Raw genomic sequence first — 144,179 nt, forward strand, 5'->3', positions numbered from 1 at the left:
ATCTATAATGAAATTTCATCAAATATTGGAATTCAATGTGAATCAGTTAATAATAATTCTTATAAAGATATCGCAATTCAATGTGATTTAGAAAATGAATTCAAAAGATTTAATCCTAATGAAAAAATTCATTGTTATTGCGAAGGTAGATATTCAAAATCACATAAATCAAAGCATTATGAAACAATTAAACATAAAAACTGGCGTAAAGAGTAACAATTCTACATAAAAAATAAATTAAATAGTCAAATAATTATTGAATTGAGTTAAATGATTTAAATATCTAATAGACAGTTAAAATGATAAATTGTTTGACAGTTGGAATGGTAAATTGTTTGACAGTTGAAATGATAAATTGTTTGACAGTTGAAATGATAAATTGTTTGACAGTTGAAATGATAAATTGTTTGACAGTTGAAATGATAAATTGTTTGACAGTTGAAATGATAAATTGTTTGGCAGTTGAAATGATAAATTGTTTGACAGTTGAAATGATAAATTGTTTGACAGTTGAAATGATAAATTGTTTGACAGTTGAAATGATAAATTGTTTGACAGTTGAAATGATAAATTGTTTGACAGTTGGAATGATAAATTGTTTGACAGTTGAAATGATAAATTGTTTGACAGTTGGAATGATAAATTGTTTGACAGTTGAAATGATAAATTGTTTGACAGTTGAAATGTAAAATTGTTTGACTGTTAAAATGATAAATTGTTTGACAGTTGAAATGATAAATTGTTTGACAGTTGAAATGATAAATTGTTTTCAACTGTCATTTCAACTGTCAAACAATTTATCATTTCAACTGTCAAACAAATTATCATTTCAACTGTCAAACAATTTATCATTTTAACAGTCAAACAATTTATCATTTCAACTGTCAAACAATTTATCATTTCAACTGTCAAACAATTTATCATTTCAACTGCCAAACAATTTATCATTTCAACTGTCAAACAATTTATCATTTCAACTGTCAAACAATTTATCATTTCAAATGTCAAACAATTTATCATTTCAACTGTCAAACAATTTATCATTTCAACTGTCAAACAATTTATCATTTTAACAGTCAAACAATTTACCATTCCAACTGTCAAACAATTTATCATTTTAACTGTCTATTAGATATTTAAATCATTTAACTCAATTCAATAATTATTTGACTATTTAATTTATTTTTAATGTAGAATTGTTACTCTTTACGCCAGTTTTTATGTTTAATTGTTTCATAATGCTTTGATTTATGTGATTTTGAATATCTACCTCCGCAATAACAATGAATTTTTTCATTAGGATTAAATCTTTTGAATTCATTTTCTAAATCACATTGAATTGCGATATTTTTATAAGAATTATTATTAACTGATTCACATTGAATTCCAATATTTGATGAATTTTCATTATAGATAATTTGTTTATTATCAAAATTGAAATAATATAATTGTCTTTTTTCAATTCTTAAGTTAATCAAATCATTGTAATCTTTAGAAAGTATTATATCATCATTTCTTTCATTGAAAGGAGTTTTAAGAATATTTATTATGTTTTCATCTAAAGTTCCTTTAAAATTTAAAACTGTATTGAATATTTTAGGATTTTTGATTTCATTATCAAAAGTATCTACTAGTTCAGTAATTAAATATGTTTCATTTGATAATATTTGATTAATCATAGTAATATTATCAATTTTATAATACCTTGCGGACACTAAATTTGTTGCTGAAATATAATTTTTAATGTTAAACTGTGAAAATGATTTATTGGTTTCATTGATTTCGATTTTAAAGTTGGGTTCTTCTTCTTTCTTCATTTTAATAACAAAACTTTTATTAAAACTCATTCAAATATAAATATGCAATGATTTAAATATGAATTATTTCAATCACACTTTACTGACACTTTTAATGTTTAAAATCTAACTCATACAAATATAAATATTGAAATATGTTTAAAATATAAACTATTTCACTCACACTTTACTCACACTTTTATACTCTTTTAGTTATCCATTTATTTTACTTATATTTTTACTCAAAATCTGTTAAAATATGAATTATTACTCACACTTTTGTAATTAACATATAAATGATTTTAAAATATATGAAATTCATGTAAATAATGTTCATTTATATGAGTTTCGCTACTAATTCAAGTAGAAATTGTTATTATTTTCATGTTTTTCATTTTTTATGAGCTCGACCGTTCGACCTTTGATCTAGAACAACTAAACCCCTATTACTACTAATTACACTCCCTTCTATTGACACACTAGTGACTACTATACTGGGCTTACTAAGTGCCGAATTGCCGACTCTACGTGTGAACATAACTGGCTGTGTAATCGCCGTATTTTGTGAATTTGGCACCAGCGAAGTACGGTACTTCGTAAGCGCCGAATCTAGTGTGAACGCGGCTTATGTATGGAATAGTGGATGACAAAGGTATAAAAGTGATCGGAAATATCGGTGGTCACAATACCTGAACGTGTTGAGTAATAATGAATAACGTTAGAAATATGTGGTCAATGCAAGTGGCGGTATATGCAGTGACACGGGTCGGTTTGGAGATGGGAGGATTAAGCGAAAAGGTCAACATATTATTAAGGAAAGCCTCGGTAGCTGCATTATTATTAACTTTAGTGATATCGATGTTAAAGTCACCTAGTATGTGAACGTTGTCTTTTGGTAATTTAGGCGTTGTCCATTGCATTGCATTGTCCAATCTAACATCGCGTCGTCAAATTCTTCAATATGTCTGACGTGTATAATTCATTTTTAATTGAAAATTTTTAAGGTGAAGTTGCAATGTCAGTGGCGGATCTAGGTGGTCCAAAGCGGTCCGAACCCCCCCCCCCCCGAAAGAAAACGTTATGGCGATTCTGAAATATTTCCCGTTCTACATTCGTTTTTTTTCTAAACGGCCGCAGCTCAAAAACCAGACAAGCGTTTCTCCAAAACCTCTCCGGATGCATATATCTAGCAGCATCATCAATATGCAAACCTTTGGCAATTATGAATAGAAATGAAGAAATTGTTTATAGTCGGGATTTGAACCTGCTATTACTGGTACAGTGACATCAATGAAGTAGTAAGAACTTACAAATTACTTTAGATATGACAAAATAAGACACTATGTACATGTACTATACAACATTTAATCCTGAATCTTGAATAAGTTTCCGAAATATTTGCCAGCCTACGCTCGTTTTCCTAATCGGCCGCAGCTCAAAACCCAGACAAGGGTTTTTCCAAAACCTCTCCGGATACATAAATATACGAATAAATTGATCATAGAATTTACGGCGTGTAAAAATTGACCCGAAGGATACGGTCGATATTTCCTGCCCTCATTTGCTGGTAAAACCGCGGACAAAAATGTATTAAGTACATCCATCACATATTCAACCATAAATATCACATTTAAAACAAGTATCGTAAAAGTAATCCGACGACCTTGTTAACTATTTGTGGAACTTTCATCTTCGTCTTTTTGTTGAAGTTTCTGGCGTAGACGAGCCGCCTCCAGCACTAACATCGACATGTGAACGTTACACGCTAAAACAATAAAACCCGGGATAAACTTAACCACAACTTTACCGAATAAAAAATCGTAATACATTGCGTATTGTTTATTGAGAAGCAGTAACTTTCTGTGACCGATATACATACACGGGTGATCGGGATTGACTACGTACATCTCTTTATACCATATCGTCGGTATATCAAAAATTAATGTTGCAACCCAAGTCGCAACAGATATACGAAACGCATTCTGAATTGTACAAATTCTTCTGGCAGACAACGGGCACTTAATGGCCAGATAGCGATCAATGCTAAACGCAAAAAGCAGCCACCGACTCGTAGTCGTGGTCATCTGGAATATGGCATCTATATAAAGATAAATATGGTGGAAGTACTCTTGATAAGTAAGATTAAAGCGTATGGATTCAAGAGGGTAGCGCTTGGAAAGCATCATTAACTCACGTCCGAACAGCCCGGTTAAACAGTTGACGGTATCGGCTACAGCGAGTGTCTCCAAATATAAAACACTGCTTCCCTTATGTTGCATTAGACGAAGAACTATGAATGCGAGGCAGTTGGAGACGACGCCAATGGAGTAAAGTATGGCACGGGCTAATGTCATTACGGTATCGTACGTGTAAGTGCCTGGACCATCACAGAAATTGCCACAGCAAATATCCGTTTGGTTTGTTACCAAACTGTACATTCTTACGAACCACATCTAACGAAATGAAACAGTGAAACTCGCATAACAGTGACGCACTTGCAGTGTATAATCATTATTCTCTACCCACCCGTATCAATTTTGCCGCACGTTCTCTATACGCCACAAACGGTTACTATTACGATAAACGCAGTGCAAAGTCAAAGGATATATAATTCTAGAGATAGCTAGATATAGAAAGGAATGTCAGTAGCTTGCATGTCCAGCAATCAAAACGGTCAAACAGAAGAAAACGAAACAGCAAAATGAATATATAAAAATACTAACAAAAAGTGATCCAAAACAATTTCGGAAGTTTTTCTAGAACTAACGACTGTAAAGCCTCGACTTCTTTAATCATTTTTCTAAGATTAACCAGGATGAAGTAGGAAACGAAAATCCAAACCTCCAAAATGCAGACGACTTTTTCAATTTGAACGATGACGCTTTAAACAACTATTACTATCGAGGAGATATCTAATTGCATAAAACGACTTAAAAATAATTAATCCCCGGGTAATGATGAAATTCTAAATGAATTCCTGAAAAATGTAGAAGACATTCTGATGCCTTCTTTAGTTTTACTTTTTAATAAGATACTGGAAACCGGCATTGTCCCAGAAAGTTGGTCTATAAGAATTATCTGCCCCATTTTCAAGAATAAGGGTGACCCTAGTGATCCAGATAACTATAGAGGAATAACTCTTTTGAGCTGCCTTAGTAAATTATTTACTAGCGTAATCAACGAGCGTTTAGACTAATTTTTAAAGATAAACCAATTGTTGAATGAAAACCAAGCTGGATTCAGAAAGAATCACAGTATCATGGATCACATATTTACTTTGCACTCTTTAGTAAATATCTTACTTTGTAATAAGCGTAAACTCTATTGTGTATTCATCGACTACCAAAAGACATTTGACACAATATGGAGAAAAGCACTGTGGCATAAGCTTATTTCAACAGGAATAACCGGCAATATTTTGAGAGTAATACATAATATGTATGACAATATCAAATCGAAGGTTTCAGTTAAAGGAGAAATGTCCAAGTCTATTGACAGCTGTGTCGGCTTGAGACAGGAAGAAAATTTGTCACCAGCGCTTTTTTTCCATATTTATCAATGACCTTGAATCAACTTTATATGAAAATGGTTGCCAGGGAGTTTCTTTCCAATTGGAAAAAATGGTAAAGATTATTGGTTCAATTTACCATCATTATTATATGCAGATTACACTATACTGCTATCTGATACGGCCCAAGGCCTTCAGAACAATCTTAATCGAGTTGTAGAATACTGCGATACCTGGAAATTAATAATTAACATAACCAAAACAAAAGCTATGGTGTTTGAAAAACGACGGTCAACTAGACAACCTGTGTTTCTAATCAGAGGGTCTGCAGTAGAAACTGTATCAGAGTTTAAATACCTCGGAATAATTTTTAGCTATACTGGTAATTTTGCAAAGTGCAAGAAATCTGTTTGGGAAAATGCAAAAAAGGCACTCTATTATGTCCTTAAGAAGGTAGAACAATATGCTCTGGATGTCGATGTAGCCTTTCGTTTATTTGATGCACTAGTCGCCCCCATCCTTACCTTTGGTTGCGAGGTCTGGGGTTTTTGCAAACCCTAGACAAATAGAACGTATACACCAAATGTTCTGTAAACATATTTTGAAATTAAAGCACTCTACGCCAAACTGTATGGTATATGGAGAAACTGGACGTTTTCCAATAGAAATCCAAGTAAAACTGAAAGTAGTTAAATTTTGGGCCCACCTTATTCTACACGAAGAGACCCATTCTGGGAAAATGTACCGTATTGTATACAAAAATCACCTCAACGATAAGCCTAGTAAATGGACTAGTTATGATAAATCGATTTTTGAAAACTGTGGTTTAGGTTACATCTGGTATGCACAAAAATTCCCCAACGTTAATTATTTAATGAAATCAATGAAACTTAGATTGCAAGATCAATTTAGACAAGATTGGCGTCAAAACTTAGAAAATTCGTCAAAGCTAGATATACTTATAACATTATAAAACCAGAATGGGGTATGGAAACATGTTCACTCTCACTTACTCCTAATCTGACAATGACACTGATAAAATTCCGATGCTCGAACCATGCCTTACCCATAGAAACAGGCAGATACGTAAATATACCGAGAGAAGAACGAATTTGTACCAGATGTAACCTAAACAAAATCGGTGACGAGTATCATATTGTTTTGGAGTGTAGTTTCTTTGAAGACCTCCGTAAACTATATATATTAGCATATTTTTATGAAACCCAAATCTTCATAAATTTTCGAAGCTATTTAGTTCAAAAGACATGACTGTGCTGCGTAATTTATCTATTTTTCTGAAGAAACGAAACGAGCTTTATCAATTCTAAGTTGTAAACTCCGAATTTAAACCGGAACCCTAAAACTGTAATTTGTATATATGTATGTATGCATGTGGCAATAATGTATTTTCTTTTCTGTGCTCGAAATTTTGTAAAAAAAAATGGAGCCATAATATGGTGGCTGATTAGGGCCAAGTTAAAAAAAAAAAATTTCGTGCAATATACCATGCAAAAAATATATTGCTTCGTTTCTGCGTCCGTTTCTGCGCGGCGCAAAAACGAAATTTACCGCGCTAAAACGCGCCAAAACGAGCGCAGAAACGAAATTTCGTTTTAGCGCCCGTTTTGGCGCGTTTCTGCGCGGTAATTTCTCGTTTTTGCGCCGCGCAAAAACGAAGTTCGTTTCTGCGTCCGTTTTTGCGGGGCGCCAAAACGAAATTTACCGCGCAGAAACGAACCTTCGTTTTAGCGCCCGTTTTGGCGCGTTTTAGCGCGGTGATTTCTCGTTTTTGCGCCCCGCAAAAACGAACTTCGTTTCTGCGTCCGTTTTTGCGGGGCGCCAAAACGAAATTTACCGCGCAGAAACGCGCCAAAACGAGCGCAGAAACGAACCTTCGTTTTAGCGCCCGTTTTGGCGCGTTTTAGCGCGGTGATTTCTCGTTTTTGCGCCCCGCAAAAACGAACTTCGTTTCTGCGTCCGTTTTTGCGGGGCGCCAAAACGAAATTTACCGCGCAGAAACGCGCCAAAACGAGCGCAGAAACGAACCTTCGTTTTAGCGCCCGTTTTGGCGCGTTTTAGCGCGGTGATTTCTCGTTTTTGCGCCCCGCAAAAACGAAGTTCGTTTCTGCGTCCGTTTTTGCGGGGCGCCAAAACAAAATTTACTGCGCAGAAACGCGCCAAAACGAGCGCAGAAACGAACCTTCGTTTTAGCGCCCGCTTTGGCGCGTTTTAGCGCGGTGATTTCTCGTTTTTGCGCCCCGCAAAAACGAACTTCGTTTCTTCGTTCATGCGCGGTAATTTTGGTCGGATGGTGGCGCCAGGGTTCATCTCGTGATACTAATTACGGCCTTAAAACGTTGTATTATTATACCAATTATTTTCTAATTAATTTAATTTTCAGAGTTACGTTTATACGCAATAAAACTTCCTTTATCGGTGATTTTCTGATTTTTTACGAAAGCCAGTAGCACTGCCTTCACTGCGATCGATAGAAAACGAATATCTTCTAGTCCTCGAAACCCTCTTCCCGATGATTTTAAAGAACACCCTTCTTTTACAGAAACATGACACTTCTTTAGATGAGAATAGAAGGGCCCAGACACTATGATGCCAGAGTTAATCGTTTAATTTGAAAATAAATCGAGTTGAACCATTCTGTTTCCAAAAGCACGCAACCATGAATTAGATCTTCGAAAAAATAAAAACTCAAGGGAGTTCATAACTCGATGTGCACTGGGCATCAATATCGGCGTTTAGATAGACCTAACAAAATTTTGAATTATATGGCGTTTATTGTAATTAGACAAATTTCATGATATATTTTCTATTTAATAATTTTTTCGTCATTAATGGGCTTACTGATCAATTCAATGTTTTTCACGCCGTCAATAAACTTTCAATTTAGTTTTCTTGTTTTTCCACGATTTCGGGAAGTGGGGGCTAGTTAGTCAAGTAAGTGAATTAGTGCCTTGGGCTCTAAAATAGGCTACGTTTTAGGATGAAGTGTTGAACTTTAGAGATGGGCCCCGAACGTGGTGCCGTTGTGACCTAGAATGCACGGCTCGGGACTGCACCACGTGGCAAAAATGGACGCAGAAACGAAGTTCGTTTTTGCGGGGCGCAAAAACGAGAAATCACCGCGCTAAAACGCGCCAAAACGGGCGCTAAAACGAAGGTTCGTTTCTGCGCTCGTTTTGGCGCGTTTCTGCGCGGTAAATTTCGTTTTTGCGCGGCGCAAAAACGGACGCAGAAACGAAGTTCGTTTTTGCGGGGCGCAAAAACGAGAAATCACCGCGCTAAAACGCGCCAAAACGGGCGCTAAAACGAAAGTTCGTTTCTGCGCTCGTTTTGGCGCGTTTCTGCGCGGTAAATTTCGTTTTTGCGCCCCGCAAAAACGGACGCAGAAACGAACTTCGTTTTTGCGCGGCGCAAAAACGAGAAATCACCGCGCTAAAACGCGCCAAAACGGGTGCTAAAACGAAATTTCGTTTCTGCGCTCGTTTTGGCGCGTTTTAGCGCGGTAAATTTCGTTTTTGCGCCGCGCAGAAACGGACGCAGAAACGATGCAATATATTTTTTGCATGGTATATTCCACGAATTTTTTTTTTTTTAACTTGGCCCTAATCAGCCACCATACCATAAAGATAAAGATAAGTCGTTTTCTTATTCAACCATTCAGAAAAGTGTCATGCCTAATTATCTGTTGACCAAGTAGCCAATGCCATGCACGTTGAGTTATTTTCTAAAATCCTAATCCTTGTCAAAGGCCAAGGTCGCTGTGGAGCTATTTCCGGGTTTGATTTCTGTTGAGATTCTCATTTCGAAGCGTTTTCTCTTTTATTTTTCGTGCAAATGTGGTGTTAAAAATTAAAAAAACTACCAACCGCATCTGAAGAGAATATGTCAGAGGAATATTTTCATTGTTATAATAAAAATAAAGACACCTTCCGCATCTCCAAAAAAAATTCAAACAGATATTTTTATTTCTACTTTTTTTTAAAAGGACATAAAAATAAAAACCACCCGCCCTCGTCATGGTAAAAAACAAAAGTGTGATTAGAAACAAGTCATCTTTTTTGGCCTAGTGTACTGTTTGTTGGTTGGCCATTGCAGGGATGATATAATGCATATCTCATCCGCTGGTTGACGGTCGACTGGTGACATATTGCACTGTTGTCACCAAGTAATGTACAAGGTGACAGAGACGATAGAGTGCATAGACCTACCATCCGCTGGTTGACGGTCGACGGACGACACGTCGCAATGTTGTCGAGAATTTATGTACAAGGATCGTGGGTTGACTGGTAGACGGGTGACCACAAGTTACAAACAATCAAGAGAAGGAAATCAACAACGTATCAATGAATAAGATTTTATTAACGAAGTTATCAGACACAATAAAAGTTAGTTCGATGTTCGGATATTCGGCTATGCACAAGTCCATTAGATGGTCAAACACCCCAGTAGTGTCCAGGAATTTCGCGGTATAGGTGTCCTTCTTCATTGCGACTATTGCGTCGCATCAGGCGCCAATGCCTCCGATGCCGGTTTATACAAAAATATGTCGTATCGCGTTGCGCATTTTGCGGTATATTTACCTAATCCCACACTATCTTCTGCCAGTAGTTCGAAACTGTGGTCAACATGATAATGTGGATAGCTTTGATTGATTACGATCGATGTAAAATGTAAAAGAACATGTAATTAATTGGAAGTTGGCATAGCGTACCTATGATTTGTTGAGCTAGAGAGCCTTTTGTGTGTCGCTGTATTTGGCGACTGTCGACTTAAGGGCATGGTAAGTAGCATATAGTCCTTGGAATGCGATCTCTAAAAGATTTGTAGGGTTTTTATTATGTGTTTGGTCACGTGGTCTGTTTGGTATATAGGGTTAATAGACCGTTAATAGTTAATATGTGTGTGGGTAGACACGTCGACACTTTGACTTATCGAATGTTAATGACTGGCGATGTAAATGTGTCGACATGTAAACTTTCTTTGCAATTGCAATTAGTTTATTGCTCCACAAAAGTTTATATTTGCACAGAGCACAAAAAACAGATTCATACATGATACACGTTTTTTCATGCAGTTTACAGAATTCATACAAACACAGTTTAAATGAGAAGAAATGCATGAATACTTACTTATCAATCAATTAACAGTCAATTTATAGTTGAAGGCGGACATTGAACATTACATATTTCGTATAAGTTAAAGAAACTTTGACCCTAGCTGTATAAAGCGAGACAGGTTACAGAGCTGTTTGCCCTTAGAATTTAATAATTGTATCAATTTGAAAGCACTTGGTCTTATTCTTAAGTATGGTTTAATAAACCGGGTGCAAAGATTCTGAAGGGAAGGGCATTCTAGAACAAAATGGTACTCAGGCTAAGTCTACACTCGAGGAGTTTTCTGTTACCTCTCTCAAAACAAAAAATATAGCTTTATTAGCGTGCGAAGCTATAGACTTAATACATGTCGATAGGCTTCCATTATAGTAGAAAATGATACCTAAGTATCCGAAACTGGAGACTAATTCTATTTTACTTCCATTTATAAAAAAAACTCTGGAGAGTTCCGACATTTCCTCTTTTGAAAGATTATTGCCTTAGTTTTTTCCAGGTTGATGTCGAGTTTCCACAGCTGATGATACTCAGATTTTATCGATTGTATATTGTATATAAGCTTAGGGCAGATTCTGCTAGAATAACGGCATCATCTGCATATAACAATAATAGGAGTCTGAAACAAACATCTAAACTTTCTTGGTCCCAAAAAATCTTATACCGTCACACTGACTTTCAATTAGAAACCATTCCATGTCAAGTATATTGAAAAAAGTATAGGGGAGAGGTTCTCACCTTGTCTCAATCCTTTAAAACTCTCAAAGTACTCCGAGTTGACACCGTTTACTTGAATACATGATTTTGCATCTTGATAGATATTATAAATTACTCGTAATATTTTTCCAGTTATACCAGAGTGCTTCACGCCAAATTGAATCGAATGCCTTTCGATAATCAATGAAGATACAGAATAACTTCTTATTGTTTGCTAGAAATAATTCAATAAATGAATTCAAAGTGAAGATATGGTCTTATATGGAATGCGTCTTCCTGAAGCCTGCTTGGTTTTTCAGTAAAAGATCATTGGTTTCTAGGTATTCCGTCAGACGATCATTTATCAGACTAGTACAAAGTTTCCCCAGACAGCTAAGGAGGGTGATCCCTCGATAGTTGTCTGGGTCTTTGGCATCGCCTTTTTCGGCGCTATTGCACTTTCGTACCCCCTCCCAAAAATTTTTATTTCAGCATATTTATTATCAGGGAGGTCTAGGGATTCAAAATCAGTGACTTTAGACCAAAAAACTTACTTTTTTCTAGGTTAAAATTTTGTTATTTTTGGCCCTAAATCGCGCGTTAATTCGCCGATTCGCGACGTCAACAACGTCATATTGGATGTCAATCAAAGTTTCTAACCCTCCACTGAAATGTCATGACATAAAAACTTTGCAAAAACCATGTTTTCAAACATAACCATCTCTGAAAATGACGCGTATGTTTGCATTATTTTCATACTTAGCTATTGATTTAAAGATGTTGTGATGAAGAAAAGTTATATGCCCAAAAATTCAATTCAATTCAATTTATTGAGATATATTAATTCAGATGTTTTTAGGTGGTAATTAGTGCGGAAACATGGCCGACCCATCGGTTTGAATCGAGGAAATCGGCCCCAAATTATCAGAATTTTGGCTTGGAAAAAATAATTTTTTTTAATCAAAAGTAATTTATTTTGATTCTACAGACCTCCATGATTAATAATATACAGAAATAAAAATTTTTGGGAGGGGGTACGAAAGTGCAATAGCGCCCCTTTTTCCCTATAGATTGGCTTGATAGTACCAATAGTCCAACTGTCGGGGATAACACCGGAATCTAAGACTGTGTTAAAAAGTAAAAAGTGTTGGTAATATGAACTCTTGTGAGGCTTTTAAAATTTCGTTAGTTATGCGATCTATTCCTTGCATTTTTGTCTTTTCATACTTTTAACAACTTCATTTGTAGTGAAAAGACTATTTAATACCTCCTCATCGCCGTCTAACGAACAGTCGGTAGCATTAAATAATCCGGGGTCATTCCCCTCATCTGTAGGGTGTATATTCAGGTCGACATAAAATTTAAAGAGATTTTCAAGTGTGGCTTCACAATGTGATTTGTTATCCTTTTTGGAGAATATCCAATAGTCCCTTGGGTTTAGGCGTTTCATTTGCCGCGAAGTGTTATTCATGTTTTTCACTTTTATATTTCTATCAGTTCGGATAGCTTTTTTATACCGCCTAAAAGCTTTCTTTCAGTTCTATATAGGTTTGTTTGATGGCTCTTATATCTTCGTTTCATCTGGCAATAGCCTCTCCTGGTTTCTTTTAATCTTGGGCTAAATCCCTTAAGGCCCGGACACACTGGGCGATTTGGTCGCCCGATTTCGTCGCCCGACGAAATCGCCGGTAAAATCGCCCAGTGTGTCCGGGCAATCGCCTTCGGCGATTTAGTCGGCCGACGAAATCGCCCGAATCCAACATGTTGGATTCTGTCGCCGGCGATTTCGTCCCCGGCGACAGAATCGCCCAGTGTGTCCGGGTACGGCGATCAGTCGCCTCGAGCGCCGTACTAACCAGCCAATCACGGCTCTTTGATTTATTAAAGGTGGCGCTAGCAGCTGGTCGTTTCAAAATAAGCGGCGCTGTTCGCCGATTTCGTCGCCGACGAAATCGCCCAGTGTGTCCGGGTCTGTCGGCGATCAAATCGGTCATAAAATCGGCGGCGATTTCGTCGGCCGATTTGGTCGGCCGACGAAATCGCCCAGTGTGTCCGCGGCATTACTATTACTAGCCGTTTCCTTAGTTTTTACCTTATGATTTTGTAATCCCATTATTGAAACCGAAGTACCGATCATTATGTCGGTTGAAATATTGCTCGCATCACTAGCATTATTTGATATCATCATCTAATAGTTCTCTATTAAGTTCAATTCGTTGGTTCTCATTACGTTGTTTAAGCTTAATTTCATCTGGTTTCAGCTCTTTGTTTATTCCATTTAATCCTAGCATTTTGAGGTATAACTATCGGGTGGTCCCGTTGTTCTGGTTTTGGTAAAATTCCCCTTCTGATTTGGTGAGTGAACGTCAGAAAAAAGCTTTTAGAACTCGAGTACTTGGAAATCTGTTATGTTTTTGAAAATGCTCGGCGAACTAATAAAATAGTCCACAAGGTGTTTTGTTTCCCTTGAAACACGTGCACTTCCCGATATTTCTGTCAACACCAACTCGGCCAAACCAATTCGTCATGGGTTATAAATTTCGGGAGGGTTTTTGTATATGTATTAACATCTCCACCAATGATCCCATCTAACTTCGGCATACACATAAACCGAACAACGCATACGCGATGGAACTGTACTGTGAAATACCCTACTGGAGCTGAATTTGCTTCGCATATTCTATTTTCTAGATATCTTATGTCATTTATGTCATGAGGTTCAGGGCTTTAGTAAAAGTATGAAAATTCAGTGTGCAATTAAAGGCCTTGATCCCACGTCCATGATATCGGGCTACTCTAATTTCACAGGACGTTCACAAATGTAAAGTTCTTGTCATATGTCTCTTTATTCAAATCAACATATTTTGCATGCGGTGATCCTGTATTATCTGCCGACCTACGCTCGTTTTCCTAATCGGCCGCAGCTCAAAAACCAGACAAGCGTTTCTCCAAAACCTCTCCGGATACATAAGTACACGAATAAATTGATCATAGAATTTACGGCATGTAAAAACTGACCCGAATGATACGGTCGATATTTCTCGCCCTCGTCTGCGGATAAAACCGCCGGCAAAAATGTGTTCAGCACAGCCATCATATATTCAACCATAAAAATCACATTTAAAACCAGTATCGTAAGAGTTATTTGGCGACCTTGTTTACTATTAGTGGAACTTGCATCTTCCTCTATTTGTTGAAGTTTCTGGCGCATACGAGCCGCTACGAGCACTAATATGAACATATGAACGTTACACGCCAAAACAATTAGACCCGGGATAAACTTAAGCACAACTTTACCGAATACAAAATCGTAATACATCGCGTATTGTTTATTGACAAGCAGCAAATCTATCTGCCGGATATACGAACACGGATGATCGGGCATTGCTACGTACGTCCCTTTATCCCAAATCGTTGGTATATCAAAAATAAAAGTTGCAACCCAAGTCGCAACAGATATACGAAACGCATTTTGAATAGTACAAATTCTTCTGGCAGACAGCGGGTATCTTATGGCCACATAGCGATCAATACTTAACGCGTAAAGCAGCCACGGACTCGTAGTCGTGGTCATCTGGAATATTACATCTATATAAAGATATATATGGCGGAAATATTGTTGATATATTTCATCGTACCGAATAAATTCAAATGGGTAGCTCCTCGCAATGACTATAAACTCGCGTCCGAACAGCCCCGTTAAACAGTTGACAGTATCGGCTGCAGCGAGTGCCTCTAAATATAAAACACTGCTTCCTTCAAGTTTCATCAGACGAAGAACTATGAATGCGAGGCTATTGGAAACGATACCAATGGCGTAAAGTATGCTACGAGCTAACGTCATTATGGTACCGTACGTGTAAGTTCCTGAACCATCACAGAAATTGCCGCAACAAATAACCGTTTGGTTTGTTACCGATATTGCTGTCGAACTGTGCATTATGTATTTCGAATCTATGTCGCGGCAACAATTGAATCCCAGGCACTAATTCGCACATACGTAGGATTTTCCTTCGCGCGACTTCCATATGATTGCTGCCGGTTCTGCATTTGTTCTGCTTCTTCGTGATACCCTCCGGAGTCTATCAAAATTCCCCAGTTGCCGTCAAATTTTTACCACACAGTGTCTTCGCCACAGATGAAGCCTTTACTAACCCGGTGCAGGGTTCCAGCTTATGATCGATTTAGAAACTCATCGCAGTATATCTTATACTCTCCGCCTTTCAACATTACACCGGTGCAATGCAGAATTGTTTCAGAGAGAAATACTCGAAATAACAAAATGGTCGCATTCGAAACAATATCTGATTTAGTTTATGTACTGATTATCTTCCGTTAATTCGAATAAATAAAGATACGTAGATACTAAAAAGAATACAATTGCAGTGCTGCAATAAAAAGATAATTCCGGTGCAAAGGTGATGAATTATTTGATGAAAAGGCTGCTCCAGCTGCTTGACGTTTTTTGATAAAGTGTACTAAAATGCGTGATATGCACAATGTCACGTACATAACTAATATCGTAATTTAACAAATAATTACAAACTACGCCATACAATACTGACTAGATCAACCGACCCGGCTGGTTTGACCTTGTTTTGAAATTAAGCAACTATATCAAAAAATTCTGCACGGTAAAGCGCCCTGCTGTTGGATACTTTGTTAATCATTTATTAAAGAAAAATAGGCAGGCATTTTTCTTTACATTTTTTTCCGTGAAAAGTATGAAATTTGACATTGTTCCATCGGCCTCTATTCATTCTTTTTTTTTTAGAAATTATCACTGAAAGATTTTTGAAATGAAAAAATATATTAAGCGATGGATATGGCTGGATAAGTTCTGTTTGCCAAATACCATACTAGTAGGCCTGTCGGCCTAGTTTAGTTGCCAGATGTTGGATCATTCCTACCTTCTTGTTTTTTGCCAAATTTCGAGGATACGTCAATTATTATTCTAAATAGCTAGGAAGGATATATCAAAGAAACTCCATAGAATGGAAAGATTCAGTCAGATGGAAATCCAGATCATCACAAAAATAGGACGTGCTATGAATTACAAATCCAAAAAGTAAATGAAAATGTATTCTCCAGATGGCACTTTGATCATCTTTTTGAGGATGATTTTTGAAGAGAAAAGAATAATTTTCATCCGCTTACAAAAATGGAGTAACCCTCAGTAGACGTGGTAGACCTGGATTAACGACCTTGAAGAATGGCTAGTAGTCAACCGCCGAAACACGAAGATTTACAAAATTGTTTTTCCTCAATTATGAGTGTGAGGCTTTATTTATTTAATATCAGTAGTACCATTTCAACAATAGTCTAACGCTTAATTTCATTTTGAGTTGATATTTATTTTGCTTTTATACACTTGAAAGTGAGTTTTGGTTTATTATTTCACCACGTCCCGTCGTGGTACTGTTTTGCTGCGAAAACAATTTAGTATAGTATAGTAGCATTTATTTGGTTGTTTACGATTATAACGTTATTGATATTACACAATATACAGCGAAAAAATGTAACAAGAAAATTTGATGATATTTGAATTGGAGAACCTACATTCAATGAAAATGACGCTATTTCACTACGTATCATCGCCCATATCGCTACCACTTAATTCACGTGACATGAGTCTATACATTATCAATTTGAAATTTTTATCTAAATAGAACAATTTCGACACTCGGCCCGGTGGGCCATTAAGCAACCAGAAAGTTTACGGTTGACTGCCTTCTACAATATAGAAAGAAGTATGTTAGAATACATAAATATGTAACGGTTTTTATCGAATTTACTTTACACATAGAATCTATTTCCGTTTTTAAAAAATTTGATGTATATAATTTTCATATTGCCGAGGATATTTTGACATCATCACGGATAATTTTTCAATTTTTTTGGGTAAGTTTTTAAAGGTAGGCTTAGTGATTTCTAAACAAATAGAGAATCCTTGTATGTTTTGTAAGCGGGACATTGAAAGTCATCATTCCCTCGAGTGACAAACTTCACAAATGCGCCGCACTTCTTTTAGATTGATAAATCTATCGGTTTCCAGTTTAAGTGGAAGTATACTAAAGCATATTTGAGCCAAATTTGAGCGTTCAAGTTCATTTATTTCATAGAAAAGAACGAACAACATAAAAATATTTACAATTAGAATTTATAAGAGTGTGGTTTTTTTTATAAAATGTATGATTAAGATGCTAGAAAAAAAATGATGTTACGTACATAACAGGCGGGTTTTTTGGCGTGGCCTTACAGAGTACCTTAGAATATGATATGTGAGTAAATTCAAAAAGTATATATGGCTTTTTATGTAACCACTTTCTTAATATGCAATGTATTCTATTATATACACGATAGAACGAACACTACGTAATATGACGTGTAGATCAGTACAGCGTTAGTCAGAGAGAAACTTTTCAATATACCTAATTTGCACAATAGTTGCATATATCCAAAGCTCACTCCTTGATTTGGTTTTCTTTGTAGCCCATAGGTCAGATCGAGATGGGTTTGGAAACTGAGAGAAAAATAACCAAACTGACGTGATATCATCATCATCAATATCACGGACTTATGGAGGCCCGTTGAGGCCTATTGGTGTCCGGCTCGTTTGGTAATTTACATAAATTTAGGTGATATTTAAAATATTTCTCAATGCTCATAGTTTGATCTGCACCTAGCCCATCTTAAAGATGGGTGTTAAATATTCTTTAGATCAGTTAGAATGGTTGCCAAGTATTGTAACATTACATGACTAGTTAGAAATATTGATATCAATAATCTATCAGTATCATTTCGAGTTTAGATTTTAAAGAATAATAAAGTTATCTATTTATAGTTAATAAGTTTTAATAGTTTTTTAGAGAAAGACTTTTGAGATTAGTTATCAATACTCAAGTTATCTAAATAAGTTTTTCTCAGTTATTTCCACATTGATAAAAAATGTGATATCAATATTTAGATATAGTATGAATATTATAAATTAAGTGTCGTTTTTGATATATTGTTCTGTTCTGGTACACATCCATGCTGTAGTTGGGTTCCACTCTTCTTCTTGACATGCTGTTGTTGCTCCTTTTTTGTTCTGTAATAGCTAACTGGATCCCATTGAGTGTTGCAGGTTCGGTCCTTTTCAATTTTATGTAATTCTCTACGCATTGAACCCGATCATTTACATTGGTAAATATCACTCTTATGGGACGTGGTCTCGTTTGATTTTTATTGCCAATTCTTCTGATGTCTCTTAAGTTGGCTGCACCAAGTTTAATGATACCATTTAGAAATCTTTCAACCCGAGAAGTGTCGTCACAAATAATCTTATCTGATTCAGGTATGTTATATATGATAATGTGTGACCGTCTCTCATCATTGGAAGAGCTATTTGAACCACTGATTTCCTCAGTCGATGTTTTTGTTGAAGTGTTAAATCCAGCTTCCATTTTATGGGTAGATTTCTTGAAGACCATATTTTCACTCTCAATCTGCTTAATTTGATTTGAAAGAATATCGAGATTTTTTGAGTTCGTATCCAATAGTCTGCTATGAGTCTCGATTTTTTCTCTGATGTCAGCTATGCATTTACTTGTTTTATAGCTTTCTTTTGCAGAAACTTCTTGATGTATTTTGGTAATCCGGGATTCTAAAATTTCTATAGCGTTAAAGAATATTTCTCTCATGTTCTTTATCTCCAATTTAATGGTCTCCATCTCTTGAAATTTCTGCTCAGTTTGAAAATCAGTCAAACATCGACTACACAGATATTTAACCGGCAGATTCTCTGCATTTTCAGCTGCATTGGAGCAGTTATTACAAATTGACTGACCGCACTTGGAACACTGGACGATCTCGTTTTCAAAATTAAACAGACGGTTACATTTAGAGCACGGTACATAGTTTCCCCATTCATCATCTTCTTCTAGTGTTGAATCACAATCACTGTCTAGTTCTGCTAGACTCTCAGCAAACTTCAGAGCTTCTTCATGTATTTGCCCTTTTTTGTCACAGCCCTTAACCTTAGTTGCCATGGTTTCCCTTGTCTGAAATGGTTGCTGACTGGTGGTTGCTAAGTTGCTTGGTTGATTTCCCACAGATGAAAGATTTCACTTTTTAAACACTCACAGATTTTCTTAGGGAAGATCGTAGTTGTTGAAGCAATATTCAGAAGAATCCCTGTGTATTATGTAACATTGTCCTGCTAAGTTAGATGGCAGGAAGATTTTGTTTCTGTTAAATATGTAGAAGTTACATGGAGCGTAGATGTTCATTCTTCCTTCCAGCCCCATGGTCACTAGGCAACCTAGGATATGTACGTTATCATTCCTGGAGATGACTCTGAGGTTTGGTCGAAACGTTGGATGAATAAATTAATAGCTGTAAGGCAGTTTTTCGAACTAAATCTTCCGTTATATTAGTGCATAATTTTCTACATACCACAAAACCTATCTATATTCTGAGAATATATGTCTATACGTGGAATAGGGTTACCAGTATAGACGGGATTGAACTCATAAGTTTGTTTAAACAAATGGCCCGCTATGTACGGTTCTCGAACGCTTTGTAAATATAAGCGATTCTAAATTGAAATACTCCAGAATGAAAAAATTTGTTGTTTTAGCTGGAACTCTATGTAATTGGCAAAACATCGATTCGATTTTGTCTGGATTTTTGTTAACGTTTCCCCTATAGGCTTCACTCAACCAGCGGGACGCGGGCCATGCTACTGAACAGAAGATCAAACGAATTCAATATACGGTTTTGTGAGACTACCCTTCCCAAAAATATTATACAAGATCTGCAATTCGGTCCACTCGTAGGTTTCATTTGAATATATATGAAGTCCACTGTAGTGTGGATTTGATTTGATTCCAGATTCCACAGTTGTAGATTAACAAACTTGAATATGTATAAGTTCCACATTTGCTTCAGTTTCATGTTGACTGTGGATACAGTTCTAACGTTGTGTGGTTTCAATTTGACGGTGAATACAGTTTCAAAATTGCACATGTTTAATTTGATTATTTAGATCCACGGTGACTGTTATTCTCTCGAAAAAGGTTGAATTCATATGATATAATTCCAGTCGAATTTTCTAATTTCACAGATCCAGTAATATTATCCTATTCGATCGAAAGAATTTTTGTCACGTAATTTGAACATATCATACTATGAATATTTATTCTAGCGAATTTAATTTGCTTACTGGAAATTGAATTCAAACACTCGTATATGATGATATAAGCAGCCAGGTTTGCCACGTTTTTCGTCAGTCGACTCGGACGCGGGGACAGAATTTCATCATGTATTTCGCTGTATTGGTTTGTGTGTTATTTGCTGGTATTTCGGAGGCAGACATCAGCGTGGAAATCGGTAAGACATTAATCTATACTAGTTTCAGCTTCGCAGACTTAGCTTTTCGTCAAGAAATAAATCAGCCGGCTCCGGGTAGGGTTATAAAGGTCGTTAGTATTATCTTCAAATCTAGAGCTGAAGCAAACCTTTGTACGGAACGATATTAGAATAATATTGTATAAGCCTCTATCCTCATTCACCATGAGTGCGTCATTCTGGGACTCGAAATCCTCCTTTCAATTTCTGCTGATTCACTCGATGGAATAAGAATTAATGCTCGAAATCGGTATTTTTCGTTGAATATATTGGTATCATATGCATTATATGTTTTGAGATGTCTATCTACTTTCTCATGTCTTAATCAAATCATGTTTTCAAATCAATATTCAATCTTCATTTTACATTTCCCCAACTCATTTTTCTATTCAAAATCGAAAATTTCATTTAATAAATTTTTTGGGTTATATATGTTCGATTCGAATATTTTAGTTTTTTAACACATGGTTGCTTTAAAACGAACTCGGATTTACGCTCAAATGATTTATTTTCAAAATTAGCGCCCTGGGGCTTGCTATTTTCACTGATATACTATGTATGTTTCGGCAGCTATCGATTGGGATGCCGAAATTCACGTAATTAGCTCCTGATTAAAAACAAGGTCATTTCAATTTCAGGGGGTTGTACTGTCAAGAGGTTTCCCGAATCAAGTTTCAACAAAGGTAACAATCGTTACGAAAAGGAAGGACATTGTGAAATGTGTTACTGTGTAAACCGTACCGCAAACGTGTTCTGCAAAACGTAAGTTTTTTGTAGCTTGGAAATAAATTGAAGGCACATCCTCGACGTGATAATTCATATAATCAAGCTATTCCGCCAGAAGGCGTGTATAATAGTCGGCCTGTTCTTGTGGTTTATTCGGTTCCTATATCTTGCTTTACGTCGTTCGGATCTTGGTTTCCCATGACTAAACTATTAGATTGTGGCCAACCTCGTGTGAAGTCTGCCCGCACGCTGTCAGCAGCCAGCAGGAATCGCTTGTCACTCAGCAATGATAGCGAATGTAACCGCGTAAAACAATCCGCCAGATTTGTACTAGGTGTTTCGTAAATTAATTGATCTACTGAAAAGTTTGGGATTCGATTTAAATATACGTAATACTATAATTATGTATTAGAAATTTAAGCGCATTTAAACGAGTAACTATTTGCGAACCGGCATAGTTCTAAAGTATCTAGATTTTCCATCAGACTCGGGTTAACTTTTGAAAGGCAGGGTATGCTGACGATGAAAGGTCTAATATCTGGTCCTTATAGTTCATTTTCGTAAGGAAATGTATGAGGTGACGCTAAACATATTTTATGTGAAGTAAGGACGATCACTTTTGAAAGTGTGGAAATGTTTAATACGTCGTGTGTTTATTGAAAATATCCCAGGCAAAGTTGCAATGTGTACGTATATGGTTTGCATTATCCGTTTTTGCAGGTGCTCCCCAGTAGGAATTGAAGTATTCCCATGTATGTACGAAATAATGTTGAAAGACAAGTGTTATTTCGGTAGCACAACCGCTCAATGGCCCGGGTGTTGTTCGAAGTCCACAAAAATTTGCAAATCGTCTGGTGACTTCACGTCAGTGTTCAATAGTGATGCGTTCGTCGAATTCAAGAAAACGGCATTTAAAGATCCTGGGTGTAACTCTACCATAGAGGCAATAGTTAGGGCTTCGATAGCCCAACGCCTTTTCTAAACACGTGTATTCAGTAACGATTTCGTCATATTTGAGAAATGATATCTATGACGTTGTCGCAAATAATTCAGCATATGTTTTGACTAATTTCATCTAGCATCTTTCATCAATGATTTATTTGTTGTATACGAAGATGAGGCAAATTGAAATAAATATAAACAGTCATCAAAATATGTTTAGTTTTAATTGCTTTTTAAGTAAAAGAAAATGCACAACATGCGGGTATACGAATGCCATTATCAGTTTCCGGTCAGGAGCCCGTTTCAAGTAACGAATTTCGACATTAAAAAATTGCATATTACTATCACGTTATTGACCAATGAAAGATATGAATATCATCTAGTATAACGCATCGAGTTTTTTCAGGCAATTTTCACCAATGTATATATAATATCATACATAACCTTAAAGCTAACTGACACTATCCTTAGCCTTTACCTAATCACTCGGCAAATATACATGCGACTTGATTTTTGGGCGCCAAATAGGACGTCACCACATACATCATATACATATTAAACGTTATAAAGCCTTGACTGCTGGCAATTTCCAAGTGGTCGATTCCTAAACGTGTAGAGCAAAGAAGAATGAATTGTCATTTCTAACGATCGCAGAATTTTATAACGAACTACTTGGGCGTGTATTGATTGAATTCAGTTCAATATCTATCTCACGGAAAAGCTTGAAATTAGATGAAAGCTAAACAATTCCGAAAATGATATAAAACGAATATACATAATACTAGACTGGTTTCCGGTCTCTATCTTCAATTAGAGACCTGTTGTGCCCATCCTCCATTTTACATTTTCGATGCATGTCAAATAAGGTCAAACATGTAAAGTAGCAAGTTACTTCCTGGTTAAGATGCCGTCTCTTCGAATTTGCTTAGCTTCGAGCGATATCAAAATTGTCCATTACAATGGACGGAAAGACATTAATTGCTGTAAGTACCAGATAAATCCACTGATAATTAACCTGGTCCTCGGAACACAAACTAACAAGGATCGAAATCTAATGCGAGGTGAGCTCTGCCGCAACTGTCACTGTATACAGAACATTCTGAAGGAACAGGGGACATCCTTTCTCTGAGATGTATTTAGTGAATTGATGTTTTAATACAGTTGACTATATTTAGTATCTGAATAAAGTTTACTATATTGTTGAACTCCTTAGCGCATTGTGAGATCAGATATTTGGATCCACCTCAGCCTACTGATTTCCTGATACTACGGACAGCAAGTTGGGACCGTCAAATTAAGAGACTTGGTCAAGACAAGTTACTCAGATCACACTGGAAATTCGCAATATCCTCTCTCCTCATGGACCACACAATGTCAATGTTGACTTCGCTAGAAATCGATTATAAAATTCATCACGACCAATTCTTTTTCACTGAATTCAATATGTATTGTTCACTTCTGGTACAAAATCTTGTTCAGCCCCTGATAAGAGAATAAGCAATTGACAAGAGAATAAGCAATGACATTACGTATTTCATGACATAGAACAGTAGTTTTTTTTCAATGACAAATTGGGACGATCCTGATATCCCTGATTTGAATGATAGTGTCTTTAGAATCATAAAGACCATGTCTAGACCAGACAGATAATCCAATCACAACACGGGATATCGACAAATTCAAGTTCTTAAATTACTCGTTTGATGGCGCTAGTCAGAACCGGAAATTGGAACCTAAATCCGCCATGTTCTAGTTCATTTGCAATAAAAATCTCTCGCTTCAAGTTTTAAGTTAGCGATATTTTACTTACTATACATAGGCACGCATAATCCTTTAAATATGATATCCTGAAAATGTGTAGAATTCGATAAAACCCCACTTCGAACGCTAAAGATCACTAGAAATGTAAAAAAAAACTACCAAAAATAACAAATTTAGCGATGACGCTCGAACCAGCTAACGGAAGTAATGACTGGTGCCGGGTGTCATCACTTTGTTGGTGAGTTCAAGACTCTTAAGGTAAATTAATTGCAGGCTACATTGATAAATGTAAAATAATATTATGAAATAAAATTGATTTTAGAAAGAATAAACTCGTAGATTCATAATAGAAATATGAAAAGTACCAGCAATCAAAATTGGGTCGTCAAGTGCTGCCACCATGTGACACCTGACAACCAGTCTTTGCATCGTCAACAGTTGCAAAATGTTTTTTGATAATTTTAGGACATTTATAGTGATTTCTAGCCTTTGCAGTGAGGTTTCATCATATCCAACGTAGCGGTAGGATATCATATTTAAAGGATTACGCGTGACAATGTATAGTAAGTAGAATATCGCTCATTGAAAAGTTGAAGCGAGAGATTTTCATCGCAAATGAACTAGAGCATGGTGGATTTAGGTTCCAATTTCCGGTTCTGACTAGCACCATCAAATGAGTAATTCAAGTACTTGAATTTGTCGATATCCCGTATTCAAATTGAAGGCTCGCTAGTGCAGTTATTCACAGAATCCAGCTCTTTAAACCTCATCAGTTTATCAGATCGTGAGCAGTGGAGAAATGAAGTACACAACATCTTGGCGCAGCGGCGCTTGCTGATGTAACTGATGATGACGATGAGTTTATCAGAATCAAGGAGTTTCACCGCCTGTTATTTGATATCTCATTTCATGACAGCTAGTGCTGAATCTTTATTCTCTTTGATTACTGCATGATGTTATCATTCTGAAATTAAAATACATATCACACTTATTATTAAAACTGGATTGACTTTACAATGAATGGTTCAGAATCCATTTTTCAAACTTACCTTGATGCATTGCAATCTATTCTTTTCATGTTGAGCTAATTTGATATGCATTACTTCAATTTCTTAAAACATCCTACGAGTTGTGACTCACAAAATCATCACTAAAACGCTCACAATAATCTACAATAGATAATCAATATAGTGTTTGTGAAATAGAATATTCAATGTTCATATTTTTACGAAATAGGTGAAGTTACCTTGTTGATGTTATTATTTTCACTGGACGTATCGGCCTCACTCCGCGCGGTGGCGCCACCCCGCGGGATTTACGCGAAGCAGCAGAACACAAACAAGGCCACTCTCTCAATTTGCAATGATAGAAATCGTGTGTGCATTTCAATTATTTCGGCTGTTAGGGTTTTAAGGCACAATATAAGTTGATGGTGTGATATGGCGATGTTAATTAATGATAATTCCGCAGTGAAGCTAGTCACGAACGGTGCCGATTGAGTGTACAGCTGCCAAAAACACTGAAATGTGCGTAGTTGCGTAACTATTTGCAGTGAATTGCAGACGAAACATGAAGCCTTAACGGCCGTTTAAAAAAAAATTATACCAATCGCAATTGTAAAATAAAAATGAGATAGAACGTAAGTTAAAATTCTCGCCATTTCTAAAATGTTATTAATTATTATTACTAATTTTTAGTCAGTGCGGAACGTTTAGTTTTCCAACAATAATGAGGGGTGGTAGGTAGTCATGCAATTCAAGTCATCATTTATTACACGTTACTTCCGTGTTGTTGAAAATCTCGCGAGTCCTGGACTAAACCCCAATGAACAATGTGATCTGTGTGCTGGCCACAAATGCACACAGATCACACTACGCTACCCATTACACACTCCAGTACCCACAGCTTTCATATATCCATCCAAATATTTAGTGGCTTTCTTCCTGGATCAACTGCTGAAGTCCAATGTCACATTAAGAACAATCAATCAATCGCCTCGAGTGAACAAACAAGTAGCCTCTGCTGCAAGGTTCAGTATGTCAGTAGTGGTATAGTAGTATTGTATGTATTGTTGTTTCCATCCACCAGTCAAAATTGCTGATTGACGACCGGTAGGTTTCGACGGCGCTTTCACGCAGCCATCCTGAATTGAATACCGATATTTTCGGTACCACACGCTAAACAAGTGCCTGCAGAAGCGTTACCTGGCAGTTTTAACGGAATTTCTTTCTTCATTGGTATAAAAAATGACTTCAAAGAGGTCCATGGAACGTAAATCGAGACACAGTGTAGGCGGCCATGTTACATTGTTCACGTGATGAAATACTGAAAGCTGATTGGATCCGTAAAATCCGCGGAAGATGGCGGACGGGCAAAACCTGTCCCATATTGACTGGGACAGGCAGCAGTAAACGACTAATAGACTGGTCGCCGACAACAGGTTGAATTGATTAGAAATGTTGAACGCTATAAACAATTAACAAATGTGACAGTTATAAGCAACAAATCGGTGACCGTTGAAATGAAAGGCTTGACTAACATTAGTTTCAGGACGCCAACGGTCTTCGTCGGTAACTGTGTGTAGATAGTGTTGTGGGGTTGCGAAATACCATCCAGCAAATTTAGCAAACTATGGGATTTACGTAGTGCATATTTATATCTACGTAGATACAATAACCCAGCACACAAGCAACTTAAAAACGCTGAGTATCATTCTACAAAAGCAATCAAAACATGCAGAAATACATATCATATTATTTACAATTACTATAAGCCGCAATCGTAGTCCGTTGAACGTCTCCAAGGTCGATTTCCCGTAGCAGATCTATGAACTGTCCGATGATGAAATGCGTTTGTATAATGCCTCTAATACCCCACTGTATTTCATTTATCGCGTTACGATCGCAGAATCGCTTCGTTTCCGAACGCCATTATGTCCGTTCATTCACACGAATCTAAATTCGGAGTAGTGAAACCAATTTGCTGCCATGTAAAACGTAGTGTCCAAAACACGATCTTACGAAAACGCCACACCAAATCGGATAATTCAATTAATGTAAATATGGAAAGAAACAACTACTTTCCGCACTGGAAGCTCTATAATTCATTTCAACTGAATCTGACGATATGAAGATTACATATTTCTCGAATAAGACAAACAAACAGCTATTAAATCCAGACGGGAATGATTTTTATACACAGATCGAGTTATCCGCAATATTTCAACTTGACCCGCGGTAGCGGCCCGTATTTCATGTAATTATAACGGTTACGGAATGTAACATTCATCTTACACTTTTACTTCACCCCTGTTCACTCACCAAATATACACGATCGCTTGGCAGCGAGAGGTGCAGGATACACCACTGTTCTCCACCAATGTTGTGGGGTTGCTTTCGGTTCTCCACCAATGTTGTGGGGTTGCTTTCGGTTCTCCAACAATGTTGTGGGGTTGAGTTTCTCAACCAATTGATGTGGGGGCCACGTTGCGTTCTCTCCTCGTGTTGTCGTTGTTGGTTCCGATTAATCCGATAAGTGATATCCCTCTGACTCCGGAATAATAACAACTCTTCTCGTCGGTCTACGTTTTTTTCTTTATTTTCCCGCACAATTCTTATTCCTTCCTACAGCTCGTATTTTTAGGCTTCTCCGCCACTCTAGCATCTCTCTCCCCCTTACTGTGCTGACCCTCCCTTTTTATCTTATTTCATGTTACTCGTGACGTATACTTCTACATATGTTATACGTCACGAGTTTATTACTTGTTTACTTCCTAGCCATACCAGAGCTCAAGGCTGCCGCTATAACCAGCTATAGCAACTTGTTGTTTTGTTTAGAAATGTATTTGTTAGTCGTGTTTGTAAAGTAATTAGTCATATGTTCTTTCTGTCTTTGTTTATGGCATGTTGTTGCTCAAATTGTCTACTCACTGTCTGTCACCTTTATTTTTCATACCTAAGTTTTTGTTACTATGCAGGAATATATAGATATAAGAGTCAGTTGAAACAGAATGAGGGACACAACACACACTTTTAGTTGGCAGTTTGTACTGAGCAGTTGTTGCGGTCGGTCGGAAGCCGACCAAGCATTTGAATAAAAGATATTTTATCAAGATGGAATTGATGACTTTGGATTTATTTTGACGAGCTAGTTCCCGAGTGCACTGAAAATTCTAGTTGTTACAGTTGGTGGAGGACCCGGGCAAGATCTGACAGGCACTGCAGGTTAACAATCTTGTGCCTAGTTTTGGATAAGTAATGGCTGTACTTTGCAAGAATTGTGGACTCAACTGTTGGAGCCGGACATGTTGTCACGCACAGGTCGCATGCTGCAACCGTTGTTATATCATCGGACAATTTGCCCGATTTTGTTAGAATCCTGAGAAGCGAACCCGTCAAAAGTCCGTGAAGAAAATTCGAGATCTGCAGAGGCTTATGATGTTCAATCAGCGTAAACAAATTGAAAACCTCCGAATTATCAGAGAAGGTATATGCATGAATCTGGGCGAGAATCAGTGCCCAATGATAGTTAGTTCACCAATCGACGTTGGCATCTTAGACTGGGATGATGAGCATTTGTCTGTGGATATTTTACACCCGGAGCGACTAGACACATCAAAGCTACTTGAATTCGTGAGTTACCCAGTTTTTAGCGCGATTGAGCTGGATCTCAATTTCGAAAAAATCCCTAATCATGTCACTGATCAGTGCGTCTTAGTAGATAACGTGTATTCTGCTGAGGAAATCGCAGCCGATATTTCTATTCTCGATGCGAAAATCCAAAATTTGTGTTCCATTTGCGATCGATTAAAAAGACATAACTTTTCGGAATAAAAGGAATAGTGTCGTGATTAATTTGATGCTTATTAAACTTTTGTATACGCTCGCGACCATCTCTAAAGTGATATTGAGATGGCAAATGTGCCAGCAGATTAGTCAATATTTCAATGTCAAATGCCTTGTTTCACATGTATTGTGAAATACCACGTACCCCTCCGTCTGTTTTTTTTTTCATATTATATATATCTTAGATCTCTTAAACAATTTGAGCACTTATGTCTAGTATTGTGGTTTTTGTTGATTTTGTAATTGTTTTTTATGTTCATTGTGTAATTTGTCATATATTATGTATCATCATCTATGGAATTCTATTCCAAAAACTGCCAAGCAAAGCCCATCTTTTGATGCCTCTAAGCGTAATCTCAAAACTTAAAATTAGCCAGAAAAGGATATATCAAAGAAACTCGATAGAATGGAAAGTATCATTCAGTCAGATGGAAATCCAGATCATCACAAAAATAGGACGTGCTGTGAATTACAAATCCAAAAAGTAAATGAAAATGTATTCTCCAGATGGTACTTTGATAATCTTTTAGAAGATGATATTTTTATGCACTTACAAAAATGGAGTAACCCGCTGTGGACGTGGTAGACGCGGATTAACGACCTTGAAGAATGGCTAGTAGTCAACCGCCGAAACACGAAGATTTACAATATTGTTTTTCCTCAATTATGAGTATGAGGCTTTGTTTATTCAATTTCAGTAGTACAATTTCAACAATAGTGTAACGCTTAATTTCATTTTGAGTTGATATTTATTTTGCTTTTATACACTTGAAAGTGAGTTTTGGTTTATTATTTCACCACGTCCCGTCGTGGTGCTGTTTTACTGGGAGAACAATTTAGTATAGTATAGTAGCATTTATTTGATTGTTTACGATTATAACGTTATTGATATTACACAATATACAGTGAAAAAATGTAACAAGAAAATTTGATGATATTTGAATTGGAGAACCTACATTCAATGAAAGTGACGCTATTTCACTACGTATCATCGTCCATATCGCTACCACTTAATTCACGTGACATGAGTCTATAATCAATTTGAAATTTTTATCTAAATAGAACAATTTCGACACTCGGCCCGCTGGGCCATTAAGCCACCAAAAAGGTTACGGTTGACTGCCTTCTACAATATAGAAAGAAGTATGTTAGAATTCATATTTATGTAACGGTTTTTATCGAATTTACTTTACACATAGAATCTATTTCCGTTTTTCAAAAATTTGATGTATATAATTTTCATATTGCCGAGTATTTTTTGACATCATCACGGATAATTTTTCAATTTTTGGGGTTACTTTTTAAAGGTAGGGTTAGTGATTTCTAACATAATAAATAGAGAATCCCTGTATGTTATGTAAGCGGGACATTGAAAGTCATCATTCCCTCGAGTGACAAACTTCACAAATGCACCGCACTTCTTTTAGATTGATAAATCTACCGGTTTCCAGTTTAAGTGGAAGTAAACTTAAGCATATTTGATCCAAATTTGAGCGTTCAACTTCGTTTATTTCATAGAAAAGAACGTACAATATAATAATATTTACAATTAGAATTTAGAAAAGTGTTGTTTTTTTATAAAATGTATGATTATGATGCTAGAAAAAAAAATGATGTTACGTATATAATTTTCTAAGGGCCAAGCAAAGCCTAAAGGCGGGTTTTTTGGCGTGGCCTTATAGAGTACCTTAGAATATGATATGTGAATGAATTCAAAAAGTGTATATGGCTTTTTATGTAGCCACTTTCTTAGTATGCAATGTATTCTATTCTATACACGATAGAACGAACACTACGTAATATGACGTGTAGATCAGTACAGCATTGGTCAGAGAGAAACTTTTCAATATACCTAATTTGCACAATAGTTGCATATATCCAAAGCTCACTCCTTGATTTGGTTTTCTTTGTAGCCCATAGGTCAGATCGAGATGGGTTCGGAAACTGAGAGAAAAATAACCAAACTAACGTGATATGTACGTTATCATTCCTGAAGATGACTCTAAGGTTTGGTCGAAACGTTGGATGAATAAATTAATAGCTGTAAGGTAGTTTTTCGAACTAAATCTTCCGTTATATTAGTGCATAATTTTCTACATACCACAAAACCTATCTATGTTCTGAGAATATAGGTGTATACGTGGAGTAGGGTTACCAGCATAGACGGGATTAAACTCATAAGTCTGTTTAAACATATGACACGCTACGTGTGGTTCTCGAACGCTTTGTAAATATAAGCGATTCTAAATTGAAATACTCCAGAATGAAATATGTGTTGTTTTAGCTGGAACATTATGTAATTGGCAAAACATCGATTCGATTGTGTCTGGATTTTTGTTAACGGTTCCCCTATAGGCTTCACTCAACAGCGGAACGCTTGCCGTTATACTGAACAGAAGATCAAACGAATTCAATATACGGTTTTGTGAGACTACTCTTCCCAAAAATATCATACAAGATCTGCATGTCGGTCCACTCGTGGGTTTCATTTGAACAGGGGCGGATCTAGAGCCCAATTTCTGGGGGGCACCTAATAAATGTTGCTATGATGATATTGACACCCAGCGGCGTAGGCGCGAGACGTTGCGGGGGGGTTTGGGGGTCCTCCCCCAGAAAATTTTTGAGATTTAACTCGGTTTTGGGGCGATTTGCTGCATTCTGAGGCAAGAATTCATGACAAATACTTTCCCTTTTCTGCTGCTGATAAACTAAAACAAAGGGATTAATTTTCATTTAAAGATCAAAATTATTTCTATTTATTGCCAAAATGCTCTATCACTATTAACATAAAATCTAAACAGGGTAATTGAGAACTGACTTGTCAATTATCCTGAACTGATACGTAAGAAGCAATTCATACCACAATCGGATGTTCCGGTGCGTGTGAACTCGACTGCCATGGCACAGCGCGGCGTTAATATTAAGCGAGTGGCGGGAGGTCGGTCGAAAAAAAACGATCTTCACTTAAAGGAGGGAGGGCCGGCCCGGGCCCCCGGGGCCACCTCCCTAGATCCGCGCCTGATTGAATATATATGAAGTTCCACTGTAGTGTGGATTTGATTTGATTCCAGATTCCACAGTTGTAAATTAACAAACTTGAATATGCATAAGTTCCACATTTGCTTCAGTTTCATGTTGACTGTGGATACAGTTCTAACGTTGTGTGGTTTCAATTTGACGGTGAGTGCAGTTTCAAAGTTGCACATGTTTAATTTAATTATTTAGATCCACGGTAACTGTTATTCTCTCGAAAAAGGTTTAATTCATATGATATAATTCCAGTAGAATTTTCTAATTTCACAGATCCAGTAATATTATCCTATTCGATCGACAGAATTTTTGTCACGTAATTTGAACATATCATACTATGAATATTTATTCTTGACTAGCGAATGTAATTTGCTTACTGGAAATTGAATTCAAACACTTCAAAACTCGTATATGATGATATAAGCAGCCGGGTTTGCCACGTTTTTCGTCAGTCGACTCGGACGCGTGGACAGAATTTCATCATGTATTTCGCTGTATTGGTTTGTGTGTTATTTGCTGGTATTTCGGAGGCAGGCATCGGCGTGGAAATCGGTAAGACATTATAGCAGTTTCAGCTTCGCAGACTTCTAGCTTTTCGTCAAGAAATAAATCAGCCGGCTCCTGGTAGGGTTATAAAGGTGGTTAGTATTATCTACAAATCTAGAGCTGAAGCAAACCTTTGTACGGAACGATATTAGAATAATATTGTATAAGCCTCTACCCTCATTCACCATGAGTGCGTCATTCTGGGACTCGAAATCCTCCTTTTAATTTCTGCTGATTCACTCGATGGAATAAGAATTAATGCTCGAAATCGGTATTTTTCGTTGAATATATTGGTATCATATGTTTTGAGATGTCTGCTTTCTCATGTCTTAATCAAATCATGTTTTCAAATCAATATTCAATCTTCATTTTACATTTCGCCAACTCATTTTTCTATTCAAAATTGAAAATTTCAGTTAATACATTTTTTAGTTTTTTTATCACATGGTTGCTTTAAAACGAACTCGGATTTACGCTCGAGATTTATTTTCAAAATTAGCGCCCTGGGCCTTGCTATTTTCACTGATATACTATGTTTCGGCAGCTATTGATTGGGATGCCGAAATTCACGTAATTAGCTCCTGATTAAAACATGGTCATTTTGATTTCAGGGGGTTGTACTGTCGAGAGGTTTCCCGAATCAAGTTTCAACAAAGCTAACAATCGTTACGAAAAGGAAGGAGATTGTGAAATGTGTTACTGTGCAAACCGTGCCGCAAACGTAACCTGCAAAACGTAAGTTTTTTTGTAGCTTGGAAATAAACATTGGGCACATCCTCGACGCGATAATTCAGTTACTCAAACTATTCCGCCAGAAGGCGTGTATGATAGTCGGCCTCGTCTTGTGGTTTATTCGGTTCCTATATCTTGCTTTACGTCGTTCGGGTCTTGGTTTCCCAAGCCTAAACTATTAGATTGTGGCCAACCTCAGGATGGGGCGTGTGAAGTGTGCCCGCACGCTGTCAGCAATGATAGCGAATGTAACCGCGTAAAACAATCCCCCAGATTTGTACTAGGTATTTCGTAAATTAATTGATTTACTGAAAAGTTTGATTCGATTTAAATACGTAATACTATAATTATGTATAAGAAATTTAAGCGCATTTGAGCGAGTAACTATTTACGAACCGGCATACTTCTAAAGTATCTAGATTTTCCATCAGGCTCGGGTTAACTTTTGAAAGGCAAGGGTATGCTGACGATGAAATGTCTAATCCTTATAGTTCATTTTCGTAAGGAAATGTGTGAGGTGAAGCTAAACATATTTTATGTGAAGTAAGGACGATCACTTTTGAAAGTGTGGAAATGTTTGATACGTCGGGTGTTAATTGAAAATATCCCAGGCAAAGTTGCAATGTGTACGTAAATGGTTTGCATTATCCGTTTTTGCAGGTGCCACCCAATAGTAATTCAAGAATACCCATGTATGTACGAAATAATGCTGAAAGACAAGTGTTATTTCGGTAGCACAACCGCTCAGTGGCCCGAGTGTTGTTCGAAGTCCACAACAATCTGCAAATCGTCTGGTAACTACACGTCTCTGTTCAAAAGTGATGCGTTCGTCGAATTCAAGAAAACGGCATATATAAATCCTGTGTGTAACTCTACCATAGTGGCATTAGTTAGGGCTTCGATGGCCAAAGGCCATGTCTAAACACGTGTATTCAGTAACGATTTCGTTATATTTGAGAAATGATATCTATGACGTTGTCGCAAATAATTCAACGTATGTTTTGACTAATTTCACATAGCATCTTTCATCAATGATGTATTTACTGTATACGAAGATGAGGCAAAATACAATAAATATAAACATTGATCAAAATATGTTTCATTGCTTTTTTAAAGTAAAAGAAAATGCACAACATGCGGGTATTATCAGTTTCCGGTCAGGAGCCCGTTTCAAGTAACGAATTTCGACATTAAAAAATTGCATATTACTATCATGTTATTGACCAATGAAATTTGTACTGTGAAATAGGCGTCAGCTCACCTAGAATAACGCATCGAGTTTTTTCAGGCAATTTTCACCAATGTTTATATAATATCATACATAACCTTAAAGCTAACTGACACTATCCTTAGCCTTTACCTAATCACTCGTCAAATATATATGCGACTTGATTTTTGGGCACCAAATAAGACGTCACCACATCATAAACATACTAAACGTTACAAAGCCTTGACTGCTGGGCGATTTCCAAGTGGTCGATTCCTAAACGTGTAGAGCAAAGAAGAATGAATTGTCATTTCTAACGATCGGAGAATTTTATAACGAACTACGGGCGTGTATTGATTCAATTCAGTTCAATATCTATCTCACGGAAAAGCATAATAATGAAATTAGATGAAAGCTAAACAATTCCAAAAATGATATAAAACGAATATACATAATACTGGATGGCAGCAGTAAACGACTAATAGACTGGTCGCCGGCAACAGCTTGAATTGATTAGAAATGATGAACGCTATAAACAATGAACAAATGTGACAGTTATAAGCAACAAATCGGTGACCGTTGAAATGAGAAGTTTGACTAACATTAGTTTCAGGACGCCAAAGGTCTTCGTCGGTAAGTGTGTGTAGATAGTACGTACCAAGCACAACTCCTATTAAGCCATGTTCGATGTGTTACTTTCTAAAATCCTAAGTGTCCCAGATTATGTTTCGGTCGCATCAATTAAGCCTCCCTACTTTGCTTGCGTAATCATTTTCCAAAAAGGCGCCAGCATTTCTCTAGAGTAATTTTCTTGTTTCATCATCGGGGACCTTAAAATGAGATTCCCGGAAACGCTATTTCATTACAACGCTCACCCTCCTTAATACTGTGATGTTGAACTAGTTTCAATCCCAGGAGGATTTTCTTGGCGAGAGAGAAAAAACATTACCAAAAGACGAGTCAACGAATTTTCGAATCCAGGCACGGAGAACGCTAACTACATTTCCGATGTCAATATGCTTGCGTGTCTGGCGTTTTTTGATGCAACCATTCAGAAAAGTTTCATGCCTAATAATCTGATGACCAAGTAGCCAATGTCCATCCTAAAATAATATCTGTCTCCGTACCAGCTCGTTCTCTACGGTCTTGTCAGGATCCTACGTACTATTTTAGTCCAAACATGTGCCAATACGAAATGGAAGTAGAGCTTTGAAGATCTCAGAACATCATCTATGGAATTCCAAAAACTGCCGAGCAAAGCCCTTCATTGATGCCTCTAAGCGTAATCTTAAAACTTACCTTTTTAGAAGACCATCTTAAGTGTGATTATTTTTGAATTTCTCAATGTCTTATTGTATCTTATGATTCTTATGTTTTTAAACTTTGTAAAGCGCCGTGTAAATTCAATTAGTACGGCGCTTTAAAGAAAATAAACTGTTTTACTGTTATTAAATGCTTATCGGAAAATTGAGTTTGTCTTGTTTTACTTTGACTTCATTACGTCGGGGGCCTTTCCATTCAAATACATGACGCCACTGTGGAAAATGTTTCTCTGAAGTTGTTTTGGACTGGTTTGTACAAATTGTTAGTTGTGATGCTCCTGCTTTTTATCAACTAAGCGTTCTTACCTGAAATATTTTCCGACCTACATTCGATTTCCTAATCGGCCACAGCTCAAAAACCAGACAAGCGTTTCTCCAAAACCTCTCCGGATACATAAATACACGAATAAATTGATCATAGAATTTACGGCATGTAAAAACTGACCCGACTGAAACGGTCGATATTTCCTGCCCTCATTCGCTGGTAAAACCGCGGGTAAAAATGTGTTAAGTACAGCCATCACATATTCAACCATATATACTACATTTAAAGCCAATATCGTAAAAGTAATCTGGCGACCTTGTTTACTATTAGCGGAACTTGCATTTTCGTCGATTTGTTGAAGTTTCTGGCGCAGACGAGCCGCCTCCAGCACTAACATCGACATATGAACGTTACACGCCAAAACAATGAGACCCGGAATAAACCTTACCACAACTTTACCGAAAACAAAATCGTAATACATCGCGTATTGCTTATTGAGAAGCAGTGATTTTTTCCGGCCGATATACGAACACGGTTGATCGGGATTGACTACGTACGCCTCTTTATCCCAAATCGTTGGTATATCAAAAATAAAAGTTGCAACCCAAGTCGCAACAGATATACGAAACGCATTTTGAATCGAACAAATTCGTCTGGCAGACAGCGGGTATCTTATGGCCACATAACGATCAATACTTAACGCGAAAAGCAGCCACGGACTCGTAGTCGTGGTCATCTGGAATATGGCATCTACATAACTATAGATATGGCGGAAGTACTGTTGAACGACGAGATTAAAACGAATAGATTCAAAAGGGTAGCGCTTGGAGACCATGATTAACTCGCGGCCGAACAGCCCGGTTAAACAGTTGACAGTATCGGCTACGGCGAGTGTCTCCAAATATAGAATACTACTTCCTTTATGCTTCATCAAACGAAGAACTATGAATGCGAAGCAGTTTGAGACGACGCCAATGGCGTAAAGTAAGGCACGAGCCAATATCATTATGGTATCGTACGTGAAAGTACCCGAACCATCACAGAAATTACCGCAACAAATATGCGTCTGGTTTGTGTTCGGTGTTGCTGTTGAGCTGTACATCACTTCGAATGACGTTTAACGCAACAAAACCATGAAACACACATGAGAGTGATGCGCAATGATTGCTACTTTGCATTGTATAATCATTTTTCTCCAGAACCGCCCGTATCTATTTTGCCACGAGTTTTTTATTCGCCACAATGGATGCAATTACGCTAAAAGCAGCGCTAAGTTCCAGGTTATAATTCTAGGTATGGAGAAATATTCCGGTGTAGTTTGCCGCACGTTTTCTATTCGCCACAATGGATTCGTAGCTGCAATTACGATAAACACAGTGCAAAGTTCCAGGCAATAATCATTTGTATGCAGAAGTATTCCAGTAGATTATATGCTCGGCTTCCCATCGACAAATTCACTGATATTTTCAGGACTAGTAATGAGAAAAATCCTCATTTCAGCCAAACGTTTGCGTAGTCGGAAAATAGCCCTCATTGAGTAAAATCTGTTTGTCCTTTGAGAAATGAAGATGTATTGTTTGCTTGGGAGAGGCATTTGGCCTACGCTAAACAAAAACTTTTTGCCAACTACATGTTATGCTTGCATATAATGCATTTTAAATGCGGTTTGTAAGTTTATTGTGTAAGTCTTGTAATAATGTATATTATGGAAATAAATTTATTGTAAAAAAACTACATGTTGCGTTCTAAGTTGCGTGCTCCTTATGAATCCTACAATAACAGGGTATGGCATCAACGGCGATTTTTGTTGAAAATTGGTAAGCAGTTATTTGCTTTTTTGCTCATCTTATTCCCCGAAAATTAATCAATTCATGGGATATCATTGCTCTATATCAGATAACTTCACAGTAACGTTTAGGCCAACTTAACATTTTTGAATCAAAGGTGGCTGCCAGTCAGCCATCTTTTATGATAAAACAACGGTCATCTGATAATGCTATCTAACATTACCACGTGAAATATCAATACTCTACTTAAAACACATTCATCGTTATAGACTAAATGTAAAATTTAATCAAAGATGGCCGCCAGTTCACTATATCTAGTGGTATTACGACCTAGATTCATCTTCTGATCGCGTTACTCCAACAATATCAAACACAACAACCTATTAGATAAAAAATTCATTGATCTTAATCTGTGAGCGCTAAGATCAGATACAATTCTTATAAAAAGATTCCAACTAAAATATTTAAAAAGCTGACTCTATTACTATGCTCAAATGTTTACTGATATGCCGGTATGAAACTTAAATGGAAACTTGTTTACCAGAAACTTCGTAAATCATCCTTTTCTATTTCACCTATAGTTTCCTTAAACAAAATAACCAAGAACTCAAAGGCGAGTATAGCATAGCCTGTTGATTTCTTCTGTAACATTGGCTCAGAAATTCCTGAGAGATGATTTCCCTGGTCATGATTACACATATTATTTCCTGAAAGATTGTGCTAACGACAATGTATTCCTATAGTAGATTCTCCATTAATGTCTGAATTATTGATGATTTTATCTATTATTGCAGTAATAGACATGTTTGGAATGGTTTTTCTGAATCCAAATTGACATGGTGAAAGCGTCTTATACTTATACTTATATTATGTCCGTCCAAAAACTTACTTGTGGAAGTCTTTTTCAAATTACATTTCTAAGACCTTTGAAAAACATGGGAGAACTGATGTCGGTCTGTGATTCGAAAAATGAGAATCATCTCAGTTTAAAACAACTAAGGTATAATCCTCGATATTTCAAAGGATTCGAGTACTTGCCCATTAGTGAAACATAGATTGAAAATTTGAGTTACTACGTAACGTCAATAACTCTCTCTTCAGATCTTATTACTGATATCATAACGATCAGTGTTATGACTGTTTTTGAAATAGTTTTATTTTTCAATTTGTATATACATTCCCACAATAAACTTAAAACCTGGTACAGCATCAACACACATTTTTGTTGAAAATCGGTTTATAATTATCTGGTATCTCATCAATTATCCCCCGAAAATTAATCAATTCAAAGGTTATATTGCTACTTATCAAATATATTACTTATATAGGCCAAATGCGTAGGCCAACCTAGATTCATCTTCTTATAATGTCATCTAACATAACATTCTCATTAGTGAAAGCACTACATCAAATGCATTCACAGCCATAGAGCCATAAGGCTGGCTTATGTCGACAAGCAACGCGACGCCTACCGACTCCTACCGACGCAACTGAGAGCAACCGTGATCGCAGCCCAGCTTATATCGAGTAGCGGGATACGATATCCTCCCAGTTGCTTCCCTGCTTATGTCGGTTACGATTACTGGTAACTGCAACGGCTCAGATTGTCACGTGATAAGCATTTTGAGAATAAATTTGAATTATTTTGAATTATTGGGAAATATAGTTCAAAGCTTTTTCTGTAAGATCTTTATCTTTCTGATTCTGTTTTGAATACAATGTGCTAGCGACATCATATAAAGATGGCCGCTCACACCATGTTTCTACCAATTTCGCTTCTAGATCTTCGGTCCAGTCATCCGCCATGCTGAAGGTTTGGTTTACGTTTCGAAATACTTGAATTTGAAAGTTTATGACTAATTACGAATGACGCTAACTAACGGTCATAATTTGTACTATTTATATGCGGTCGCTTATTGGCTGAAAACCTTGCGCTCCGTTGCGTAACAGATGAGCTTAAGGCTGGCTTATGTCGACAAGCAACGCGACGCCTACCGACTCCTACCGACGCAACTGAGAGCGACCGCGATCGCAGCCCAGCTTATGTTGACTGCGCTCCGATTCGCAGCAACTGAGGCCGACTAGCGGGATACGAGATTCTCCCAGTTGCTTCCCTGCTTATCTCGGTTGCGATTACTGGCAACTACACGGCTCAGATAGTCACGTGATAAGCATTTTGAGAATAAATTTGATTTATTTTGAATTATTGGGAAATATATTTCTATTAGAAAAGCTATTTTTTAAGATCTTTATCTTTCTGATTCTGTTTTGAATACAATGTGATCGCGACATCATATAAAGATGGCCGCTCACACCATAATTCTACCAATTTCGCTTCTAGATCTTCGGCCCAGTCATCTGCCGTGCTGAAGGTTTGGTTTACGTTTCGAAATATTTGAATTTGAAAGTTTATGACTAATGACGAATGACGCTAACTAGCGGTCATAATCTGTACTATATATACGCGGTCTCTTATTGGCTGGAACCCTTGCGCTCAGTTCCGTCGCATCGCAGATGAGCTTATGTCGGCTGCGATCGAAAGCAACTGTCCGCCTAGCGTAGGCCGGAGTAGAACATGGGCAACTAGCCGGATACGGCTTGCGACGAGTCGGTAGTCGTCGGTTTGCCGTCGCAAGCCGGCTTATGTCGGCCGCTCTCGTAGGCCGCTAGTTGCCGCTAATCGGCGATAAACCCAGTTGCATCGGTAGGCGTCGCGTTGCTTGTAACGCCTACCGACTCCTACCGACGCAACTGAGAGCAACCGCGATCGTAGCCCAGCTTATGTCGACTGCGCTCCGATTCGCAGAAACTGAGGTCGACTAGCGGGATATGAGATCCTCCCAGTTGCTTCCCTACTTATGTCGGTTGCGATTACTAGCAACTGCAACGGCTCAAATGGTCACGTGATAAGCATTTTGAGAATAAATTTGAATTATTAGGAAATATATTTCTATTAGAAAAGCTATTTCTTTAAGACTTTGATCTTTCTGATTCTGTTTTGAATACAACGTGCTAGCGACATCTATAAAGATGGCCGCTTACACCATAATTCTACCAATTTCGTTCCAGTCCTCTGCCGTGCTGAAGGTTTGGTTTACGTTTTGAACTACTTGAATTTGAAAGTTTACAACTAATTACGAATGACGCTAACTAGCGGTGATAAGTTGTACTATGTATATGCGGTCTCTCATTGGCTGGAACCCCTGCGCTCAGTTCCGTCGCGTCGCAGATGAGCTTATGTCGGCTGCGATCGAAAGCAACTGCCCGCCTACCGTAGGCCGGAGTAGAACATGGGCAACTAGCCGGATACGGCTTGCGATGAGTCGGTAGGCGTCGGTAGGCGTCGCGTTGCCGTCGCAAGCCGGCTTATGTCGAACCGATTGAGGAGCAACTGGCGGCCTCTCGTAGGCCGCTAGTTGCCGCTAATTGGCGATAAACCCAGTTGCGTCGGTAGGCGTCGCGTTGCTTGTCGACATAAGCCAGCCTTTAGATATATCTGCAGTATGACTACCAGAAAACTTTGGAAAAAAAACAAACATAAAATTCCTCATCTATGGAATATGAGCGCTCTATTGCAGATCACAATATCCGTGATAAAACGATACGAGTAAAATCCCACAATAAATGAACGAAATGATAAAATGTTTATTCAAAACATATGAGAAATATTTCGGGTGGTAACTACCATCCTTCTTCAGTCTTAAATGACTTGCAGTATTAATACATGCAATAGGACACGAATCGCTGCACATTACGTTATGGGGACTAGAGCACTGACATATCTTGGAAGAAGTTTATTATGGGGGCTGAAACCATTTTTGAGATTGACAGAACGATCGGAATGATTCAACTATGTGTCGTTTAGTGCGACTACTGTTGGGAAAAAATAATATTGGCTCAAGAAAAATCAAAATTGTGTCCGGTAACCAAGATTGAGAGACTACCCCACATTCTAATTTAACCCCATTGAATACATCCCGTTTATGTTCTTTAATACGTTCCTTAATATTCCTACCAGTTTCCCCAATGTAAAAAAGGTTACAATCAGAAGAGTTAATTTTATAAACTCCACAATGTACATTAGGGTTCAGATTGTTGTGGGAGCAAAAATTAGAAATTTTATTATTAAACTTGAAAATTAAATCAGTATTTAAATGACGAAGAGCCGGTTTGAATTACAAATTCATTAATTATGCAAATGAGGCATCATAACTTTTTACACGACCAATAGAATACTTAGCAATGAAAATTACGCAAATACAGACAACTGAATACAAATTACGTTTTTTTATCAAAGCTAAACGGTTTGATGCACTAACGGGATGGCTGCGCTGCAGCTATGATCGGAACATATCATTATCTGTTCACTTAATTTCCAGTACGTAAATAAACTATACAGTCAACAAAACTGTTTCACCAACAAGTGTGGGGGAAAACATGGCCAAGGAAAAAATGGCCAAGGAAAAAATGCCAAGGAAAATTTATGAGAACAACTGACAATTTCTAAAAACATAAAGCTTTCAATTTAATGACATCATTTATTTTTCATGAGGCTTAAAACAATTAAAATCGATATAATGAGTTCAGAAATTTGATGAACTTACATTTAATTTCATTACATATAATGAATATTTCAAGAACTGTCATGAAAGAACTATCATGCAAGTGGGCAACGGATAAACTAAATAATGATAAACTTAAACTTAATGAATTAACTAAATTAATATTTCAAAACATCTAAGTAAGTTATTAGGGCACAGACTGTCTTAAATCATCAAAGGTAAATGCATTGAAATTGTGTGGTAATTTATATGGCAAACTGGTGTAGTGTCTGATAACATCGAAGTGAGTTATGCTCATCATAAATTTACCTAAAATAATCCAGGAATAGGTCTAATAATCTCAAAAAGTCACATATGTCAAACAACAATGCATTTGATTTCTTTTTAGTCAATGAAATGATGGTTAGTTTTCTATTTAATTCTTCTTGGCCTTTTTTCCGTGGTCATTTTTTTTCCTTGACTATTTCTTTCCAAGGCAAATACCTTGGCCATTTTTTCCTAGGTAAATACATTGGCCATTCTTTCCTTGGCCATTTTTTCTGTTCACCTTCACCAACAATGGTTATAAACTGAATGATAGTCCACAGCATTTATTCAATTGATCACCATCATTTCAAAATTTGATTGTTAAGACTTAAGTGGTGAATGTCTGAAGGCTTGGTTCATGGTGGCAGATTGACCCTTTAATTCATCTCACACCTCATACCACTTTGCGTATTTCAAAAAGAACCCTAAAAGTTTAGGTTATTTTAAATTGGTTTGTAAAAATTGATTATGATGCTTCTAGTATTTATAATCAAAGCATTTTTTGGCAATTCGGAAATAAATTCCAACCTACGCTCGTTTTCCGAATCGGCCGCAGCCTAAAAACCAGACAAGCGTTTCTCCAAAACCTCTCCGGATACATAAATATACGAATAAATTGATCGCAGAATTAACGGCATGTAAAAATTGACCCGAATGATACGGTCGATATTTCCTGCCCTCGTTCGCGGGTAAAACCGCTGGTAAAAATGTGTTCAGTACAGCCATCACATATTCAACCATAAATACTACATTCAAAGCCAGTATCGTGATGGTAATTTGCCGACCATGTTTACTATTAATGGAACTTGCATCTTCGTCTATTTGTTGAAGTTTCTGGCGCAGACGAGCCGCCTGCAGCACTAACATCGACATGTGAACGTTACACGCCAAAACAATGAAACCCGGAATAAACCTTACCACAACTTTACCGAAAACAAAATCGTAATACATCGCGTATTGTTTATCGAGAAGCAGTAACTTTTTCTGATCGATGTACATACACGGCTGATAGGGATTGACTACGTACGTCTCTTTATCCCAAATCGTCGGTATATCAAAATGAAAGTTAGAATCCAAGTCGCCATTGAAACACGAAATGCATTTTGAATTGTACATATTTGTCGTGCAGACAAAGGAAATCGAATGGCCACGTAGCGATCAATGCTCATCGCGAAAAGCAACCAAGGACTCGTTGTCGTGGTCATCTGGAATATTGCATCTATATAAAGATAGATATGGTAAAAATACTGTTGATAAATGTGATTGTACCGAATATATTCGAACGGGTAGCTTTTTGCTAAGATCATCAACTCGCTTCCGAACAGCCCGGTTAAACAGTTCGCAGTATCGGCTATAGCGATTGCCTCCAAATATAAAACACTGCTTCCTTTAAGTTTCATCAGATGAAGAACTATAAATGCGAGACAGTTGGAAACGGCTCCAATGGCGTAAAGTATGCTACGAGCTAACGTCATTATGGTACCGTACGTGTAAGTTCCTGAACCATCACAGAAATTACCGCAACAAATATGCGTCTGGTTTGTGACCGGTGTTGATGTCGAGTTGTACATTATTTCGAATGCTATCTAACGTAGTAAAACTGTAAAACTCGCATTTGAGTGACGTCCAGTGATTGCTACTTTGCAGTGTACAATCATTTTCCTCCAGAACCGTCCGTATCAATTTTGCCGCAAGTTTTCTATTCGCCACAATGGATGCAATTACGATAAACACAGTGCAAAGTTCCAGGCAATAATGATATGTATGCAGAAGTTTTTCAGTATAGATCATACACTCGGCCCACCATCGTCAATATCACCGATACTATCAGGAATAGTAACGAGTCAAACGTTTCCGTAGCCGGGAAACTAGCCTTCATCGAGTAAAATCTTCTTTCCTTTGAAAAATGGTATTGTTTGCTTGGGAGATACGTTTGGCCTACTCTAAACCTTTTTGCCAACTTACATGTAGTTGCATTCTCCTCATGAATCCATATATACGTATCCCCTGGATACCCCCAAAATAGCCTTCAATAACCAACATCAAAATTGTTTTTTTTCTGAAAATTGGTAAGCAGTTATTTTTCTACTGTAGCTTTTAAACGGGTATTGTTCCGTTTAACCTGAAACAAGCCGATGTTTATCCTTCATACGTATGAATTAGGAGGTTTGGAAATTGTCAATAATATCGTCCAATTTCCATTCTCCTAGTATTCCAAATATTTCATAACAATCGGCCTTTAACGGATTATATCTTCCTTTCTCAATGAAAATATAATGTGATTTCTTCAAATCAGTTCCGCATTCAATCTAAGCATCTCACAGCATGGGTTCCAAAGTTAGAAATACCCTTACACCGTACCTTAAGAAAATATTCAGCCAGGCATTTTCTTAGAATTAAGGAAAGTACTTGATGAAAACCTTACACTATAGTTTTGTTTACCCGTAAAAACCTAAAACTATAGTAGTTTTGTTACACAGCAATATGCAATACTGCAATCTTATCTAATAAAACTACGGGGTAATAACTACGAGTCGAGAGCCAGGCCGATAATTCTAATTCAAAAAAAGTATAAGCGTGTAAGTAAAAGTGTCAGCCACCTTTACTTAACTTGCTCCACGTTAGTTAGTAAAGCAAGTTATTCCAACATCATCGGATCGGAATCCTTTCCTGTTTTTAACTTGCTCTCGAACGGTATCTTCTTAATTTGCTATGTTGAGTGTTCTCATTTTTTTCACCAGTTTCTGCCATCTGGCTCTTAGATATTTCTGTGTGAGTGCGGTGAGTCAAAGAGAGTGCGATTGGGTGTACGGGGTTGGTGTGAAAATCTTATCAACTTTAATAGGTTTTTTCTTTTCCATGCGTCCCTCCATCTCGAGTTCTTGTATTTGTTTAACTATAATTCAAAACGGAAAACCAGAATAGAATCATCATTATAATGCAATCTAACATTCTCGTGAAATATAGAATGAGGGGTCGACCATGTCCTTATGTTCGATGAATATACAGTAACAAGAAGTTGATCCTCAATATCAGATATTTTCCTAAATGTCGCGAATGATTTTGCAAATATTATTGTTATATCCTATAGAGCTGGCCTTTTTCGCATTTCTATGACCACCGCCCAACCCCTCCCGCAAATTCATATGCTAGTGCCAGGGGCGGATTTAGACCGTGTCGACCGTGTCACCCGACACGGTCGGAATTTTAAAGTGCCTTTTTATTTTTTCTCTGTATCAAAATTTGCCGTTGTAACCACCTAAGATAAACAATAGATATTTTTTCCCTAAATATATAACCTATGTTTCTTGGCTAAATGCCTCTCAGAGATGCTCAGAAAGCCCTAAAATGATAGCAAAATTTCAAAAACTGAAAGAATAACATGCCCCTGGATCCGCCCCTGAGTGCGGCTCTGAAAACATGACCCACGTGGATCCAGTTCCACTGTTACTCTCGTGTCTATCTTTCCGCTCGATAGTTTAAAAACAAATCACACATGTGGGAGTGGTGGATTTTGGTTATTAGTCCCACGCAGAAATTGTTATTTATTTTTTCCACGTCGAGGGAACAATATCTAATCTGCTGCACGCGGCGCCTGGTAGCCCGTTGATGATAATAGGACGTAGACTGATCAATCTTACTCCGAGAGACTATAATTAAAACTAACAAATCCCACTTTCCGATTATCTGTCTGTGTATTGTTTGTATTGTTTGTTTAATCGTAATTCCGTAAAGCCATTAAGGACGTTAAAAATCCGTTTAATAAATTCTTTGTCACGCAGAATCCACTGTTTTCGCAGTTATAATCAAGGTTTTATTCGCTAACACCTGAAAATTATTGTCTGCCTTCGAATCGTCATGTTTCGCCTGCTAGCTGTCCTACTGATGAGCAACCGGTTTATTCTCATCGATGGGTAAGTAATTATTCTGGCATAACCAGTTTACCTCCGACCTTGCATTTGAAATTGGTAAATCTCATTGATAGAAGTTTGTCGACACAATTCGAGAAGTAAAAAAAGTTATTCAAGTCAGTATCTTACAATCGATAAGTTCATTAACCAACCATGATCAAATGGATCTTTTGCGATGAACTCGTTATGAAAAAGTCGTTAGAAAAGTCATTAGAATGTTGTTGTTATTTTTTTGCTTCAAATGCACGATGACGAATTTTCCTAGAATTCTTTTGACACGAATTGGCGCGAACTATTACAAAAGAAGAAATCATTCAGATAAGACCCCGTGTAGAAACTATTTCTTTTCAAAGATCCAGAATCTATTCAATCATAAAATTAAAAGAACACGGCGTTTCGATCTCACCCTAGAGTTCATCGTCACGTGTATAAGGGCCAAAAAAATTGAAATTGGGTACAATTGGTTGTTTCCAACTTTAGTGAGGATTGAAAATAACTGGTTACATCATGTTAGTTGTTTTCAGGACCGGAAAGTTGTTTTAGCACTTTCTTAAATCAAACTTTTGGCGCTAGTCCAGTATGGGGCACTATAGTGCGTCTATAGAGTTACACTGCATTTTTCGGCCAATTGACCGTTGACATTCGACAGCTAGAGTTTGATTAATAAAAAGGGTGGCAACGTGTCAACCTGTCAACCTGAACAGAAGTATGACAGTTATTTCACCTTTATTTTACTGCCTTTTTTGTTCATAATTTTCATTGTTTCTCACAAATCCATTGCATATATACTTATAAGGTTTATCAGGTTTATAATGATTTTGATGATATTGATATCTCGAAACACAAAATGGCACTATGTATAATATTCACATATATCTAGTAACTATATGAATTGGTTGGGGGTCTTTTGGAGGACACATCGCGGTTATTGAGTAGGGTGATTCCCCGATTTACTCCGAAAGTAACTCATTTCACTATAATGCCGTATATCGGACTTTGGCCAAACATTTCAATTGTGGGGAAGTTACATTATAATCGTGGCGTTTAATCGCTCACTTGGAATTTGATGTGATTGCATCATCTGGGACTTTACTCTCGAATATTTCACTCGGACCAATTTATTTCAAGGGTTTTTTTTAGGACCTAACAGTTAACTTCAGTGGGTGCTGAAATCAACAAGTAATTTTACTTTATTACAACAAATTCTGGGACCAATTGTACAGTCGTGACATAAGTCCAAAAGTGGTCTTGAAACGTAAGACTGGTCTTAAGTTGTTATATGGGTTATAGGACTTAGCTGGTCTTAGACTGGTCTTAAGTCATGACTATGCAACCGGCCCCTGTAGCCCAAATCCGCCACCATATATGGTTCCGTATACAGAACTGAATCAAATCACAAATATGTACATGAAGAAATATATATGAGATAGAATTTTTTGAAAACTACTATGATCATTCAGTTACCACCGAAAATCAAATTAGTGACACTGTCATATTGGACATTAATTATTACGCAGGAAAATATTGAGGAAGCAAGGGAATCTCTGGATAACGCGCACACAGCGCAGCTTTTAATCGAGACTAGTTTTTTTTTCTCCAATCGATATAAATCAGTCTGAAATTCAAACTCATTGAAAATCAAGCCGGGGAAACAAGTATCACTTAAATCACATTTGATGTATGAATTTATTATGTCAAATACCCAGCTGTAGACGATTCACCTTTTCATTATGCATATCCATTCAGGTCTCTCTATATTCCAGGCAGTATTCTCATAACGATAAGCTATGGAACGTTTATATCAATAATTGATAAATTGAAATAGATTTTCATAAGTTGTAATCGGTCGCTGGTCGTGTCAATCGAGGGTTGGTTCCTGGGTTCGCATCCTGGTGACGTTAGTGGGCGATGATTCTAGCCGCCCTTCTTATCGGAAGTAAAACTGAAAAATCGAACCCAGCGGCCATTAGTAGCACTCTATAGGTTCAGGGATTTAAAACAGAGTTCGTGGCTTGCCATGATTCATCAAATTGGGCAGCAGGGGCGTCAGCGCAAACACTTCGTGCATTACAGTGAATATATAGGCGTACAATTTCTTGTTTCAAAAAAATTAGAAATTAGAAAGTAGAATGTTTCCTGCTCGAATAGCAGTGATTTGCATGATTAAAACGTCCACGTATAGGCCTCATCACGGTATACATATACCGAATCAGTATTTATTTCGTAAATTTATTCATATCTATTTTTTTACGAAAGAAACCCACTAAATACATCACTATTAATAGAATGCATATGTTACGCACATTTTTGCCGTGTGAAATCGGAAATAGAAGTACTCATCGTGGTCAAGTAACGTTTCGGCACTTCTCACAGAATCGAGGACACCACAAGTGCAGTTCACTCTAGAGTATAATATCCCATTCATCGGTACAACTTTTGACAACTTATGTAGAGTTGCGATGAAGTTGTTATCATGAATTATACAACCCGTCAGACAAAATACTTGGAGTGATTATTACTTCCCGGCCCAGAAGTAGGCATTAAGTGATAGTTAATCTTAATTTTAACACACTTCTTTGGAAAAGCCATGTTATTTGAAGTATCATTTTCCTTTATTATATAACTAATTCTAAAAAGTATCTTACACCCTGTTAACCCAAATCGGTGTATTAATTTGCATTATTATGATATCATATAACTGTGTGAACGACTGCCTTCGCGCTCAGTCCCGGTCTATGTGTAACTGTGCTTTCTGCTTGACCTAAATAGTCCCTTTAAAAAATCGGTCGACACATCGGCATGATTTCATTGAATGGAGACACATCGTGCATTGATGAGGATGTATTCAGTATCGGTATACAATATGGTTTTCATGTGAGTGGTCACTAACTGATATTCAAGATGAAAATTATCTGTTTTCTTTAATAATGAAATAGTGTTCGTTACTATGTGGCTGTGTTGAATAATTAAAAGCAGTGAATCAGATATTAGAATTAGAGTAATAAATGGCTGGGGTAATAATACCGAAAAATGTAGTGCTCTGAGTAGCTTCGCTGGATTTAGCGCTATATGAGACAGATATTATCATCAATATGATCATTTTGTGACTGATTGTGTATTTATACATTTCGATGCGGAAAACCGTTATCGCTTGTAAAAAAGCCGACGTTTTCTTTAATCTAACCTGCTGGTTTTCATGTGAGTCGTAACTGTTATACGTATTTAGTATTAAGATAATCAGGATTTTTTTTTTCTAAAAGTAGGAAAGTTTGAATTGAGTGAATTGGCTGAGTGAATCATACAGTGTCTGAGTTTAAACAGCAGAATCACATACACTAATTATTATTCCCTTCAGATTCAATTTGAAGGGTGCAGCTGCGCTGAAAATCCACATTGCTTGTTGAAATCGACGATTTCTTTAGTCTACTCTGCTGTACATCCTTTCTATTTCAGATCAGGTAAGCGAGAGATCTTCACCAGGATTAAACCACACGCGGATGAAGAGTCTGATGCGTAATCAATACAGAAATTGAAGTTTGAAGTTATTAATCGTCATATCTTGCTCATTATTCAAGCAGCCTCCTGAGATAATATTATTTCCAATTAAAGCAAGACGTTTTATCCAAATTTTCCTTGACATCGCGAAATACATTTCGCAAGTTGATTTCGAGTTGTTCGGAGAAATCCAGTTTTCGTTCGGAAAACATTTTCTAGTTTGAATATGATAACTGTAACTACCATAATCTACCGTAAAATGTTTATTTTCGTGAGCTATTACAAAGCTCGCAATGAACCATCTACAGTTCTATCAAAGATGCCATCAACACACTTTCAAGGTTTACACATTCTAAGCGACAAAATAAACACGTTATTTTGAAGATCTAGATAATGATGATAGTAATGATAATTCATCGTGTCTAAGAACCATATATCTTACTTGAATTCAACATCGCTTGCCAGGTTATCGCTCGATAGATATTTCAATTCAATAAATAATAGAAATCTAAAAATTTTCTTCTATCGATTTACAAGTTTTAGGTACAGCTGTTACAGGTGGAACCTCTTCTGGTGAGTTTTTTAAAGCTAGTTCATGAGTTTGTAAAATATCTTACCGCGAAAGTGTGTTTAATTCGTCCACGCATATTGCCAAACACTCCGGTGACAATAACTGATAATGCTCGAATAGGTTCACACAACGTTTTTTTTGTTTTGTACAAACATTCTGAACTAAAGTTGAAGTCATCCTTTTTAATACCAGCGCTCACTTCATACGCCAATATCATCAATGGAAATAACATTAACGTACATAAACTTTATTGTCAGTTAATGATAAACAGTTAATATAACCTAATATTTTCATTGTGACAGCGCCGTTTTATTCTAGAGGCGCCGAGTCATTCTAGTTACCATCAGTGGCCTTCAAACGAACAGTGACTCTGTAGGCCTATTCATTCAATAGGTTTTGCCCAATACATGTAATGTATGATGCGGTTTGCGTTTGTGTTTGTTATTCTCAATTCATCTTGACAACGTTCCCTGATCTATTCAAAAGATCAATCTAATCGTTTCAACAGAGAATTTCTCAGCTCAAAGCTTTATCCTTCCTTCATTTTTTACATCAAGTTTAATATTTTGCAGTTCACCCCTTTAGAGTTAAGAGTTTGACAATTAAATGTAGGGCCTGCCAGTTCAAGTTCAGGTTTTCCCTTTTTTAGTATGTGAACGCGCAACTACTAAGTTTAACGCTGGGCAAATTTCTCAACTCGTAACGAAATACAACGAACTGAGATCGTCGTTAAAATCGTCCGACGCCTGGAAAGTTGTAAATATATATTCATTCTTATATACAACTTGAGATTCTAAACAAAAATGACATCGGGAATATGAAAGGTACTTTTTTACCGTTCGTTTACAGGAATGGGATGACGAACTGGCGGAGAGAGCGCAAGCATTTACGAATAAATGCATATTCGGTCACGATCTGATGTCACGGTATGTATAGAGCTAATGTCGAAATCCGACATGAAATAACTCGAATTTCGACCTATTACCTCGAATTTCGACATAACAGTAACTCGAAATTCGACATAATAACTCGAATTTCTACATAAGAATAACTCGAATTTCGACATAATATGCCGAAATTATGAAAAAGATTATGTCGTATATCGCCAAGGGACTTCCGTATACGAACCGTACGGGCCTTTTCGTGTCAGACATATTCCATCAGTTAAATCAATCGTACGAAAAAGGTTTTTTTTGGGAAAAAATCATAACTATAGTTAATCTAATTCATCAGTAAATTTTCAACCGTGATATTTATACCACGTGTTTTGAATTACTCGGCTCAAGCGTCTTATTCACCTTGGCAAAATGCACTGATTGCAATTCGCGCATAACGTATGATATAACACTTAAATCTGAAGAGCAATTCCCAAATTAAACCCATGTTCGCAAATTGTTCAAATGACTTGTTCTCACATCATTCCACAATCCTTCAAACTCTCAGATGTAATGGTTCAGTATTAGGACAGAACGCCGCTGCTGTGAGCAGTTTTACCGATGGTCTTTCGCCAGGTTTGAACGACTGGTGGGGCGAATTCGCAAACTACGATCACTCTGCAGATGAGTGCGCAGCCACCAAAGTTTGCGGTCATTACCGACAGGTAAAACTATTTGTAGAATTTCCCATTGGGAAAAAGAAACATCGAACCCGCTTATAATGCCCTGTGTGGCGCTTAGCGGGTTGAGGGTGTTAAAAAAAATCCACTTTACTTACTCATAATGTGAAATAATTGTCGAATTAAATGACAGTCTATTAAGGGGTTTAAGTAAACGCATGCACTTCAAATCAGCTTTGCTAAAATAGCAGCGCTCTTGTTCTGTACCCTAATTGTTCGTGTTTGTCTAAGTACGTAATTTTAGAAATTTGTTTTGAAATGAGTATATGTGAGTAGCATTTTATCTCTGAAAATCATAGGTTAAAACTGGTCTATAGAACTGGAAGTTAATTTCTCACAGGTTTCCATGAATTACGAATTTTTTTCCAAATCTTTTTTTTGCAGATGGCGTATGCGAGAGTTTTTAGGTTTGGCTGCGGTTACACTTTTTGTCCCACTTTGACATTTCAATCTTCGGGAATCAAACGGACCAATTATTACTCATACATTTGTAACTTCGACCGGTAGGTTTCCTAGACCCCGACCTTCTCATTCACATTCTAGTGACGTTCTCAATGGATGGCAGATAGTACTTAAAAATGTTAACTTAATCATGCGAAAAATAATTTAATGAATTTCTTCAAAACATACTTTGTATACTTTGAGAAGGGACCTTAACATCGGCGGTTATCTTAGAGTCATAAGTACTTGTGTGTAGATGTGTTCAAGGTTTTTTTTAGGATAATATCAAGGTTTTTACTTATGGTATTGATATTCAATAGTTAGCACTGTCATGGAACACACCTCTCCACATGGAAATAAGGTTACCCGGTTCTTTGGTTTCACCAACACGGGGTTCATTATCAAATTACACGCATCTGTATATTCATATTGCGCAAAATTTTTGTGGTAGAATACGATATTTGGACGAAAAACCACGCATGATCGTTTAAAAATGTGATGTCACTTATATTCTTAATTATTTTCGTCGGTTTTCCTGATAAGTGAGGTTGTTAATGTCAATCAAATGAAGATGGGGTGAATCTAAATTGGACGATGACTGCCCTCCTCCCAAAAACAAAAGTTTTCTAAATGAGTTGAGCTTATTTGTCATCCATATCAGATCACTGTATTTCCAAGCCCAACAGCAGTTTTTCGTTTTTTCGTACTTTCGTTTCATTTTGAAGGGCGATGCCAGGATTAGGAAAAGGCATTTACAAAACTGGTACCTCGTGCTCCCAATGTGGGAAGGATCACGATTCTAATAATGCCGTTAAATGCGACGGTTCACTAAACGCTTGCTCTGGTAAGTGAACACCCGGTTCGGTTCCCGGTGTTTTATGTAGATACTCGTGTTTCGACTTGATTAACGATTTAACGATGTAATAACGTTATCAAGTCTTAAACTGTCAAGTAACTTCAGGACACGGTTCGCACATTCTTGGTTAAATCTTATCTCAGACTCTGACACGGGTCAGGAATATTTTTTCCATGAATTATTTCTATTTTAGGTACATACATGTGCACTTCCGGGACTTGCAATAAGCGTAGGTTTAACAAATGCACCAAAACTAAGCAATGTCCGAGTATAAATTTGAAGAAATACCCGATCAACCAAAAATTATATTTTCTGTATATTGGAACAAGTATGAAATCAAATCTGCGTTTTGTATATTAAGAATGCAACATGGATCGAGGAGTTTGTAGTGGACACGGAATACCGGACCCGAATAACGGATGTAAATGTAAATGCGACGCGAAATACAGCGGAAATCGATGTCAATGTAAGAAACAAACCAAACGAAGATTTGCTTTTTTCTGAACAATTGGAAACAATAGTTCAACCGATGATGTTTCACAATAAAAGAAAACAGAATATTTAACATTTCTGAACTAAAGACTAAATCTTTGTGAAATGTCCTGGTTATCTCTTACATTCAATCGATATAGAGTGAAGGTATAAGAAACACAATAGATCAAGTTCATTGAATTGCTCGGAAAAGGCGGCCACTATTTTGCTCCAAGAGGGCAATTTTCGATTTAAATGCTTTCAAAAAGAGCATACATCAATAACGCTATAATCTCAAAAAAGTTTTAGAGAGATAAAGCATTTTTGCTTGACTTTCTGAGTCACGCATATTGATAATACCCTTTTCGTAAGAATTATCTTTTTTATTGTGGTGCTATAGTGATCATTTACCACTGGGTTTGCCCCTGAGTGACTGTTTATATTGATTATTGATGCTGATAATATTCCATTTACGAAATAATTTACAATAAACAATACAAAAATATTGAAAAAATGATACGCTGGACGGCTCTTGAAGTTAATAGATAACTTATGACCTCAAAGGCCGATTCCCCAAAATTTTGGTTGAAAAATGTTTGGATTGACGAAAACTCACGATCACAATGGTAGGAGTTTGATGTTTCAAATCAATTGCTGCGAGTCGTTTCGAAAACCAATGAAATAGCGCCTAGCATTTGAATCGAACTACTCTCTTAGTTTTCCTACATAATTGTGGGTTCTTCAACGTCATATTTTTCATTTTTTTATGTTTATTTTCATCAGATATAAATCTCACAAAATCATTGATTTTCATCATTAGTATTGTCAGACATAGAAATTGTGATTATACCGTATATCAGATGAGGGACACAGTGCAAGCCTAAAGGGTGTACTTATAATCATGATCATAAGCACTGTGCCCACATACTATTCTTTAATTCGACAAAAACGTTTTTCTGATTAGTATTGTTTAAGAATCTCGTTCGTCACGCGAATTTGGTTATTTTTTCAGGTGCAGATTCGTTTGGTTGGTGCGTTGAGATGGGTTTCCTGTGTGCAGGCGATCCAGGCACACGAGATATGTGTAAATACTCGTGCAGAAATGAGTAAGTATACGGATGGTCAGCTAAAGTCATATCAATATCGTATGCGTGCAAAAAGTCATAGGAATATTTTCAGCAAAAGAAGATCTGTCAATGATTTGAACCCGGCACCTTTTCTCGATTCTGCTGAGCTTAAAAGTTGACCCGGCCGGACGCCTATCTATATCCTATACATTTTTTCTAAAATCACGATCAAGCTAACAATAACAGACCCGGCAGCTATAGAAATGAACTCATGACAGATTCTATAGTTTACAAAATTTGGCCGATTTGGAGGAACAAAGTTTAGCCTTAAATCTAGCTCGAGGTGGACGTACGTACAAATCTTTTCCGTTTATTTCTTTTTCAGAATTCCGGAATGCAAATGATCGATCGAAAAAGGAAGGCCACGCGGAATTGAAATATACATTTTCTGATTGGATACTTAAGATCCGTTTAGAAAATGTGAATTTGGAATCGTCGGAATAATAAAGATTTTAAATAGTGGGTGATACAAATGAAATAACTGAGATTGCGTGAAAATTTATCGTATATTCTTTGAGACCCACGAAGATCCGCGGCCGGTTTTAAAGATTGATGTTAACTTAAACAGGGGGGCTGTTAACTCAATATTCATAGTCAATTGATTATACCCCTGGGTTAAACTTAACTATAGTCCGTAGGACTGCCCCAGATGCAGATTCGACCGCACCAGATCGAACAGACGGCAGCTGTCATCGTCCTAAAAAATTCGCATTCGAAACGCGGTAACAAGATTTCAAAAAATGAAAAACTGGATCCACAGAAAAAATTCAACCAACAACATTTATCTCTGGAAGGAAGAACTCGAACCACTTTTTAAGGATGCGGTGGTACCGCCGTAATACAGTCAGCAGTATGGTGGTAGATTCGAACCAAAACGTAAAATTTCAGATCTACAGATGAGGGCGCCAGATCAGAAAGGAACCAAGATGATCCATAATATACACGTTACATGAATATCAAAATATCAATGAATGACGTATTTAACTACGCTCACACCAGTGATAGATAATCAATCGTGAAATGATTGATCGATACCTAAAATGTAATGCTTTATCTATATCTGAATCAAATGATCGTTATTGATCGGCTGGCACTGATATACAGTCATTTGGAGTAATCACCATGAGCCTAGAACAAGTACGAAACTATTCATTATCCATTTATCATAATAAAAGTTACGATTTTATCAGATGATAACCTACGATTGACTTTTGAGGTATCCAAAACTGCCACCAAACTGATATACATGTACGATGCAGCCCAATAATACGGGGTAATAGTGCAAGGGTGTAGGGACATATCCCATACGTTAGTAGTGAATCGGTTGTATGTATCGAATTTTGATATGCCAAGCTATTAGTTACTGATGACTACGTTAGTACGGAAGAGTATTGCGGTCTCATGAAAAATGTTTTCAAAGTCTAAATTTCGACTTTTAAACTCGAAATTTCGAGACTTAAAGTCGAAATTCCGACATCAGAAAAAACGTTCGTGTGGCCGCAATGCTTTTCCGTAAAAACTGATCTCGTAGTGCCATAGTATGAATTTTATAACATAGCGTGCGCACATCTGTTAAAAAGTTTACAAAGTCGAAATTTCGAGATTAAAAGTCGGAATGTGTCGGAATATTTCGAAATTTCGACTTAAAAGATAATGTTCATGTGGCCGCAATGCTCTTCCGTACAGGGCGTAGTGCAGATCGGCTCGCGATCAGGACCGCACACGTGTAACAATGTATACAAACACTATTCAAACGGCTTTTACGGGGTAACAATTATAATAATCCACAGAGACAATAAGAAAGTTACGAAAGTCGTCGTCACCGTAAAAAGTGCATTAAACGATTATTGAAGGTTATCGCGTGAAAATACGTATGACATGAAGTCACTAACAAGATCAAAAACGATCTTAGCAATATCTGTCTTCCCACCCCCTATCGGCGATATCTGGTTTCCGAACCCTTGCTGACGTTATAGATTTAACCCACTTGAGCAATTACGTATAGAAAATGTAGAAAATGCAGGTAAAGTACCAGTCAAGGCTAGTGGTTTAACTCGGTTAACACGCCCCTTGCGCGCGTTTGCATTTAATAAACAGCAATATAGTACATCTCTCTCCACAAACAATGGTTTCCGGTGTTATAATTGCGTGATTTGAAACATGAATTCGACATCATCTTCACTGCTATATTGCAATTTTGATATAACAGATGGGTGCTCAATCATCGTCCGCAAACTTTCCATAATTCCTCTCCGTCGATGAATTAATCAAAGAGGCGGCCAGACGTTCCCAGCTGAACAGACACAACGCAACGGGATTTTACGTGATCAACAATTTCCGGCGGTGTATCTCCACTTTCATTTAATCAAAAGCAGTTTGTACTGAATTTTCCCTATAGAATAATCAATTCGTTCTCGTTATTGTCTCATTTACGATCAAAATTCTGGATTTAATATCGAACCTAGTAACAGCGTATTAACGAATCTTCACAAAAAAATGATACCGTTATGTAAGGTTATTTTTTAAACTAAAATTACCGTCCCGCCGCTATTCATTATCTAATATCGTCTATTATCGCTTTCACGTAACATTGCGTGTGCGGATGATTACTGGATGGTGATAGAACGAGGGTCTTCCGTAATTTTATCGATATTAGTTTCAATTATTGTTTTTATTCGGCAATTTCGTCATCATCATTTTTCATCTAACGAGACTTTATGAGAGATTTCTAACTCATTTATACGGAGCCTCTCGGATGTGACATGGTGAAGGTCTCTTTTCCGTGCGAACGAGATCTTTTTTTCTTAGGAATGAAATGCTTTTCATTCGAATAAAACTTTTTTTCGAGGGAATGGAAGGTTTTTCGTTCGAAAAAAAGTCTTTTGTCAAAGGAAATGCAATTCGTAGCCAGAGATCAACTCCATAACTTCCTTATATTCATCAATCCTTCTAATCTGTGTATTACCTTACCCTGTATCTAAAAATGTATAGAAAAAAAACAAAATTATCGTATCATTCTCATTTCGTCATGTGAAAATAACTGATAAGTTTGTTTCACTGAAACGAAAAGATTGTCTCGTCCCTGCCAATAAAAATATTTGTCACCACGTCATTACCACCGGGATTGCGTACATTGAACATTTTTTGACAAAATCGATGGTACAGTGTATCTAATATCTGAAAGTGTGGGGATTTATCCAAATCCCATCTGATAAGTGTGAAAATAAAGCTTCTAGTTTATCATCCACAAGTTTGGGATTTGTCTGATAAATGCCATAGTCATAGTGCTGAGAATACAAGCGGTTTATCCGTCACACTTTTTTATTTGCTTCAAGGCAATTACATTGTAGGAATATTGTCGATTTAGCGGACATCATAAAACTAGAATATCATCCGATCCCTCGGATCGGTGTTCAACCTAGAAAAAAAGTACAACATGCAGATCACATAAGGTTTTTCCCAGAAAAGAAGATTCATGAAAATTAACATAAAATTTATGGACACTTTTACAAAAAAATAAGGAATCGGTGAATCAAAAAATGCATCTAGAAAATGATTAGGTATCTAGCGGTATCTCAAAAACGAAACATGGCTGGAGATCTTCATGTGAATCATGTGATTTATAGATGAAATGTATATATGTGATGATTAGTACATTGGATGGCAATTATAAATCAGGGGCATTTGACATAATTTTCAGAATTGGTATTTAGACTCAACCTAAACACTGTATTATCGTATTATGATCAGTAATCAAATGTATACATCAAGTACATTTACACAAATTGCCTACATGTATACATTGCATATACTATCAGTATCATTACCAAATTATCCACTATCGCTGTATTTGGTGACCTATCCAAAATAGAGTAATGCTTCATCGAATGGTTGGTAATTTTGATAAGGTAAAACCGTGGGCATTTTATTAAGAAAGCCAGCAACATGACCTTTCTCGACAATTTTGACATGCTGAATCCCAAAATCAATGTTACCAAGCTGTATTTTGAATTTAACATTGGCAAAATTTGAAATTTCAAAATGGCCGCCAAATTGACCAAAATCTATAGAATATATTCATCATAATATTTACAAATCAAACTAATTGTTATACATGACGAACAAAATGTTGAACCTATTTTTACATAGTTAGGCCTAATATGTATTCAAAATAACTATAATAGTACACAAATAACAACTGCTTCTTTTTATATGTCATTAAATTTATTAAGACACTACTTCATCAAATATTCCGAGTATTTGAAATGATATTCATGTTCATGTAGCCGAACTTAAATCATTTTTAACAAGTATAAGCTTATTCTACCCTAATCTAACGCACTATACAATACGTACGAACTCCAAGGACCTCCTTCCTTCGATAAATATTCGAATAAATATTTACCATCCTTGGGTATGAGAGGAAATTAGGACGATGATGGCTGTTCTAATTAAATCAGAGTTTTTGAATTATTTAGGTTAGAATCATGCGTAGATTGAAGAATTTCAGATTTATTTCATTAGTCTTTTCGTCGAAGTGTTTAGAATAACGACTTCTCCCTGTGTAAATCTGAACCCCACACCGCTGCAACCTACCCTGCATCTCGTATCGTCTCTATGTAGAAATGAACCCGGATTCGGAAAATATTTATCGTTTGATAAATATTGACATCAGTGAGAACGGGCAAATGGGTGCTCATATAAAGCAAGCGCGTGATTAGATATTGTTTAGTTATCGGACGGTCCAGCCAGTAGCCAGAGGGGTTCCTGTAAATTTCGACGATGAATTCCAGTGCGGCTTATGTGACGTTGTTGTTATTTGGTTTAACTGTTAGTGAAGTGAAATCGTCGGTCACTGGAGCTATTCAATGCGATGAGCTTACAAAATCGTAAGTATGATATGATATGTAATAATATAAGTCCATTTTACATCAAAGTGTTCATTTTACTTGATTTACCCTCGCCCGGGCCAAATTTGGCCTGACCAAAAACGTCGGACCAGGCCCGAGCCAAATTTTAGCACAAGACAAATGATTGCGTTTGAATTGCAACTAGCACCGGTAATGATCCACTTCCCTTTGTTTGAGCATTATTGAGTATCGAGTGAATGTTTGCGTGTTAAGGTGCTCTCTTATTAGGCACGGGTCAAATTTGGCCCGAGCTTGATCGGTGCCAATTTGGCCCGGGCCAAATCGTCCCCGTGTGATCGCGGCTTATATCAGCTGAACATACTTATTTGGCTAGTAGCACGACTAACGTGAAGTGACTGACCTGACTGACCGTCGTCGCCTGAGGCATAGAAGGTTTTCTACAAGCTATTGTTCCTAGAGCGTGAAATGCATTCCAACGCCTCGGGGCACAACAGCAATTCTCTAGGACCGCTCAACAGAAGTGTCCAGAGAAATAGAAGTGTCCAGAACCAAACACTTGTTTGAAAATATTTCAAGCCAAGACATTAACATACTTTGAAATAGATATGTAAATCTGCGATATTGTGGGAGGACGTTAAAATCAAACCACCCAACTACATTGAGATAACTTTGTTTCATTCAAAATCGTTAGAAAGAAATTGACATTGCGAGGGAGAGGCCGAAACTGTGGCGATATCGATAATGAAAACTTGTTGGTAGCCGATGATGTGCGTGTCGCGATAACTGTTTAGATTTAATAAGATACCGCATTCACGACGTGTAATTTATAGCAATATCAATGAGCAATATCGGAACTTCATATAAAGCACAACACGGCGTAAGATATTATTTAGTAATCGTTCGGATCAGTAGCAAGATAGTTTGGAAACCTTGCACCATGGAGTTGAAGGCTATGTTACTGTTGTTGATAGGTCTAATCGGTAGGGTTGATTCAGAAGTAACAGGACCAGTAAATCAAGCAGAAGCTTTGACATCGTGAGTATAACGCTCGGCCTCTTGCAGTGGAGCGAGAAACTACTTCTTTCAATACAAAATACCTACGTTTTATTCACATGATAACTATTCACTCATTACATTTATCAAAATGATGTTTATTTCGATACATTCGGTTATTTCAGTAAGGCTATAAATGATATGATCGACTCGCAAATTAGAGGTTTGAAACCACCCAGTGAATTCGAATATAACACGACTATGATATGTTTCATAAAATTCTAAGTGCCATTTGGCTCATACAGAGCCCCGGAGGTGACACGATGAAAATGTTTTTGAACGAAATGATTTTCATGGCCACGAAACCTTTTTTCATTCGGAAGAAAAGATTATTTAGTTCACACCAACCCTTGAGGTCAGTTCCACCGTCAAGTAGGATTAAACGGATTATTTTATCTCATTTGGTTCATGAATTGTCTTCATAATAGAAATAGTCTGTTGAATGCTGCTACGCGCGCCTGAGTAACTTTACGAAACTCTCAACGCGTGTGATTGGCATTGAGCCGTTAAAAGAAATTAATTGAGAAAATTTCATTCGAACGATCCGCGCTGATTAAGTAGTAAATTAATCTTAAGTTCAATCTATATTTGATGAACACTAATAAGATACCGCATTCACGACGTGTAATTTATAGCAATATCAATGAGCAATATCGGAACTTCATATAAAGCACAACACGGCGTAAGATATTATTTAGTAATCGTTCGGATCAGTAGCAAGATAGTTTGGAAACCTTGCACCATGGAGTTGAAGGCTATGTTACTGTTGTTGATAGGTCTAATCGGTAGGGTTGATTCAGAAGTAACAGGACCAGTAAATCAAGCAGAAGCTTTGACATCGTGAGTATAACGCTCGGCCTCTTGCAGTGGAGCGAGAAACTACTTCTTTCAATACAAAATACCTACGTTTTATTCACATGATAACTATTCACTCATTACATTTATCAAAATGATGTTTATTTCGATACATTCGGTTATTTCAGTAAGGCTATAAATGATATGATCGACTCGCAAATTAGAGGTTTGAAACCACCCAGTGAATTCGAATATAACACGACTATGATATGTTTCATAAAATTCTAAGTGCCATTTGGCTCATACAGAGCCCCGGAGGTGACACGATGAAAATGTTTTTGAACGAAATGATTTTCATGGCCACGAAACCTTTTTTCATTCGGAAGAAAAGATTATTTAGTTCACACCAACCCTTGAGGTCAGTTCCACCGTCAAGTGGGATTAAACGGATTATTTTATCTCATTTGGTTCATGAATTGTCTTCATAATAGAAATAGTCTGTTGAATGCTGCTACGCGCGCCTGAGTAACTTTACGAAACTCTCAACGCGTGTGATTGGCATTGAGCCGTTAAAAGAAATTAATTGAGAAAATTTCATTCGAACGATCCGCGCTGATTAAGTAGTAAATTAATCTTAAGTTCAATCTATATTTGATGAACACTTGAATGATGAAAGCTAATCCAACGGCAAGTTAAACTCGATCCTTACAAATTAAATTCTACACTCTCTGAATGCCATTCGATACTTTAAAGATAGATCTAGCTGATTCTAGCAAATATTCTAAAAAAATTAGAACATAGTAAGGCCTGTGCTAATGCTTTGCATTTGTATAATATGACAAATTGCTGACCCATAATTTCTTTTTTTGGTTATATTGGTTAAAAGATTATTAAATACAAAAATCGATGTAAATAGTGTGAAACAGAGAATAATTTTTTCCGAGTATAGATTAGGCAATTCAATACCTTAGTTCCGTGTACCTAAATCTTCAGGGCCAAGTTTCACAATGTACATGTAGGCCTATAATTCGTTGATGCCTCATCTACTGCCAGTGCCAACCAATGAATTCCGTATTTAAACGATGTTGGCTGATTCGGGGTGTTAATATACGTACAAATCATGTACTACCACAACTCTTGAGTGTGAGGGCTTTTTGACACAAGTGTCGGCATCAATTTTCTCAAGTTTGTGCGGCCCTCTGTAGGGTGTGAAAAAAGGTAAGTCAAGTAAGTGACAAAAACCTCTTGGGAATTCGAAGAAGGTGATAAGAAGAGCTAACGTGTTTTAATGCTTCCTTTTATCAAGAAAATGAAATTCGTCGAAGCGTATGAAAAAGTGCGTTCATGTTGACTCTCCTCGGACAAGGGCAAGGATTACATAAATAATTCAACCTAAATCACAACTGTGGAACCGGAAGCATGTATGCAAATGGAGCGCTAGAATGCCAGAACACGAAAACAAAACAAAAAGACGCCGAATTTTCTATAAACACCAGTTTTCTTCTTAACGCCAAACCAAATTCAGTAATGAAAAAGGCCGAATGGCGTTAAATTTTACGATATGCAAATGAGGTTTCTAGAACACCGGCGCCAAAGATGAATATCAGGGTTACTGTGGCCCGAATGGGACATCACCATCTAATCTGAAGTTTCCCCCGTTTTCTGCTAGGGTTCACCGCTGAAATGATGGAACGGAAAAGTTGGGTGATAATTTTCACGGCCATATTGTGTTAGGTAAACAGAGCGTAATTATTAAAATAGAGCTGTCAAATATGTGTCGACTTCAATTTACTATGCCATTTACAAGTCTTGACAAACACTAATTTGAAAGAGAATTTTGATAGATTACGTCTGCAAATAATTCGATTAGTATTTCAAAAGTGATTTTGCCGACGGGGCGACCATTTCCACCGATGACAGACACCGATTCACATCAGATTTCAAACGAGGAGGATTTAGAGATTTTATCGCTTAACTCGGATTTTAGAACTTCTTAATCGACGCTTTTGGTGATAAATCTAGGAAAGTATGTAGGATTTGACGGCAGGGAAAAGAACTTGTCTTATCAACGTTAAATGGATGCTGGTGCATTTTCGCGATTTATTCGCATCACTATCATTCGTTATAGAAGTATTATATTTGAATGTCGTTTTGACGCAATGAAATCATTTAATTTCTCGGTACATGGTACAATTTATAGATATATTCATTGGGGCAAAATATTTAGCAGATCCGGTGTCCATTGAAACGGTACTATTGATTATTATATTGCATGTTGAATGTTAATACATTTTTTGCATCTCACTTAACCCAGCAGGTGCTTCATATTTAAGAGCTTATCATTGCATATCGCATAGACAGACTACAATCATTAATTTCTGTATTAGTACGGTGGATAATTTGCGTGAAGCCGGGATTTCCTTAAAGTATGGATACACGTGTACATATTCAAAGTGATAGCATTAATTGTCGATAGAAAAAGTTGTGAAACTAGCGAAAATTACTTAAACGTGCCTGAATAATTATTTTATCGAAAACGCGCGGAGAGCACCAATATAAACATAGATCATTTGCACTTCGATACGTAGTATAAAATTCCATCTGGAATCCTAGCAAATGTAATATAATCAATTTTCACATCTATTTTTCGTATATTATCTAAAATTTATAGTCGATTAAGAAGTTTTAATGCTTGAGTTCATTTATTAGACTCAAGAATCAGTGTCGTTTGAGCGGAACTGCTTGGAAATGTTACTGGTTTTCATGTTTCAGCTGATCGCTGTAGCGCGGGCAGCAGAGGATACGACGGTGTAAGTAACGAACTGTTTAACATAATTTCACTCTTGAGGGAAATAAACTGTTTAAGAGAAGAACCTGTAAAATATTGTAGGAAATATTGAAATGTCTTATTTCAAATTTTGTGTGGGTCTATCGTGTCACTGGAATTTAGAATTATTACTTATCTGGATTGGGTGACGTAGGAAATTGAAAAAAAAGGATTCTATTTTTCAAGATCTGGCGAAAAATCAGCGTCGCATCAATATCCGGAGACTGAGAATAAATTTTAAGCATCCAAATGATATAGCAGTTAAACCCACCTTCCTAACATATACAATATACCTATGTATTAAAAATACAAAAATATATAGATCGTAATTGGTACGAACTTTCATTCAAACTGAATGGATTAATTGCACGATTGACTCTAAAACGAAATCGTTTTAGAGTCCATGATTATACCATGGGCACAGGAACTCAAGTTTATATGTCTATGGTTCAACTACTTACGATTTCAAGAAAAATTTGAAGGGCATTCAGTTTGTATAAGAAGGGCGCAAGGTGTCACCGTGAAGCCTCAAACGGGGAGCTTGGTATCCTCTATCTGAAAATGTTGAAAATTGATAACAACATCATTTTCCAGACTTCATTTTCCAAAATTGTTTGATATATATACTAATTATTATGTTTTCAATGGCAAAGTTTTGTGGAACCCTTCAGGATTTATTAGGGGTATTAGATGAGATGACCCCTAAATCTGCCATTTGATTTCCGTATAAGAGGCTTAAAGTAAAGATAATTTTGTGTGAGTCTGAGAGGAGTCGCTTGGAATGAATCTAGACGTTTTCAGACAAATGTCGAAATTGAACATTTGGCACTAATTGTCATTATAAAGATACCATGCGGCGTTGGATGGCCTTGGATTTACAGCTATGTAATCGTTTTCGAGCTTCGTAGTGCTCTGTTCGGGGTTTAAAGTTGTTAGTGTCTTTATTCGTAGGAGGAAACTCATCCAAAGTTTGAAACAGCTTTCTGATCTGAACATTAGTTGGCCTCCTTCCCATTGCTACGTATATACGTGCTACCTTCAATCATGAAACTAGTCTTGAACGTGAGACCCATGGGCGAGTTGCTCAAGACTTGGTTATAGTTAACCAGTGGATATTTGAAACGATTGAAAGTTCATTGTTGCTATTACATTAATCCACCGGTTATCTTTAACCAACTTTTGGGCAACTGGCCCCTGGCATTGTAGAACTGAATGTTGCGAATCAAATTTGCTCCGTGCCAAGTGACTGAGCGCGTTCACACATGAATAACTCGTTAACTTTTTACTAAATAAAGCGATGCATTGGCGAGCGCGTGAGTCAGTTCCGGAACCAGATTCACACGGGATGAGTTGATACATGTTCAAATTCGGCACGAGCCTGATCCGACATTTTTGGTCGGGCCAAGTTTGCAACTCGCGCTTATCTTACATGTTCGGTTCTTTGAAAATACAGATGTATTAAGTTGTTTTGCAGCCTTGTGTATTCATTTTCATATTGTACAAATTGTTGTATATAATTTACTTCTGAAATGAATAAATGAATATGCTTAGGTACAGGTGTTTTTTTTCAAAAACGAAGAAAAAACCTTTTCGCACCAGAATAGCACAAAAACGGAATATAAGATTAATACTTTCATTTTTTGGTCTTTTCAGTTTATCAACCAAAGGTATGTATATGTACGTTTTGTATATCGTAAAAGTTGACCACAAGAACTTAGCTTCATGACCAGGTTCATGACTGGTGATAGATTAGATCGTGTTAACTTTCATTCTGCCTTATTGATTTTTCTTTTATGAGTTTTTATTTGAGCCTACATGATTTCGATGTTTCTATTATGTTCTTAAAGTCATCTTAGGAATATTGACGTATTCCTGGATATAGCTATAATGATACTAAAACCGCACGAAAAGACTATAGATGAAACACTCTTCCCGTGTTGTAAAGTTCTGGATGGAAGACATCCTCAGTTGTCAGGTTTTGCCAACAGAAACCCGGGCCGCAGACCCTTCATTGTTCTATTACAACGCCCAGGATTTCTTAGGCGCACAGGTAGCTGCTTATTGCTCAATTAGATGCGTGGTGTTGATATAGTGAATCTACCGGTGAAAAACAACGCATCGGATTGGCTTAAAATACGTAGACCGGTGGCTGCAGAGCGGCAACCTGTCCAGCCGAGAAATCTTGGGCGGTGTAATGGAACAATGAAGGGTCTGTCGTCGGGTTGTGTTGTGTTGGTTTGAGCTCTGGCGGGAGGCAATCAGACCCTGGCAAGCGAGGATGGATGAATATGAGATTTCTAATATAATGAGGATCAATTTAAACAAAAGATTCTGCAATTTAAACCGACCTTGCAACTACATCTGTACTTCGATTTCCGATTTCCAAGATAAACTCTTTGGGCCAGTTTTATAGACTAGAATTAACTTTAACCCAGGGGCTAATTTTCAACAAGATTAGCTCCCGGGTTAAAGTTGTTACCAGTCTATAAAACCGGGCCCTAGTTTCGTGATGTGTCGGGATGTAAGGGACACCAAAGTCAAATCAAATAAAATGAAAAATGAATCGATCGAATTATAGAAATTTCGAAATCAAAAATGGTATTGAATAAAACTTTAAGAATGAAAAATGTTCACTATAAGAATATAAGATATCTCTCTGAGATAATCTTTTGTTCCACGTTTCGCCTAAATACACGTCAGCCATCTTCACGAATAGATATTAGCTCGAGGAATCTCCTAACACGTTCTATTCTCATTGTGGGATTTAAGCTTGCTTTTATCTTAAAGTTTATTTAGAATACTAGAAATATTTCGGTTACTTCCTACCACCCATCTTCAGTCTAAAATGATGTATCAAATAACTAACTACGTATAAACTAAGACACGAGGAATTCTACCCGAAATATTTCTAGCATTTTATACAAATCTTTGATTCGTTCAGCAATTGTGGGAATTGACATTAATTGTTTCGTCGCGGATATTTTGATCTTACTGATTCACAAGAACAGAATGTTTCATCAATGCTTATTATTTTGTTATGTTGGTATTTAGTTAGGTATTGCATTCAAGTAACAAATTACGATGTTCTTCATTTTTCACAAATATGGATGCTTCGCCTACTGAAAAAAACCTAAATGAAGATGGGAACTATTTACTAATTATTTTTTTATAGTTTGTAGCGGTTCTATTAAGGGATTGATAACACCGGATGATAAATCACGAATTGTAGCCTTCCTCAACGATAAACGCAGGGCTCTGCAAAAATCCAATATGTTTGAAGTTGTAAGTTCATTTTCAAATGACAGTTGTATTTTTAGATGATTCTTGTATTCGTGAAACTATTTTAATATTTTCATCCATGATTTAATTTTTTTTGTATATCTATGTGCAGACTTGGGATGATGATTTGGCGGATTTAGCAGAAGGCTTCTCGAGAGCGTGTATATTCGGACATGGTATGATGAACCGGTACGTATGTTTACAGTAACATGTCTTAATTCAATTAAGTTGATAATCATAATTTATGGAATGCTCGAATGAAGAGATATGGTGGTGAACCATGAACCAAGATGATCTCGGACTGGGCTTATATCCAGTCTATACAACTGGGCCCTGGTCTGTCTCTTGATTCACTGGCGTTCCATTCAAATTCTGACCATATGGAAATTTCAATCTTTTAAGATGTGACAAAACAGATACTACCGGTAGAACAGTTATGAAAGAAATGTTTGGTCAGAATTCGGCTTACTCCATGGGTAAAGGTTCAACCGACTTTGAAACGGTATTGAAAGGATGGTTTAGCGAGAAACCGCTGTTCGATGAAAGCACGAACCGCTGTACTGAATTGTGCGGTCACTATCGGCAGGTAATTATGGTGGCTGATTCGGGCCATACTAAAAATATTTCCGTACGGCTAAGGGAACGATAAAAAAATCTTCACATTGGCCCGTTTTTTGGTTGTCTCGCACGAGAATTCGAAACCTTTTGGTTTTCTAGCGCGAGAAAACAAAACATTTTGGTTTGAAAAAAAATTGTCTCACTTGCTAGTATGGTGGCTGATAAGGGCCATAGCGTAAAATTCCTGGTATTTAAATGAGGGCGCCAGACCGCCAGAACGCCAAAACGAAAAAAAACGTCAAATTTTCTCTAAAAGTTCGTTTTGGCGCGCCAAAACAAAGAAAATTCCGTTTTGGCGCCCTCGCCAAAACGAACTTTCATTTTGGCGCCCCCGCCAAAACGAACTTTCGTTTTGGCGCCCCCGCCAAAACAACGAAAAACGTCCAATTTTCTCTGAAAGTTCGTTTTGGCGCGCCAAAACGGAGAAAATTCCGTTTTGGCGCCCCCGCCAAAACAACGAAAAACGTCGAAATTTCTCTGAAAGTTCGTTTTGGCGCGCCAAAACAAAGAAAAGTTCGTTTTGGCGCGGTTATTTCCGTTTTGGCGCCCCCGCCAAAACAAGCATTCAACCACAGTAAAATTATTTTTCAATTTGGCGCGTTGATCTTGTGTGTAATTTGCATAAATTTGCATATATGAAAATATTTTACGTATATATACGTGGTTTGAAGTTCGTTTTGGCGGGGGCGCCAAAACGAAAGTTCGTTTTGGTGCCCCAAAAAACACCAAAAAAAACATGCAAATATGATAATATTTTATCGCTCCCCTAGCCGTACAGAAACTTTTTTTAGTACGGCCCAAATCAGCCACCGTAGGTAAATGACATCACGCGTCAGAAAAAGACCAACTAGACTCAAGTAATAAAAATAGGGATTATTTTGCAATATTCCGGTTACGTGAAATAATCAACACGATGATAAAAATAATGCGCACTCATCTCAATTTACCGACTGTCATCAATTCGATCGTTAAGGCCTGTTCTTGTAGATGATGTATAGCCAGGTGACTAAAGTTGGATGTGCGTTGAAGTATTGTCCAGACGGTGTTTACGATTCGAAAACAGGGACGTCGAAAAACGGAGGAACAGTAGTCGTGTGTAACTTCGACTGGTGAGTTAGAATTTGTAATTCGTGAACAATTAGTGTCAAATGATATTGAAATGATGTTGAAAGTATCTCATTATTGGATATTATATATGGTCGCCCCTTTAATGTTACGACTTCGAGCAGAAATTTGTTCAATTTCAAAATAGCTCCCGCGTTCTAGGGTCAGTCACCTGAGGAATAGCTGATAAGAATGACTCGAATTTACGTATATGTTCATCTCGAAGGTTATGTCTTGTATAATAATTGCAATCATATATAGGTTCATGCCAAAAGAAGAAGTGTCGATATTTGAAAGTAAGGGCGATGCCTGTTCCACGTGTATTGGTCATACAGACGATAAGCAACAACTTACAAAATACATCACTTGCAATAAAGGATTATGTAGTAAGTGACTGAATAGCTTATACGTACCACAAGAATTGAAGATGCAGTCACGGCTGCAATGTGCCCAGGTTCTAGCCTCCATTTTTAGCATCCTTTTTTCTCCCGTCTTGTTGCGTGATTTCTTTCTCTCTTTTTGAAAAACTATTTTATGACGTTTTGCCGGGTCTTCGATAGATCTTCAGACATTTGGTAGAAATCTTAACTTGAGAATCTCTAGTTTCTATGCAGGGCCGGCGGAACCGGTACGGCCACTACGGCCATGACCGGACCAATAATTTTGCCAAGGATGTTTCAAAATGTGTGTAATAAAATTCCTGCCACGCTGACGACCACAGGTCTATCTATGTTGTTTTTGTTTTCTGTGTAAACATAGGCTGGGCCCGGTGCCGTCGTCGTTGATGACATCATCGACACCGCCGTCACGATGTTGTACACCGGGACGGTCTAACAAGTATACGGGGTACCTGTCTAGTAAAAAGCCATCGTATTGGAGTTTTTGGTCCGCAAGTTCTTAAGCTTTAAACTTTGGTCATTGGTAGTATCATTCAGTAGTCTGAGTAATTTACAGTTATCTCTCATCGTTATACTGATTGTAGAAGTGTATTTCATAGTTTCACATGGTTTAATGGTATATCACTGATATTATAAACATGTAGTATTTCCATAATATAGCAGCTTAAGATAATCCTGTTTACGATATTTTCAAGCGTATCCCAATCTTGTACATTGTTTCATTACGATATTAAAAAGCCGGTTTTGTGTCTATAGATTTCTAAATCCAGTGTAGCAACCTTCTAATTTTAACCACCTTCAAGTATCTCCCCAACAAATCGCCACAATGCCAATACTTTTTGAGTAATCCACCGTTTAAAAAACCCTCCTTACAGCATATATTTTACTATATGAAAATTCATGGTTTTCCCTAAGCATCCCGTCACCATGGCGACAGTTGGAAGTATCCCAAAATGTTGTTACTACCAGATAGCCATTGACCCGTGCTAACATGACATGTATAAATTTGTAAAATATTTTATCATACTGGGCTGCACTAACAATTTATTTGGGCTTCTTACTGCGAAAATGAAGTTATTTTGAATAAAAAGTAAAATTTCGGCATGATAGCATTGTTGAAACTGTTCATTGTTGCTTTTATCGGATAGGCCATACCCAATAATATATAGGTAGGTCTAAGAATTTTCAATTTATCTACAATACTTTTTGAGTAATCCACCGTTTGAAAAACCCTCCTTACAGCATATATTTTACCAGCACGTTACCTTAGCAACGCAATATCTCGGCCCGGCTCATGTTTCCAGGGTTACAAATCTGCCCAAATAAGCTTGAGAATCTTATCTTTCTTCAATGGAAATTTGGGCTTTGAGGTATTCCAGGTAAGCGAAATTCCAATTTTTGAGTCTTGGAGCCTGGACTACAATGGCGGCCATGACAATTGATACTCTTGATGTGTGGCTATAGAACCGGCAAATTTGCACGGGACACCGCTATAATTGGGGCTTGATCGAAACGAAACAAAATTGACTATCAAAATGCATTCTGAAATGCTCCCAGAATGCGTATCATAAGTAAATTTTTCAAAATTTTCCGCGCAATAATCATTAATTGCCGGCAATTAATAATTGCGACGAACCGGAGCTCGCTACGCGCTTCTGCCTTATAAGTACGGTTGGGGATGGCCGTACCAATATATAGTTTATACCTTCCGCTGGCCCTGCTATGCATGTCAGAGTATTGCGACAATATGGCATGAGAGAAACTACGAAGAAACGAAGCATTACTCAAAATACTTGATTGAAAAAACCAGTCTTTTGAACAATTCTTGAGGCGTTTTTTTAACTCTAGCATTTCTGATTTCAGATTTCAGCCAAACTTGTTCCGCTGCCGATGGATGCCGTAGGTTTCTTACTTCATAGAAATCACTCTTTTGATAATTTGTAACCCTTTATCTGTTACCCTTTGCAATTATAACTGAGCTCGGTTGGTTTTCAGCTTGCAACAAGAATAAACTGATTTGCAATGGAAACGGAACTCCGTCTGGACCTGCGTGCAACTGTGTTTGTGATAAAGGTTATAAGGGAGACAAATGTCAACGTAAGTTTTTATCATTTAATTGATTTCCTAATAGCTTTTACTTGGGGGTACGGATTTTTAGTCGTATCTATCGTAATTTCAAAAATAAAGATATTTTTGTCTTCTCTTACGATCTACTGATTTGCAAAAAAGTTTTCCTGTTATTTGAGTTCAATTACACTCAATTTCACTCCGTTTTATGCCTTTTAGAGAAATTTCGACGTTTTTCGTTGTTTTTGCGGGGGCGCAAAAACGAAAGTTCGTTTTGGCGGGGAGGCCAAAATGAAAGTTCGTTTTGGCGGGGCGCCAAAAGGAAAGTTCGTTTTGGCGGGGACGCCAAAACGGAATTTTCTTTGTTTTGGCGCGCCAAAATGAACTTTCAGAGAAAATTGGACGTTTTTTTTTTGTTTTGGCGTTCTGGCGCCCTCATTTACATATCAGGAATTTTACACTATGGCCCTTATCAGCCACCATACCGTGCCGAGCTTTTTTGAGGGACAATTCTATTCCAAGAAAAGTGCACTTTTCCACCGTTTCACCGCACTTTCTTATGAAAAAGGGCAGATCTTAAATATGAAGTGCCCGGGTACCTGAATGAATCTTTTGAGAATGGATTACCGATACTTAACATCTTCAAAAAAAGCATGAAAAATTGTCTCCAAATTTCGAAAAATCTTGACCCAAATTTTTTTTACACTGATTTTTTGAAGGGCGCCATGAAATTTCTAGGGGGTTCGTTCGCTACCCCCGAGCGATCCCCTCTCCTCGGCACAGGCCTGCGTTTTGATTTATTTCCACGATCCTTCCAGATTTTCATGTAGAAAAAATATACATTTTCTATTTTCTCATTTCTCTTCAATTTTAAAACGCCTGTATAGAAAAAGATATTTGTTTTTTTTTTAAATTTTGCCCTTCACCCCCTTCTATGTTTACGAAAATTGTATCTCATAATTGAAATCGTTCTTGTTGTGGACTATCCAGAGATATGTCTTGTTTTCTTGTGAATTTTAGATATATGCTTTGACAATGATCCGGGGTATTGTGAGGTAGTGGGATTCATGTGCGAGGAAAACGAGGTTGCATTGGTTGACTGTCCGAACACATGCAAAGATATGTACGTATCAATGAAATATGATTCAGATTAATCTCACACCTGAAAAATATGCACAACGCGCTTACTGAACGACTGGTCAACCCATATCAATTGCAAATTGTAGCTAATAGCGCTCTTTGAGTGTGGCGAGGGATCACCAGTGGGCGTTAAATATTGAATTGATCAGATGGTCAAGATTTCCCTGGACCTTTAGTTCGTCTTATCAACGACCGAAATTTCCCTTTTAGCTAGAACCCACCCTTTAAGAACTTATGCTTTTATCGGCCTCCCTTCAAAGCTATTACTGGTAGAAAATGATGAATTATTCGATCAATTTTATTGCAGATATCCAAAGCATCCATGCAAGGATTGAAATTCTAATATGCGCAATAATATTGCATCATAAAATATAACACTTTCATTGTCAAATGTGAATTGTAAAAAAAGTAAATCAATGAAAAATGAATGTTGTGAATGAGCAAATTAAAACATTTAAAAAAAGAGTAAAAACTGAACTGTTCTTTTTTTATTTCCGTTTTTTTACTCTGAAACCCGGTAATGGGTTTAATTTGTCTCTGGCGAGAATTCGAGTCGAAAGTTGGGCATTACTGACTTTCGTTGTCCTCTCTTTACTTTCACTTGGCTAGAATATATTTTTCTACCCGCAACTGGGGCTCCGAAACCTCATTGACACTCGTCGAATCGAATGTACCCATTTCAGCAATTCACCCTGAACAGGATTCACGAGAAACGAATACAATAAAGAAATAGATCGTGAATCCGTGATAGAATTGTATGGAATATGGATACAATAGCTGTACGCGAGTCGGACGTTTTTGATGGCTGCCTTGGATCGTTAGACCATAAAAGATAAACTCAAAATGTTTTGTTCAGTGGTGTCATTACAGTTGAACGTCGTTAATACGTTTCTGTTCATGACGGAAACCGTTTCCCGCGGTCCCAGCTAACATCAATCAAGATTTGGATCGATAATGCAAAACCCGTAGTATACAACAATTTCACTTTCGCCCACAAGATACGCATAAACGAGGTTCGACTGTAGTCCTTTTACCATTGAGCGCCACGTAGGGCACTTTGAGCGGGTTCGATGTTTCGTTTTTCCCAACTTTTGAGGAGAGACCAGAGAAGAACCTTCGACCAAGAAACTCGCTCGCCACCAGGGTTTGAACCCATAAACCCTGGATTTGACGAGACCAGTGACCGGCGGCTTAAAAACCACTCGGCAACTGTATAGTTACTCGCCCCTGTAGTTGCTCCGCAATGCTTTCAGTGTCGAAAACAATTCAAACTTAAGTTGGACCAAACTTCACCACGTGCAAGCGATTTTTATTGCCGGCTCCCATCAGATTTCAAAACTTTCCGTGATACATTGTAATGGGATGGGTCATCAAATTGTAACTGATATGGGAAAGTATCCCATGGACCAGAACGAGAATTTTTGTTGACGTCTACCCGATTAATTGAAATCGCAATCATTTCAATGAGTGATATATTTTATCATAAATATCTGAAACCACTGGGACGCATTAATTCCAATTCAATTTGTCAGTGCGAATTTTCCAAATGCATTTCAGCGTACCGTAACGCTGAGTCGACGAGTTTTATGATGTTAATTTCATCAGTTCGAGAGATCCTCCCAAATTTCAAACCATTACGACAGGCGCCACGATGAGGATGGTTTTAGTGAGTTTAGCGTTGTTACTGGTGCTGGCTAGTAGTAGACTGCTGGTCGGTAGTAAAACGTTTGAGAAAGTACACAAAACGTGCGCAAGTAGATCATCTTGTCGAAACAATTCGTTGATACAGGTGACGAAGAGCTGCTCTTGCAACGACGAGTGTATTTTCGAGGGTACTTGTTGTTACGACCATGACCATACAAAGCTGATCGATTACGTCGGTTACGCCAAGTGCGATCGACCAAAACATTACAAAGCGACTACGCATCTAGTTATGGTTTCTAGGTGCCCGGATAGCGAAGCGGACCAGACGATACGCCAGTTGTGCGGCGGTAAACACGATGATAATGATACATTCCTCGACTGGCCGGTCATAGGTACGAATAATCGTATGATCTATCGAAACTATTATTGTTCGTTGTGCTGGAGGGAATTCGATACGAAATTCTGGACCGTGGAAACGCTTTGTAAAACTACGGCGCACGCGGAGTGTCGTAAACATTGGAACCTACGCGGTATGGGCGCGCGGCCGCTGTGGTGCGAATACGAAATGAGTAAGATTAAAAATAAGTGCGCCGAATCCTGGGACGATCCGTATACGGCGGAACAATGCAGGAATCACACCGCTATCGTGGAACGACGGATCAGTTTTTTCAAATCCCGTTTCTATCAAAACAGCTATTGCGTTATATGTAATCGCCACCAAAACAAAAACGATGCAAAATTTGTATGTCGATATGGTGGCTCGACACAATTTCGCATTTCACATCACCAGCCGATTGGTGGAAACACGGGTATAGCTATACTCTTCAAAGTGAAACGAGATGACTCCAGTAAGAAAGCGAAATGCACAGACGCGGCAATTTATGACCCGTTCACGGAAAAGTGTCGGTTTTTATCGTGTCCCGTAGGGTACAATCTGCGAAATAGAAGATGCAGACCTACCCCTGCCGTTGGCGTCACAGGTGTACGAATGAAACAGCCTTCTCCGTCTATTATGTCTAACAACGGCACTTTTTGCACTACTGTCACGCTACAGGCCGGTGAATTCATTCTCACCGCCAATGACACGGTAAAATTGATCAAAATTGGCGCCGTACTCGGGTCGAATTCGTTCGAAATTGTCAACGGAACTTTGAAAATTTGCGAAAGTAAAATCAGTCGAATTTACGAGAGTTTCATGACATTCTATAAAAACGACCCGATCGCGTCGATGGTTTCGAAAATTTTGTTGGCGATTTCTTCGATAGCGTTATTCGCGCATTTCGTAATCTACGCGAAATTCGAAGAATTGAGGACGATTCCCGGTAAAACTTTGATGTGCCTCGACGTCGCGCTGTTTCTGGCGCAAGTTCTATATCTAATCGGAATAAAACGGTCTCGTGATGACACAGCTTGCAAATTTTTCGCCATATCGATACATTACTTCTATTTGGCTTCTTTTTTCTGGATGAACTGTCTATCGGTCAACGTAGCGCGTGTTTTTGGTAGTAGCACTCGGCCGAATCAAGGTCCCCGAGCTTTCGTCAAATTTAATCTGTACGGCTGGTTAGTCCCGGGTGCCATAGTTACTTGCGGTGGAGTAATGGATGCGTTACATCGGTACGTCAGTCCATACAACCCCTCATACGGAACGGGATCAGCCTGTTGGATGGCAAACCAAACTGGGCAGATAATATTTTTTGTTGGTCCGTCAGGAATTTTGTTCCTCGTAAATTTGTGTTGTTACGCATTCGCCGTGTTCAAAATCTGTAGAACGCGCGCCGAGGTGAGAGTTGCGCAAAAACGTGCCACTAAATACGAACTGTTCGTTTACGCTAAACTATCATGCGCCATGGGACTGACTTGGATCATCGCTTATATCGCTAATGCCGTAAATACGATCGTTTCATGGTATATATTCAGTATAGTGAACAGTTCACAAGGTGTGTTGATATTCGTGGCGTTTATTTGTAAGAAAGATGTGATTACGATGATCAAGCGTTGCGCATTTCCATCTCCACGTTCCAAGGAATGTGTTGACGACCTGACGACAACGACATCTATGTGAAATTACTATACAGCAGATACTGCTGCTGCTGCTGCTGCTGCTGCTGCTGCTGCTGCTGCTGCTGCTGCTGCTGCTGCTGCTGCTGCTGCTGCTGCTGCTGCTGCTGCTGCTGCTGCTGCTGCTGCTGCTGCTGCTGCTGCTGCTGCTGCTGCTGCTGCTGCCGTCGCCGCCGCTGCTGCTGTTGGAGGTGCAATAGGCCTTTATAAACTCATGCCACTCGATGTACTTTATACTTGATCTTAAGATAGCGATTATGTAACTAGTTGAAAAATTTTGATTTGATTTGAAATTTTGTATCCCTTACGAAACAACTCAATATTCGATTTCAATAATCTACAAGCTCTCGATTTCATGTTTAAATCTATGACTGATCCCAGGCAATAGTTTATTTACAATGAACAAAGTTAAACACAGTCACCATACACACGTCGATGCAAGAAATTAGATGTTACTTTCACAAATAATAATTATAGACAATTTACAGAAATATACGAAGGCCCAAAATTCTGGAACTCAGTTCAAAAAAAATTGTCATTCTCTCGCGTCTTTTGGAAATACTGTATAAAAATGTCTTAATATGTTTAGATTCAATTATGTATTTCTGATTGATTCAATCTAATGTACCAAATATCATGGATATTTTCAATGTTAAAATGTGTTTGTCATGTATATAGTGCCTAACTTGTAGAAATGAATGGGGCATAAATCTGTGCGTGAATGTGAGAGTGTGGCAGACTGGGCCCTTCAGGTAATACAAGTTTATCTAAACTTCACCAGTCGTCCAGCGTCTTATATTAGAATATTTTGTATTTATTCCTGCTACTTCATACTGTAATTCAAATCGTGAACAAAACATTATAATCCGCACGCACATGCCGGGAGCTAAAAAGGATGTTGGATTTTGAAATCCTAAGCACTGATTTCTAATATACACGTTTACATTCATTACCATCAATCTTCTTTTTTCTCTAGGGGGCCTGAACGTCCTAGTGATTGTACAGCCTTTAAGGCTCTGTTCAGGTCATCAATCTACTTATTTGTTATATGTTTTATTTTTAATTATAATTGATGATGAAATAAATTACATTACATTACTTAGCATTTTTTCAATTTCTGATTTATTCCACAATTCCGCTTAGCGTATAGTTGCTATCGTTTCTATTATCGAACCTTTCGATCTTTGCAACTTAAGTGAAAGATCGAGTCGGTCAAATCATGGGCCAAAAAGCCTTCTTCAACGGCTGCGAAAACGATACGATTTGATTTCGATTGATTGATTTTACTCGATTTGATTTGTATCCCTTACAAGCCCACCACACTCGGAACGCATGAGGGGGTGTGATTTTGATTTTGGAAATCGGAGAACATAGGTACACAATGGAACCTCGTTACAACGAGCTAGGATAGAACGATTCATCGGATAAGATAGAATTTAACTTAATTCATTAGAAACTGAGGTTTTTAGTGTTATCGCTTCTTGGTTATTCGGATACTTGAACTCTCTTCCTAAGATCTATGATGATAGAATTTCGTCCCAAGTAAGAAAACTTGATTAATTCCAGACTGGAGGTATAACAGCGAACTGTTTTCTGGTCCCGTGAAGTTCGCTGTATATCGAGGTTCCACTGTAGATGGACGGTTGAATTTACGGGATTTATTGTTTAAATCGCGTAGTTGGAAAGTTCGGTTTCGTTTCATGTACATTCTTCTATCCACGATATGACGATTGTATATGCATTTTATTTTTGTTGGAATACATCGGATTTTGTCCATTCCAAAGAGTTTAGGATCGTTTCGTTGATTTCATGTCTCGGTCGTTTTCCACGTGTAAATAGATAGGGTTTATTTGTATAGTCTTTTCTACCGGGTAGATATTGATGTACCTTTTACTGATATGATTTCTTGACAATGTGGGATTTCTCTAATAAAGCCAAATCCGCGGGACGCAAGATTTTGTGAAAATGACGACAAAACAAGATGAATTACGATATTTGAATGACTATTTATACTTAATGTAAAATATTCAACAACAAAACGTTTGGCAGTTTTACGAGACAAGTTCAACTGATAAATAATTATATATAACTTATTTCTAGCAAATAAATTCAGCAAATAAAATCATGTAACTAGGTAATTAAGTCAGCACGCGAAAGCGCGGCGTTGATTAGATTTTGAACTGCTAAATCACAAAACGTCGACCCTATATCTTACTTTTAGCGCAGCTATCCGTCCTCTACTGACTTCAACTATAAGCTTAGGTCGGCTTCGATTGAACTATTCCGGTTTAGGGGTCATTCATTTATAACGTACGCATTAGGGGAGGGGGAAAAATTCAAATTTTATGCGTGCGTAATAAATGAATGATCCCTTAATAAGAATCACATAAATTTCTACCGGCCTTCTGTCGGGTTACAGATTGAGACATCCTGGAATAGGTAGGCCGTACTCGTTGAGGCCTAAACGAACGGGCTCAGATTCAGATTTAACTACATGTAGGGCCTATATGATTATAATAATTCATACTCTCATAATTTATATAATCACGGCGCTTTACACGAAGTATAAAACCATAAGAATCATCGAGATTTCAGAGCAGGGCCACATGAAGTATTCGAATTTTTTTTGCGGTGGGGGTGCAGAGAATCCGGAATAGGCCATTTCTATTGAATATAACAATGCAAAGGAACCTCGTTATAACGAACTCGAATACAACGATCGGATATAACAAATAAAGAATTTTGTCCCAAGTAAGAACATTTCATCAATTTCATACTGGATATAACGAACTATCGGTTATAACGAACATATTTTCTGGTCCCGTGAAGTTCGTTGTAAAGAGGATCCACTGTAGTACATCTGCAAAAAAGGGCACTTTTCCAGAAATTATGTGGACACAACTAGGAGCCCCGCCAGGTACGGCCCGACCCTACAAGAGTATAGTCCAAAAACGGTAGAGATCAATCGAAATCTGCCTGATACAATACACACGTATGTAGTTCCACCGTCTGGGCCAAGTTTGTCACTAGAGGGCGGTAGTTACAAATGAATTGTATGAGTCAACAAATATGAACTTACAAATACATGTACATCGTTTAACCGCAATGATTAATACATATTTAATATTTATATATATATATATACACATACATATATTGGTATTTATTTCTGTTATCGTGATTAGCACCAAAAATTAATTCTATGGCATCGAATGTATGAAATTCTTTCTGGAGTTCTGCATCAGGCCATGCGAAACGAATACCTTGTTTAACGTAAAATCAACACCTTTTAGAATAATTAAGTGCAGTAATTAATTTTGTGCAGCAAGGTCATTTACACTCTTGATTTAGACGATTCGATTTGATTTCACTTCCGCCAAAATGTTAAATCGACTTAGTCGAAGGTTTACTTGATTCATGTCAACCATCCACAAGATGAGCCAATTAGGGTAAAAACCATGACAAACAAATGGGCGAGTTAGCCTACTAAATTGTCCTGGATCCAGTTCCACAGTTATGAGTTGAATTTGACTTCAGAGTTAAAACATTCAAAATGAAGTGATTATAACTCGGGACTTCTAGCTCACAACTGTGGAAAAAATCGCCTCTGGTTAAACCGGCTAAGACACATACATAAGTGGGTATAGGGCGAAGATTATGTTAGCGTTTGAATTCACGCATTACCTCGGTATGCGGTTTAACCCTTTCATTGATGTAAAAAAGTAATTATCTCTCTTGAAAAATGGCAGCACCTGTCAAACATACTGAAATACTAGTAACTAACGATACAGTATTCCCGTTATTCAACACACTAGGGCGGAATTTTTTCAAATTTTCAAATTATCTCCAGCACTATAGGATATCAATTAGTCAGCACTGAAAGGGTTAAACCATTCTTCCCTCGAACCAGGGGAGGATGCAGGAAAACCCTGTTAGCCTAGCCGTGGTAAGGCTAACCAGCTGAAAGTAAAAGGCCGTACGAAGACAATGGTTAGCGAACAGTGATTTCTTGCGCCCACTTATGCCCAACCACAGTTAACTAACCACGGTTAGCACTAACAGGGTGTTCCTGCGCCGGTCCCTGGTAATTCATACCCCTGCCGAAGGTGCAGGCACGGAGCCAGAGGAGGTGCTCATATGTTACCGTGGCGAATTTACTTCAATTTCGTCAAAAACTATGATATTGAATGAAAAAGGAAACGTCACTCAGGAAATTATTGCAGCTGCTGCACTTCCAACTCCACAGTCTCAAGATGAATCAAAATCGCGAATCTCTTGAGAATAATGCGATGCAAAACCTTTTTTCAACAGAAATATCTATCTAGGTTGGACGTTAAATTTTTTGCAAATTGAAAAAATTCCTAGTGTTGAGAATATTGGGTTGAAGTGCTATGAAAACTTCAGAAGTCTATCGCGCCTCTTGTAAACAAGGTATTAATTCCATACGGCCTTTCAGTAGACTCGGCCTTACTCGGTAAACCACTGAAGATGGTGAAATTAATTTGGATATTAATCCAAATTAATCATTCTCAAATTGGTAACCGGCAAATTTGGTGAAAAATGTCCAGTCACGATGAAACCGAATAAGGCCGAGTTAACTGTTCGTACATGTATACAGTGGAACCTTGTTACAACGAACTCAGAAACAACGAAATTGGGTTTAACAAATACAGGATTTCGTCATAGGGTCTATATTGTTATATGCGACATTGGATTTCGACTTTGGAGTAAGAAAATTTCATTAATTAATCTTACGCTGGATACAACGAACATATTTTCATATCCCATTCGAAGTTCGATGTAACAGGGTTCCGCTGTATTCAACTATCTATCAGAAACTGCTGAAAATGTTCGTTCATGTTACAGACAGGTACCGATATTCAGCCTGGACCAACAAGATATTTAATGATTCATTAGCTGATACCATCAAGACACGGCCACACCATGTTAGTATCATTGTACAGTAGACTTTGCTCAAATCGGATCATTTTGGACCGTATAAATGTGTCCGACTTCAGGGGTGAATCTAGCCTAGGTTTTTTAGTACCGCTCAGCTGTGGAAGGGCACCAATGTCATAGAAAATTATTATTATTATTATCATTATTATTACCCATTTTCGATTATTCAAATTGGCCCTTCTAAATTACTTCTACCAGAACTTGAAAAATAGAAGGGCACTTCTACAATTTGAGTACCCTAAAGTGGTAGTAGCGCTATGGATCCGACCCTGGACTTGAGTAGATGTTATGTATTTCATATATAGTAGTGTTACAGAAAATATCTCAACAATCATCCGAGTTGAACGGCTATCTGAGTCAAACGGATCCAACCCGGGCAGAGTCTACTGTATCAAAGTAGTATTGATGCGGTCAGGTTGGAATCCCTGCTGAAGGATCACGCCTACACGCATTAACTGTAACAAATCCACTACAAATGGCAGACAGTGTTTATCACCTTTCATTACGTGATGGTTGATGAATGCTGGGAGGAGTTGGTTCCAGGCTGCAGATTGATACCTGTTCACACTCGCAACAATCGAATATCATGAACAACTATATGATTTGAATCTTAGGTAGAGAGATCAGGTAGCCGAAAATCCATAGAAACGAAAAGGTATTTGAATAATTAGTTTGTAGTCAAACACCTGGGTCCAGTTCCACAGGTGTGAATTAAGATTTGACTTTGGAGTTAACTCATTGAAAATGAACTAATTTTAACTCAGAGTTAACACTAACTCATGACCGTGGAACTGGATCCTGTTGCTAATTTAGCACTTGTAATTCAATAACCCTTGTTGTATGTAAATCTGTGGTTTTATTCGTTTAATTCACTTGTATTCCAACTGAGAGGATATGATCCCGAAAATGTTGGTGTCAATAAACTGTTTCTACTCAGCAAAAAGACAAGGTTTCTATTGTTATTGCTTCTATGGATTTTCAACTAATGGATTGATACAATGTATATGATGATTTAAGAACTTTAGAGTCTACGTTCTGCGTTCGATGATCTGGGAATTTTAATTTTCATTTGAAACATGACTTATTCAGACTAGATAATTACTCCTACTCGTTGTGATAATGATTTCAATTTTTGCATTTTATCCTTTAGCCTCAGAGCAGATATTTACCATCAAAAATAGTGATATAGAAAAAACGGTTAATATTGAACCAATCTAATTGGTACGCAGTAGCAGGGCCGAGAATATCAGTCGGTAATCGGGCATTCGATCCTCATTTAATTTTTGAGTAATCAAATAGGTAAGCTACACAGTGGTACTCTGTACCGAACAAATAGTGAATGGGTCCTCATTCATTCAGGAGTACCCAAATAACACCCCCAAGAGATGATTTCATTTATAACCTAAAAATACTCTCAAAGATTTGATAGTACTGACCCAGTGATACTAACACAGTAGCAGTCAAACCCAGTTTAATTGGATACGTTGTCATGTTACTAAAGTCATCACTATTTTGAGTCCCAATTTGCGTATACCCAATTGAAATCTAAGCGTAAGTCCTCATCTACACGATAAGTGTCCCAGCAATGACTACTTAAGCGAATTTGACTGTACTACATTTTCCTACCAGCAACTAGTATTGATAGAGCCTGTGTTTGGTATCGGTGGTTCAAGTACCTTCGTACCTAACATCTCGGTAGTACCCCCATCAAAAAAATTCATTCAAGTCTCACATAAACTTACAACACCAACAATACCACAAGGGTCTCCGTACAACAGCCTACGTATAAGAAGGCAGAATCACATATAGAATTCCTGCGAAAGGCATAATGAACTGTTTCTAATCATAAGCCGCGTTCACCCTATGTAATTTTAGAACGGTCGAAATTTGGACGAATTTAGAACAGACCAAGCGTTCGCACTAACGAAAAGTTTGTTCCAAATTGGTTCGTTCCATTTTAGACCGTTCCAATCTGAAATTCTAATTTTTGGAACAGACTAAATCTGCTCTGATTTGTCCCCATTCTCAATTTGGCACATTCTAGGTATGAACCCATAATAGAGCGGTCTAAATATAGGTAGTGTGAACGCAGCTGTATTATTCTATTGGACTACTTTTGACTACTATACTATTCAAACCCGTTTAATAGAGATCAGTTTCATCCAGAAGTAGATCACCTGACTGATCACAATAAACCCCATTTGTATATCAAGTGATACATTGACAACTTTCTTCATAGTCAGTGGTGCTGTGTGAAGTTCTATTCTTTTTTCCCTGTGTGTGACAGCAGATGAACTAAACATCAAAATGATGAAACCCAAAATCTGTTTCTCATTTAGAGGATTTTTGCCGAGTACCCTAGGCCTCAACCTAGACAGTGATATTTTACGGAATTGCAAAAAAAGGGGTTAACTATTTTACAATACTGTGAAAGTTACAGTAAACTCCTCTTCTCAAATGCTTTCAAGAAGGAATAACTCAATTTTAACTCAAACGCAAATCTTAGGATGATAAATAGGAAGAGATACACATGTACCTTTTTTCTCCCAATCGGTCCGGTCACTTTAGTTAACCGCAATAAAATTTGTAATCGGTTCATTTCTATAACTTGCCAGTCTGTTTTTGTTAGTTAGATCATGGTTTTCAAGGAAGTAATGTACAGGGTATATAGGCGGCTAGCCAGGTGAAAACTGAAATGAGAAACAAGGTATCAATCTTCTTTAGCCTTTGAGCCTATGAACAAATTGCAACAGAATGCAAATTAAATTCAATCGTTTAAGTAGAATTATCACGTACATCGGACAAAAATCACAGAGTCAAGTAAGGAGGACATTTTCCCAGTGTTCAATAAACAAATTCAGATTAAATCATCAAGGCTAACTGGGTTATTATCATTAGCTTATCTAATAAGAATAGTTTTGTGAATTTTGGTTACATAATCCCAGGTCTATAAAACAAAGCCCAACAAACAAGGGATTGGTCTTCAGACCAGTTTCACAAAAAGGAGCAAATCCTAAATTGGTTCAAGATAAACTGAATCGAAGAAGAAATAAAATCGATTTAGGCGTACTCTTGTTTTTGAAAACCGAATTCAGAAAGCATGAATTAATTAGACAGTCAGTCTACTGGCGGTCGTCGGGCTTTTTCCAACAGTGCCCCAAAATTGTGGAACAAGCCTCCTGTTAACCTTCGCACCATAACCTTGGGCATCCCTGGGGCCCCCCCAGGGATGCCCACGGGTTTCGGTAGTTCGAACGAACCCCCTTTTTTGAATTTTCGTCGGCACATAATCTGCATTTCCTAAATTAGCAAAATAAAATCGATACATTCAAAGTAAATGGGAACCAGTCGACCTATCTTCATATTTTCATTCAGACCAACAATTCAAACTTTACTGTTTTAAGCACAAACTTTTTCATGAAACCAGGACCCTTAACTATGAAGTTGGCCAACTCATTTGATTATCAACGAATTAGGAGAACCTTTGAAAACGGCATATTTCATTTAAAAAATCTACATAATACAGCACGCGTCTCAACAGTCACACTCTTACAACCTTACAACATTCTTTATTTATCAGTTCAGTTTAAAAAATTTCTATGGACTTTTTATGGACTTTTAGTCATCGCGTGAAAACAGCATACTGTTCTCGTGTCATTGACGTCTACGGCTACATCTTTCGTTTTAAAAGTCGTCGTTATAAAAGAATAAAGCATAATGTTTACTTCACGCGAGTGACTCTTTTATCAACTTGCGGCACACTCCATCTATATGCAAGACTCTTCAATCTGTAACTACTATGGTCAATCCCGGTTAAACCCATACATAAAGTCCATTGTTGTTGTATTGGCTCGCCACTTAATATTTCCCATTGAAAAAATACCTAATTTGTAAAATAAAATCATTCAAAACTTACTTGATTTTCACAAATTTTCAAAACTGATCAGAAGCTTGGCCCATTAGAAAATACAACCCATACGCCCAAATCTAGTGATCATGATTTTTTGGAAATATCGTAAGTAAGCTCTTCTTCCGATAAAGTGAGTGAAATAGGGCACAGTAAAGATCTACTGATCGTTTACACAAAATGTAAATAAGTTTCAATCAAAAAAAAATTCATATCGTGATTAAGATTCGGAGAAAAAATAATTCGATCAGCAGTGGCGTTGGAAGTGCAGCGACTGCAGCGGCCAAAGCCGCGGCAATAATTTACTGAATGACGTTTTTTTTTCGCCGCCCTTCGCCGTGGCAATATTAAGAATCTGTCCAAAATCGGCATTTGGCCGCAGCAATAAAGCATTGCTTCCAACGTGCCTGATCAGCTTGCCGAATTCGTGGAGTACAAGTTGGCTGCGGTAAGCGGGATTGACCATTATATTACTTCCTAAAAAGTCTTTCATTCATTGCTAGCTCAGCGTTCACAACGTTGAGCATATCATCTGAGTTCCACGAGTAAAACATATTCCTTTAAACTTTCGGGCAGAGGAAGTTTGTGAACTTTTTGCATAGGGTAATTTCCGAGACATTGGCGTATTCGAGCTCGACACAGGTCTTTCAGCGGCATGCTGTTCTCTGACAGCTTGTTCAGTTTATCACAGAAATCCTTTTGACACGTCAGTTGTTTCGGAATTTCGCCAGTTTTCTGAAATTGAAGGACACTCAAATTGACTCAAATTCGAAGTTGCAGGTTAAACTTCATTCCGGATCCAGTCTCTCATTTTTGGAAATGATCTTGTTACACAGAATGATTTAAGACATTCCGTAAAATTCTACCAACACCCGGAAATGTGTTATCATGACACGAAAATCTAGTCGCTCTTTGAAACAAGCTTCTGGAAATTAGTCCATTTTTCTTTATCCAAAACCTCAGCAAAACAGTGAAATCTCCAATGGAAAGTGTTCGAAGCTGATGCGATTGTATAACATAAATATTGGAAAATCTGAGCTAATAACATACACACCTTATTCCTGTAAGTAAGAAGTGCTCCAGCAGATATCAGATAATTTATTATTTCAGTTTGTCCATTACACGCTGCCAGGTACATCGGAGTTACGCCCCAATTATCTTGTTTATTTACATCGGCTCCGTGCTGAAAATACACACAATAATCATTTAACAAAAATTCCACCAGCTTAAACAGCATAGCTGCCGACTATTGCTGCTAAAACCGAAATGTCACATACTTCCCCATGCGTAACTCGAAATCAGATGTCATTTGATATATTTCAGGGCATGAACCCATGCTATGCGGTGTATAATCCATCAACCCTAAATTGCGACTACCCTGCGCTGCGGTGTATACATGTAATTGCTATCACTTAGGACGTATAATTGATGCGATTGTAGACACGCGAAACCTCAGTCGTTATGGTCAACTTCGTTAAACCTACTTTAACTTAAAATCTCTATTGAAAGATCGCAGCACCTGTCAATCATTGATTATTAGGGGCGTACTCTTTTATGACCTCCGAAGTCTCCATCCGAAATCTCCGGTTTGCTCCACACAAAATCCGAATCCCACCACCTCGACAAAAAGGAGGTTTGGGACTCTCCAAAAGGTCACATGACCAATGAAAGAGTACGATTGGAAGAAAACCGATTCTCTGATCTGATAGAAGAGTACACCACAGCAATTAATGATACACTGCACTGGGGGATAGACGCAATATAGTGGTATGCACATCATACAACCCACAGGTGTGGAAATTTCCAAACTTGCATTTGTCATCTGCAATTTGGTCTAAAGGCTGGCTTATGTCGACAAGCAACGCGACGCCTACCGACGCAATGGGGTTTATTGCCCATTAGCGGCAACTAGCGGCCGCCATTTGCTGCTCTATCGGTTTGATAGACTCATCGACTCGTCGCATGCCGTATCAGGCTAGTTGCCCATGTTCTACTCTGGCCTACGGTAGGCGGACATTTGCTTTCGATCGCAACCGACATAAGCTCATCTGCGACGCGACGGAACTGAGCGTCATTCGTAATAAGTCATCAACTTTCAAATTCAAGCAGTTCAAAATGTAAACCAAACCTTCAGTACGGCAGAGGACTGGACCGAAGATCTAGAAACGAAATTGGTAGAATTATGGTGTGAGCGGCCATCTTTATATAATGTCGCTAGCACAACATTCAAAACCGAATCGGAAAGATTAAGATCTTAAAGAAATAGCTTTTCTAATAGAAATATATTTCCCAATAATTCAAGATAATTCAAATTTTTCCACAAAATGCTTATCACGTGACCATCTGAGCCGTTGCAGTTGCCAGTAATCGCAACCGACATAAGCAGGGAAGCAACTTGGGAGGATCTCGTATCCCGCTAGTCGGCCTCAGTTGCTACGAATCGGAGCGCAGTTGACATAAGCTGGGCTGCGATCGCGGTTGCTCTCAGTTGCTTTAAGAACAATCAGGCTACATTGCGAAGTCGAGTGGCCGGTTCGGCCAAGACTCGTTTGTCGGATCTTAGCTACACTGAGGTCACCTAAGATACACGATCATTTTGAACCAAACGCTTAGTCATGCGATGTGGACATCTGTCGTCGTTCATTGGAAATGACCTTACGATCAGTTGCAAGTACACTCGGGTCACATAAGATTGTCTAACGCCTGATCTGCGATCAGTTTTAACAGTGCACTCATGTCCTGAACATTCCCAAACCTGAAAATCGGTGACTGGTTGCCAATTTGTTACGACGTGACCATCAGGTCGGATCTTATTAGACCTGAATTAGGCTTTAAGCAATCGAATGAAAAACTAACAGCACTATCACTATCAATACGATAGATGCAATTAAACATGAAAAAGTGATGACACCTCGGACATGGACTCGCGCCGTAGGGCAATCTTACCTTAATTAGAAGTAAAGCGCATTCTGGATATAAACTGACGACCGATAGTAACGGAGTACCTCCGTGACGACACTGAGTGTTCATATCGGCACCGTATTTCAACAGCATCTCAATACTATCCTTATGGCCTTTATAACACGCCCAGTAGAGAGGAGTTTTACCGTAGTAGTCTTGTTTATTCAGACATGACCGACCTAAATTGAAAGGAGAGAATATAGTGCAATAATTCCATCAGGTAGTGAAGTTCAAATGCGTTCCTTCACAGATTTATGTCTATGCATTAAACAGTTATTTATGTAATTATATTCTTTTCAAAGCATCCCGTGTGGACAATCAATGATACTTTTGTTACATGCCTCGAGAATGCTTAAATTCAATTCAATACAGGTTTTCATTTCATTTCTAATTAGAATTGGTGGATTTAGGTTCTCTGATGGTGAAGCCTCACAACAATGAGCATCAACCTCTTGATTACCCTGATACTGGTGCTTTTTGGGATTCGGGATCTAACCGGACATCATCACTTAGCCGATTCATACCTGATAGAATTGAAACTGCCACCGAACAAAACCCTGCCACAATAGACCAAGTGTGCATGTAGTAGTGCAGCTAAGCCGAGCACGGGATATTCGATTCAATTTCTGATTGGCAAAAGCAGCATAATTACATGGGCACTGGGTCTATTTGGACCAAGATCAACCACTAGATTGAACCGAGAATGAATGCCTGCCGATGGGGAAGATGATGGGACTGCCACAATAATGTATTCTCCCTCGGCAGGGATTCGAACCCGATGACTCGCTACACTCAGCCATGGTACGAAACCCTGCCACACTAGACCGGGTGCGCAGGTACATGCGCAGGTTAACCAAACGAAAACTTGCGGCACCAATCAGATTGCTCCTTGTATAATCGCTGAGGCAAATATCACGGAAGAACTATAATAAGTGGGAAAACCCGGGCTAAAATAAAACGGGACATTTGATTGGCTAATAATGACATCGTCTAATCTGAGCCTAGTGTGGTAGCATTTCGTACCGTGGCAATCTCGATGCCATCGGGTTCAAATCCCCGCCGGGGGAGGATGCGATAACGAAGAGTACGAACCGTTTTTCGTGACGATATCTTTGATGCGTTCGAGGTTCCCGTGGCTGGCCGCGTAATGCAAGTCGGTCCATTCGTGATTGAAACTCGGCGGTTTGTCTTTGTACGGCGACGCTTTCGCGTTGTAAACGTCGTCGGAGTGCGTACGCTTCGAGCCGCGTCGTATCGACCAACCGATCGGAATATCCAGACATTGAAATACCGACTGGTCGCTGCCCATACCGTCACGCACGTGTAAACAGCTATGACACGACGCCGATAGCCACTGCATCGAAAAACTCGGCCGTTCGATCGATATAAACGCGTCGATGACCGCTGAGCGAATACACAAGTCTCGGTCGATTAAAAATTCCCGGATTTCGCCGATTATCAAATCATTCAGTTTTTTTTTAGTTTTTACCTAAACAAGCGCGCTCTCAATACATATACGCCGTCTCCGTTTGCATTTGAAATTTTTTCAAATTGCGACGATCAAATCCAAAATTTTTTACATTTCTCCTTGTCTTAACCTCGAGATCTATCTGCTGACAGTTTTATAGAGCCTACGCCTTGTGTAACACCAGTAGATTAGTTTTCGGTGATTAAATTCGTTTCATTTTTGTCGAAATATCATCTTGCAATGAAACGTGTACTTTTTTCTCGTAGATAAATAAGTTTCCGAGTTCAGTTTGGACGATAGGTATCTATGACTAGGTCTAGTTGATCACGCGAGTTACCACATCCGCTGACGCAACTGCCTCATAAAGACGCTAGTGCACAATTATTCATCAGTTGGCTCGGGTCCATGTCTGAAAATTGTAAAAAAAAATCTTAAATAATATTTCACTAGTACGATTAGTTGTGGACTGAGGGGGTTCAAACCCACCGCTTTTTCGAGTGAGGAATCCTTCCGACCTCCTCCCTCGGCAGGGGTTAGAACCTGATAGCATCGCTAAACTCAGCCACAGCACAAAATTCTGCTACACTAGACCGGGTGCCAGGTACGCAAGAAAACTTGTGGCACCAATTATGCAGGGGAAAACCCAGTCTAAAATAAAACAGTTATTTCTGATTGGCTAGTGATGACATCATCTAATCTGCGCATGTAGCTGTGCACCCGGGTTAGTCAGGCAGGGTTTCATACTGTGGCGAGTCTCAATGCCATCAGGTTCGAATCCATACAGGAAGGATGACCTGGTAAATCGCCGATGAAAACCAAACAAGTTGATTAGAATATTCTCGAAGATATTTTGAGTCAAAATGCCTTCAGATTGCAAGAAAATTCATCTTAATTTGTATATCCCTCACTTAGGCTTCACCCCTATGGACAGTCACCCTTCTCTGAAGTCACCCCTTTAAAAAATATCCTAGATTCACCCCCGGCAAAAAACATATCCTCCCTAGGGCCATCTACTTAAAGATTGTTGTTTATTTGGAGACAACGGACTGACCCTTGGTTAAATTACTTACGTACCTAGATAGAAACCCGGCCTTTTCTAGGTCTCACCTTGCCGTTAACAGCTAAATTCCTTATGTATTTAAATCCTTAATAGGTTATAAATCCCAAACTGGACTGGCAAAAAATTCGATGCCTCTCTTAGTTGAAATCTCGGCCTCACTTCATCCTTCCAACGTAAGAAATGTTATACATTAGCGGTGTTCCTATATCATGTGGGCGAGGAGATGCTATTACCAGTAGCCTAATTAACACGTGCTTAACTTGCCATTATTTCATCTAGCTAACAAGTTAAAAATAATCTCCGAGTGGGGTTAAGGATAAAAATAGCGAGTTAGCTGCTAAATATAAATGCTGGTTTCTAAATATAGGCCGATGGCGGTGTAATTTCAATTAGGCGTAAACGACGTCAGTGCAGTTCCGAGCTCGTATTACTCTACAGAGGATAGCTGAATACGTTTGAACCGGGAAAGTTGAAACAATGTAGATCCGCGATTGATATCCTTCGTAGACGCCGATCTGAAGTGCGCCCACAACTATAGAAAAGGATATGCTATGACACACAATAACTTAGAAGACAATCGAACCGATGATACACGTTAAACATTGTTCTTTCACCCCAATGGTACCGTTTTGCGGGACCGTCAAAGAATTTGTGGTAAACTGCCCAAGCCCACAGTGCCTTCCTATTTCGCCCCAATTCAATCTTTTTCGCCCCTACCAGTGTTTTTCAATCTCATTTTTCACCTGGAAATTTGATTTTTGACTTAAATCCTCGACTCATAGATTTCATTCTGAATATTTCGAATTTGTAATATAGTCAGAAATGCCAACCTTGATTTTATCCGACACTGTACTAGTGTGTGAAGATGGCGCACTAGTACAGTGTCAGACTGAGAGTGTGATTTGAGTTGACAAGTATGATTGAGAGAAGATAAGGAAATTGAGAGATTAGGAAAAATGACGTAATATGCCATGAAAATTGATTAGGTAATCCGTAACTTATCAAATTTTTTCAGTATTCTCAGGTGAAAAACACTGTAACAATTTTCAGAAAACCGAACGCCTAATTCCACACCATTTTATGGAACAGTTACGGAAACAATCAGAACACTTGGCAGCTTTGTATAGTGGGTTTTTAACTAAAGATAATCTTTTCTCCACTTCTGAGTAGAGTTTGGCTATTCTGTTACATTGTATCCGAACATAGAGCCTTTGCTTATATTATACCTGTTGACACTCCATTTACAAATTTTCTGATCCCTAACGTAAAAATCCGAAAATTCCTCGATCTCTAAGTCGGTATTCGGTGAACTCAGTAAAAAAATTAGTCCAAATAGAACTGAGTTTATCTAAGCTGCACATGTAGCTGAGCACTCGGGCTAATCAGCAGAGTTTCCGGCCATGGCAGATTCTCGATGCCTTCATGTTCGAATCCCTGCCGGAGAATTAAGTACCAACAACGGCCTACAGGAATTTCTATTCTGATCGAATGATAATTGTAGCACTAACCTAAACACCTGTGTGCCGGCATCTCAACGTGATAAGTCGAGACATCTCTTGAATATTGGCTTTGATACTGGAAAAAAAATTGTTAGGCTTATCCATTAGCAATATATGTAGTTCTACTTCACACGTCCACCATCTTTATTACTAAATCTGCGCATGATGCAACGGACGCCACTTGTCTCTCTATACCAGCCTATACAAATAGGCAGGAACTGCTCCTCTCCGTAATGCTCAGCTTATACCCGCTTAACCCTTGAGTTACGTAGTACACAGTCACGGGTAACTCGCATTTTCATGGAGAATTTTCATAATACCCACGCTCGATCTATCGCAAAACCTTCGCAGTATTCCAGCTACTTTGTGCAAACAGTCGATTTTTCGAAATATATTTCGTGGACCAATATCAATTAATATATTTCTCTAAAATTGAAAATTGTGCGGACTACCTTGCTACACTAAAACAGCCATAATTTTTCTATCCATGGGAATTCTACCATAAAATTCTCAGATAATCATAAGAACATACTGCAGAATAGAAAAGAAAGCTTCGTTTAGCAAATATAAATATCCGCTATAAAATCAATATTTAAAGATGAGCGGGAAATACGATCATAAGTTGGTGTGTCGTCGGCGCTGTGGGACATTCTGACGAATGCGTATTGATGTGATGTCAGCTATCCAGATTCATCAGCGGGTGTAAGCTAAGCATTACGGAGATAGGATCATTACCTGTCTTTCTGTAGGCCTATATTAGAGAGACGAGGGGCGTTCGTTGCATCTTGACTTGACTATGTTCAGAGTTTGAAGTTCGACACTAGGAGACTTTAATGGAGGTATCTTCCACTAAGTTTCCGAACAACCTTACCTTGTAGCTGGCCAGGCTGGGAAGTAAACCTCGGCTGGTCCACCCATCCCCCTCCCAATATTTATCCAGCCGACTCTTAAAGCAGTTGAGAGTAGGGCTAATACAACACTTCTGGGTAGGGGCCTAAACCATTTTTTGGCAGACGGTGGGGAACAATAATACATACAGTATCATATCACGGTGTCGGTATCACTTGGATTATCAATTAATTTTAACCTGTATCAAAGCCCATTCACACTTAAGCGCCTGTGGATTTTCCCCACCATGAGAGGCTTGCAGGCCCATCAGACTTGTTTGTACTTCAGAAACAATAATGTGTTATATCCAGTGTCATAGGCCTATGTAGTTAGTTACCTAATCGTTGGTGGTAAGCTTTTTATAATCGGATGGGCTTATACCAACGTTAGGGATGACAAGGACCAAAACACGGTTGAAAAAAGTAACACTTCAAAAATATACTTTCTATTCACTTCAGTCCACAATTAATGGCTTGATTCACAAACTAACACAGGTACCTTTCGAAATAATCCAATTTTATGTATGTTTCGAGTGGTTAATCAACATTATTTTGAGAAATTAATTAATTTCTCCACCAATTTCGCCATTGGCCGCCATTTCTCTGTATTGCACATGTGGCATGATAAGACAAGGGGACCTACAAGGATTTATATAAAACTTCCAAGACGAAATGACAATTTTTAGTTTTGATGGTTTTCCAACTTATATTTCAAATCTTCGTGTTTTCCATAATAAATAATGAAATAATAAATTCTGGTAAAAGAAAAATGTGAATAAGTGTTGATTTCTTAATTTTTTTCAATTTCGTCGTTTCGTTTCGTTAGTTTGTGCTGTTGTCCTGGCCTCAGTCCACAGGTGCCAGCACCTCCAGTAATTTTCAAAATGGCAGCTGTTGACCCGACGGAAATATACTCTCACTTCACGGCCGATTTGCACATGGATTAAGATCGTCAGGTGAGGTGTTATAGGTATCAGACAAACTACGAATCTGTTGTGCATCGATTAGAACAAAAATTAGACGGATATCTTAAGAGACAATGAAATGCCAGGCAAATTACTCGTCAGTCAAATTGGCTGACGAAGATTTCATACAAAAATGACCTTCCCATTCCTGACTGTGGTTTGTGAAAATATCCGATTGTGAAACTAAACCACAGACAGGTTACTGACTAAGGCCTATGAATAGTATTAAGACACAGGATTGACCTCACATTAGTTTTTCCAATTCCGAGACATCCCCTGATTTTCCCTCTCCTTGTTTTCTTTTTTTCCCTCAACCCATAATCTGAATACCAGATGTTGTTACAGTCCCTTACAAAGTCTGACGTCAAACTGTCAAATAAAGGTTAACTCCTGTTTCTTGCAGTGCACTCACAGATTCTGGGTCATAAGCTATTTTATCAAATATACTAAATGATAACCTTATTGACTTTGAAAATGTGTCTTATATTTGTGTTCTTGATGATTTATATCGGGAACTGGCAAATTCATTGATTTCATTGAATTTATTGTCACAATCGGGATATAAAATAATGACAAAACTAATAGGCCTAGGCCTATAGTCCTATAGTTTGTTAGTGTTTTGTGAGGTTGCCGTTTAAACTTATCAGTAGCCATGATGTTTTTCTCGGATTTATTGCAGAATAACCATTCCAAAACACAAGTACACAATCAAAAACCCCAGAAAAAGCATCAAGTCCATAGGCTAGGCGACACAGAGTTGTAGGTTGCTCATATCAGAGTTGTAGGTATTTGATGTAAAAACGATAATCTGTTAATCGTATGTCTATGTTAAAACGATAATCTGTTAATCCTATGTCTATAATAGACATAGGATTAACAGATTATCGTTTTTACATTTCCTACAACTCTGATACTACGAGCCCCTGTGATCAGCGAGAGTGCCTTCTGTGTGTGGCTCGTCACATTAGCTGGGGGGTCCAAAATCAACGATTTGACCCAGTTTCCTAGGTACCACCTATATAAAAAAGAAATAGGTTGTACCTAGGATACTGGGTCAAATCCTTGATTTTGGACCCCCAACTATCGTGACGAGCCCGTAGTTAGTTACCTAATCGTTGGTGGTAAGCTTTTTATAATCGGATGGGCTTATACCAACGTTAGGGATGACAAGGACCAAAACACGGTTGAAAAAAGTAACACTTCAAAAATATACTTTCTATTCACTTCAGTCCACAATTAATGGCTTAATTCACAAACTAACACAGGTACCTTTCGAAATAATCCAATTTCATGTATGTTTCGAGTGATTAATCAACATTTTGAGAAATTAATTAATTTCTCCACAAATTTCGCCATTGGCCGCCATTTCTCTGTATTGCACATGTGGCATGATAAGACAAGGGGACCTACAAGGATTTATATAAAACTTTCAAGACGAAACGACAATCTTTATTTTTGATGGTTTTCCAACTTTTATTTCAAGTCTTCGTGTTTTCCATAATAAATAATGAAATAATAAATTTCTGGTAAAAGAAAAATGTGAATAAGTGTTGATTTTTTAATTTTTTTAAATTTCGTCGTTTCGCTTTGTTAGTTTGTGCTGTTGTCCTGGCCTCAGTCCACAGGTGCCAGCACCTCCAGTAATTTTCAAAATGGCAGCTGTTGACTGGACGGAAATTTACTCTCACTTTACGGCAGATTTGCACATGGATTAAGATCGTCAGGTGAGGTGTTATAGGTATCAGACAAACTACGAATCTGTTGTGCGTCGATTACAACAAAAATGAGACGGATATCTTAAGAGACAATGAAATGCCAGGCAAATTACTCGTCAGTCAAATTGGCTGACGAAGATTTCATACAAAAATGACCTTCCCATTCCTGACTGTGGTTTGTGAAAATATCCGATCGTGAAACTAAACCACAGTCAGGTTACTGACTAGACGAGCCCGCTGCTGTCCCAAGAGAGTGAGACCAGCAGTCTTGATTTTTTACCGTGTCGATTGTCGTCAGTGATGATGCAGCACTAAAAGATCCAGTGCTCTCTGAAAATACATACAAACCCGTAACAACCGACAGTACCACACAAATATACGACACTTACAGATGAATACACGGTAACAAAACAGTGGCAGCACCAGCAGTAGCATTCATCGTCATCTACATTTGCTACCGCATCTCATCCATCTTTTTAGTTTACATACACAGGCACAGAGGGAGCCACAAGCCAGCTCATCGTAAAGTGCCCTCCATTTTTAGTAAACTGCAAGCTATGCGATGGGTGAACTTGCTATTTGTGTGATTCGTAAATAAATTGACAATTTATTAGGCTATTTCGGTTTCATACGGCGTGATTGCCTTTAAAGACATTGGCGACTCGTTCGCCATCTATCGCTATTGCAGTGACTCAGCGAGACTTGCAAGATTGAGTTGCCGATGCCGGGCCGATTCAAAATGTTGACTGGGTTATCACTACACTACACCAGTTTGCTATATAAATTACCACACAATTTCAATGCACTTACCTTTGATAAGACAGTCTGTGCCCTAATAGCCTCCTTAGATGTTTTGAAATATTAATTTAGTTAATTTATTAAGTTTAAGTTTATCACTATTAAGTTTATCCATTGCCCACTTGCATGATAGTTCTTTGATGATAGTTCTTTATATATTCATTATATGTAATGAAATCAAATGTAAGTTCATCAAATTTCTTAACTCATTATACCGATTTTAATTGTTTTTAGCCCCATGAAAAATGAATGATGTCATGAAAATGAATGAATGTTTATTAACATTGTCAGTAGTTCTCATAAATTTTCTTTGGCCTTTTTTTCCGTGGCCATTTTTTCCTTGGCCATTTTCCTAGGCAAAAACCTTGACCATTCTTTCCTTGGTCATTTTTCCTGGCCATTTTTTCCTTGGCCATTTTTTCCTACATTCATTTCGGTCTGGCAAGTCCTCGCCAAGGCATGTTTGGCATTGTGTTATTAGATACTTGTTTCGAGAATCATTTCCGGGTACCGGTAACAAATAGGCCAGGGGCCTTTACGCGACGATGCCGTTTATCTCCATTCTATTCCAATGGAATTCATTCATCATAATTCAGCCCCAAAGAAATTTGTTCAGCTCTGATGTGATAACGACAAATATTAAGAATTTCTTTTCATTGAAATGTCCTTATTCAAAATCCCGTGTAAGGCTTATGTGTCGTAGCAATTGTTTAGTTGACATAAAATGTCATCTATGGGACAGAGCATCTCACAAATCTGCCATTGAACAACATTCAATCGGGAGCCGAACCGGGAAGCGGGAAGCGGGAAGCGGGAGCCAGCTTCACGGGGGTAAATAAGAGACGTTTGTTTATCTTATTAGGTAGGCCTTCGTTTGAAAAGATGTTTTTAGATCACTGATCCCAATTGTCATGTAATTATGTCTGTAACCAGTTTGCTATTTTATAAGCACCACCGTTGTTTATTTGCTCTAAAAACTTGATACTGGTTATAGGTTTTGCATCAGTTTTAAATTTAACTTGAGAATAGGTAAAACACGAAAACGTACTCTCCGTTACTTGAACGGCACCTTCGCTATAGGAGACGATATTTAACCTAGTTTTGCTTCAGACTGCATAATGTTCGCTCACGCGTCCTTATCTTGTGTATACGACTCGACATATTGATGCCGATAATCGGAACACTCGGACTTATACTACTTCGTTTCCACCGAATTTCAAGAGTCAGTAGTATATACGTATACTGGGTTTAGGATATACATCTAGGATGGCTAACCGAAGACCAATATCTACTGCAGCAGAACGAGTCCGCAAACTTATGTTCGATTCAACGTGTGAAAATAATGCCGATTGCTCTGATGATATTCTAGAGGCCACGATGGATTCGTCGGATTCGTCGTTTTTCTCAGAAGAAGAAGATGAAAAAGAAGAAGAAGGAGAGGAGGAGGAGGATGAGCAACAACAGGAGGAGGAGCAGGAGGAAGAAGTAGAAATGGAAGTCCAGGATCATCCAGTGGCAGGGCGTGGTCGTGGTCGTGGAAGACCGCGTGGATCAAGAGCTCGGCGTGATATTGCACCGCATCGACATATGACTGATAAGAGTTGGTCGGACGTATCAGTAACCGATTACGGCCCGTCCCTGTTACGATTTCGACCGGTAGACGAGAGCGGTCCGGCTAACGTTGACCATTTACCAGAAAACGCGAGACCGTTGTCTTTTTTCCGGCTCTTTTTCACGGACGACATCGTAGATGACTTGGTGACGGAAATCAATCGTTACGCCGACGAGAAGATCGCCGCTGCGGGACCGCGGCTATTGCCAAATTCGCGCCTCCAGAGCTGGACCCCGACAAATTCGCAGGAAATCCTCCGCTTTATCGGAATTCTACTCAATATGGGGATCGTGCGATTGCCGAACGTCCAGATGTATTGGAGCACGACGTGGTCTTGTTCGCAATCGTTTTTTAGAGATGTGATAAGCTGCGACCGTTTTTCGCTTCTCTATCATAGCGTGTTGCACGTAACCCATACGCCACCGAACCGGAACACTGAACGCGCGCATAAAATCACTCCGTTCCTCGCTAAAATCGTCGCAAGGTACCAGCACCATTACGTCCCGTACCGCGAAATAGCGATGGACGAATCGAGGATCGGTTATAAGGGTCGCGTGGCGTTTAAACAGTACTGCCCGAAGAAACCGGCCAGATGGGGCCTGCTTATGAGAACTGTCGCGTGTCCTCACACCGGATACTTGCTGAACGCGTACTCGTATTGCGGGCGCGACGACAACGTCGTTCCGGAACCCGGACTAACGAAAACGTCGCAGATCGTAGTAGACCTCGTGAGACCATTCGCGAATCGCGGGCACCACGTGTTTTGCGACCGGCTGTACAGCTCGATACCGCTGGCGGAGAATCTGTCGGGTTTCATTATACGGGGACAATCGCGTTGAGTTCGGCCGGGATGCCGACAGCCGCGAAAAATGTACACGCTATGCAACGCGGAGACGTGCGCGCCTATCGAAAGAATAACGTACTGATCTTGAATTGGTTTGATAAAAGGGTCGTGACGATGATCTCCACGTTTTCGAAAGGAGACGAGCGAAGACACGTCCCGATTCGTGGTCGCGACGCGGAGATTTCGAAACCGGCGGTTGTGTTCGACTATAACCAACACATGTCGGGAGTCGATCTACACGATCAACTAAACACATATTACGACAGTTCTCGAAAGACAGTCAAGTGGTGGAAAAAGGTGTTCTTTTGGCTGATCGAATCGAATTGTTACCAATTCGTACATTTTATGGAAACTCCACACCACGAGGCGAGTTCACCAGGCCACATCGCTGAAGTTTCGCGAGCTACTCGTCGCCGATTTAGTGCGTACGGCTGATCCCAAACAAGCGAAGCGGGGACGCCCATCGATAGGCCCGCCGGACGAGCGACTAAACGGCAAGTTTTACGCAGTAGCACGTGCCCCGCGATCGAGCCGCTGTTGTCGCGTTTGTAGCAACTATCGAGCAGGGAAGGAGTCGCGGACGGCGTTTTACTGCGGCACATGTTCTGATAAGCCCGGCCTACACTCAGGAGAATGTTTCAACCGATATCACACTGTTAAAAATTACAAGACATATTAAGAATTAATGAACAAACCTGTTGTTGTAATTAAGGCTGAATTAAAACAATTTATGAATTCAAAATCACAAATTGTATGTTTTTTTTTTCACTTTTCTCAATTTGGGGACAATTTTGTGGATCTTGAAGACCTTGTGGGTTTTAAAATCGCTGCAAGACAGTATACGTACAAGTATAGCCTAATATATGCAATGTAAATCTACAGGTATGATATATGCAATATATGAAGGAACGGATAACACACAGGGGCTCGTATCAGAGTTGTAGGTAATGTAAAAACGATAATCTGTTACTCCAATATACATTGGATTAACAGATTATCGTTTTTACATTACCTACAACTCTGATACGAGCCCCTGTGGGATAACACAATTAAACGACATTCAGCGATTCAGGACCCTTTCAGCAATTCAGGACCCTTTGGATACGTTCTAGTAGCTCTAAAATATTTTCATGGAGCAAGAACATCAGTATCTTAGACTTGATTATGAAAGAGTCGCAGTTTTACCTTATCTATTCCATCTTGAAAGATATGAAGACCGAACCCCGAGGGTGATAGTGATATTCATGTGATACTGAGTAATGACGCATGCGCACTGACGATGAATCTTTATTGTCCTAATCAAATTGATTTGGATATTATATCTACATCGAGATTGAGGGCTATGATTTTGATAATTCAAGTAACCCAATATCATACGGAAAGTGATATCTCATGTAATGAAAAGGATTCATTGTTCTTTCGTATTTCTTTACTTTTTCTAAGATCTTGGAAATACATGGGAGTATTGATATTGGTCTGTAGTTTGAAAAATGTGAAACATCTCCATATTTGAACAAAGGTAATATCTTTGATATTTTGAAGGATTCAGGTACTTGCCCATTAATCAAACTTAGATTTAAAATATGAGCTAACGGCAGAGATATAGCGTCAATTACTCTCTTGAGGATCTTTTGATTGATACCATCATGACCAGTGTTATTACTATTTTTAAATTTTGAAATAATATTTTCAATTTCTAAAGAATCTGTGGGAGAGAAAAAGATATTATTTTGTTGTGGCGGACCCATTAAAGAGAAAAATGTTTCGTTAGTAGGTAAAATATCATTGGCTAAATTTGGACCCGCTTGTGCAAAACACTTATTAAATTCATTGGCTATACTAAAATTATTTTTGTACATAACACCATTCTGTTCAAAAACATCAGGAAATTTAGAATTTGATGATTTTCTATTAATTAGGTCATCAATTATTTTCCAGGTTTCCTTGGAATCTCTCGGATTGTTTAACATAGAGTTATAGTGAAGCCTTTTAGCCTTTTTGATACAAGTATTAAAAACGTTTCTATATCTACTGTAGATATCTCTATCAGTTTGAAGTTTACTAGACAGGTATCTTCTATAAAGAGAATCCTTCTTTTTTAAAGAAATCAATAAACCGTTAGAAAACCATTCGTGTTTCTTGTCCCTATATATCGAAAACTTTCTATTGATTATAGGGAAACATTCCGTGTAATATTTGTAGAATACAATATAAAAGAGTTATAGGCCACACTAGAGCATATTAAAAATAAAATCTCCAGTCGGTTTATGAGAGTCGGTGTTTAGATTACAGATTTATGGCATTATCATGCCTGTTTCACGGTCGTTTATTTTGTATTGATTCTTCAATCTGTTCATCGTATTTATTCCCAGTAAGTTTATGGTTGTATGAACTCCAAGTATGTGCATTGTAATATAGTTCACCTAGGTCCAAGTTATTGTGCAAAATCAGTGTCTGGTACTATTTTTTCTATAGCAAACTTTATTCTTGTCAACTTACCTTACTATATGAACCCATGTAATTTTGTAAATGTTGTTCAGTTAAAATATAGACTTCAGCTTGACATCCAACTCTTCGCTCTCACTTCTTTGCCGTTAGTTGGTTTTGCCGACATTTTCTGGTCCCTCGAGCCGGACGGAGGAAGAGTTAGCTGGTAAGCTGAAGAAACTGCGGCGAGCCCGTGGGGTTAAGAAGGGTATCTTCACGCGTCAATGCCTGAAGACTTGATAGCCATCACTGCAACCCGAGAAGAGCTGAAAGCTGTCCTGTTGCAGATAGGCCAATATGTTGACGCCATCGACGAGATTAATGAAGAGTTGGCAGCCTTGCTGGTAGATGATGCGGATGTTCGCCGACGATTATATGGCCGAAGTATACAGGCAACACCGAGTAGCTGTCGAGAAGATCACGACGGCCGTCCTCGAGGCCCGAACACCAACACCAACCGATGTTGAGACCGTCGATGAACTGCCTTCAGACGTCTTTATGCAGTCAATCGTTGATCAACTTGGTTTAGATGGTGAAGACAAGATGCTGCGACTGAATACAGTTGAAGGTCAAGGATCCCGGAGAGCAGTGAAGTTGGTGAAGCTAGATGTCGCCCCGCTCGCAAGTGGTAGCACACAGAAGCTGATAAATGTAGATGAAGTATGGTCCGTACCTGCCCTGAAGATTCCTGTTGCTCACACTCGACTGAAACCGAAGCAAAGCTGGTCGCACCTTGATGACATAGATGTCTCGTCGCCAGATGTCTTTGATGTTCAAGTTCTCCTTGGAGCCAATGTCACCGAAGCCATAGTCCAGCATAAAGCAAGAGTGGGGAAGCCAAATCAGCCCATAGCTGTCTGTACAAATTTTGGTTGGGCGCTTACTGGTCGTACCTGCATTTTCCTGTCACCAGCAGGCTCCAGTCCAAGCGTGTCCCTCTGTAAGAAGTCCAACGAAGAAAATGACGAAATGACGGCGCTTGTCAGAGAATGGTGGTCAACAGAGTCGTTTGGTGTGAAGTACAGCAAGATGGAAGTTCAATCACTTGAAGATACGAGAACTCAGAAGATGCTGGAAGACAATACCCACCTTGTGGATGGTCATTATGAGACGAAGCTGTTATGGCAAAAGTCCGATGTGAAGTTACCAGACAACAAACCATGTGCCCTCAACCGACTTCGAAGTGTGGAAACGATGCTGAAGAATGACGCTAAGAAGGCAGACGCTTATAGCAAGACTTTTCAGACCTACCTAGAGAAGGGCTATGCCAGAAAACTGACTGCCGAAGAAGCCGATGTTCCAAGCCCGAAGCAATGGTTCCTACCGCATCATTCTGTCTGCAACCCTAAGAAGAAGTTGCGTGTAGTCTTTGATGCAGCATCCAGATACCAGGGAGTCTCCCTCAACAACCAGTTGATGTCCGGTCCGGATTTCCTTCAAAGGATACCAGGGATTTTGCTGAGATTTCGGCATTAGCCTGTTGCTGTTATGGGTGATATTGAGGCAATGTACCACCAAGTGAAGATTGCTGTAGAAGACCAGCCTGCCTTAAGTTTCCTGTTGAGAGATCTTGGAGAGCCAGATGCATACCAGATGGTCGTAAATATCTTTGGTACCCGGTGCTCAGCAGCCATAGCTTGTTTTGCCCTTCGGAAAACCACTGACGAACCAGGAGTCGCTGCAGATGTCCGAGACGCCATTCTACGAGACTTCTATATGGACGATTTTCTACACTCAGAGACGTCGCCACCCGAAGCAACCAGAATGATACAAGATGTTACTCGAGCTGTACGCCATGGAGGTTTCCGACTGACCAAGTTGCTAGGCAACAGCAGAGAAGTAATTCAAGTCCTTCCACCAGGAGAGCTGTCCGTATATGTCGCCACCGATCGTCTTCCCTCCGTGCGAGCCTTAGGTGTCTGGTGGAATGCTGAAATGGATGAAATTGGTATCAAGCTGCCTAGTCTGGAGAGATTTTCCCGTCGAGAACTACTCAGGCTAATATCCTCGATTTTTGACCCGTTTGGTATGGTAGCACCTGTCATCAACAGAGCCAAAATCCAGATGCAAGCTACATGGTCCAAGAAGTTACACTGGGATGCTGAATTGCCAAAAGAAGATGTTGTCCAGTGGAGAGAGCTCTTACAAGACCTGCCCAAGCTGTCAGAAGTCACGATCCCAAGATGCTTCAAGCCCACTGATGTTGAGCCTGTAAGAAGAGAAATCCACCTGTTCTGTGACGCATCGGAAAAGGCCTTCGGTGCTGTCGCTTATTTCCGGATGATGATGCCGGATGGTACCACCCGTTTCTGTTTTTTTCATGAGCAAAACTAGAGTTGCCCCTCTGAAGAAGATGTCGATAGTCCGTCTGGAGATACAGGCTGCAGTCCTAGCTGTACAACTTGGCGAATCCATAAAGAAGGAAGTCACGTGTCACATTGACGAAACGTTGTACTGGTCAGACAGTAAGGTGGTCCTGTCCTACGTGTCGAACGAAAGCAAGAGGTTCCACATGTTCGTTGCCGTTCGAGTTGCCGAAATCCACGACTCTACCATTCCCAAACAATGGCGCCATGTACCGGGGAGTCAAAACCCGGCTGATGATTGTTCCAGAGGTATACCAGCTGCTGCCCTTGCTAAGAGATGGTTTCAAGCTCCAGTTTTCCTGTACCAGACTTCAGCTTGACATCCAACTCTTCGCTCTCACTTCTTTGCCGTTAGTTGGTTTTGCCGACAGTCGGCGTTGAAAAGATTTATATTGAAATCGCCCAATATGAAGTACGTACGCCCTGTTCTAGTTAAGTTTTCTAAGAGTGGTAGAAAATCAGTGTTAAAGTTATTGAAACTTACATCAGGTGGTCGATTGATAGTGCCAACAATATGTTTTGACATATTATGTGGTATTTGGATTTCTATGAATAAACTTTCGAATGTGTCATTTACACATGTAAAATCATCCAGTACCCTAAATCTAATGGTGTTGTGGACAAACATCGCTATTCCACCACCACGTGCATCCTGTCTACTTATGAAAATCGACTCATAATCAGGCAAATTATACATTGACTTGTTGTCATGTTGAAGTTTAGCCCACGTTTCAGTAAAAGCTAGGATCCCAAAATTGAAACAGAAGGAGTTTAAATATAATTGCAAATTTTCAAAATTCTCATTAAAACTCCTTATATTTAGATGAAACGAGGAGAAGTTTGATAATCCAAACTTTGATAATTGCGTTAAATCCTTATAATATTTACTACTTGAACCTACGATAAACTCAGGATGTGCATGACTGGCCATCTGCTAGTGGAATTGAAGCGTGATAGTAATACTTCGACGGCACTCACCGTTACATAATAAATTTTGCTCATTATGAACAAAGTACGCATATGTATTCACAAAAAAATCAATGTCAACAAAGAAAAATTGACGCTGTAGAAAATTGGTGAACACAGCGCATACTATTAGCAATAAACCATACCGAGTAACTAAAGCCACGAGCATATAAAAGGATTAGCTCCTCCTAAATAATTTTAAAATGCTAAATAATAATTGTTATTAAGGAATTATGATTTGATAGGATTAATCAAACTAGGATACACGATTTAATATCTCATCAAATCTGCATAGCCACTAAGATGGTGCTTCATGTTGTTAATGTCGGCCATAATTTTACCGTCATTCGACCATGATGCTGAAACCGTTTGATGTTTGTTCAGGTACTTCAGGAATTGAGCTCTGCCGCGAGTTAAATCCTCAGAGATACTAGTTTTGGATCCTTTTAATTTTCTACGCTGTTTGATAACCAGCTCTTTGTCAGTGTGACGCACAAATTTGACGATCATTTTGTCTCGGAACACTAGATGGTTTTCCTATTCGATGCGCTCGGTCGATGTCACACGCATTGATATCAATGTTCAGGGGGTCTTTGAAAAATTTCGTACATTTTTCAAGCGGATTTTCGTCTGGAAGTTCGTTGAGTCCAAAAATACGGATAGAGTTTCTTCTAGTGTACATCTCTTATTCTTCGTAGTACGCATCAATTTCCGAGAGTTTGTAATCGACGTCTGAAAGTGACTTGTCGATTACACGTCGTCATTGTCGAATTCATCGATAGTGGGCGGTTTCGTCCTCTTAGAAGTTCTCGCAGTTGATGAAGTTGATGATGTTGAGTCGCCGGAACTGCTAGTTTCTGCTTTTTCCGTTTGCTTTTATTGGTGGTTTTACTGTTTTTATTAACTCCAGCCATTATAGGAAGAACGTTGAACGAATAAACAAAAAGTAATGATCGTTCGACTCCACTACGTTCGTAACACTACAACATAAATCCTTCATATGTGAGTGAATATACGGCGAATATACTGCGATTTCTTGTCACTACGTCATCGCGCGAGCGTTTTCTACCTGGTATAATTATGTTACGATATCAAAATAACCAAAAACAGTCATTATATATGTGTTGAAAGAAGAAACAAACTCACGAGAGATCCACAACAGAAAAACATAACGTATACCATTAATCCATGTAATTTTCACGCGTATAGAATAAGTAAAAAAATTCAATAAACCAGCCTAGAAGGAGGAGCGAAATAAAACCGGTCTCACTCTAACGTCGACGCCATATCTCTCATTGATTAATCAGAAGATTTTTTAACGTTTTCATTTTGTAAATAACTATTTGATAGATATTTTCATAATTCGAAAAACGTTTAGGCAATGAATAGCATGTTCTATTATCATTATCATAAAGTGATTAATTAATTTAAAATCAATACTCAATTCATCGAATTTCTACAGCAAATTTTCAGGCAGAAATATTCACGAATTTCTCGTCCCAATAAAAGATAGATGTAGAAATTGATTACATAATTACACATTAGAAACTGATAGAATATTTCATATAATATTTGTTTCTGTCCGGTCGAGATTGGTAATACTGTAGTAATAGTGTTTGGAAGTGTAAAAATTGCAAATGCGAGTGAAACTGTTACGAGCATTATTGTTGTACGTTTTGATTTTGAAGTTTTCTGATCGGACGAAACCATTTTTGAACCTCTGAATAACTGAACTATTATAACAGTATTATATGTGAATATCAAAGTTAAAGGCAGAAGAAAAACGTGTACGATGAATACAACATGAGAAATGAATTGAGCGTATAACTGTTGGAAACATCCGAAAATCCGATCAGAAAACTCCCTTATCACCGCTGTGGGAATGCCTATCACACATATATTTACTATGAAAATAATCAAAATGACGCATCGGGCGAATCGAGGTGTACATATCAAACGAGATGTGAACGGAAAGAGCACAACTGCTGCACGCTCTTGAGATACGGCTACTATTAGCCATGAACTGCTGGCGCCCATCATTGACATTAGAGAATCGTAGATTTGACAACTGATCAGTGAATTTATGATGAATATCGGACCGGTGTTTAGATGCAAGAGAAAATATTGTAAAACAGGCATCAATGTAAAACTGACACAGTAGACATAATCGCTGATCGACAAAGCGATCAGATAGTTAGCGTAAGATAAGCCGCAGAATCTGCGACTTATCATTATCAGGAAAGTAGCTGAGTGTCCGAAGGCTCCCAACAGGAACAAGATAATCAGGATGACTATAGATACAGTACGGGAGCTTCCAGACTGGTTTTCTACAGACATCAGAACGATGTAACTGTTGTAAGATCGACCAACACCAAGAGCCTGCGTCGCAGTAGTAGAATTCATCACGCAACACGTTACACGTCCAATATAAACCTAAAAGCGATATCTCTTTAGTTTCTTGTTTGCAGGATCGCCGACTGACTGTCTTCTCACAAATTGGTGAATGAATATCGCGCGAAAAAAAATCCTTGCCTTACTCGTCCTGTACTTGGTGGTGGTGATGGACTTACTGTCTCTTCGTGCATACTGAAAAACTTATTCTGCAGAAATGTGATAAAGTCATTGTTCATGGCAGCAGCAGCATCCATTCTTCATTTTACAATTCAGTGTTAACTGCGAAAATGAAAATCAATTCTCAGAAATCTGACATTATTTGCCAAGATTTACGAAACATTTATTAGTGCGTAAAATACAAATGCAAGTAGATTAAATGGTGCCAAAGCCAGAAAGTCAAAACCGAATGAAGTTTCTAGTAGAAACAAGTCATTGTTCATGGCAGCAGCAGAGTCCATTCTTTATTTTACAATTTAGTGTTGACTGCGAAAATGAAAATCAATTCTCAGAAATCTGACATTATTTGCCAAGATTTACGAAACGTTTATTAGTGCGTAAAATACACATGCGAGTAGATTAAATGTTGCTAAAGCCAGAAAGTCAAAACCGAATCAAGTTTCTAGTGGAAACCAGTGAACGGTTGAATGTTGCGAAAAGTTGGCAGTTTTTTTGCAGGTGAAAGTAAAATTCTGATTATTCAAAATGGACGCCGTTTGAACCCCCTTTATATCGTGACCAGTGTCAGCAGTACTGAATACTAAATCAGGGGGTCACAGTGAGAAATAGGGGAAACTGTAAAAATGGTGTCTTACAATATGCGACAACCATTATCTATGTCAGTTTTACATTTAGACGTCGGCAATGACAAAGGCGTCAACTATAGGATATGAAAATAAAGGGACACAGATTGTGGATCTAGAGGTGAGCCAGCCAGGCTTTGGGCAGTCCAAAATTTGCAACGAGAGCTGCATTTAAGGTGAGCTTTCGACGATTTTTGTTTGTTGCCAGGATAGTTTCAGCCATTTTGAGCTGCTAAATTAAATAGTCTAGTTCGCCTTGGATTCTGATGAATCCCCAAGGTGTCCGGCGGGGCGATTTTATTTCTCGTAAGAGACTCGCGCATGCACAGTTATGAATGATATAGAAATGTGAAAAATAAATTGCACTGTATAAAGTGTGCAGTATTCAGACCAGCGAATATCTAATACTATCTTACACTAATCACGTTGAATCTGTGGACCAGTATATCAAATATTAAAACCAAACCCGCATCTCACTACCGACTATCATAATATTAATGATAATCTCTAGACGACAAAACTTACTTTGTATTGCAACTGTGTATTTCGTTACTTTCAACTTCTCAGTGTTCTTCACAATTTATCTGTACGCTGTACTGATAATTGCTGCTGAAGCGAAAATCAAAACTGGTGGAGCCTGGAACTTATAGGCCTAAAATGACATTATTTGAGATCTCTCTCCACTGGTTCTCCAGAGGTTTCTCTCCACATAATCAATTATTATCTACACATATCAACTCTCTACTAGATTCTGGTTAATGTCACTTTGTGTCACACAGCTATCCCCATCCACTTCTACACCACTTAGTTACATATTTTGTTTTCATCCTAACTGTTCATAGAATTTTTCGGTTTCTACGGTACCCCGGTTATTTTCATTTGTCACTTGTTCTGTTCATATTTATTCTGACACATCGCTTTTTTATGTCCTGTTAGTTTATATGCTACGTTACTTTCGTTTTCTGGTCATTCCGCCTGATGATGACTATTAGTCAACAGCCGAAACGTTGTGGTTTCATTCTAATAGATTATTTCATATAAAATTCGAATTGTGGGACTTCTTCAATTAATCTGCAGTATACACGGATCAGAGTGTTTCATTCGACTGCTATTTGAGATCTTTTTTCCAGAAATTAAAACACCCGAAAGAATTCAAATGAGATTATCATCTCATAACTACAATAGTTTGAGATTTCCTGTACAAATGTTGACATGGTGATATATTTAATGCTGAAAAGTGAAATACATGTATTATAGATGTCGTCGATTATTGTGATCTAGATTTATTAACGCCACTGTTTAACTCTTCCATGAAGTAAATCTTTTGCACATTTTGAATATCCATCAGATGTATTCGGAAATTTGATATAAAGCGTATAAATGTATTATGGAAAAAGTAAATTGATTCCTTAAACAGACCTTTTAGCACAGTTCATTTAAATTATCTTTTGGTTATTTTACAGTCTTTTTCTGTTGGTGGAAGGTATATACGTAGGCATAGGCCTTCTCTAAATTGGGTTTTTCTTTAGATGGACAATGTCCATTGATTTTCAAAACAGTCACTGCATTGTGCAGTGAATCTAAATTTATGTTAACAATCGAATGGGCAAACGGAAAAAAGCAATTAATTCTTGTTCATGGCAGCAGCTATAATTCTTTATTCGTTAGAAAGAGAACAATTTACTTAAGATTCATTGTTGACTGCGAAGTGATAATTTATTCTCAAGAAATCTAACACGATTTTCTCAGCTTTATGAAAGGTTAATTTTGTGAAATGTAACTGAATTGAATTATGCTAAATCGGAAGGTTAAGATTGATGAATCAAGTTTGTAGCGATAACCACTGAAAACTAACGCTGTTCCGAAACATAGAAGACCATGGGCGAATAGAATGACTTCACTTTGAAGTATAACGCAAGTGCCAACTTAAGATTTATTCTGTACATCATAGAGGTAAGCGTATAAATGAGTAAGTTTTATCTTGATTCAACTTCAAGAAATAGTTTATCGCACAGTTAGAACAATTACAGCTTGAATTTTTAAAATATTACAGATTAGGAAATTATTCAATTCTAAATAGTTCATGGTACCATACAGTGAAATATATCACAAGTTACGTAAACAAGTTCATCGCGCAATTGAAATTACAGTTTGAATGTTAAGAATTTGAATATCAAGAGTAAATCAAAAGAAAACTATTATAATTTGGCTTCTTATATTTGAAGTGAAGAAAAACAGCATTATTCACGTGGTATACGATGAACTGGTTTTCTGACAGCTGCTAACGCGCATGAATAAGTGCCGGTATTTTTCTCTTCCCCAACAGGGGTCAGGGGTGGACCCAGAGGGGGGATCCGGACCCCTTTATGACCAAGTGCCCTTTTGAAATCACATGTGAAAAATTCAAACCGACATTGATCTATGACGGAAGTCCACAGTACCACTTAAAGCTGTAATATGCACTAAAATTGCATAAAAATGTGCATATTTCTGAGAACTTCCTGGGGAGTACTCCAGAACACCCCCCCCCGCATGAACATCACGCCCCTTGCGTTCGTCGGGACGTCCTCCACGAGTAATTAAAGGCCCTCGTCATGTGAGGTGAACCCAGCCCCCCTTACGCTCAGCCTGGATCAGCCCCTGCCCAGGCTCATATCATATCCACTAAATAACGCTGTTTATTCAGACTTATTCCAAAAATAAACCTAGGCCTACGATAAAACTAAACGGTAGCGGCACACCAGTGTGAGAATGTGAATTATTCTTCTTCTATAAAGGTGCGCGATGTCTAGGGATATCCCGATCCTCTTTGATGTAAGGCGGGAAAATGAATATAATTTCATGGAATTCTAGTATTCTGTTCTCGAATAGTTTTCCTTCATGATTGTGGGGTTTGTATTCAGTACTGTCCGATATTCGACAACGCACTTTCAACCATGCACCGGTTGAGTCTTCTAACCGTTCAGCGAATCTTGCGCAACTCAGTGTAGTTTAACGAAAGTTTTCAATATGCTCCTATAGATAAACAGTTAGAATTTCACATTCTATACCAGCCGTTCAGAAATCAATTCATATGCGAATCATTTGTGGATGAAAATCGTAATAAATATATTTGACACGGAATATGAATGAGATAAGCAGATCTAATAGTTTGACAGCTTGGGATGAAGACATAACTCGTGCAACTCAAAAATTTAAAATCATTACACATTTCTACAGCAAATTTTCAGGCAGAAATATTCACGAATTTCTCTTCCTAATAAAAGATAGATGTAAAAATTGATTACATAATTACACATAAGAAACTGATAGAATATTTCATATAATATTTGTTTCTGTCCTGTCGAGATTGGCAATACTGCAGTAATAGTGTTTGGAAGTGTAAAAATTGCAAATGCGAGTGAAACTGTTACGAGCATTATTGTTGTACGTTTTGATTTTGAAGTTTTCTGATCGGACGAAACCATTTTTGAACCTCTGTACAACTGAACTATTATAACAGTATTAGATGTGAATATCAAAGTTAAAGGCAGAAGAAAAACGTGGACGATGAATACAACATGAGAAATGAATTGATCGAATAACTGTTGGTAACATCCGAAAATAGGATCAGAAAACTCCAACATCACCGCTGTGGGAATGCCTATCACACATATATTTACTATGAAAATAATCAAAATGACGCATTGGGCAAATCTAGGTGTACATATCAAACGAGATGTGAACGGGAAGAGCACAACTGCCGCACGTTCTAGAGATACGGCTACTATTAGCCATGAACTGCTGGCGCCCATCATTGACATTAGAGAATCATACATTTGACAACTGATCAGTGAATTTATGATGAATATCGGACCGGTGTTTAGATGCAAGAGATAATACTGTAAAACAGGCATCAATGTAAAACTGACACAGTAGACAAAATCGCTGATCGACAAAGCGATCAGATAGTTAGCGTAAGATAAGCCGCAGAATCTGCGACTTATCATTATCAGGAAAGTAGCTGAGGTTCCGAAGGCTCCCAACAGGAACAAGATAATCAGGATGACTATAGATACAGTACGGGAGCTTCCAGACTGGTTTTCTACAGACATCAGAACGATGTAACTGTTGTAAGATCGACCAAGAGCCTGCGTCACAGTAGAATTCATCACTCAACACGTTACATGTCCAATATAAACCTAAATGCGATATCTCTTTAGTTTCTTGTTTGCAGGATCACCGACTGACTGTCTTCTCACTAAATTGGTGAATGAATATCGCGCGAAAGAAATCCTTGCCTCACTCGTCCTCATGCAGTAGAACTCTTAATTTTGAAATGTACTTGGTGGTGGTGAAGGACTAACTGTCTCTTCGTTCATACTGAAAAACTAACTCTGCAGAAATGTAATAAAGTCATTGTTCATGGCAGCAGCAGCATCCATTCTTCATTTTACAATTTAGTGTTGACTGCGAAAATGAAATCAATTCTCAGAAATCTGACATTATTTGCCAAGATTTATGAAACGTTTATTAGTGCGTAAAATACAAATGCAAGTAGATTAAATGGTGCCAAAGCCAGAAAGTCAAAACCGAATGAAGTTTTGTAGTGGAAACCAGTTAACAGTTGAATTTTGCAAAAAGTTGGCAGTTTTTTTCCAGGTGAAAGTAAAATTCAGATTAATCAAAATGGACGCCGTTTGACCCCCGTTTACATCGTGACCAGTGTCAGCAGTACTGAATACTAAATCAGAGGTCACAGTGCGAAATAGGGGAAACTGTAAAAATGGTGTGTTACAATATGCGACGACCACTATCTATGTCAGCTTTACATTTAGAGGTTACGTCGGCAATGGCAAAGGCAGGCTATGGGAAAAAGGGACACAGCTTGTGAACTTAGAGGTGAGCCAGCCAGGCTTTTGGCAGTCCAAAATGTGCAACGAGAACTGCATTTAAGGAGAGCTTTTGACGATTTTTGTTTGTTGCCGGGATAGTTTCAGCCATTTTGAGCTGCTATATTAATAGTCTAGTTCACCTTGGATTCTGATGAATCGGTAATTCTTACTATTTTTACCTGTCTACGATTCAAAACTAAATTGTCATAATGTTCACCAAAAAAAAAGTTGTCGCGACATTTTCTATTGAAGTTAACGGTCACATTAAGCAGTTGACGTGGCTACAGGAGGTTGTTAAAATTTAACCACTGGTTAAGGATATTTAACGACGCAATAACTTTTGAGCAACCGAATTTATCGTTAAGAAATGACGACATGGTAAGTGGTTTAACGACATAATAGGAGTTAACCAACTTTTGAGCAACCGGCCCAAGATTGTGTCAGAATGTCCCGGTCGGGATGATAAATGAACTATTCATATGGTAGTAAGATTTGGGTACTCAATTCGGGTACTCAGACAAGTCAATTTTTGATTGAGTAAACAATTCAGATATCAGATGGTTTTAATCTGAGGCTGCTTTCATAGACCCTGGAATAAATTTGAAAAACAGAAGGCATATGATATGCGTATATTTACCAAGAGGAACTGAAGCACGCCAGCTGCTGCAAACACGATACGGGAATATCGATTTTATCATTAAAGCTAAGCGTGAAAACCGAAATAATTGTTTCATCTCCTCCCCATGTGTATGGTTGATCTATGTAAATCGAAAGCAATTCATAAATTTATCTTCGATGGGATGGTTGATGGGGAGACTTAAACATATCAACGTCACAGTAATAAGAAAGATGGGTCATGAACCTCCTATAACTGAATTGCCTACAGTACAGGACAGTTGACGTAGATACCCTCCCGGCAGTTGAGATTGACGGTTGACAGTATTACACCTACTTGATCACGATGACGGTACAGTCATCACCTACTAGGTGATGACTGTACAGAACGGTTGAGATTAGATACCCTACATACAAAGTTTTACAACCACTTTGGTCAGGGACTTTTCAAGATCGTCGACACCCGACCCTTACACTCTAGATACATGTTTTTCTCCTCTGCTTGTGGACGGAGGGAAAAAATGTACCGGTACGTATAAAGTGTTTTGTTATTGTGCTGCTGGCAAAAAAAGAATGGTTTGAAACTTGCCTTAATGCCCTAGCAATTGTCATGTTTGTATATTTCAAAATAATTATTGTTAAATTCAATGATTAATTGACATTGGGAATTGTGTACTCCGACTTTGTTATGATAGATGAATTAGATTTACTTCATTATTACCGGTACCGATATTTCATTGCAACTGCTTTGTTGTATTGCTAGTTCTCAATGAGATTTCGTTTGATTTCGTTGAGGTTTCGTGCTGATACATTTAATACATTGATTTCGAATCGTGTAAAAGTATTCTAATTTTTATTTGAATTTTATTGTTTTCGTTATTTGTTTATTTGGGATTTCCATTGAGAAATGAATTGTAACTTTTCAACAATTCGTTTTCTTCTCGATCTTGAATCATGCTGTTTTTCGTCGAATTTTATTGTGACCTGACGAAAAACATAAAATGAATATCGCATTTGACTTTTTGAGAGATTTTGAAAAATTGCCAACTGTAATTGTTATGAAATTGACGTGTTTTTGGATGGCTATGAAAACGGAGTCGAACCAAAAACAGGAAATAAGGATTCTTTCATTGCGTACGCTTATTTACAAATGATCAGCTGCCGTCTGGAGACAGTACAATCAGACCAACTGACAAACATTTCTCATTGTCAAAATAATTGGTCCTTTTTAAATGTCAAATGAACATTTAGTTTTGACAGAATATCTACGATAGCGATTTTGACGCGTCAAATGATAATGAGTTTTGACAGTATGTCTATGATTGCGATTTGGTTTTGACAGAATATGTGCCGAGATCAAATTTGACGCGTCAAATACTATGTTTTGACGAGCATTTAATGTTGGGTAGACGAGTAAATTCGATATTTAGTTTTGACAGGTAGAAAATGAAAGTTTAACGAGTAAAATATGAAAGTTTGACGGGTAAATTTGATGTTTCATTTTGACAGAATACCTATGCCATATAGGTAGGCCTTCGTATAAACGTGTCTACACTTTCCTTCTATATACACGAAATTCTTTTTTCAAAAACCTATAGAGATTAGCGTGTGGCCTTCGTATTGTTTTTGGCATTCGCATTGCACATATTGTACCCGTACCAGCTGTATTCCCATCAACTGAATTGCAGTTTCGCTGGATATTGTGCAAGGTGTCAAATTGGCTGTTTCTCACTCTTCGTCACCAAATGAACAAATAAAAAACCACCCTGTGTGTACTCGGTACATACACTCGTTCAATACTGGCATCATTGCTGGCAACTATAAATTATGTATATCTGTCTCATCCTGTACCCTAAACCGGTAACACGCTGAGACGAGTGAAACCACACAACATCGTGAAACTAAAGTCTGCATCAGAAAATGGTAAGTCGAAACAAATATAGCCGCAAAGCAGTGTTGACACATTTTGTATTATTGGACCTAAAAGAAACGTTGATGTGTATCATGGTGACAATTTCGGATTCATAAGTCTAATCCTCTCTACTTCGACTCATCCATTCTCAATTCAATTAATCAAGAAACGGGAATTAGTATTACAATAGTTGGTTCAAAAGAATGCGAATTCATGACTATTTTTGTTGTACCAGGGTTTTCATTATCAATATTTCTATTTGATCCTATTTCATTTTCGTATCCGTGGCCCTTTAGATGACAGGTTTTAGATGACTATCGTTCAACTTACATTTCACCTCAACGTTGAAATACAGAAACTTAAAAAAAAAAGCCTGAATATATAACTGTAAGACTATTTTTACATATGTATTTTCTAAATTCATTTTTTTAGGCCCAAAATGTTGAGTAAGTATCTAATCGAATACGCTTTTATATCGTGTCTATGCGAACGAACTAATATATTGTCATTTGGACACATGATTACGTATCTGAATGCATTTTGTGGTGGTAGTGTAAGAATCCCAAAATATCTTTCTTCCTTTACAGTTCTATTTTTTATCATATTCAGTTTCCTTTTTTTTCTTTTGTATTTTTTAGCTGGCTCTATTTAATCACGCGCAGAGGGTGAACTTTCTTTATCTTTATGAATGAGTTATTACGCGTATGAACCCAATTCAAACACACTGAGATAGCACGATGTTTATGACAATTTAATCAGGGGTTATGGAAAATCCCTCGTTTGTGTGAAGGCTGATCGTCGGATGTTCCAGTAGAACCAGGCTCAGAGGCCAGAGATTGATCCGCTACCTATAGATTAGTTCGTCTATCTTCCAGCTAAATCACCCCCACCGACCACTCTGTCACCTCCCGACTAAGGCGAAGAAAGGCTATGTTTTCCACGCTACGTGCCAACGAGCTAAATTCATTTATGAAATTTTGATAATTTTCTTCTAAAACACATTTTGTATGCGTGGTGCATAGAAATAATAGCACCTGATTCGAAATTCAATTTTGTTGAATTCTTTTCTTTATTTCTGAATAGAAAAATGCGATTGTCCAAAGTTTTTTTGAGTTTTACAAATTAACGACATTTTTACAATTTACAATTTACTGAAGGTCACCGTTATCTGTTAACATTGAATACAGGATAAAGTTGTATGAAATAAAATCTTGAAAGCATAAATGGTTATTTTACTGAATATCTGCAGTTAATTTTCATTCAAAAATATTCACGAATTTCCCGTCCCTATAAAATATATATGTAAAAATTTACCGGAAAATTGCAAACATGGAATTGATTGAAAATGACATAAAGAAACTCCCTCTGTTCCGGGGAGACTGTCATCATACATCATTAGAAATACGATAATCACACTCAAACGTGGTGAACAGATGATAAGAATCATCATTAGAAGTCTAATCGTAGAAATGAGAAAGTTGTCTCCTGATTCAATTACAAAATAAAAAGAGTTCATCGCACAGTTAGAATATATATATATATCAGATTGAGTTTTGCAGAATTCATTAATTCTGAATAATTCATTGTACCGCATTGTGAAATATATCTCAATTGAAATTGCAGTTTGAATATCAAGAATTTGAATATCAAGAGTAAATCAACTGACAACTATTCATTATATTTGGGTTCATAACTTTTGAAGTGAGGAAAACAGAATTATTCACGTGCGATGAACTGGTTTTCTGAACACGCACCCTAGGTTTTCGTAGTCGACTAGTGTTTGGGACTAAGAACCGAATGCGCTTAACTTCCGAACTATTTCCAGAATATAGTTCCGACTAATCAACCCTCGGTTTCACTTATTTCGTCTATAGTCGACTTATTCCGATAACCGAAGTTGGCCCTAGCCGAAGTTGGCCCTAGCTGCTGATTACGCGAATGAATTAGTGCCGGTCTTTGTCTCTCATGCCCAGGCCTCATGTCATAACCAAAATAACGCAGTTTATTCAGACTTATTCCAAAAATATTACCAGGCCTTACGATACAACCTACCGGTAGCGGTACACCTGTGCCCGTGTGAATCATTCTTTTTTTAGAAGGTGCACGATGTCGGTTCGCGATGTCTAGGGATATCCCGATCGATATGACGTCAGGCGGAAAAATAAATATAATTTCACGGAATTTCTCTATACTCTTCTCTCATAGCTTTCCTTCATAATTGTGGGGTTTGTATTCAATACTGTCCGATATTCAACAACGCACTTTCAACCCAGCACCGATCGAGTGTTTTGAGCGTTCAGCGATCTTGCGCAACTCAGTGCAGTTTAACGAAAGTCCCGACGAGGCGATTTTCATAGCTGAAGTCGTTCGAGTTATAAAGGTGTAAAAGGTGTAAAAGGTGTAAAGGTGAAAAACTATTTTCAATATGCTCCTATGAATAAACAGTTAAAAAGTCCCTTTCTATACCAGCTGTTCAAAGATCAATTCATGCGCGAATTTTTTGCGTATGATAATCGTGATAAATATGTTTGACACGGAATATGAACAAAATAAGCGGACTTAATACTTTGACAGATTGGGAAAAAGACAAAACTCATGCAACTATATGTAGAGTAATGTCTGGTGTTTGGAGCCACACAAAAAAAACTTTAGAGCCCGATATCTAGCTTTTTGAAAGTTCCTTCTTCATCGAATAAAATTACCATCGCCGACCAGCTTAACCAACCTCTTTTGAAAAAATTCTATCGTCGATGGATCTTGTCACGTGCATCCGTCGTTGGCGCAGTCGAGGCTACATCTAGCCAGTCAAACGCCATTTTGTTCTATATCGATTTACTTCATCTCTCGAAAACAATTTTGTTGTATTGACCCTGCTATATTGATATTGGGATTTCTTGCTGTAAATAAAGAAAAAAGAACGCATCGACCTACTACCCACTTTATGAATAAGTTGTGAAATTATTCTTTTTCTACCTTTTTTGACCCACAAACTCCATTTCAAATTGTCCCGCCTGCAAAACTAAGGCTTTTTGGTGTGGCCTGAGTCGCATTTTTTCGTTATTATGGAAATGAGCAAACATATACGAATTATATACATGATTTTCTTACTTTTTGGACAAATGATATACGGCTTTACACCACATATGACAGCGTCTGGCTCATTTTATTTAATGGCAGGAGATCGTGAAGCATTGCACTGTACGTAAGTGAATATCAGTCAAGCTTTACGTACAGAATTCGTATCTCATCTAAAAACTATTTCTCAGTAAGATTGATAATAACTGTTCATTGCGAAATATAAAATATTTGCAATTCAACTAACTCATTTGAGCACGCATATAAATACTCCGTGCTTGTGACTTTTTTAGAGATTGCATGCGAAAGTGACCGAAACATGAGTTTTTAGTTGATAGTATTAAGGAATGGTTCGCGTGCAATACATTTTTGTATGAAATTTCAGAATGGCTTCGCTTACAGTAATTGTTCTGTTGGTAACGTTAGCGCTCGTGTGTGCTGAACAATGTAAGTGTACTTGGCCGATTTCTTTTCACAAATCAACTTTTTCTTCGATTTCATCGTGCACCGATACCGACAGTTATGTCTTTTTGTATTTTCAAGCATTTTTAGAAGATGATAGGCGTGGTGTATTAGTGAAACGTAAGTTTGTCAAATTAAAGTAAAATAAATTCTTTCTTTCTTTGAGTTTATAAAAAGAAAATCTTACTCAAAGAAATCATCTATCATAAAAACATGCAAATTTGATACTCGTCCTCTCGAAAATTGCATCCTTTCGGGTAGGTTTACTGGAAACATTTATCAACGCCTTCGACACGCACCTCAAGAAGAAAATGTCATTTCTTTTCATTCGGAGCCCATACTTGCAGCATTTCTAGATCCAACCCCGTATTAAGGGAATTGTTAGAAAAATTGATAATAACTTCATCTGGACCCAGTTGCAGTGTTCGGAGTTTGATTAAAGTTTAGTTTGAAATAGATAACTCCCTGTGATTTAACTCTACAGTCAATCGAAAAGTCACTGGGTCATGCTAAGTTCTAATGCTTCTGCATTCCTTAACGTACGTAGCTACGCCTCCAAAACAAAGTACATGTTATTTAGATATGTTTTCTTAAACTCATTTTTCAGATGTTGTCAATGGATTCTTATCTACAATTTTTCTATCGTAGGTGCCTGTAAAAATCGCAGCGGAAATGCGATGTGTTCTAAATTGAGCTGCAAGAGTAAAAAACATAAAACCGTTATGTGCAGAAAGAAATGCGGCGCGTGTTAAACGTAACAAGAATCGAAGATGTGAGTCGTCGATGAAAAAAGTCGGTTCCATAAAAAATAATTTCGTTACATGCGCATACGAATATATATATATATACAAATACTAGAAATACGAATTCAAAACCGTTGATCGCAATAATATTAAAAAAAGACAGATTACGCGCATATCAAAATCGTTTAACTGAATACTATGAAATGTAACTGAATAAAGGTCATTGCGGAAATAAAGTGTTTGATTTGATTATTCATGTTGGAGCGGGAAGATTCACTAGAGACCAGAGCCCTATCTACTGTAGACCTAAAAGCTATATTATCTTACCACAGCGGATTGACAAACAAGTGTAGAAGGAGAAATAGACTATTTCGGAGTGACTGTTTTTAGATGTTGGAAAAGTAGCCGATATCGTAAATTAATAATAATAATAATAATAGTAATAATAATAATAATATTTTATTTCCACCCACAAGAAACTGTAACAAATTTTATATGTATAAAGGATGTTCCAATATCAGTGGTAGGTGCTCATTTAAAGCAAGGTTGCTTGTCGGGTATGAGACACCTATCCCTCACACGCATTCAAAACACATACTCATCAAGCATGCATGCTTTCATACATTCAAATTTACAAAACTACGAATTACTTATTGTTCACGAGTGACTACTTAGTAAAAGTAGACGTTTGAGCTGAAAAGTGCGATAGATATGTTGTAAAAGTGATGTTTAAAAGTGTCAAAGGTGTAAAAGTGATATATAGGTCTCAATGTGCTCCGTCGAATAAACAGGCAAATTTGACTTTCCATTTCTAGATACCAGCCATTTGCAAATCAATTCATATGCGAGTTTTTCTCGTATATGGTTTGATAGATGACGTTTGACACAGGATATGAATAAAATAAGCAGATTTAGATAGTTTGACAGATGGGGATAAAGACACAACGTATGAAATCAATTTTTTAGGAATAGAATTATGTAAAATGATGTCTGGTGTCTGAGGCCACACAAAAAACTTCCGAGTCTGATGCTTTTTGAACGTTTTTTCTTCATAGAATAAAACCACCATTGTCGACCCACTCCATCAAGCCTCCAGAAAAAATGATATCGTCAAAAATTATTTCATCGACTAATCGATCTTGTCACGTGCATCCGTCGCGGGCCCAGTCGTGGCTAGACGTATGACCACTAACTAATGCATCTTAGTTCCTATATCCATCTACTTCATCGGTCGTAAAAAATTCTGTTGTTCTGTTTAATCGATATTGGGACTTCTTGCTGTGGTAATCGATTAATATAGAAAAAGACGCATCGGCCTACTACCCACTTTTCGAATAAATTGCGAAATTAGTCTTTTTCTAAAATATTTGAAAAAATATTTCACCCACAAACTCCATTTTCAAATTGTCCCAGCTGCAAAACAAAGACTTTTTCGTGTGGCATTTTTTCGTTATTATGGAAATGAGTAAAGCATTATAAATCGCATGAATTATCTTCATTTTTACGGTTTTAGACGACATATAACACTGACAATAGACACTGCCTGTGCAGTTCATTTATTTGACGGCAGAAGCGGATCGTGCAACATTGCAGTAAGTGAATATCAATCAAGCTTTACGTATATTTCGTATTTCATCTAAAAACTATTTCCCAGTAAGATTGATAACAACTTTTCATTGCGAAATATGACATAATTGCAATTCTAGCTAATTTAACTAACTCATTAGTGCACACATTGGTGCACACATAAAATAGTCGTGATTGCATGGGGACGATTCGGCCCGGGTCAAACTGGCGCGGCCCAGCTACGCGTCATCCCGGGCGCATCATGGTACCCGGTTGATGTCAGAGCGCGTTCTACCATAAATCTCCCACTAATTACTAATGATATCAAAATGCGATGCTGTGGCAAGCGTTTCCGGGACCAGTAGCGTGTTCAAGAGTAGGAATAATCTTATACGGTAAAAAACTTCGGTCATTTCTACGCGAATACAACGCCTCGCAAACCCAGCCAATCATGATCGATTCCTACATAGAGCCGGGTTCTTACTATTCGTAGAAGTCTCTACACGAAATAGAAACGGTAAATACGGGCACTCGATTGGTCGAGGACGATTGACCTGGTTCTGACGAGTTCTGAAACATGCCTAGTCCAAATGTTTTGTCAGGCCGAATTTGGCACGTGTCAACTAGGCACTATCTCATTTGGCACCAGTGTGAGCTAGCCAAATTTGACCCGTCTGAAAATGCTCCCTGCCTGCGACTCAATTAGAGATTGCATACGAAAGTGACCTAAACGTGAGTTTTTAGTTGATAGTATTTAGGAATGGTTCGCGTGCAATACATTTTTGTATGAAATTTCAGAATGGCTTCGCTTACAGTAGTTGTTCTGTTGGTAACGTTAGCGCTCGTGTGTGCTGAACAATGTAAGTGTATTTAGATAGAATGGCCGATTTCTTTTCGTAAATCAAATTTTTCTTCGATGTCATCGTCATCGACACCTACAGTGATGTTTGTTTGACTTTTCAAGCATTCATGGAAGATGAGAGGCGTGGTGTATTAGTGAAACGTAAGTCTGTCAAATTCAGTTAAATAAATTCTCTCTGTCTGTAAGTTTATAGAACATTTTTTACTCAAAGAAATCATCCATATTAAAAATCTACAAATTTGATATTCGTCCTCTCGAAGATTGCATCTTTTCGGGTAGGTTTATTGGAAACATTTATTAACGCCTGCTTTACTCAAGAAATGTCGTTCATTTTCTTTCGATCCCCAGCCTTCCAAATTTTCCAGACCCAATCCTGTATTATGGAAACCGTTAGAAAATAAAAATGATCAAAAACCTCGTCTGGACCGATTTGCAGAGATCTGAGTTTGATATAAAATTGAGTTTGATATAAAGTTGAGTTTGAAATAGATAACTCCCTGTGATTTAACGCTACGGTCAAATTCCAACCGAAATATCACTGGGTCTTGTAGGTTCTAATGCTTCTGCATTCTTGAACATATCTACACCTTCAAAAAAAAAACACACGATATTTTTTATGTAAATTTTCTTTTTCAGATGTTATCTACGGGTTCTTATCTACAATTTTTCTATCGTAGGTTCCTGTGAAAATGACGCAGGAAATAAGGAGTGTTCTAAATTGAGCTGCAGGAGAAAAAGAAACAGACTTTTCTTGTGCAGAAAAAAATGCGACATGTGTTAAACGTAACAAGCGTGAAAAAAAAATCAGTTTCAATGACAAAAATTTTCGTTACATGATCAAAAGAGTATATTGAAAAGCGGTACAGGGCCGGTAACCAATAAGTATAACATCTACAAGTAAATGATAATTATTCGATACTAAATCGGGATAGAAATTATTCAAACTCTGAAAATGTATAAAAGTCACAATATCATGGAACAGATACTAGAAATACGAATTCGGAACCGTTAGATCTCGATCACATAAAATCAGACCACGTCAAAATCAATATTGTACGGAACGCCTTTGAAATTAAACTGAATAAAGTTAGTTGCGGAAATAAAGCGTTTGATCTGATTATTCATGTTGGAGCGGGAGGACTCACGAGAGACCAGCTGCCGGTTGCATATGACGCAGACCTAAGATCAGTCTAATACCAACATAGTTCTATAGCCAATTGAACGACTAATGACCAGTCTTAAGATTGTAAGACCACTTTTGAACTGAAGTCACGTCCGTGCAACTGGCCCCAGGGGCATGGCCTCAACTTAAGACCAGTCTAAGACCGTCTTAGATCTAAAGCCAATCTATCAACTTAAGACTAGTCTTAATATTCAATACCACTTTAAAACTTGAGTATCGAATGAATTCGGGCTCGCTACTTAAGACTTAAAATTAAGAGTTACATCTTACTACAGCGGATACGCAAGCAACTACAGTAGACTCGGCCCTTACAGTACCGGTCGACTTGCATAACCCTTTGCATTCCTATACTAATTTCACTCTCATTCGGTAACGCCCTGCTCGGCACACCGCCTTTACTCGTTGGATTTTATGTTCAAATTCATCCTCTGCTCCGGCTAACTCGGTAAATTCGAAGACGACCTTGCGTCGATAGAAATGGAGTTAGGTGCTAGGTAACTGTGAGTATACTAGGATATTAGAATCACCGTTTTCCCTGCGACCCAATGCATTGCGACCGTATTCAGTACACGTTTACAAGAGGTGTTCTTATCGAATGAACTCTTAACAATAAGACACGCTGTAAATGAAGATTGACTCTGAAATGAAGATTTTTCTCTGTCCAATAGATCGAGAATTTAATTCGGTTAGGCCTATGTATATAACAAGAACATGCACAAATAAGAAAATGCGCCCTTCAACTAAACGTAGAATCATCCTGGCTAGACGCGTCATTTAAAATCTTTGGGGATTTGTTGATAAAACCGGAGTTGATAAAACCAGAAACAAAAAGGAACAGGATTTCTTCATGCTGGGAGATTTATCTGCAAGCGACACCACAGCCAAAAAATAAGAAATACTATATGCCGGTAGCTTAAATGAAACTTTTCGTAAAAATATTGAATAAACTAGTTGATTTAACGGTATGAACGAGTAGTTTACTATTCAGATTTTGAAACAACATTTAGACACTCGCCATTATTCTGTGCAACATGTTGTTATTGGCGGGTTGTAGCTAGCGCATTTCTTGAATCTATTCGCACAACCGACGATGTAGAAACTCGTTCCGGTCAGATTATCTATACCTCTTGCCCGTTGGGCCGTCGGAATCGCATGACCCTATAGACGGGGAGGGTGCAAATGGTGAGAATTTAGACTCAATTAGAAAATATAGATAATCCCACACGGAAAGATGAAGTTCAAAAACGACTGGTTACGAGATACATGAGTTAAGAATTTAGGCACAATTTTTCAAACGAATACCGCACCCTGACCGGGTCTCGCAAGGGAACGAGGAATTGCGGTACAGACATGTGCTGACTCGTACAGACTCGTATAGAAGTGAGAACCGTAGTGACATTCCGGCAGGTTCGATATTTTTGATTTGCCCCAGCGATCAATCTGATCGGTGCCGCAAGTTTTCGCGCGGTAAACCAGCGCATGTACCTGCGCACCCGGTCAAGTGTGGCAGGGTTTCGCGCCGTGGTTGAGTGTAGCGATGCTATGGGGTTCGAATCCCTGCCGAGGGAGGATGGGCGGTACTGACCGGTAACCAATAAGTACATCTACAAGTAGATGATAATTCGATATTAAATCGGGACAAAAAGAATTATTCCAGCTCTAAAAATTTATAGAAATCGCAACACCGTGGAACAAATACTAGAAATACGAATTCAAAACCGTATACTAGATCTCGATCATATAAAAAACAGACTACGCGCATAGCAATATTGTATAACTGAATACCTTGTAATTTAACTGAATAAAGTTTGTTGCGTCAATATAGTGTTTGATTTGATTATTCATGTTGGAGCGGGAAGATTCACTAGAGACCAGAGCCCTATCTACTGTACACCTAAAAGCTATATCTTACCACAGCGGATTCACAAACAAGTGTAGAAGTATAAATATACTTTTTTGGAGTGTTTTTAGATGTATACTACTGGAAAAGATTGTTCTCAAATGGATACTAAGTAAAAGTAGACGTTTGAGCTCGAAAGTGCGATTAGACTTGTTCTTGGATTTAGCCTTTCGAATAATGTTTATCAGGGTATCCGTTGACCCCAATCTCCATGTTCGGCATGCTATTGTATTTCCAAAAGGTGACCTCCAGGTATTTCCTTTTTAGTTCTCAATACAAATATGAGCATATTATTTGAAAATAAGATAACGCTACAAAATACAGCTGAAAAGCAGCGATAACGGGTTTTCTGTCTTGTTAGTCTAAAAATCGTAGGAAACGTTTTCATGATTATGTCGAAATCAGTCTCATCACTTCGTGATATGGCTACTTTGAACTATGCTATGCTTCGCACTGAACGCTGTAGCGGGTTACATAGATTTATCTATCCGTCGATTAAGGCATTAGTTTTGACTTGGACCCGTTGACCGCCTGGATTAAATCATTGACCCCAAACAGATACATGACGTGGAAAGTGTATTGTGTCCTCTGTTATCATATTGGTATTAATGGGTATATGTTAGTCCATAAATATGATTTTATATTTCATTTCATCACTTTAAGTCAGAAGTCAAATTTCATCACTTTCAGCCTACAATCTTCCTCTCCTCCCCGCATAATCGGTCAGCGCATAAAGCCAATATGTTCTATTTAAAGATCAGACTGCCGAAGATATCAACCAATGAACTAAGTTCGAAAAGAAGAAAGTGAATCAAACTCGAAATAAAAATTCATTTGCGACTACGACATATACGAGACAGTAAAAACTAATTAATTTGATGATATGAACGAGTATAATTTATTCTTCAGATTATCAAACAACTCTATATCATTATTAAATCATTACTCGTCATTATTCTTTGCAACATGTTGTTACTGCATTGGTGTAGCTGGCGCATTTCTTGAATCCACTGTGACAGCCGACGAAGAAGAAACTTGTTCCGCTCAGATTATTACCTCTTGCTCGTGGACCGTCGGAATCGCATCGACACGCGACTCCTCGTCTGAATCGTCCATGTTCTTCTGAATAGCGAAAAATAGTGAGCGAAATTATATTGCTGCTGGAGCAAATGGAAGCACCCAAAAACGTATCTAACTGCGCTCGCCGGATGAATATTTGTGCTTATTTTATTGCACACACCGATTTGGCATTCATACTTCAAAGATTTTCAACTTTGAAACTACTTCATTTACAAATGATAGGCGAAATAAAATAGTATTCTAAGTACGAACCGTTATAAGTATTGTATGAATTCGTATAAATCTAAGTATATCTGAAAACCTCCTCGCGGTCGTAAAAGGCCGCGATTGAACATGAGGCAGTGAATGATATGATATTTCTAAAATGCTTACCTTCCGACGCCACTCCGGCAATTACTAATGCGACCGCGATAGCGAAAATGAATACCTGCAACAAATTTTAAAAAAACATATCTATAGCTACGTATTGTCTATTTGCTTGTATTGACTATATACTAAGAGTTAGCTATGTTCATCTATTTGCTATCGATTTCTCATCGATAACAGTTCGTACGTACCTTCATGTTCAACGAGTTTCAAAGCTTCTGTGACTTTGCTTCTAGAATTATGTACAACCGGAATAAATCGGGTATTTTATACAGAATAAGTTTAATCTCTGGGCATTTGTGTCAGCTTGCCGGATTAGTTTCAGTCAGGCCAATTTGAAATTCGAATCTGAATCTTCCAATCTATCTGACCGCCATGACCTCCTCAACGCAACATTTTCGAGTGTAGCTTTCAATTCCATGATCATATAAATATAATACATGTATGCTTTTTTATAATGAAATACATCATATCATTGAAAAAAAAAAAGATTTGTGTGTAAATCAAAACATTAGGTTTACCCGTTGATTTTGAATTGATGGATTATGTTTTAATTTGAAATCCATTTATTTCAAACATAACCGCAGTAAAATTGCTCATTTGTCGACTATCTTGCCGCAAATAGCCAGTTTAATACAAATGGGAAATCAATCAATCAGTTTTATCAGTTATCGTACAGTAAGGTAGGCGAAGTTTGATTTCAATAGATTCGTGCTGCACGTTTGAAATCTCACGATTTTTCATCGCGATACATTTTTTGTTATGAATTTGAGGTAGAGTGGTAGGGTGTATATATATTTCAAATTAGAAACTCTGCAAGGAAGAGTGTCGAAGTATAATACAATGGAGAACCGTCCAGTCATTCCTTCTTCAGATTTCGTTGACAAACTAGGGTCCAGAGACACCAGGCCCTCTTGGTTATTCGGAAATAATCGCTCGACATTCAGATGAGTACACCATCCCCGGTGAAAAATGGCAAAAAAACAATGACAGTGAAATCCAGCACAATCAGAGGACATGTCAAAAGCTCTTGCAAATGAATATGGTTACAAAATATAGGTAGGTCCCATTATAATGGGGTACCGCACTCACCAGGTGGCGTAACAATACACTCGTAAAATTCATGTATACATATCTGTTATCTCTATTATTATTCTATTCAATGTGTATCTCTGTTTTCTTGTTTTTAAGTTTTGTAGATTATAAATTTAATTATACAAATTCTTGTAACCTCTATGTACTAATGTTTGGTTACACCGAAATAAATAAACCTAAACGTAAAACTATATCGGCTCGTTGGTCTAGAGGTATGATTCTCGCTTCGGGTGCGAGAGGTCCCGGGTTCGATTCCCGGACGAGCCCCGCGCATTTTATACGCATTGAAAATAAATTCATTTTCGATGAACTTTGAACTAGACTTTTAGGCTCATAAATGGAAACGTAGTCAAACAAGTCTTCGGATAGATATGAAACGTGTATATGGTATAGTTTTACTGGTTGATTTTACTAATGAGAAAAGTTGATCCGAATTTAATTGAAATGAAGAGATTGAAGTGCGGTAACCGAGTAACCACAGCGAACCTCGTGAATCTTCGCCTGTCATACGTGGAATCCTGGATTGCCACAGTATAGGTGCGGGTACCCCATTGGATTTGCTATATGATTTGACCATTCAACGCCCCCTGGTGAATGTATGCACACAGTCATCCGATGATCTTGAAGATCATATACAATCATACGTGATTGCAAAATAAGCAGATACCAATACTATATAAATTGAATAATTTTAACACCTAAATCAGCAGTGGTCGTCAGAAAAAAACACTGGTTGAAAACCAATTTTATGTGACTAGATAGTGTTCGTAATTATCACTGTAAGTTAGAATTTCCACATATGGGCGAATATGACCACCGCTGTTGGACTAAATATAAGCTAAAACCTAGGTTATTATTTTCCTGAAAGAAAGAAGTATTCTCCAGATCTATATCGTCATAATGGATGACACGAGACACTTTACACGTCACGTATAAAATCATCTGTTCGCGGTCGATGATTTAATGCAGGCGGTCAACAGTTCAAAACTAATGCGCTGCGACCAGACGGATTGAGAGTTAAACCTAGGTAACCCGCTACAGAGTTCACCTAACGTACGGTACTTTCACCCTGTGACAACAAACACCTCGTAATTTAGGCCTATACGTGAACTGATATATTTAAGTCCCCAAAATGCTTTGGATGTGGTTCTTCTGTCTTTCACCGGGATGAAGGAATCAATAGATATCCGACGCGACAAACTGTTTATAATCGTGAATTTCACCTCGTCGCGCGAGGCTCTGGAAGCAGCGTTCGTCGACTAGAATATTCGCCGATATCAGTACGTTCATCAGATGTTGCATTTTCTTCAAATATTCTGATTGCCGAGAACTTTAGACCAATATCCAAGTGGCCATTTATCCCTGAGCCCTAGTTCATTACAAAAGTGAAAATAGATTGTTCTCAGACATATTCATAGCCCACTCGGGACAAATCCAGCGGGTTATTTGTGCCATTTGTCCGTTTGTTTGTCTGTCCGGAATCCAGTAACTTCGGGAATACAAAAGCATGCCGAATAAGGAAGGAGATTGAGGTCAACGGACACCCTGATAAACATTACTCGAAAGGCTAAATCTAAGAACATGTCTATCGCACTTTCGAGCTCAAACGTCTATTTTTACTTAGTACCCATTTGAGAACAATGATATCTTTTCCAGTAGTATACATCTAAAAACACTCTAAAAAGTATATCTATACTTCTACACTTTTTTGTGAATCCGCTGTGGTAAGATATAGCTTTTAGGTCTACAGTAGATAGGGCTCTGGTCTCTAGTGAATCTTCCCGCTCCAGCATGAATAATCAAATCAAACACTATATTGACGCAACAAACTTTATTCAGTTAAATTACAAAGTATTCAGTTATACAATATTGATATGCGCGTAGTCTGTCTTTATGTGATTGAGATCTAGTATACGGTTTTGAATTCGTATTTCTAGTATTTGTTCCACGGTGTTGCGATTCTTATAAATTTTTAGAGCTTGAATAATTTTTTTGTCCCAATTTACTATCGAATTATCATCTACTTGTAGATGTACTTATTGGTTACCGGTCAGTACCACCCATCCTCCCTCGGCAGGGATTCGAACCTCATAGCATCGCTACACTCAGCCACGGCACGAAACCCTGCCACACTTGACCGGGCGCGCAGGTACATGCGCTGGTTTACCGCGCGAAAACTTGCGGCACCGATCAGATTGATCGCAGGGGCAAATCAAAAATATCGAACCTGCCAGAATGTCACAACGGTTCTTACTTCTATACGAGTCTATACGAGTCAGCAAATGTATGTACCGCAATTCCTCGTTCCCTTGCGAGACCCGGTCAGGGTGCGGTATTCGTTTGAAAAGTTGTGCCTAAATTCTTAACTAAATGTATCTTTCCGTGTGGGATTATCTATATTTTCTAACTAAGTCTAAATTCTCACCATTTCCCCCTCCCCGTCTATAGGGTCATGCGATTCCGACGGCCCAACGGGCAAGAGGTATAGATAATCTGACCGGAACAAGTTTCTACATCGTCGGTTGTAAGAATAGATTCAAGAAATGCGCTAGCTACAACTATTGGGGTGATAAATTAGTAGTTTGCATAGAGGGAGGGAAGCCAGAGTTCAGGGCAGTGGCTGAAGTTAGTAAACAACCTACGTAGATGCTTACGTCGCACACAAGACACTGAATAGAAGATAGGTGAAAGTGACGTGAGTATCTGCGTAGAGTTGCTGGTTATAGCGGCAGCCTTGAGCTCTGGTATGGCTAGGAAGTAAACAAGTATAATAAACTCGTGACGTATAACATATGTAGAAGTATACGTCACGAGTAACATGAAATAAGATAAAAAGGGAGGGTCAGCACAGTAAGGGGGAGAGAGATGCTAGAGTGGCGGAGAAGCCTAAAAATACGAGCTGTAGGAAGGAATAAGAATTGTGCGGGAAAATAAAGAAAGAACGTAGACCCACGAGAAGAGTTGTTATTATTCCGGAGTCAGAGGGATATCACTTATCGGATTAATCGGAACCAACAACGACAACACGAGGGGAGAACGCAACGTGGCCCCCACAACATTGTTGGAGAACCGAAAGCAACCCCACAACATTGGTGGAGAACAGTGGTGTATCCTGCACCTCTCGCTGCCAAGCGATCGTGTATATTTGGTGAGTGAACAGGGGTGAAGTAAAAGTGTAAGATGAACGTTACATTCCGTAACCGTTATAATTACATGAAATACGGGCCGCTACCGCGGGTTAAGTTGAAATATTGCGGATAACTCGATCTGTGTATAAAAATCATTCCCGTCTGGATTTAATAGCTGTTTGTTTGTCTTATTCGAGAAATATGTAATCTTCATATCGTCAGATTCAGTTGAAATGAATTATAGAGCTTCCAGTGCGGAAAGTAGTTGTTTCTTTCCATATTTAAATTAATTGAATTATCCGATTTGGCGTGGCGTTTTCGTAAGATCGTGTTTTGGACACTACGTTTTACATGGCAGCAAATTGGATTCACTACTCCGAATTTAGATTCGTGTGAATTAACGGACATAATGGCGTTCGGAAACGAAGCGATTCTGCGATCGTAACGCGATAAATGAAATACAGTGGGGTATTAGAGGCATTATACAAACGCATTTCATCATCGGACAGTTCATAGATCTGCTACGGGAAATCGACCTTGGAGACGTTCAACGGACTACGATTGCGGCTTATAGTAATTGTAAATAATATGATATGTATTTCTGCATGTTTTGATTGCTTTTGTAGAATGATACTCAGCGTTTTTAAGTTGCTTGAGTGCTGGGTTATTGTATCTACGTAGATATAAATATGCACTACGTAAATCTTTTATAGTTTGCTAAATTTGCTGGATGGTATTTCGCGAAAGAATGATTTATTAGTCTAGGTGAGCCACTCGGTTATCAGTGTAACGATAGTTGAAAGCGCTCACTGCCTGTATATACCTAACAAATAACTGTGGTGTTTATGTGGTTTTAAGAAATATAATGAGTATCGCGAGTTAGTATAGAATATGTTTATTGTGCAAAGGTTAGATTGGGCGCTCAGTGGTGAATCTTACCGGAGGGGGTTTGAATAGAGTAGTTTATATGAGATGAATTAAGGTGGACCAGGGACCTGGATGAAGAGTAAGGGATGCTGTAGGGATGGTCCGGAATAAAACGGGGGATTATAGCCCGAAGGATTAATTTTGAAGATCCTTTGAAACAGTATAATGTTTAGTGGCTAGCCTCTGGGAAATATTGGATATATATGTTGGACATTATTAGGGTCGAATATCAAGAAATACCAAATAGGTGATTCGTCGGCCGGTTCCCTATTTATCCATATCTACGGGTTCTTATCTACAATTTTTCTATCGTAGGTTCCTGTGAAAATGACGCAGGAAATAAGGAGTGTTCTAAATTGAGCTGCAGGAGAAAAAGAAACAGACTTTTCTTGTGCAGAAAAAAATGCGACATGTGTTAAACGTAACAAGCGTGAAAAAAAAATCAGTTTCAATGAAAAATTTTCGTTACATGATCAAAAGAGTATATTGAAAAGCGGTACAGGGCCGGTAACCAATAAGTATAACATCTACAAGTAAATGATAATTATTCGATACTAAATCGGGATAGAAATTATTCAAACTCTGAAAATGTATATAAGTCACAATATCATGGAACAGATACTAGAAATACGAATTCGGAACCGTTAGATCTCGATCACATAAAATCAGACCACGTCAAAATCAATATTGTACGGAACGCCTTTGAAATTAAACTGAATAAAGTTAGTTGCGGAAATAAAGCGTTTGATCTGATTATTCATGTTGGAGCGGGAGGACTCACGAGAGACCAGCTGCCGGTTGCATATGACGCAGACCTAAGATCAGTCTAATACCAACATAGTTCTATAGCCAATTGAACGACTAATGACCAGTCTTAAGATTGTAAGACCACTTTTGAACTGAAGTCACGTCCGTGCAACTGGCCCCAGGGGCATGGCCTCAACTTAAGACCAGTCTAAGACCGTCTTAGATCTAAAGCCAATCTATCAACTTAAGACTAGTCTTAATATTCAATACCACTTTAAAACTTGAGTATCGAATGAATTCGGGCTCGCTACTTAAGACTTAAAATTAAGAGTTACATCTTACTACAGCGGATACGCAAGCAACTACAGTAGACTCGGCCCTTACAGTACCGGTCGACTTGCATAACCCTTTGCTTTCCTATACTAATTTCACTCTCATTCGGTAACGCCCTGCTCGGCACACCGCCTTTACTCGTTGGATTTTATGTTCAAATTCATCCTCTGCTCCGGCTAACTCGGTAAATTCGAAGACGACCTTGCGTCGATAGAAATGGAGTTAGGTGCTAGGTAACTGTGAGTATACTAGGATATTAGAATCACCGTCTTCCCTGCGACCCAATGCATTGCGACCGTATTCAGTACACGTTTACAAGAGGTGTTCTTATCGAATGAACTCTTAACAATAAGACACGCTGTAAATGAAGATTTACTCTGAAATGAAGATTTTTCTCTGTCCAATAGATCGAGAATTTAATTCGGTTAGGCCTATGTATAAAACAAGAACATGCACAAATAAGAAAATGCGCCCTTCAACTAAACGTAGAATCATCCTGGCTAGACGCGTCATTTAAAATCTTTGGGGATTTGTTGATAAAACCGGAGTTGATAAAACCAGAAACAAAAAGGAACAGGATTTCTTCATGCTGGGAGATTTATCTGCAAGCGACACCACAGCCAAAAAATAAGAAATACTATATGCCGGTAGCTTAAATGAAACTTTTCGTAAAAATATTGAATAAACTAGTTGATTTAACGGTATGAACGAGTAGTTTACTATTCAGATTTTGAAACAACATTTAGACACTCGCCATTATTCTGTGCAACATGTTGTTATTGGCGGGTTGTAGCTAGCGCATTTCTTGAATCTATTCGCACAACCGACGATGTAGAAACTCGTTCCGGTCAGATTATCTATACCTCTTGCCCGTTGGGCCGTCGGAATCGCATGACCCTATAGACGGGGAGGGTGCAAATGGTGAGAATTTAGACTCAATTAGAAAATATAGATAATCCCACACGGAAAGATGAAGTTCAAAAACGACTGGTTACGAGATACATGAGTTAAGAATTTAGGCACAATTTTTCAAACGAATACCGCACCCTGACCGGGTCTCGCAAGGGAACGAGGAATTGCGGTACAGACATGTGCTGACTCGTACAGACTCGTATAGAAGTGAGAACCGTAGTGACATTCCGGCAGGTTCGATATTTTTGATTTGCCCCAGCGATCAATCTGATCGGTGCCGCAAGTTTTCGCGCGGTAAACCAGCGCATGTACCTGCGCACCCGGTCAAGTGTGGCAGGGTTTCGCGCCGTGGTTGAGTGTAGCGATGCTATGGGGTTCGAATCCCTGCCGAGGGAGGATGGGCGGTACTGACCGGTAACCAATAAGTACATCTACAAGTAGATGATAATTCGATATTAAATCGGGACAAAAAGAATTATTCCAGCTCTAAAAATTTATAGAAATCGCAACACCGTGGAACAAATACTAGAAATACGAATTCAAAACCGTATACTAGATCTCGATCATATAAAAAACAGACTACGCGCATAGCAATATTGTATAACTGAATACCTTGTAATTTAACTGAATAAAGTTTGTTGCGTCAATATAGTGTTTGATTTGATTATTCATGTTGGAGCGGGAAGATTCACTAGAGACCAGAGCCCTATCTACTGTACACCTAAAAGCTATATCTTACCACAGCGGATTCACAAACAAGTGTAGAAGTATAAATATACTTTTTTGGAGTGTTTTTAGATGTATACTACTGGAAAAGATTGTTCTCAAATGGATACTAAGTAAAAGTAGACGTTTGAGCTCGAAAGTGCGATTAGACTTGTTCTTGGATTTAGCCTTTCGAATAATGTTTATCAGGGTATCCGTTGACCCCAATCTCCATGTTCGGCATGCTATTGTATTTCCAAAAGGTGACCTCCAGGTATTTCCTTTTTAGTTCTCAATACAAATATGAGCATATTATTTGAAAATAAGATAACGCTACAAAATACAGCTGAAAAGCAGCGATAACGGGTTTTCTGTCTTGTTAGTCTAAAAATCGTAGGAAACGTTTTCATGATTATGTCGAAATCAGTCTCATCACTTCGTGATATGGCTACTTTGAACTATGCTATGCTTCGCACTGAACGCTGTAGCGGGTTACATAGATTTATCTATCCGTCGATTAAGGCATTAGTTTTGACTTGGACCCGTTGACCGCCTGGATTAAATCATTGACCCCAAACAGATACATGACGTGGAAAGTGTATTGTGTCCTCTGTTATCATATTGGTATTAATGGGTATATGTTAGTCCATAAATATGATTTTATATTTCATTTCATCACTTTAAGTCAGAAGTCAAATTTCATCACTTTCAGCCTACAATCTTCCTCTCCTCCCCGCATAATCGGTCAGCGCATAAAGCCAATATGTTCTATTTAAAGATCAGACTGCCGAAGATATCAACCAATGAACTAAGTTCGAAAAGAAGAAAGTGAATCAAACTCGAAATAAAAATTCATTTGCGACTACGACATATACGAGACAGTAAAAACTAATTAATTTGATGATATGAACGAGTATAATTTATTCTTCAGATTATCAAACAACTCTATATCATTATTAAATCATTACTCGTCATTATTCTTTGCAACATGTTGTTACTGCATTGGTGTAGCTGGCGCATTTCTTGAATCCACTGTGACAGCCGACGAAGAAGAAACTTGTTCCGCTCAGATTATTACCTCTTGCTCGTGGACCGTCGGAATCGCATCGACACGCGACTCCTCGTCTGAATCGTCCATGTTCTTCTGAATAGCGAAAAATAGTGAGCGAAATTATATTGCTGCTGGAGCAAATGGAAGCACCCAAAAACGTATCTAACTGCGCTCGCCGGATGAATATTTGTGCTTATTTTATTGCACACACCGATTTGGCATTCATACTTCAAAGATTTTCAACTTTGAAACTACTTCATTTACAAATGATAGGCGAAATAAAATAGTATTCTAAGTACGAACCGTTATAAGTATTGTATGAATTCGTATAAATCTAAGTATATCTGAAAACCTCCTCGCGGTCGTAAAAGGCCGCGATTGAACATGAGGCAGTGAATGATATGATATTTCTAAAATGCTTACCTTCCGACGCCACTCCGGCAATTACTAATGCGACCGCGATAGCGAAAATGAATACCTGCAACAAATTTAAAAAAAACATATCTATAGCTACGTATTGTCTATTTGCTTGTATTGACTATATACTAAGAGTTAGCTATGTTCATCTATTTGCTATCGATTTCTCATCGATAACAGTTCGTACGTACCTTCATGTTCAACGAGTTTCAAAGCTTCTGTGACTTTGCTTCTAGAATTATGTACAACCGGAATAAATCGGGTATTTTATACAGAATAAGTTTAATCTCTGGGCATTTGTGTCAGCTTGCCGGATTAGTTTCAGTCAGGCCAATTTGAAATTCGAATCTGAATCTTCCAATCTATCTGACCGCCATGACCTCCTCAACGCAACATTTTCGAGTGTAGCTTTCAATTCCATGATCATATAAATATAATACATGTATGCTTTTTTATAATGAAATACATCATATCATTGAAAAAAAAAAAGATTTGTGTGTAAATCAAAACATTAGGTTTACCCGTTGATTTTGAATTGATGGATTATGTTTTAATTTGAAATCCATTTATTTCAAACATAACCGCAGTAAAATTGCTCATTTGTCGACTATCTTGCCGCAAATAGCCAGTTTAATACAAATGGGAAATCAATCAATCAGTTTTATCAGTTATCGTACAGTAAGGTAGGCGAAGTTTGATTTCAATAGATTCGTGCTGCACGTTTGAAATCTCACGATTTTTCATCGCGATACATTTTTTGTTATGAATTTGAGGTAGAGTGGTAGGGTGTATATATATTTCAAATTAGAAACTCTGCAAGGAAGAGTGTCGAAGTATAATACAATGGAGAACCGTCCAGTCATTCCTTCTTCAGATTTCGTTGACAAACTAGGGTCCAGAGACACCAGGCCCTCTTGGTTATTCGGAAATAATCGCTCGACATTCAGATGAGTACACCATCCCCGGTGAAAAATGGCAAAAAAACAATGACAGTGAAATCCAGCACAATCAGAGGACATGTCAAAAGCTCTTGCAAATGAATATGGTTACAAAATATAGGTAGGTCCCATTATAATGGGGTACCGCACTCACCAGGTGGCGTAACAATACACTCGTAAAATTCATGTATACATATCTGTTATCTCTATTATTATTCTATTCAATGTGTATCTCTGTTTTCTTGTTTTTAAGTTTTGTAGATTATAAATTTAATTATACAAATTCTTGTAACCTCTATGTACTAATGTTTGGTTACACCGAAATAAATAAACCTAAACGTAAAACTATATCGGCTCGTTGGTCTAGAGGTATGATTCTCGCTTCGGGTGCGAGAGGTCCCGGGTTCGATTCCCGGACGAGCCCCGCGCATTTTATACGCATTGAAAATAAATTCATTTTCGATGAACTTTGAACTAGACTTTTAGGCTCATAAATGGAAACGTAGTCAAACAAGTCTTCGGATAGATATGAAACGTGTATATGGTATAGTTTTACTGGTTGATTTTACTAATGAGAAAAGTTGATCCGAATTTAATTGAAATGAAGAGATTGAAGTGCGGTAACCGAGTAACCACAGCGAACCTCGTGAATCTTCGCCTGTCATACGTGGAATCCTGGATTGCCACAGTATAGGTGCGGGTACCCCATTGGATTTGCTATATGATTTGACCATTCAACGCCCCTGGTGAATGTATGCACACAGTCATCCGATGATCTTGAAGATCATATACAATCATACGTGATTGCAAAATAAGCAGATACCAATACTATATAAATTGAATAATTTTAACACCTAAATCAGCAGTGGTCGTCAGAAAAAAACACTGGTTGAAAACCAATTTTATGTGACTAGATAGTGTTCGTAATTATCACTGTAAGTTAGAATTTCCACATATGGGCGAATATGACCACCGCTGTTGGACTAAATATAAGCTAAAACCTAGGTTATTATTTTCCTGAAAGAAAGAAGTATTCTCCAGATCTATATCGTCATAATGGATGACACGAGACACTTTACACGTCACGTATAAAATCATCTGTTCGCGGTCGATGATTTAATGCAGGCGGTCAACAGTTCAAAACTAATGCGCTGCGACCAGACGGATTGAGAGTTAAACCTAGGTAACCCGCTACAGAGTTCACCTAACGTACGGTACTTTCACCCTGTGACAACAAACACCTCGTAATTTAGGCCTATACGTGAACTGATATATTTAAGTCCCCAAAATGCTTTGGATGTGGTTCTTCTGTCTTTCACCGGGATGAAGGAATCAATAGATATCCGACGCGACAAACTGTTTATAATCGTGAATTTCACCTCGTCGTGCGAGGCTCTGGAAGCAGCGTTCGTCGACTAGAATATTCGCCGATATCAGTACGTTCATCAGATGTTGCATTTTCTTCAAATATTCTGATTGCCGAGAACTTTAGACCAATATCCAAGTGGCCATTTATCCCTGAGCCCTAGTTCATTACAAAAGTGAAAATAGATTGTTCTCAGACATATTCATAGCCCACTCGGGACAAATCCAGCGGGTTATTTGTGCCATTTGTCCGTTTGTTTGTCTGTCCGGAATCCAGTAACTTCGGGAATACAAAAGCATGCCGAATAAGGAAGGAGATTGAGGTCAACGGACACCCTGATAAACATTACTCGAAAGGCTAAATCTAAGAACATGTCTATCGCACTTTCGAGCTCAAACGTCTATTTTTACTTAGTACCCATTTGAGAACAATGATATCTTTTCCAGTAGTATACATCTAAAAACACTCTAAAAAGTATATCTATACTTCTACACTTTTTTGTGAATCCGCTGTGGTAAGATATAGCTTTTAGGTCTACAGTAGATAGGGCTCTGGTCTCTAGTGAATCTTCCCGCTCCAGCATGAATAATCAAATCAAACACTATATTGACGCAACAAACTTTATTCAGTTAAATTACAAAGTATTCAGTTATACAATATTGATATGCGCGTAGTCTGTCTTTATGTGATTGAGATCTAGTATACGGTTTTGAATTCGTATTTCTAGTATTTGTTCCACGGTGTTGCGATTCTTATAAATTTTTAGAGCTTGAATAATTTTTTTGTCCCAATTTACTATCGAATTATCATCTACTTGTAGATGTACTTATTGGTTACCGGTCAGTACCACCCATCCTCCCTCGGCAGGGATTCGAACCTCATAGCATCGCTACACTCAGCCACGGCACGAAACCCTGCCACACTTGACCGGGCGCGCAGGTACATGCGCTGGTTTACCGCGCGAAAACTTGCGGCACCGATCAGATTGATCGCAGGGGCAAATCAAAAATATCGAACCTGCCAGAATGTCACAACGGTTCTTACTTCTATACGAGTCTATACGAGTCAGCAAATGTATGTACCGCAATTCCGCGTTCCCTTGCGTGACCCGGTCAGGGTGCGGTATTCGTTTGAAAAGTTGTGCCTAAATTCTTAACTAAATATATCTTTCCGTGTGGGATTATCTATATTTTCTAACTAAGTCTAAATTCTCACCATTTCCCCCTCCCCGTCTATAGGGTCATGCGATTCCGACGGCCCAACGGGCAAGAGGTATAGATAATCTGACCGGAACAAGTTTCTACATCGTCGGTTGTAAGAATAGATTCAAGAAATGCGCTAGCTACAACTATTGGGGTGATAAATTAGTAGTTTGCATAGAGGGAGGGAAGCCAGAGTTCAGGGCAGTGGCTGAAGTTAGTAAACAACCTACGTAGATGCTTACGTCGCACACAAGACACTGAATAGAAGATAGGTGAAAGTGACGTGAGTATCTGCGTAGAGTTGCTGGTTATAGCGGCAGCCTTGAGCTCTGGTATGGCTAGGAAGTAAACAAGTATAATAAACTCGTGACGTATAACATATGTAGAAGTATACGTCACGAGTAACATGAAATAAGATAAAAAGGGAGGGTCAGCACAGTAAGGGGGAGAGAGATGCTAGAGTGGCGGAGAAGCCTAAAAATACGAGCTGTAGGAAGGAATAAGAATTGTGCGGGAAAATAAAGAAAGAACGTAGACCCACGAGAAGAGTTGTTATTATTCCGGAGTCAGAGGGATATCACTTATCGGATTAATCGGAACCAACAACGACAACACGAGGGGAGAACGCAACGTGGCCCCCACAACATTGTTGGAGAACCGAAAGCAACCCCACAACATTGGTGGAGAACAGTGGTGTATCCTGCACCTCTCGCTGCCAAGCGATCGTGTATATTTGGTGAGTGAACAGGGGTGAAGTAAAAGTGTAAGATGAACGTTACATTCCGTAACCGTTATAATTACATGAAATACGGGCCGCTACCGCGGGTTAAGTTGAAATATTGCGGATAACTCGATCTGTGTATAAAAATCATTCCCGTCTGGATTTAATAGCTGTTTGTTTGTCTTATTCGAGAAATATGTAATCTTCATATCGTCAGATTCAGTTGAAATGAATTATAGAGCTTCCAGTGCGGAAAGTAGTTGTTTCTTTCCATATTTAAATTAATTGAATTATCCGATTTGGCGTGGCGTTTTCGTAAGATCGTGTTTTGGACACTACGTTTTACATGGCAGCAAATTGGATTCACTACTCCGAATTTAGATTCGTGTGAATTAACGGACATAATGGCGTTCGGAAACGAAGCGATTCTGCGATCGTAACGCGATAAATGAAATACAGTGGGGTATTAGAGGCATTATACAAACGCATTTCATCATCGGACAGTTCATAGATCTGCTACGGGAAATCGACCTTGGAGACGTTCAACGGACTACGATTGCGGCTTATAGTAATTGTAAATAATATGATATGTATTTCTGCATGTTTTGATTGCTTTTGTAGAATGATACTCAGCGTTTTTAAGTTGCTTGAGTGCTGGGTTATTGTATCTACGTAGATATAAATATGCACTACGTAAATCTTTTATAGTTTGCTAAATTTGCTGGATGGTATTTCGCGAAAGAATGATTTATTAGTCTAGGTGAGCCACTCGGTTATCAGTGTAACGATAGTTGAAAGCGCTCACTGCCTGTATATACCTAACAAATAACTGTGGTGTTTATGTGGTTTTAAGAAATATAATGAGTATCGCGAGTTAGTATAGAATATGTTTATTGTGCAAAGGTTAGATTGGGCGCTCAGTGGTGAATCTTACCGGAGGGGGTTTGAATAGAGTAGTTTATATGAGATGAAGTAAGGTGGACCAGGGACCTGGATGAAGAGTAAGGGATGCTCTAGGGATGGTCCGGAATAAAACGGGGGATTATAGCCCGAAGGATTAATTTTGAAGATCCTTTGAAACAGTATAATGTTTAGTGGCTAGCCTCTGGAAAATATTGGATATATATGTTGGACATTATTAGGGTCGAATATCAAGAAATACCAAATGGGTGATTCGTCGGCCGGTTCCCTATTTATCCATAGATTTTATTTACTCCGGTAAGGCGTGACATGGGGGATGATACGGAAATGAGAAATGTCACGATACAGCTATTTGTTAGGTATGCTGAAATGGCCATTCAGGGGATTGTTTTTTTAGAAGTAAAGGGTTGCTCATTGCGTAATACAATAAGTATGGTAAGTATTATTCGGTAGATTGGGTATCTTAACTGAATGGTCGTAGATTGCAGGGATGTGTGAGCGCTATGTTTTTTTTTCCGAACTTTCAGTCCGTCTTGACCGGTTTATATACAGGATGATGCGTCGACCGTTTTACATGTGAGGTTATATCCCCTGATTTGCGGGAAGGAATTAGAACAATTCGAATATCAGATGTCGGTGGTTTGGAAGACCATAGGCCCAGGAGTTAACGATAATTTTTTAGAATCGGCTGTTTGAATGGCACTGAATGAGTAGTGTCCAGAGGAATTTTCCCTAACTTTTGGGTGATGCATCTTAATGAGTTTTGTGGTCACTTTATGACATCCTTCCATAAATATATGGCGGCCTGCCTGTCTATTTCAACGGTTCCAAGCCGCAAAAAGCAGTTCATGTTATCCCTGCCTAGACTACGGATAAATGTGCTCTCTGAGGCAATGGGTGGGGACTAGCAGCTGACATCTCAATAATACGAATGTACGCATGCGGTATATTCATTTTTGGTATGTTTTGGCTTACCTTTATGTTACGTACACATAGAAAAATTATTATGAAATTGTTTGTGAATTCATTGTTGAGCATGTCTGTTGCCAACGTGTGCTGGGCACATAATAATCAACTAAATGATGTATCTGGCATCTGTATTAATTTACGTCGTTGATTGGGGTCGGGACAGGTTTGACAAATCATCCGATATCGGTTAAGGTAACGGCTGATAGTTTGGACAGTGGGAAATTGACGTGTTTGCAATGGTAATTTTAAAGACAAATTAGGCTGCACACACTGATTATTTTTTTTTTTTGGTAAAGACAACGAGAACGAGGAGAGTCAGAAAGTTGAAGTGGTTGGTCATATATTGTTAAATTATTAGACTACATGAATGTGGATATAGAGAAATGGGTGATTGTCTATGAAAGCTATTTGGGAAGTTGTGTTTGATATGTTTTTTTTGCATGACTACAATTGTATAGGCTTGTTCTCATTAAATGTAAGATCAATATACAGATGTACATGCCTCATAATTGTTATATATTACTGTTGAAAAGAGTCTCATATTTGATATTTGTAGATGATTGCTTTCCCTTAGATAAAGTTCGTGTGTTAAGTTTATAAGTATTTAGAAACTTTTTTGGCTTACCGTAAAATTCTATGGGGTCCATGTAGGTCTCGTTGATGAATAAGATGAACTGATGATGAGTGGGGTGTGTTGCTTAGTTTAGGTAGAAGTTTGATGTAGGATTGGATAATAGGGGAAAGGGTCAGAAATTGTGATTTATGTCTACTTTACAGGTGTTGTAAATTGATGTACGGAATGGTGGTTGTGTATCATTAGTCTTGATGTTCTGAAGGTTTTGTGTAATTTTCATTACCCTGCGGCTGGCTTTAAGTTGTAAGAGATGTTGCTTATAAATGATGTTCTGAAGCCTGTGCACTTTTGAAAAGATTTTTTTTTTTGGGAAACTACAATAGGGTCTTGTGAATTTTTGGCGATTGGGGACCAATCGTCTGGGGAGGAGGATAGTATTGGGGTGATAAATTAGTAGTTTGCATAGAGGGAGGGAAGCCAGAGTTCAGGGCAGTGGCTGAAGTTAGTAAACAACCTACGTAGATGCTTACGTCGCACACAAGACACTGAATAGAAGATAGGTGAAAGTGACGTGACTATCTGCGTAGGGTTGCTGGTTATAGCGGCAGCCTTGAGCTCTGGTATGGCTAGGAAGTAAACAAGTATAATAAACTCGTGACGTATAACATATGTAGAAGTATACGTCACGAATAACATGAAATAAAATAAAAAGAGAGGGTCAGCACAGTAAGGGGGAGAGAGATGCTAGAGTGGCGGAGAAGCCTAAAAATACGAGCTGTAGGAAGGAATAAGAATTGTGCGGTAAAATAAAGAAAGAACGTAGACCCACGAGAAGAGTTGTTATTATTCCGGAGTCAGAGGGATATCACTTATCGGATTAATCGGAACCAACAACGACAACACGAGGGGAGAACGCAACGTGGCCCCCACAACATTGTTGGAGAACCGAAAGCAACC

At 38.1% G+C, this 144,179-nt stretch overlaps 11 protein-coding genes and 2 non-coding genes across 16 annotated transcripts; 9 read left to right on the forward strand and 4 right to left on the reverse strand.

The window, feature by feature from the left end:
- The first annotated feature begins 20,080 nt into the window (after nucleotides 1–20,080).
- On the forward strand, nucleotides 20,081–22,355 carry LOC141902822 (uncharacterized). Its single transcript, XM_074790719.1, has 4 exons — nucleotides 20,081–20,109; nucleotides 20,314–20,498; nucleotides 21,155–21,278; nucleotides 21,963–22,355. Exons 2-4 carry the CDS (start codon nucleotides 20,429–20,431, stop codon nucleotides 22,222–22,224), a joined length of 456 nt encoding a protein of 151 aa, XP_074646820.1. The 5' UTR covers nucleotides 20,081–20,109; nucleotides 20,314–20,428; the 3' UTR covers nucleotides 22,225–22,355.
- A 10,268-nt stretch (nucleotides 22,356–32,623) lies between these two features.
- Nucleotides 32,624–34,019, forward strand: LOC141902176 (uncharacterized). The gene is made up of 3 exons (XM_074789816.1): nucleotides 32,624–32,636; nucleotides 32,977–33,100; nucleotides 33,758–34,019. The coding sequence occupies exons 1-3, from the start codon at nucleotides 32,624–32,626 to the stop codon at nucleotides 34,017–34,019; spliced, it is 399 nt and encodes a 132-aa protein (XP_074645917.1).
- Nucleotides 34,020–34,108: 89 nt separating this feature from the next.
- On the reverse strand, nucleotides 34,109–36,897 carry LOC141902177 (FMRFamide receptor-like). Its single transcript, XM_074789817.1, has 2 exons — nucleotides 36,072–36,897; nucleotides 34,109–34,140 (listed from the first exon to the last, which is right to left on the reverse strand). Exons 1-2 carry the CDS (start codon nucleotides 36,895–36,897, stop codon nucleotides 34,109–34,111), a joined length of 858 nt encoding a protein of 285 aa, XP_074645918.1.
- A 12,423-nt stretch (nucleotides 36,898–49,320) lies between these two features.
- Nucleotides 49,321–52,455, forward strand: LOC141902178 (peptidase inhibitor 16-like). Its single transcript, XM_074789818.1, has 7 exons — nucleotides 49,321–49,331; nucleotides 49,911–49,915; nucleotides 50,490–50,525; nucleotides 51,173–51,279; nucleotides 51,373–51,449; nucleotides 51,967–52,123; nucleotides 52,438–52,455. The coding sequence occupies exons 1-7, from the start codon at nucleotides 49,321–49,323 to the stop codon at nucleotides 52,453–52,455; spliced, it is 411 nt and encodes a 136-aa protein (XP_074645919.1).
- Nucleotides 52,456–52,525: 70 nt separating this feature from the next.
- On the forward strand, nucleotides 52,526–55,499 carry LOC141902796 (uncharacterized). Its single transcript, XM_074790692.1, has 6 exons — nucleotides 52,526–52,641; nucleotides 53,305–53,423; nucleotides 53,629–53,664; nucleotides 53,797–53,901; nucleotides 54,919–55,012; nucleotides 55,359–55,499. The coding sequence occupies exons 2-6, from the start codon at nucleotides 53,309–53,311 to the stop codon at nucleotides 55,375–55,377; spliced, it is 369 nt and encodes a 122-aa protein (XP_074646793.1). The 5' UTR covers nucleotides 52,526–52,641; nucleotides 53,305–53,308; the 3' UTR covers nucleotides 55,378–55,499.
- Nucleotides 55,500–59,711: 4,212 nt separating this feature from the next.
- On the forward strand, nucleotides 59,712–73,644 carry LOC141902373 (cysteine-rich venom protein Mr30-like). 2 transcript variants are annotated; one of them, XM_074790064.1, is made up of 11 exons: nucleotides 59,712–59,922; nucleotides 66,233–66,246; nucleotides 67,752–67,861; nucleotides 67,971–68,047; nucleotides 68,261–68,444; nucleotides 69,464–69,585; nucleotides 69,842–69,966; nucleotides 71,842–71,877; nucleotides 71,974–72,075; nucleotides 73,066–73,168; nucleotides 73,493–73,644. In XM_074790064.1, the coding sequence occupies exons 1-11, from the start codon at nucleotides 59,816–59,818 to the stop codon at nucleotides 73,518–73,520; spliced, it is 1,008 nt and encodes a 335-aa protein (XP_074646165.1). In that variant the 5' UTR covers nucleotides 59,712–59,815; the 3' UTR covers nucleotides 73,521–73,644. The 2 variants fall into 2 exon arrangements, with proteins under 2 accessions (XP_074646165.1, XP_074646166.1); XM_074790065.1 differs by lacking the exon at nucleotides 59,712–59,922 and adding an exon at nucleotides 61,672–61,797.
- Nucleotides 73,645–84,887: 11,243 nt separating this feature from the next.
- On the reverse strand, nucleotides 84,888–96,798 carry LOC141901809 (ankyrin repeat and SOCS box protein 11-like). The gene is made up of 5 exons (XM_074789294.1): nucleotides 96,701–96,798; nucleotides 89,810–90,594; nucleotides 88,703–88,896; nucleotides 86,811–86,939; nucleotides 84,888–86,491 (listed from the first exon to the last, which is right to left on the reverse strand). The coding sequence occupies exons 2-5, from the start codon at nucleotides 90,075–90,077 to the stop codon at nucleotides 86,285–86,287; spliced, it is 798 nt and encodes a 265-aa protein (XP_074645395.1). The 5' UTR covers nucleotides 90,078–90,594; nucleotides 96,701–96,798; the 3' UTR covers nucleotides 84,888–86,284.
- A 5,605-nt stretch (nucleotides 96,799–102,403) lies between these two features.
- Nucleotides 102,404–103,528, forward strand: LOC141902179 (uncharacterized). Its single transcript, XM_074789819.1, has one exon. The coding sequence runs from the start codon at nucleotides 102,404–102,406 to the stop codon at nucleotides 103,526–103,528; it is 1,125 nt and encodes a 374-aa protein (XP_074645920.1).
- Nucleotides 103,529–103,540: 12 nt separating this feature from the next.
- LOC141902180 (uncharacterized) lies at nucleotides 103,541–104,738 on the forward strand. Its single transcript, XM_074789820.1, has 2 exons — nucleotides 103,541–104,214; nucleotides 104,378–104,738. Exons 1-2 carry the CDS (start codon nucleotides 103,541–103,543, stop codon nucleotides 104,736–104,738), a joined length of 1,035 nt encoding a protein of 344 aa, XP_074645921.1.
- Nucleotides 104,739–126,721: 21,983 nt separating this feature from the next.
- On the reverse strand, nucleotides 126,722–127,534 carry LOC141902807 (toxin AnmTx Cj 1c-1-like). 2 transcript variants are annotated; one of them, XM_074790705.1, is made up of 3 exons: nucleotides 127,408–127,534; nucleotides 127,223–127,277; nucleotides 126,722–126,889 (listed from the first exon to the last, which is right to left on the reverse strand). In XM_074790705.1, the coding sequence occupies exons 1-3, from the start codon at nucleotides 127,411–127,413 to the stop codon at nucleotides 126,723–126,725; spliced, it is 228 nt and encodes a 75-aa protein (XP_074646806.1). In that variant the 5' UTR covers nucleotides 127,414–127,534; the 3' UTR covers nucleotide 126,722. The 2 variants fall into 2 exon arrangements, with proteins under 2 accessions (XP_074646806.1, XP_074646804.1); XM_074790703.1 differs by having other exon boundaries at nucleotides 126,722–126,892.
- A 972-nt stretch (nucleotides 127,535–128,506) lies between these two features.
- Trnap-cgg (transfer RNA proline (anticodon CGG)) lies at nucleotides 128,507–128,578 on the forward strand. The gene has a single exon. It is a non-coding gene; the product is annotated as a tRNA-Pro (tRNA).
- A 7,458-nt stretch (nucleotides 128,579–136,036) lies between these two features.
- LOC141902788 (toxin AnmTx Cj 1c-1-like) lies at nucleotides 136,037–143,308 on the reverse strand. 2 transcript variants are annotated; one of them, XM_074790681.1, is made up of 4 exons: nucleotides 143,274–143,308; nucleotides 136,723–136,939; nucleotides 136,538–136,592; nucleotides 136,037–136,204 (listed from the first exon to the last, which is right to left on the reverse strand). In XM_074790681.1, the coding sequence occupies exons 2-4, from the start codon at nucleotides 136,726–136,728 to the stop codon at nucleotides 136,038–136,040; spliced, it is 228 nt and encodes a 75-aa protein (XP_074646782.1). In that variant the 5' UTR covers nucleotides 136,729–136,939; nucleotides 143,274–143,308; the 3' UTR covers nucleotide 136,037. The 2 variants fall into 2 exon arrangements, with proteins under 2 accessions (XP_074646782.1, XP_074646781.1); XM_074790680.1 differs by having other exon boundaries at nucleotides 136,037–136,207.
- Nucleotides 137,822–137,893, forward strand: Trnap-cgg (transfer RNA proline (anticodon CGG)). Its single transcript has one exon. It is a non-coding gene; the product is annotated as a tRNA-Pro (tRNA).
- Nucleotides 143,309–144,179: the final 871 nt, after the last annotated feature.

The sequence above is a fragment of the Tubulanus polymorphus genome, chromosome 3 (genome assembly GCF_964204645.1).
Source record: "Tubulanus polymorphus chromosome 3, tnTubPoly1.2, whole genome shotgun sequence".
Classification (NCBI taxonomy): Eukaryota; Metazoa; Nemertea; class Palaeonemertea; order Tubulaniformes; family Tubulanidae; genus Tubulanus; species Tubulanus polymorphus.

Bases quoted from the DNA above. Each gene is read 5' to 3' on its own strand.
- LOC141902822 (XM_074790719.1), top strand. From the start codon at position 20,429: ATGTATTTCGCTGTATTGGTTTGTGTGTTATTTGCTGGTATTTCGGAG. The intron at 20,499-21,154 runs GTAAGACATTAA...TTTCAATTTCAG, and splicing joins AGACATCAGCGTGGAAATCG to GGGGTTGTACTGTCAAGAGG. The intron at 21,279-21,962 runs GTAAGTTTTTTG...CCGTTTTTGCAG, and splicing joins GCAAACGTGTTCTGCAAAAC to GTGCTCCCCAGTAGGAATTG.
- LOC141902176 (XM_074789816.1), top strand. The intron at 33,101-33,757 runs GTAAGTTTTTTT...CCGTTTTTGCAG, and splicing joins GCAAACGTAACCTGCAAAAC to GTGCCACCCAATAGTAATTC.
- LOC141902177 (XM_074789817.1), bottom strand. From the start codon at position 36,897: ATGATATTGGCTCGTGCCTTACTTTACGCCATTGGCGTCGTCTCAAAC. The intron at 34,141-36,071 runs GTCAGTTTTTAC...CTTCGTATACAG, and splicing joins ATATCGACCGTTTCAGTCGG to TAAATACATCATTGATGAAA.
- LOC141902178 (XM_074789818.1), top strand. The intron at 50,526-51,172 runs GTGAGTTTTTTA...TCCCTTTTTTAG, and splicing joins TACAGGTGGAACCTCTTCTG to TATGTGAACGCGCAACTACT. The intron at 51,450-51,966 runs GTATGTATAGAG...TCAAACTCTCAG, and splicing joins GGTCACGATCTGATGTCACG to ATGTAATGGTTCAGTATTAG.
- LOC141902796 (XM_074790692.1), top strand. From the start codon at position 53,309: ATGCCAGGATTAGGAAAAGGCATTTACAAAACTGGTACCTCGTGCTCC. The intron at 53,665-53,796 runs GTAGGTTTAACA...TTGTATATTAAG, and splicing joins TTCCGGGACTTGCAATAAGC to AATGCAACATGGATCGAGGA. The intron at 53,902-54,918 runs GTAAGAAACAAA...TTATTTTTTCAG, and splicing joins CAGCGGAAATCGATGTCAAT to GTGCAGATTCGTTTGGTTGG.
- LOC141902373 (XM_074790064.1), top strand. From the start codon at position 59,816: ATGAATTCCAGTGCGGCTTATGTGACGTTGTTGTTATTTGGTTTAACT. The intron at 69,586-69,841 runs GTGAGTTAGAAT...AATCATATATAG, and splicing joins GTCGTGTGTAACTTCGACTG to GTTCATGCCAAAAGAAGAAG. The intron at 72,076-73,065 runs GTAAGTTTTTAT...TGTGAATTTTAG, and splicing joins TAAGGGAGACAAATGTCAAC to ATATATGCTTTGACAATGAT.
- LOC141901809 (XM_074789294.1), bottom strand. From the start codon at position 90,077: ATGCAGTGGCTATCGGCGTCGTGTCATAGCTGTTTACACGTGCGTGAC. The intron at 88,897-89,809 runs GTTCGTACTCTT...CTTTCAATTTAG, and splicing joins AGATATCGTCACGAAAAACG to GTCGGTCATGTCTGAATAAA. The intron at 86,492-86,810 runs GTGTGTATGTTA...CTTCAATTTCAG, and splicing joins TTCTTACTTACAGGAATAAG to AAAACTGGCGAAATTCCGAA.
- LOC141902179 (XM_074789819.1), top strand. From the start codon at position 102,404: ATGCGGATGTTCGCCGACGATTATATGGCCGAAGTATACAGGCAACAC.
- LOC141902180 (XM_074789820.1), top strand. From the start codon at position 103,541: ATGGGTGATATTGAGGCAATGTACCACCAAGTGAAGATTGCTGTAGAA. The intron at 104,215-104,377 runs GTCAGAAGTCAC...TTTTTTCATGAG, and splicing joins TTACAAGACCTGCCCAAGCT to CAAAACTAGAGTTGCCCCTC.
- LOC141902807 (XM_074790703.1), bottom strand. The intron at 126,893-127,222 runs GTAAGCATTTTA...TTCGCTATTCAG, and splicing joins TGCCGGAGTGGCGTCGGAAG to AAGAACATGGACGATTCAGA.
- LOC141902788 (XM_074790680.1), bottom strand. The intron at 136,208-136,537 runs GTAAGCATTTTA...TTCGCTATTCAG, and splicing joins TGCCGGAGTGGCGTCGGAAG to AAGAACATGGACGATTCAGA.